The sequence below is a fragment of the Arvicanthis niloticus genome, chromosome 23, assembly GCF_011762505.2.
Source record: "Arvicanthis niloticus isolate mArvNil1 chromosome 23, mArvNil1.pat.X, whole genome shotgun sequence".
Taxonomy (NCBI): Eukaryota; Metazoa; Chordata; class Mammalia; order Rodentia; family Muridae; genus Arvicanthis; species Arvicanthis niloticus.
Genome location: NC_133430.1, coordinates 6,042,998 through 6,166,809, shown reverse-complemented (window position 1 = coordinate 6,166,809; position 123,812 = coordinate 6,042,998). Strand labels below are relative to the sequence as shown.

At 54.4% G+C, this 123,812-nt stretch overlaps 5 protein-coding genes and 1 pseudogene across 12 annotated transcripts; 3 read left to right on the top strand and 3 right to left on the bottom strand.

The window, feature by feature from the left end:
• Positions 1–1,648: 1,648 nt before the first annotated feature.
• Cep170b (centrosomal protein 170B) lies at positions 1,649–27,475 on the top strand. 5 transcript variants are annotated; one of them, XM_076920998.1, is made up of 19 exons: positions 1,649–1,834; positions 4,527–4,658; positions 10,980–11,069; positions 11,822–11,902; positions 12,334–12,390; positions 13,439–13,577; positions 15,412–15,516; positions 15,603–16,076; positions 16,389–17,092; positions 17,600–17,773; positions 18,045–18,135; positions 18,307–19,980; positions 21,167–21,404; positions 23,377–23,536; positions 23,848–23,991; positions 24,126–24,214; positions 24,522–24,615; positions 25,326–25,377; positions 25,472–27,475. In XM_076920998.1, the coding sequence occupies exons 2-19, from the start codon at positions 4,554–4,556 to the stop codon at positions 25,717–25,719; spliced, it is 4,719 nt and encodes a 1,572-aa protein (XP_076777113.1). In that variant the 5' UTR covers positions 1,649–1,834; positions 4,527–4,553; the 3' UTR covers positions 25,720–27,475. The 5 variants fall into 5 exon arrangements, with proteins under 5 accessions (XP_076777113.1, XP_076777115.1, XP_076777112.1 ...); XM_076921000.1 differs by lacking the exon at positions 1,649–1,834 and adding an exon at positions 2,189–2,341 and having other exon boundaries at positions 21,272–21,404; XM_076920997.1 differs by lacking the exon at positions 1,649–1,834 and adding an exon at positions 2,189–2,341.
• Positions 27,476–30,645: 3,170 nt separating this feature from the next.
• LOC143436608 (transmembrane protein 11, mitochondrial pseudogene) lies at positions 30,646–31,290 on the bottom strand (annotated as a pseudogene).
• An 8,183-nt stretch (positions 31,291–39,473) lies between these two features.
• Positions 39,474–47,594, top strand: Pld4 (phospholipase D family member 4). 2 transcript variants are annotated; one of them, XM_076920996.1, is made up of 11 exons: positions 39,474–39,567; positions 41,299–41,385; positions 41,788–41,954; positions 42,370–42,553; positions 42,861–42,981; positions 43,389–43,516; positions 44,764–44,964; positions 45,545–45,684; positions 45,799–45,964; positions 46,055–46,151; positions 47,022–47,594. In XM_076920996.1, the coding sequence occupies exons 1-11, from the start codon at positions 39,541–39,543 to the stop codon at positions 47,216–47,218; spliced, it is 1,515 nt and encodes a 504-aa protein (XP_076777111.1). In that variant the 5' UTR covers positions 39,474–39,540; the 3' UTR covers positions 47,219–47,594. The 2 variants fall into 2 exon arrangements, with proteins under 2 accessions (XP_076777111.1, XP_076777110.1); XM_076920995.1 differs by lacking the exon at positions 39,474–39,567 and adding an exon at positions 41,000–41,178 and having other exon boundaries at positions 47,022–47,361.
• Positions 47,595–50,673: 3,079 nt separating this feature from the next.
• On the bottom strand, positions 50,674–90,376 carry Ahnak2 (AHNAK nucleoprotein 2). Its single transcript, XM_076922076.1, has 10 exons — positions 90,307–90,376; positions 73,357–73,415; positions 73,156–73,254; positions 72,414–72,515; positions 71,561–71,711; positions 71,026–71,210; positions 62,670–70,904; positions 59,203–61,704; positions 58,212–58,718; positions 50,674–57,742 (listed from the first exon to the last, which is right to left on the bottom strand). Exons 1-10 carry the CDS (start codon positions 90,359–90,361, stop codon positions 51,440–51,442), a joined length of 18,198 nt encoding a protein of 6,065 aa, XP_076778191.1. The 5' UTR covers positions 90,362–90,376; the 3' UTR covers positions 50,674–51,439.
• A 6,143-nt stretch (positions 90,377–96,519) lies between these two features.
• Positions 96,520–103,834, top strand: Clba1 (clathrin binding box of aftiphilin containing 1). Of its 2 annotated transcripts, XM_076920992.1 has the most exons (6): positions 96,520–97,432; positions 98,486–98,622; positions 99,802–99,931; positions 102,040–102,156; positions 102,424–102,512; positions 103,104–103,834. In XM_076920992.1, exons 1-5 carry the CDS (start codon positions 96,998–97,000, stop codon positions 102,466–102,468), a joined length of 864 nt encoding a protein of 287 aa, XP_076777107.1. In that variant the 5' UTR covers positions 96,520–96,997; the 3' UTR covers positions 102,469–102,512; positions 103,104–103,834. The 2 variants fall into 2 exon arrangements, with proteins under 2 accessions (XP_076777107.1, XP_076777106.1); XM_076920991.1 differs by lacking the exon at positions 102,424–102,512 and having other exon boundaries at positions 96,537–97,432.
• Positions 103,835–105,539: 1,705 nt separating this feature from the next.
• On the bottom strand, positions 105,540–114,415 carry Cdca4 (cell division cycle associated 4). Of its 2 annotated transcripts, none has more exons than XM_076920993.1 (2): positions 114,123–114,415; positions 105,540–107,601 (listed from the first exon to the last, which is right to left on the bottom strand). In XM_076920993.1, exon 2 carries the CDS (start codon positions 107,593–107,595, stop codon positions 106,882–106,884), a length of 714 nt encoding a protein of 237 aa, XP_076777108.1. In that variant the 5' UTR covers positions 107,596–107,601; positions 114,123–114,415; the 3' UTR covers positions 105,540–106,881. The 2 variants fall into 2 exon arrangements, with proteins under 2 accessions (XP_076777108.1, XP_076777109.1); XM_076920994.1 differs by lacking the exon at positions 114,123–114,415 and adding an exon at positions 113,639–113,771 and having other exon boundaries at positions 106,740–107,601.
• Between the last annotated feature and the right edge of the window lie 9,397 nt (positions 114,416–123,812).

The window sequence follows — 123,812 nt, the reverse complement described above, 5'->3', positions numbered from 1 at the left end:
TGTGTGGAAACAGCAGGTACCGCATTCATTGGATTCCTCACTTGGTCAATATGTTCTTAGTTTGAACTAACGGAAGCCTCTTCTCTCAGTGGCTTTAAGTGTCACCCTTACTTGATGAAAACTGAGGCTACTACTAGGTCTGCTTTCAGACTGCAAATGCTCCAGTCACTCAAGCGTGCTTGGCCCCTCCCCATCCAGGAAACAGCCCATTCCAGTCCTGCCCTCATGTCTAAGGATACTAACCCACCACAGGAGGTGTAGCTGGCAGGGGGCCTCAGTCAGAACTCAGGACACCATTCCTTCCCCCCTGTCCTTCACCTTAGAAGAAGTCACAACCCAGGTAAAAGTCTCAAACAGAAAAAAAAAATGTATATGTGTGTGTGTGTGTGTGTGTGTGTGTGTGTGTGTGTGTGTGTGTGTGTATGACATTTATAAACATCCATTACTGGCTGGAGAGATGGCTCAGGTTAAGAAGTCCTAAGTTCGATTCCCAGCAACCACATGGTGGCTCACAACCATCTGTAATGAGATCTGATGCCCTCTTCTGGTGTGTCTGCAGACAGCGACAATGAACTCACAAACATAAAGACAGAACAAAAACAAAACAAAAAACAAAACCATCCATTACTAAGGAGTGAGCAATGGGCAGGGTAGCTAAGACAGAAGCTATCGGGGAAAGCATTGTCCACAGAGCCAAGAGAATGGGAGAGAACCCCGGTCAAGAGTTGGGACTCAGAAACAGGTCAGTCTCTGTCTACTGGGGAAGAAGCCTGGGAAATCCCTATACAGCTCCCGGAAGTTGAGGCTGGGGCTAAGAGCCCTGGCAAGGACAAGTAGAATACAGGAAGGCAGGAAACTACCCAGCCCTCCGCTTTCCAGAACCTGACAAGTCTGCCCTCCCCGTCTCTCCTCTGCCTCCATCTTTTTCAGTTCCTGGCCTCTCCCTGGAGTCCTGGCCTCCCCCTCAAAGTACTCCCGTTCGCCCACGTAGACATCTAGAGCTCTCTCCAAGGCCTTCATCTCATCAGGTCTCCGCTGGCACAAACCTCCTGCGCCCACTGTCCTTGGGATGGCATCCAAAATCGGTCAATTCGGGCTGGTACTGTAAGCTTGCAGGGCCCCACAACCTAGCAGATTCTTACGAAGCTTTTCCTAACTGCCTCTTCTTGGCGGGCTTGTCTCTACTCTCGGATTATGTAGAACCCCTTCCACCTCCTTCTTTAGGGCAGGGATGGGCAACTGTGGCCGCAGGCTTTGGAGCCTGGGCGGGGTGGATTGGGTCCCCGTAACTCCTCTACCAAGCAGGATAAAGCGCACATTCCTAGGCTTGGAGTCCTGATCTGCATCACACTTCCGCCAAGGCCCTCACTATTACCCCTCAACAGGAATGCACTCTGAACAGTCCCTCCACTACTTCTGGAAAGCCGCCCCGCCCCACGCTAATCCTTTTTCCCCCCCTTGGCACTAGAGGGACACCTGATACCTCCATTGTTGCACCTGGCATCAGCTAGCGGCCAGTGAGAACTTACCTCACTCAGGAACTGGGAGCGCCTTCAGAGTTCCCCGCCCCTCCCCGTCCAGCCCACTGTGACATCCAGGTAGGTTGGTGTCTTTGCCCACCGAGTCCGTGGCCTGTCCTACAACGTTGAGGGAGCAGGAGGAAGAGACCCAGCTGGACGCACAGGCCTCTGGGATCCATTCTACTTCCTTCGCCCTGCACCCCTCCACTGGGCTGAAAGGCCAAAGGTTGGGGCTGGGAGAGCGGCTGGAGCCCGGGCTTCTGGATGTGGTTAAGTGTTAACTATTCGGCTCTGGGACCGGACGCTGGGCAGCGGTACGTCTTGTCTCGCGACCCTGGGATAGCCGGCGCCAGAGACAAGGGGGTCTGGGTGCACCGGGTGGGGAGACGCGCGGCTCCGGGCGGTGCCGGGGACAAAGGTGACCGCCGGTTCCTGGCTGCCCGATCAGGTGCGCCGGGTCGGGTGGATGGGACGGGAGGGGCGGCGCGCAACCGCTGGGGCGGCGCTGCGGAGTCCAGCTCACCTGCTGCGAGCTGCCCGCCCTAACCTGGTTTCCGGGGGCGGGGCGACACGGGGCGGGCGACACGGGGGCGGGGCGCGCCGGGGCGGAGCGTGCCGCCGCAGACGTCAGGAGACCCGCCGCGCGAGGGCCGCGGTCCGGCGCTCTGCCCGTGGGCTCGGCCGGTGCTGCCGCCAGCGTGCGGGCCGCGCCGGGCATGTCCTAGGCGGCGGCCCCGCCCGCGCTCGGCCGGGCGGGCGGAGGGCCGGGCTGGGCCGGGCAGCGTCCTGGCGGGCGAGCCGCGGGCCTGGCGGGAGCACAGGTAGGACGCAGGAGGGGCCGCGCCAGCCCCTGCGCTCTCGGCGGCAGGGCCTCCAGCAGGGGCACCTGCGTGCCTCCGGGCCACAGCCGGAGCGGGCGGGCCTGGACAAAGGCGGCGGCGAGGAGGGGAGCTGGGCGAGGGCGTCCGGCACACCTGGCCCGGCCAATGCCCGCCGATGCTGCCCATGTCTGCGCGCGCCCGGGAGGGCCGCCTGGCACGGCGACAAGGCCTGGCCCCGCGCATGTCTACGCGGCCCTGCCGAGCTGGTAGACCTGGGCGCCCGGTCCCGCCGGGCAGGGCCAGCGCTGATTCAGGAGCCAAACGCCGCTCCCTCCCCCATCTGGGCCTGGCGCGCCTGCCACGCCTCCCGGCCTCCTCCCGGTGCCCGGTCTCCCATCTTCTGCGGTCCCCCCTCGTCTTCCTTCTCTTCCTCTCCTTCCCTTTAGACCACGGCCTCCCAGCTTCTCTGCCTCCTCTGGGCTTGTCTGGCTGGGGAGGGGACCTCGTTCTGTCTGCTCATTTCAGCCACTGGGCTGCTCCCTGCCTCCTACCGCCTCTCAGCATCCGCATCGCCACCTCCTCCTTCACCTTCGGGTGGGGGCTCTGTGCCTGGGCGCGGCTGAGGGGGACTAGTTTGGGGGTGTTATTATTCTCCCTCCTAGCAACGATGGCCGGGCTAGCCCAGGCCCAAACCTCCTCCAGCAAGCCGTGGCTCCGAAGCCTTTCCAAGTTGGACCGGTGGTGGCAGTGGTCACCCCATGATCAGGTTCTGGGTTTGGCTCCCTCTCCTCTGAGGGTGTCCCCGTGCCTGCTGTCCACAGTGAGATGACGCCAGGTGTATTCAGAGTGGGGACATCCAGGCTGGGTGGGGCTGGGAGGCTCAGTGACGACCTGGGTCTGGGTCTGGAGTTACCTCCACACCCCTGACACCTTTGCCAGTGGGATTGTGTCTTTCTGGGAGTTGGGGCTATGGATAACCAATGGGGTCTGTGTTCTGGAAGCTGCAAGGCATGAAATCTTGCCCCTTTAGTCCTTGTCTCTCATGCTGGGCCCTAAGGAAAGGGGACCCAGAGCAGGGTAGGGGGTATGTTCCAGACCTGGAGCTGTTTTCTACTGAGCCGGGTTTCTTTTCTCCATCTTCCCCTGTTCTCGATGGAGTGCCATGGGCCTTCACAGATGGCAGAGCCCCGTGTCTTGCCGACTGCTTACCCGAAGGAACTGAGACCTGGGTGAACAGCCAGTGTTTAATGTCTCTAGGAAGGCTCCTGGGCATTGCAGGACAGGGCTTGGGCCCTAAGACACTAGTGTGATCTCTTCCACTGTGTGTGTTGTGTGTGTTCACGCTTACAGAGGATGACTTGAATGGCTGTTCCTGCGCCAGTGATGGCTTCCACCTGACCAGCAACTGTGGGGACCCAGAGTCTTTCTGTATTCTCTGCCATTCATCCAACTTCAGTTCTTGCATGCTGTGGCTCTGCCTTCACCTCTGCCCCACCTGCCCCACATTGCTACCTTTCTCACCTGTGACGAATCTTCCACTGACTCTTTCTTATTGCTTCTGTTGCTCAGTCTCGACTTTCACTGTGTGTGTGTGGGGGGGTGTTTTAAAGTACGAGGGTTCAAATCCAGGTGGCACTCACTTGGCAAGTGCCACACCTCAGGCACTCTAGTTGTTCCTCACAGTATAACTAGATTGTGAATCACTAGGACTCAGGAGCTCTACACTGCCCTCTTGGACAGTTTGCCAGCACAGAGCCACTGCCCAGGCCCAGGCTTGGGTTCATGCTCTGCTCTTGAAGCTGGTTGCTGTGTTTGAACAAGGCTTGCATTTTTACGATGTTCTGGATCCTATAGTGATAAGCCAGTCCTTGCCCAAGGATTTGCAGAGTGGCCTGCTGTGGGAAGCAGACCCTCTGGTAAAGGTGTATGTCCTGGAGCCCTCCGTAGGCCATGTTGGGTACTACCTGGGAACCGTTCCTCACAGTTCACATGGACATGTGGGTCTGTACTTGGGTAGCAGGGCCAGAGTCACTTAGAGAGAATGGGCTGTAGGGCTTGGAGCACAAAGGAGATTCTGAGACTATGGCCATGGGTCTTTAAAGGAGCAGGTCTGTCCTGGCGTTGTACATATCTAGGGGACAGAAGTCCAGGCTGGGGAGCTCCAGTGTTGACCCTCTCCCCACAGGGCCAGGCAGGCCTCCTCAGTGCCAAGATGAGCGTCACATCTTGGTTCCTGGTGAGCAGCAGTGGCACCCGCCACCGGCTCCCGCGTGAACTCATCTTCGTGGGACGTGATGAATGTGAACTCATGTTACAGGTGAGTGGGGCTTCTTACATCTGGGCAGGTGGTTCAGGGACCTCAAAGCCAGGACGAGATCCCTCTTCACCTGGGCCCCAGATGCACAGGTGGGCAGGAGTAGGGTGCACATGGGCCCGGGTTGTTGCTCCTTCATGTCAGACCTGTTTCTGACAAGAAAGTGCCAGGGCTCCAGGAAGGGTGATGGAGCTGAGGAGCGTCTTGGACAGCACTGACAGGTGGTTCATTTGTGTCTTTACTGCTTCACTATAGAGTTTACCTGAGGGCTGTCCTGGAGGTCTTGCTCCCAAATGTGTCCAGATGGTGGACAGTGCCGGTGACTTTTTCATGTGCCCTGATAGGATGGGTCCCCTTCCTGAGCTAGAAAGGGTGATATGCTGTTCTACCTGGGCTTCGGAGCTTGAGTTGGGTTTCTTGGAGCTTATGTCTCTCTGGCTTGCAAACAAAGGGTGGGGCTGGGGTGCTGATCTACAGGGTCCATCCTGGCCTGGGGGTACAAATGAGTTGGGCTCTCTGCAGTATTGAACTGCTTCCACTTCAGTACAGAGCATAGAATCCTAACCACATGCCTCTGGGCTCCATGTCTCATCAGGGGACTCTGAGAAGGACATGAGTGTCCTCTGGTCCAGCTAAGGGGTCTGCTCAGGCACAGAGCAGCAGCCCAGTGCCCTCAAGTGGGTCTTCTTTGTACTTATTTAATCTCCCATGTACAGCATGGCCACATTGCACACTCCCAGGGTGTGTGAGGTTCCCGGGAGTGGGTGGAGCCAGAGTTGAGTACACACAGCTGGACAGCAAACCTCAGGTAGCAAGCCTCGATGGGCCCATCTATGGGGTTGTGTGAGGCTAGCACAACCCAGCACCTGTGCTGCTTTCTGAGCGTTTTTGCCCCTCAGGTTACAAGCTGGACCTGGTTCCTCATGGGATGACATTGAGAGGCGGGGACTTGAAGGTCCTTGTGTATGGGATTAAAGGGTGTCTTATGTTTCTACTGTTGTAATAAAAGCCATGACTGCAGGCAGCCTGGGGAGCACAGGGGTTATGTCACCTCACTAATCTGTCACCAGAGGAAGAAATCCGGAGGCAGGAGCTGGACTGCAGCGGAGGCCATAGACGAGCACTGCTTCCTGGCTGGCTCAGCCCACTTTCTTTACCACCCAGGATCACCTGTTTGAGGTGGGATCACCCACAGTGGGCAGTTAGCAATCGAGAAAATGTGCCAGGCTTGTAGGCAGGGAATCTGATGGATTCATTTTCTCAATCGAGACCCCTCTTCCTGTTTGACTCTAGCTTGTGAGTTTTAATAAAAACTCACCAGGACAGGGTCTTTATAAAAGATGTCTGGGGCAACTTGCCCACTCCTTATGCCAAGTGGGGACCCAGCCAGAAGGTGCTGCCTTTGAAATTGCCTGTCTTTGGCACCTTAATCATCGATACCCATCCCTTAGCACCAGGAACAGTGTAGGTTTTATCATGACTACATTCCACATCTAAGGCATTTTGTCATAGCACAAGTTAGACTGAGTCTGGGTTTTCTGGATTTTCTCCAGATGGTGTCTGGAGAACTTCACCTAAGCAAAACAAAACAAAAACCCAGCTCCTCTTCCTGCTGGGAGACTCCTAGGTTCCCTGCATAGCCCTCTGTCCCTTCATGACTTTGCAGGGGGAGCCAAGTCAACTCTGCCCTGTAAAGGGCTGTGTGGGTCATGCAGTTTCTGCTGCGCCTAGTCTGAAAGAGTGCAGAGACTAGAATACACAGGAAGCTTACTTATTCATAGGCATTGGTTTTATGAAGCAGGAACTAGCTTTCAATGCTTCTTAGTTACTTGAAAACATAAAAGTCTACGGAACAGGTGCGAGTTACAGGCTGTGGTTGTTTCCTCATGGTGTGGTCCCCATACGGGCATGGCCTTGGCAATGGCTTTGCTATCTTCCCAGGGCCAGCAGGACAGGCAACACTTTGGGAGGACCTGGAGTGAGCCTGGAGAGCTGGGGACCCAGAGCAGGCTCTCCTTCCCCGCTACTGGACCTGGCCTGGCAGCTCCACCAGGTCTCCTACTCAGGGGTCTTAGATATGGGGCCAGGTTCTTAGTTCCTGGGCCTGTCAGTGGTGGGGCCACAGCGGTTTTTTCATGCCGGGTAGCCCCTGGTCTGGATGCCATTTCACTTCTGTCCTCTGTCCCTAAGGGATGTAATTTTGGAAGAGGTGTCTCTCTTTTGCATACTACGGTACCTGAGGCTTGGGAGGTCATGCGGGTATAGAAGGGACACAGAGCTGAACCCCTTTCTAGTATCCCTGCAGTAGGCCTTGCCCCTGCCCTGCCCAGCTGGCCCTCGTTCAGGCCACCCCTTCCTCGCACCCTCTCGGCTGCTTGTGGCCAGAGGATTTACATATCATTTGTACCTGCCCTGACCCCAGAGTCTGGGATGTTCCATTGCTGCCCTAGGACCTTTCAGAGTAGCCTAGGCTTGTCATAATCTTCTGTCTTCTCTGCTTGCCGCTCTGCCAGGATCCAGCATTGCCCCGGTTCCCTTCCTGGCATTGGGAACCTCCAGAGTTCTCCAGCCCCACCCTACACCATCCCTTGCTCTTCAGGGTCTGATTGATTCTATATCTATCTTCGTACCCTGATTTCTATCTCCTTGTCACGGTCATCGCCACCCCCAGCCAGCTCCCATTCACCTCAGCTCCCAGCTCCTTCTCTGTGGTGGCATGCACCCTTGGCCAGTCTCAGTAATACTTGCTTTAATTCCTATGTAGGAGAAATATGAGGGGATGCCACCGAGGGCAGGATTGGAGGGCCTAGGAGTGGCCAGACACATCAGCAGTGACAGGCAGGGACGAGGGGAGGTGTCAACAGGTTTGTGTGGAAAGGACCTCTGTTTCAGGAGTTGGATGGCTTGATTATGGGAGGACAGAGGGGTAACTGCTGGCATTGGGGAGCCTCGGCAGTGTTACAGAGAGACTGTGGCTTGAATCAAGTCAGGAAAGGGGCCAGAGACATTTTGTTTGTGTTCTGGGGCACAGCCATCGACAATAGCCACATGCCATCAATGGGCTGTGCTGTTCAGGGATTGCGGTTTGTCCAGTACTCCCAGAACAGACCTGGCACAGAGCCAGCACCCATGAATGACATATTATGTAAATGTGAGCCCATGCACACACATGCGTGCTACGTGAGGTGTCTGCAGGTATTTTTTAAAAATATGTTACATATGATATATGTGCATGCGTGTGCTTTTAGCTTATGGAGAGCTAGCTTTTGCCTCCGCCTTGTCTGTTCTTTGGCTGTGTGTGACACCCTAACCCAGAAAGCACATCCCAGAGCCGAGGAGCCTCAGAGAGGCCCTGTTCACATAGTACGTGCAGCTGGCTGCAGTTGGTGCCTAGATTTCGGCTATGGTTATTGGGGTGATGAGCTGGCAGGAAGGCATGCACAGAGCTCTGGGTGTGGTCACTGCCAGGGTCAGCGCAGCCAGGACAGGGTGCCCGGCGTGAATTTTAGAAGCCCATCATTTTAACATTTTGAGTAAGCACAGGTTATTAACTTCTCCTTTGGTGTGTGTCTGGTGTTCTTCTGGCCACGTCACATGACTGTGTTTGTCTACTCTCTATCTCCTGGTGTTCCTTTCCAGTCCCGGGATGAGTCTAGCCCTGAGTGCTGGGCCCAGAGCTTTGTCTCCTGACTGGGGTGGCTTCTACCTCCTGAGCATGTGGGTGGGGCTAGTAAACTTTACTGCTGGTCTATCGGTGTTGGTGACAGGAGATTTCTGGCTGGGGGTGGCAAGGAGGCAGCTTGATTCCTTCCTCTCCTGTAGTTTGAGAGGGACTTGTCAGGAGGCAGTCTGAAGAATGGGTGGGCTTACAAACCTACCACAAGCCGGGTGCTGGTGGGAACCTTGCATCAAGTCAGAGGTTTTGGAAATATGTCAGGGTAGGAGGAATACTGTGGGGAGAGGAAGGGTGGGTCCAGGGAGAGGATGGATGGTACTGGGTTCCTTCTAGGGAAGGGTGTGGTTAGACTAGAGGCTATCCTGCCTGGCTGAGAGAATGAGGTGTGGAGGGTCTGCCAGGGCCCTGAGTATGCAAACCTAGGGGCTCAGGAAGTTACTCAGGACTGGGCAACGTTGGGATGAAGACTCCCAGGCTGAGGAGGGGATAAAGCGCGCTTTGAATGAGACTAAAACCTGCTGAATGCAGAGACTAGCAGAGTATATCCCTAGGAATGGCTAGGGGCATGCTGGGTAGGCATTCCTGGAAGGATCCTGGAGGGTAGGAATGGCTGAAGTGCCTCAGGTATATAGGTGGCCATCAGGTGCAGGGTGTGTGAAGCTTCAGGCAAGTTTTCCCACCTGGAAGAGTCAGCCTGAAGTGCTTCAGGGGTCTCATCTACCTCAGGCCAGCAGAGCCCAGGGCTCTCCTGACCCTCTGGCGTCTGGCCCGGAGTCTGAGCTTCCCTGAAGCAGATGGTTTGGTTCTCCTGCCCCAAGAGCCCTTGTGTCCGGTAGGGTCTGAGATGTCCCGGCTTATGCACAGGGATAGGTATAGGCTAGGATTTGATGAACAAGTGAAATGATATCTGGCCTGACCCTTTCCTGTACCCTCAAGGCCAGAGAAAGGAGGTATCTGTAGGTAATTTGGACCAGCCCAAAATGGACCTTGGGGATGGAGCTGGCCATCTCAAGGTTGAAGACCCACCATGTCAGAGACCTGTGGCTTTGGTAACAGGTGAACTAGACCAGGAACAGGCCTGGGGACCTCAACAAGGAGACATTGAGCAGGCTGGATCTTAACGTATATTCTCCCTGGCAGAAATGTGGGCTACACAGGAGGAGACAGCTGAAGGATGCCCCCCCCACTGCCCCCCCATTATATAATCCTTATATCACACTCACTTCCAGAAAAACTGAGGGCCCTGACAGGATGAGGTGTGACCCCCTCTCACCCCACCAGAACCTACCTTCACTACAGCCCATCGTCATGGACAAGTTAGCCACCTTGGGGCTGCTGGGTATTTATTCCCCTGGTGGCAGTGGGTGTGGGCATAGAGGCTGGGCCAAGGCTCACCTGGAACCCACCGCGCTGCATGCGATCTTTAGGGTCTTTTCTCATACCCCTCTAGATAGGCTAGAAGTAGAGTCTCCTCTGCCGAGCTGGATGGCTAGCAGTAAAGGTGGGACGGGCCAGAGCTCATGATTACTCTCTCCCCTGTCTCTGCTGTGTGCCTGGACCGGGAAGGGTGCTCCCCTGAACGGATCAGTTGTTACTGGGGAATGGGCAGGATGTTGGTACCAGGATGGAAGAGGGGCTGGGCTGTAGTGGGGAGCAGCTTGAGAGTGAGCAGCTGCAGGTCTTACACCAAAGGCTGTCAGCAGTGTGCTCCGGAGGGGAGCCTCGTTTGGAAGGCACTGCCTGGCTGATAGGCTTCATCTCAGCTCAGTGGTTTCCCTGAGTTGGTTGATTCTGTCGTCCTGTCTTAGGCCGAGCTTGGGGCAGGGAGAGGGGCAGGCAGACACCACTGTTCTTGCAGTGCCGGTCCTGTGTGCTGTGGGGATGGAGATAGGCAGTGGGCCATGGGCCGTGGTGCAGGTGCTGACACAGCCTTGCAGACCGATAACATGGACCCACACCAACGGTGCCTAAGCAAGTAGCATGACCCTGCTCCCACCTATGTCCTGGGCGTAGAATCTGGGGGCTCAGCTGTGTGAGGAGCTCAGTCACTGTCCTTGGGAGGGGTCCTGGGCAGGTTGGCGGCCAGGAAAGGTGAGAACAGCTTGGAGTGGAGTAGCACATATGTGTTGAAATGAGTTTCTGTGCTCAAGCAGGAGCAGGTGCGTGCCAAGCCCTGCCAGGGTGGGGCAATGGGAGCTGGCCGGGGAGCTTGGTGATAAGTACGTACTATCAGCTGTATGTGGCCATCATACAGGTTGTGTGCTCCTGTGGGCTGAGCCAAGGTGTAGCCTTTCCCTCTGGCTCAAGTGGAAGTGGCTGGCCTCCTCTGCCTGCCCTTGGGAGGGGACGGCCTGTCTCAGATGACTGGGTTGGCGTGCCCTTCCACTCTGACCCAGGAGCCTGCGCCTGCACTGGAAATGGTCCTGGGAGGGTGCTTGTGGGAGGAGGTGCCAAGGCAGCAACATAGGCTAGAGTGGCCCTGGTAGCTTGCACAGCCTTGTGGCTTGCTGGAATAGCTGAGTGGCTTTGACTGCACACTGTCATAGGACAGGGGACTCAGGAGCTTTGAGTCCCTAGGGTGTTGGTATTATGGTAGGCATTGGCAGCCTGGGACTGGGCACCTGAGGGCCACTGTCTGTTCCCTCCAGTCCCGTAGTGTGGACAAGCAGCATGCCGTCATCAACTACGACCAGGACCGCGATGAACACTGGGTGAAAGACCTAGGCAGCCTCAATGGGGTGAGTGTACTGGGCTCTTGCTTGGTCCCACCCCAGCCACGATCATGCCTTTTCTCCTGGGACCTGTCTAGAGCCCCCACTGGCTGAAGATGAGGCCTTCTTCAGCTACAGAGGCCAGATCTCTACTGGGCTAGGGAGGCCCAATGCTAGGAGATGAGTCCCCCCTAAAAAGCATTGAGCTGTGCCTGCCTCACCTAGGAAAGGGACTAAGGAAGGAGGGAGGCCCTGGCTATATGGTGAGGAGCCGGATATGGCATAGGACAGGGATGCGCTCTCTGTGGCTTCGTGCATCTGTCCTACCTAGACACGTTCCATTCTACATTTGTCAGATGTGGTCCATCACAGGACCCTGTTTCAATAAGAAAACAGACTCTGACCTGTTCCTGCCTGTGCGGTTCTGAAAGGGTATCTCACAGCTACCCAATGTGTGTCTTACCTACATAATGTGAGCCTGGGAACAAGACTTGGCATCACCCTCAACTCCCCTCCTCCCTGATCCACCCTTCATATAATACAGCCCTTCCTGCAGGGCCCTTGTGACAAGTAGGCTTTTCCCTTGCCCCCTACTGGACTGTGGAGGACTCTGCTGGGCATCTGACCCCAGTCACTGACTGACCCCAGTCCCAGTCAGGTTTCCATCTGGGCCCTGCAGGGTCTGCTGCCTCAGAGGTCTGTTCCTAGGACAGTGAGCTGGGAACATAGGAAGGCAGGGGGCTCTGCTTAGCCTCCTCCTCCTCCCCTTTCTTCCTTAGACGTTTGTGAATGATGTGCGCATCCCAGACCAGAAGTACATCACCCTGAAGCTCAACGATGTTATCCGCTTTGGCTATGATATCCTTCTCGAAGGGGGCTCCCCTGCTTTACTCCATCAAGACCAAGGCCACAGTTCTGCTGTCTTAAAGCAGATTAGGGGATTTCTAAATCACAGCGGAGGCCCCCAGGCTTAGAGGTCACCTAAAGTTGGGTTCCTTCTGATGGAGGGGCATGTCTGCTCCTAGCCTCAGCCTGCCTCTCTGCATGCTCAGCCTGAGGTCACAGAAGGACTGAAGAACTTGGGACCCAGAGTCCTGGTTTGACCTGAGTTCTGAAGCCTGCATATTCTGTGCTCTTGAGTGTATTGGCGTATGACTGGTCCTCCCCGAGAAGGTCTTCCCGCCTCCCGGAGTCTTTGAGTCTACCCACTCACCACTGGTGACTCCAGCGCTGCAGCCACAGGTCCTTCCTGCTCCTCCTGTTGTGCGTTCTCCTTAACTCATGGCCACATTCCAACATGTACGTGCTGGAGCGTGTGCAGCACCGACTTCCTGAGGAGGCACTCAAGGTCAGTGGCATGGAGGCCCATGGGCTAAGAAGGTCCCCTTGGGACCCCTGGCTCTGAGGGCTGATCCCTTAGCCTGCCAGTCTCTGCTTCTGCTTTGGTCTACCCCTGGACACATTCCCCAGGCCCCTGAGCCAGTCTTTGCTGGCTGCGGGTACCATGAATCAGGGCTGCTTGGCCTGTCCTGCTGGATGGCCCAGTCCAGCAGGTGAGAAGTAGTCATTACCCCTAGGCTTACACGGCGACAAATGGTAGGGACAGATGGGGAGGCGTGGGCTGGGTGGTTGGCCCTACTGGAACAGTTGGAGCTTTTGAGGTCTACAAGTATAGCTAAAGATCTTTCAAGTCAGGTAGTAGGTAGGACAGAGTCTGTGGCTCAGAAGATAGCCCAAATGCTGGGAAGCATTGGATACGACGGGTGAGCCACCTAACAGGAGGACAGGATCCCTTGGGAGTAGAGTACAGCAGTGGGCCAAGCAGGGTGGAAAGCCAGACCACATGCTTGGGCCCTGAACCACCCAGGGGAGGTTACAAGGAAGGATTTAATTAGACCACAAGGGCGGGGCAGGCAGTGTGTCCTCTGAGTTGGTATCTTTGAGACTCCTGAGGTCACATTGGTTGGAGCCTCATCAAGGGAGTTAGGATCCTGAGGTAGGCCAGTGTTTTCTTCTCTCTACTTGTATGGGTTGTGGAGCTTTGCGCTCTCGTGCGAACTGTGTGAGTGCTCTAGCCTTACCTAGTTTTTCAAATGAATCTGTAAAGTAAGAGGTAGCTGTAGCTAGGCCCCTGAGTGGCTTACCCTCCCTCGGGCCTGTTTCAGGTGGGGCCTGGAGGATGCTGGTCTCTAGGCTCTGTTCTTGTGATCCTTGCCTGCTTCCTCCCCTCCACTCTGCCTAGCTGTGTGAAGTAGAGCATCCTCCCCGGGGCCGCGGCCCTCAGCTGCCTCACCAGATGGACTAGTCTCAGATTTGTTTGTGGAGGGGAGGCAGGGCTGGCTGAAAAGTTTGTTGAGGCTGGCACAGCACCCCTGACCTCACATGCTTGCCCGCAGCACGAGAAGTACACCAGCCAGCTACAGGTGAGCGTCAAGGTCTCTGCACCCAAGAGGGGTGATGCGCTTCCAGACCACACACCCTACTGCGAGTCCTCACAGCCCAGGCCAGAGAAAGGAGACAGAAGACATGGAGCAGGTAGGCCATGGGCTTGGGGACCAAGATGGGTAGGGGAAGGGCAGAAATACAGAGCCACTCAAGGCCTTCCTATCTCTATTTCTGTCTCCCCTGCCTCTCTGTCTACCATCTTCCCTTACTGTATCATATGGGGTTCCTCATCCCAGCTTGCACTCCTGGTTCACAGCACAGCTCAGTAGCCAGGGCGCAGGCCTGCTTAACCCTGGGCTTATCTTGTGTATCTGCACATACCTCTCCAGGCATGCCCCCTTTTCTTGGACCCCAGGGCCGCCAACAGTTGATGGGTCATTAGATGCTAGCCCTTGTGGTCTGCAGCAGGTCAGGGGCAGGCAGGTCTCAATTGCCTGAAGTCAGGTATCTGTGCCTGATTCTGCAGATCATATGGCCCCTGGGGTTGGGGTAGGTAGGTGAGTGCAAGGGAAAGGCCTGACTTATTTTAGGGGGCTACTGTAGAGGTGGGTTGTGGTATCTGGGTCTGGGTGGGCATGGGGATAACATAGCACAGCAACAGGAGGCGTGAGTCCTGCCTGGGTATGCAGTGGTGGACAGAACAAGTCCTAGGTGGAGGAAGGTGCTTCCAGGAAACCAAGTTAGATGTTCTTCCTACATCAGGAAGGTCACCTTGCTGCCCCAGCCTTGGCTAACATCTACTGTGCCCTATGGGTCAGCCCATGGATGCACACCGTGAACTGCTGGTATACATCTGGTGTGGCTGAGGTGCAGGTATACCCTGAACAATGACCTGTGCTTACCTTTGTGAAAACTGCTGGGGACTGGGCAGGTGTCCAGACAGTCATCTGACCGGTTCCGAGCACCTGTCAGTCAGTGTCCAGGCCAGCTGGTAACAGGGGCCTAGAACTGTCCCTGAGGTTATAGCAAGTGCAGCCAGCTGGGCAAGTAAGTTTCTCAGTCCTATAGAGGACAGCACATTGGATGACCTCAGATAGGCTTGGAGCGTACTGCCCCACAGCAGACACATGGTGCTTCAAGGACCGCTGCGTATAGCACTGGGTAAAGAATGAGGTCAGGGGGCCAACAGGAGAAGGGTATGGATGGGAGAAGGGTATGAAGATTAGTGCATATGGTATACCACAGGGGAGTTAAACCCATCTTTGTATAAGGAACATATGGTAATTTGTAAAGAGTGGAGTCCCTGGGGACACGGAGACATACCCAAAACACCAAGGGATAGCCTCCATTCTACAGGGACACTTGTTGACTGATAGGTAGTCTAGCCTTCAGACCTTTTTGCTGCCTGCTGGTGTGAGCACCTGGGCCAGTAACCAAGATTCTGATGGTCATTGGGCCCAGCAGAAATGAAAGGGCTTTGCAGGACAGGGCTGTTTGTACCTTATCGCCGACGCCCTGCCCTGGGGCCCTGGACTCTGCTGTTACTCAAATCAGAGCTGGAAACCTAGATTCGTGGAGATGGAATGTCAACTTCTAGACATAGATCCTAACATTAAAACAAATGCCCCTAACTGTCACATTGGCCACCCAGACAGGGTCACCCATTGCGGCAGAGCCATTTATAGAACCTTAGAAGAGGCCAAACCTTGTTGCCGTGTATACTGAAGGCAGAGAATGCTGTCCCAGGACTGTGTCCCCTGAAATGAGCCTTCCCATGTCACCATGGAGAGAGGCCTGGGCAGGGCGAGTGATTGTCTTCACCCACAGATGTGTAAACAGGCCCAGAGTGTTCAACAACTGGCAAGACACTTGAATAGCTGCAGGTCCCAGCTGGGAGGTAAGGCCAGGGCCTGCTCCACAGACTGGCCCTGTTCCGATCTTCACATTGGAGGCCATAGCAACCTAAGTTCTGAACTCCCCACAGAGGCGGTAGCTTACCGCACTCCGCTGTATGGGCAGCCCTCCTGGTGGGGTGAGGATGACAGTGGGACACCATCTGAAGACCGGCACCAGGAGGAGCCCTACTCAGGTGAGTCTTAGTGCTCCAGCTAGCACTGGGTTACAGGGTAGCAGGGTGGCTTTTAAAAGACTTGGCCTGAGGACCCCTTCCCACAGAGCGTCCCAAGGACCTGGCACAGCAAGACGGTGAGCTGGAGAGCCGCCGTGCTCCCGCTGAGCCACCAGACTACTCGTTCAGACGGGAGCCCAGCTACTTTGAGATTCCTACGAAGGAAGCACCACAGCCACCACGGCTGCCCGAGGTGCCGACCCAGGAAGTGCCCACAAAAGACCAGGAGGCAGGTATTGGTGGGACGGCCCCTGTGGTGCAGAGCCATGCCTCCTTCACCATTGAGTTTGATGACTGCAGCCCAGGCAAGGTGAAGATCAAAGACCATATCACCAAGTTCTCCCTGCGCCAGCGGCGGCCTCCCAGCAAGGAGACCACGCCTGTGGAGATGGTCTCGGCAGAAACCAAGGTGGCCGACTGGCTGGTGCAGAATGACCCAAGTCTGCTGCACCGGGATGGCCCAGGGGATGACCGCCACAGCACCAAAAGCGACCTTCCTGTCCACACTCGTACTCTGAAGGGTGAGTGCCAGCTGGCACCAGGGCAAGTTCTTAAGCTAGCAGGTGGTCTGTCTGTCCCCATACTCACCACATCAGTGAGAGCCAGGGGTTGTGGCTGGTTTTCACTTCCCAGTGATCGGTCAGGAATCTCCTGCCTGGTCTGGGTGGCGGGGAGCGGGGTGGGGGTGGGGCATCATCTTTGTGTCACTGAGTCCCAGTGCCAAAGGACTTCCTTCCACATGGATGTCAGTTTGGATCCATTCCCAGTGGGCATGGGGTAGTGAGGCTCCCCAAGACTCCTCACTGTATGCTAACAAATAAGGGTTTTCTCAGGCCACAAACATGAGGATGGCACACAGAGCGACTCAGAGGACCCCTTGGCCAAGACTGTTGGAGCCCCAGCTGAGGGCAGTGGGGAGCAGGTGCGGCTGCAGAGGCAGATCAAAAGGGACCCTCAGGAGCTGCTGCACAACCAGCAAGCCTTTGTCATTGAGTTCTTTGATGAGGACACACCCCGTAAGAAGCGCTCACAGTCCTTTACACACACCCCACCTGCAGACCCCAAGGCTGACAAGCGTCGGGGTACGGGGACTGTTGACAGAGAACGTCCCGGTGTCGCGGTCCGTGCCACAGGCAGCAGCTCAGGGCCACAGAGGGCCAGCTCGCTCAAGCGAGAGAAGACTGAGGAGCGGCTGGGCAACACTTCTCCTGTCCCCCGGGCCTCCACCCGCCCCTTCGGCAGTGTGGGGCGCCGCTCCCGCCTGGCCCAGGACTTCATGGCCCAGTGTATGCGGGACAGTTCCCCAGCCACGAGGCCTGGCCCTGAGAAGACGCCCCCGGTGCTACCCACCCCTTTGACACCCCGAGGGGCCAGCCCTGTGACCCCCTCGACCACCCCACCGCCTCCCACTGACCCCCAGCTAACCAAGGCACGTAGACAGGAGGAGGATGACAGTCTTAGTGACGCAGGCACCTACACCATTGAGACGGAGGCTCAAGACCAGGAAGTGGAGGAGGCCCGGAAGATGATCGACCAGGTGTGGCGGGCGGTCAGATGTCACCCTCTAGTGGGCCATGGGTGGCAGATGGTCAGATGGCGCCCTCCAGTGGGCCATGGGTGGCAGATGGTCAGATGGCGCCCTCCAGTGGGCCGTGGGTGGCAGATGGTCAGATGTCGCCCTCCAGTGGGCCATGGGTGGCAGGCGATCAGATGGCGCCCTCCAGTGGGCCATGGGTGGCAGGCGATCAGATGGCGCCTTCCAGTGGGCCGTGGGTGGCGTGTGGCCAGATGGTACCTCCAGTGGGCCGTGGGTGGTGGATGGTACCCTCCAGTGGGTCATGTTGGGAACCAGATGTTAGCCTGTTGCTGTCAAGTTATGTGTCTGGTCCAGCTGGATAAAAGGACTTGGAGAAGGGAGGTCCCCCGGGCACTGTCTCTTATTTTGTCAGAATGGAGCCTATTTCCTATGCACCATAGCTGAATAGGCTGTGTGGGGGTGGAGATCCGGGCACCTTTGACCCTTGGCACTCTCTCCTTTTGGCAGGTTTTTGGGGTGTTTGAATCTCCTGAACTCTCTAGGGTATCCTCAGCTACCTTCCGCCCTGTCATTAGAGGTGACAAAGATGAGCCCAGTGATGGAGGCGTGGCCCAGCGGATGGCTTTGCTGCAAGAGTTTGCTTCCCGAACACCAGGCATGGCTCCCCAGATGGAGCAGCAGGTATGAGGCCGGTCAGCCACCCCGGGAAGAGTAAAGCACCATTGTTGCAGATCTGGGACTGAGTCTTGATATGCTGATGGAACTGACCAGTTGGTGGTGACATTGGGGTCACACGTGCCTAGGGAAGGCCACAGGGCCCTCCTGACTGCTTTTGAGGAGGGTATTGTTCGTGGCAGCTCCAGCATGGATGAGTCTCTTCCAGCCCCTGGCTTCTGTTCTGAGCTTGTGCCTCCCAGGCTGTGGATACACTTTCTTGCCCTTCTCTCTGCAGAATCTCTTGGTCCCAGGTTCCCCTGGGGGTCAGAAGTGGGTTTCCCGATGGGCTAGCTTGGCTGACAGCTACTCAGATGCTGGCTTGGCAGGTATGTAACCCCACAGTTGCTGTAAGGCTTGGGGGCCATACCAAGGTGGCCTCAGTCCTCACCATAGATGTAGTTTGTCTCAGCCTGGGCCTGGGAGAGGGTTGGGGCTCTGTGCATGTGGGGCCTGCAGGTCTGTAGCCATTCTAACTGCATTGGCCTTGTGATTTGCAGAGGATGGTCCTGGGCGCAGACCCGGGGAGCCTGAGGGGCCCCTGCCTGTGACTCGAACTCGGCGTCTGCTCCCCCAGTTACCCAGCGATAGGGCTGACAGCCCTGCAGGCCTTGAAGCTGCCAGGCGGAATGGCCCAGGGCCACCAGAGCTGGGCAGTGAGCCAGCAAACTGCCTTATAGGCCAGGAGGACCTGGACCCTGATAGTCTCAGTGATGCCAGCGGGTCAGATGGCGGCCGAGGCCCAGAACCAGGCACAGAGCGGCAGGAGGATCTAGCATGGGTCAGGGGTCGGCGCTCACCAAGGGCCCCTGGGGAGCCAGCCCCTACCTCTTTCTTCATTGGCGATCAGAATGGGGAGGCCACCTTCCCCAAGAAATCCTTTGTGGCTCCTGGGGAAGTGGATGGCCCGGGACGGGTAGTCCAGACCAGCCCTTCAGCAAGGGACGGCCTTTACGTCAGTCCCAACGGGAGGATGGTGATCCAGTTGTGCAGTGGTCGGTCCCCAGAGCCTGACCCAGCCCCACCCAAGGAGGCTCTGACCTTTGCCCGGCAAGAGAGTTTCACTAAGGAGCCAACCAGTGGGCCCCCGGCACCTGGCAAGCTCCCCCACATTTCTAGCCACCCGCTCCTACAAGACTTGGCTGCAGCCCGCGCCTCACGCATGGACTTCCACACTCAGGACACCCACCTGATCTTGAAGGAGACTGAGACAGCCCTGGCAGCCCTGGAGGCCCGGCTCCGCTCCAAGTCTGCAGATGAGTGTGAGGGGGGCAGCACTCCTCGGCCTCCAGAGGACTCTCTGTCTGGGGACTCGGATGTGGACACAGCCAGTACCATTAGCTTGCTCAGTGGCAAAAATGGGCCCAGCCCAACAACCCCACAGACTCCAGGGCCACAGAAGGAGAGCCTGCTGTCTCCACCAGCAGTACCAGACCCCGGGGGTGCTAGCCTGGGCAGTGCTCGAGAGCGGCTGTCTGAGAGACAGCATCGCCCACCGCCTGCAGACTTGGGCCATGGAGATCCATCAAGGCGCCTGGCTGTGCGGCGAGGCCATGGGTCTCGAGGGTCCCTGGACTGGCCTGAAGAAGAGCGAGGCTCTGGCCTTGCCCACCTGCCCAATTCTAACCATGAGACTCCTGAGGCTACTGTGGCAGGTCGACAGGGGCCTCGCCGGAAACCAGTGGCTCCCCCACCATCCCCAGCTGCTCGGGAGGAGCAGAGCCGCAGTTCCACTACCGCTCAGAAGGTGCAGCAGGCACTGACTCGCTCCAACAGCCTGTCCACCCCAAGGCCCACCAGAGCCTCCCGACTCAGGCGGGCCCGTTTGGGTGATGCCTCAGACACTGAGGCTATGGATGGTGAACGAGGGACCACAGCCAACCCTGAACCAGCAAATCGTACGGCTCCTGAGCAGGCCAAGAAACTGACACGCTTGGACATCCTGGCCATGCCCCGGAAGCGGGCAGGCTCCTTCACAGGGCCCAGTGATTCTGAGACTGCCCCTGCCCGTACCGGCTTCTCTGGTCGCAGTGCTGAGCTCTACAGCACCAGCCGTAAGCCCACGATAGCCGAGGCCCGTGCTGCTGCCAAGAAGGCTGCTGCTACTGCTGCCAACGCCGGCCCCCGCCAGCCCTTCAGCCGGGCTCGCCCGGGCAGTGCCAGATACTCTTCCAGTGAGTGTGAGGTGATGGGTAGTGGGCTGGTGGGTAGGCAGGATGGCCAGCAGGAGCTGAGCCTCGGGTAGATGTATTATAGACCGTCATATACATGTGCACTGACCAGGTGTGCCCATGGACCCTCCCAGGGTGCCTCCTGTCACCTGGACCTTAAGGTTGGCTCTGTCATTCTTGGTGTCCCCAGGCTAGCACTTCTGATGACTCTGTAGGGCCCAAGTTGCCCAGCTGAGGACCTGAGGAGGACTCTCCCAAAGTTCTCTGGTCCCTGTCCCCTGTGCTGAAGCCCCAGTGAAGGGTGTCTATTGAACGGTATCCCTTCTGATACCCTTGAATGGCCACAGAGTCCCTGGCCTGAGAGGGCTGTGTCTGTCCACATGAACAGTGACCTCTGCCCCATCCCGCGTAATGTGTGTACAATAAGAAGGGACACACTATTTCAGCTGTCAGAGCTGGCCTCGTTTCTGGAGTGGCTGGTGACCTGTCCATCTAGCCCCCGTCCCGCCCCACCAAGGGAGCTGTGCTGTGCCCGAGGATTGAGTGGATTGGTTTGAGCCAAGGTGCTGCAGCCACAGCCCTACCCCTTGTCCTTGCTGTCCCCGGCTGACCCCACTCACCCCCTCTGCCTCCCAGCATCCTCACATAGACCTTAACCTGCAAGCACTGCTTAGCGTGCAGGCCCCATCCAGCTCCCAAAGTGCGTTTGCTATCAATGCTGCTTGGGGCTCAAACAGCTCTGAGCCCAGGCAGCCATACCTACGAATGTAGGTCTGATGAAGGCTATGGGAACCTGGCTCAGGCTGCCGGTGGTCTGACCTCACTCACCTGTGTGAGCCAGCTTTGTGGCGCATAGTTGGTCCCAGTGTATGGCTTCCCTCATTATCAGCCCAGCATCCTTTCCCGGCACTCAGGGAGATGCTGTCATCTCATTGTGCACAGCTGGTTACCACTCTGACCCCTTCCTGCTCCCTGGATGGCTGCACTGACCCTAGGAGTGCCCAGTCCCTGGCCCTGCATGTCCTTTGGGCTGGGGGTGCTTCTGCTAGGGGCTTCTGGGGACACTGTGATGCACTGTGATGACACTTGTGTGCCCTGCAGCACAAGGCCCTCATCCTGAGGGACCCTGAGGCACTGAGTGTTCTCTGTTCTGTTCTCGCTGCTTCTGAATCCAAACCACTCACTCAAGACACGCGGCGCCGGCAGCAGGGTTCGGATTACACGTCCACCTCTGAGGAGGAGTATGGATCCCACCACAGCTCCCCTAAACACACACGCTCCCATGCTTCAACAGCCACACAGACCCCGAGGGGCAGCGGCTCTGCCCGGGCTCGCTCCCAGGGCCCCCGAGACACAGACGATGATGAGGAGGAGCCTGACCCCTACGGCTTCATCGTGCAGACAGCAGAGATTGCAGAGATTGCTAGGTGAGTGACCAGTCAGGGCCAGGCCAGAGGCCCCTCTCCATGGCTGAAAGTAGCCTGAGCGCGGGGGCTGGGCTCGGCTGGGCTCCTGGCCCTGGATAGGTTTAGAGATTATTTGGTGGGTGGTGGCTATGTGAGTGGGTGGATGGATGAAGCCAGTGTGGCAAGCCTTTAATCCCAGCACTTGGGAGGGAGAGGCAGGCAGATCTCTGAGTTCTAGGGCAGCCTGGTCTACAGAGTGAGTTCTAGGGGCAGCCAGGACTACACAGAGGAAACCTGTCTCAAAATCAACAACAGCAGCAACAAAGGTGTGTGAATGAATGGGTGTGTGGAAGAGGGATTAGTCACTAGGTGACACTCAGTTGATAAGTAGACATTTGGATGGATGGAAAGGTAGGTGGATGGGTGGATGTCTGTCTAGAGGGGTGGGGGGACTTTGGGTTCAAGGAGCTGGTGTGACCATAGTTTATTCTAAATAAACTTCCTCACATAGCCATTCTCTGGGATGTGTTCTGGGAAAGGATGTGTGGAGATGGATCTAGCCGAGCGATGGCCAGCATCCTGGTGACCAAGGCACTAAAGGGCTTGTAGAGGACCCTAGGAACTATGTGGACATGAGGAGTTTTGTTGAGGATGCTGGTCTTGAGAGATCTTGTGACCCTGAGGTGACCAGAAACAGATGGCCCTCAAGAGAGTGGCCCATGTGGGGAGGGGGGTACAGTTACTATAATCTCACAGACAGAAATTGAGGCCATAGTAGAATGAGGTCATGCAGAGGACAGGGTAAGAGAGATGGGTTGAAAAGGAGGGGCCTCCTAAGAGCTGGATGTGGGCTACAAGAGGATGTACGGCCCTTGGTGGAGACCCAAAAGGATAAGGGTCCCCCCAGGTGTCAGCTTAGTATAAGAAGGAACAAGAAAAGGCGTGGCCCGTGTGAGTTTCTCAAGCTCTGCTGTGTCTGCCTGGGCCCAGGAGACTGGTGCAGTGTGCTTCTGTAGAAAGGGGCCCCAGGAGAGGCAGCTTAGGTGGAAGTGGGAACACCTGGAGGTTTGGTGTCACCTAGAGTCAGGGGGACCTGCTTCTGTGCTCTCTTGATGTCAGAACCATGAGACCAACCAGTGAGAGGTCTGGGTCGTCCAGTTGGGGAACCATGAGGAAGCTTTTGGAAAGGGGCAGGTATGACAGAGGCCCAGGATGCAGGTCCTAGGTGGACCCAAGAGGACAGTCATAGGGTACCCCAAGTCTGGAGCTGAGGGTTCCAGTGTGTAGACCATGGTGGTGATGAGCCTGAAGAACCATTAAGGCAAGAGATAGGATGTAAGCCCTTCAGGGACCTCCTTAAAGAGGGGGCTGGCCATGTGCCCAAGAGCCTAGTTAGACCTAGGCCCTCAAAGCAGCAAGCTCAGGGAATTGCTGCTGCCTCCTTTGTCCTCTGTCTCCTGGCTGCCCAGGTATCTCACTGGGACAAGCCCAGTCCCCTGTCAGATGTGTGTTCCCCTATGGTATGATCAGAACTCAGCTCTCAGCCATATTGGAAGAGCCACAAGGTCCCTCTGCTGAACTCTGACCTTTGGCATCAGGAGTCCCCCATGTTAGTTATGAGTCTCCATTTACTCCTCCCCTGCCTCCATTTCCCTGCTCACCAAGGTGGTATCCATGCATTCTGTGTGGCTGAGTTACATCCATTCTGGAAGGTCCTGACAGCCATAGTGTCTAGCTGGTGTGCAGGAAGAGGAGGAAGTCTGGGGTCCTACTCTTCTGTCAGACCCTTCCCCGTATACTCCAGGCACCGCTCTGGCAGGCCATGCACCTCAGGCCCAGGCCTTTACCCAGCATGGCCTCAGGCAGTGGAGCTGGATCCCCGACTGCTGTGTCAGTGCACAGGATGCTTGTGGGTCCTCACCACCCTCGTCTGTGTGCTGGGGCTCTCCCAAGAGGACCTCTTGTAGAACTTGTTTTTTCCTGTTGGCCACAGGCTAAGCCAGACACTAGTGAAGGATGTGGCCATCCTGGCCAGGGAGATCCATGATGTGGCTGGAGATGGGGACTCACTGGGCTCCCCGGGACCCACTCGTAGCCCATCTCTCGGGAATGTGCCCAACACCCCTGCCTCAACCATCTCAGCCCGGGAAGAGGTAAGTCCAGGCCTCTCAAGTGCACGTGCTTATCACCAGGGTTGAGGTCCCACCTTGTGCTTCTTGGTTTGAGGGCTGTAATCAGAATCCTCACAGAGACCTGGAGAGCCTGTGCTGTGGAAACTTGGCTGCAAGCGCCGCCGTCTCCTTCCAAGGGAGTGGGCGTTGGGAGGGATCTTGAACAGATGGGCCCAGGCCTGTCTTATCCTGTTTTATCACTTGTCTGTTTGAAGCAGTGGAGGGACTCGCTCCACTCCCTAGTGGTTCCTCTGCATCAGACGAGCCAGTGGGTCTTGCTCTGTTCTCTGCAGCTGGTGCAGCGCATTCCAGAGGCCAGCCTCAACTTCCAGAAAGTGCCACCTGGCTTCATGAGCTCTCACAACTTTGACCAGAACATGAATGACAGCCTCGAGGATGCTCTGGCCAACAAGACAAGGCCTCGGAACCGTGAGGAGGCACGGCGCCCCTCCAACATTGCATACTGCGGGTTGGGGCATGTCTTAGACGGTGTCTGGATCGTGAGAAGGAAGCCAGCTAGCTGGGTGGGGACAGGAGGGCCCCTGCCATACTAATACCCAGGTCCTTTCAGGTGATCTTTGATAATCTGATGCTAAACCCGGTGTCCCAGCTGTCACATGCCATCCGTGAGAACACGGAGCATCTTGCTGAGAAGATGAAGTAAGTGGGTAGTCCCTGGGCATCGCCAACAGGGTCACGTGTGCTGCGTCTAGTGTTAGCATCAGTGTGCAGCCTGGTAGCCAGGCTGTGCATGCCCACACTTCTCCCTCTCTCAGTCCTCATCTCCATCCCAGCCCCCCATCTGAGTTGTTCCCACCTGAACATCAGATAGCTGGTCATGCTCCTGCTTCAGTTTTCCTCTTGACTCTAGCAAAAGATGCATCAGTTTTATTATGGCCAGAGAAATATCGGGGAAGCAGCTTTTCTGTGTTCTCTGTCACTGTCCTTGTCCCTGTTTTCCTCCCAGGATCCTCTTCCAGAATACAGGCCGGGCATGGGAGGACTTAGAGGCCAGAATCAACTCTGAAAATGAAGTGCCCATCCTAAAGACATCCAACAAGGTGAGAGACAGAGACCCCACCTCAGGACTGGCTCCTCCCATCCTCAGGCCTGGGCCCCATCCTCAGGCCTGGCCCCTTATCCTCAGGCCTGGCCTCATATCCTCAGGCCTGGTCTCACATCCTCAGGCCTGGGTCCCATCCTCAGGCCTGGCCCCCCGTTCTCAGGCCTGGGCCCCATCCTCGGGCCTGGCCCCCCATCCTCGGGCCTAGGCCCCCTATCCTCAGGCCTGGCCCCCCATCCTCAGGCCTGGTCTCATATCCTCAGGCCTGGTCTCACATCCTCAGGCCTGGGTCCCATCCTCAGGCCTGGCCCCCCATTCTCAGGCCTGGGCCCCATTCTCGGGCCTGGCCCCCCATCCTCAGGCCTAGGCCCCACATCCTCGGGCCTGGCCCCCCATCCTCAGGCCTGGCCCCCATCCTCAGACCTGGCCCCCCATTCTCGGGCCTGGGCCCCATCCTCGGGCCTGGTCTCACATCCTCAGGCCTGGCCCCCATCCTCGGGCCTGGCCCCCATCCTCAGGCCTGGCCCCCATTCTCAGGCCTGGCCCTGGGTTGACCTGGCCCCCATCCTCAGGCCTGGGCTGACCTGGCTCCTAGCCAGTGGGCTTTGCTGAGCTGGTCTGAGCCACATCCCCAATCCAAGTCCACCAGGAGGATCTGGGGGCCCTGCGTGTTCCTACTCTAGCCTTCCTCCTCTCTGTCCTTCCCAGGAAATCAGCTCCATCCTGAAGGAACTTCGACGTGTACAGAAGCAGTTAGAAGGTAGGTGTGGCCCAGACCTAGGGCAGGCAGGGGTAACCTCAAAGGCTTATAACTAGATTCTCAATGGGTCTGACTCCTTGGCCTCTTCCTCCAGTCATCAATGCCATTGTGGACCCCAGCATGAACCTCGACCTACTGATGGGAAACAGGGCTCCTTCAGGGTCTAGTCAGCCAGGACTTGGGAAAGCCCGGCCAGCAGCTCAGAGCTCAACTTCACCTGCCTCGGTGGACACCTTGCTGCCAGCCCTGCCTCTCAGGAGCTTCCCACAACGGGCAAACTGCGGGCCTCCCGGCCTCCCGGAGCCTGCCTTCCTTCCTGATGCTGAGAGGTTTCTGATCTAAGCTATGAGGCAGGCAAGGCCAGCCTTCTTATGCACGTGTGTCCTGTGCATCCATCCCATGGCCCACCTGCTTGGCTGCAGGCGGTTCTCTGTGAAAATCCCATATGTGCCATAACCCCACGGATGGGTGCCTCCCATTCCCAGCCCCCTCTTCAGCCAGCACCCAAACCACTTCATCCAGCTCATGGCTAGCCCACCTCCACAGGCCTCCTAGCCTAGCCCCTGGGGTGTCCACTGCCAAGGGCCAGCTGGTGAGGCACCATATTCACCTCCTGTCAATCACCATTGTTTTTGTCAGTAGCTTTAAAGGAAAGAGTACTTTGCTCCCTTGCAGGAACTCCCAGGCCCGGCTTAGGTCCAGCTCCAGCCTGGGAGGCCCTGTCTCATCCCTGTGTGCTGGCTCGAGGCCAGACAGAGAAAGGAGCTTGACCCTGGGGCCAGTCAGTGCCAAACACAGAAGCTAGATGAGCTTGGCATGTCCCCAGACTGTCCAGGAAGGAGGCCACTTGCCTTGTGGCTCCCTCTGAGTGCATGGCCGGAGCTGCTGCAGACTCTATCAACCTGGGTGGGTGAGTGATTTGAGGAGGTATTGGGGAAGAAATCCCGTGCCTCTAAGCCCTTGGTGCCAACACAACTGCCAAACCCACTGAGTTTGGGTGCCGTCCCCATCAAGCTCTCTGAGTGGATTCATCCCAACTAGGGACCCTGGGCTTCCTTACAGTGGGACTGGGTGTAGCTGGGTGGGCCAGCAACCCTGTTGGTTGTGGTGAGTGCTTTACCATAGTGGCAGAAAAAGAGATTTGGAAGCTCCTGGTTTTGTGATCTAAACCATGTACCTGCCCCTGCTGTCCCAGGTGGTGTGGGCAGGGAGTGACCTGCAGCAGGCTCCTGTGGCCTGATACATTGTGGAGGCCTGGCAGGGACAGGCCCGCTACTGGTTATGCTTTCTCAGGATTTGTTCGGCTGGGGCCTGTTGGGTGAGCAGAGTGTGGCTGCCCTGCTGCTGCCCCTTGCTGATGCTTCTGGAGGCGCTAAGCCAAAGAGCCCGTCGGCTGGAATGGGGTGGGGAAAGCCCCTCATTGACCAGGCTAGCATAGCTGTGCTCTCCCGTCGGCTGGAATGGGATGGGGAGAGTCCCTTGTTGACCAGGCTGGCATGGGCATGCTCTGGGACCTGCCTGATGTTTGTGTGAGTGTTGCTCCTGTGCAGGACCTGGGAGAGGTAGCTGGGGTGGGGGACCCAGAGCCCTCAGGGTAGCATGGGTCTCCCTGTTTACACTTAGCTATTAGAGTCATGCATGGGTCCTGTGTGCCTCTGCCCAGCCCACCTGATGTTTACGTGTGTGTGTGTGTGTGTGTGTGTGTGTGTGTGTGTGTGTGTGTGTGTGTAGAGCCTGCTGTCTGTCTGGAGGAGGTGCCAGCTCAGCCTGTTGGCTGCCCCCCCGCATGTCCCACATATTACCCACGGCCTGCCCCCCCCCGACAAGTAAGCAGCTGTCCTGCAGAGTCTATGCCTCCCACCCCTGGTCATCACTGTGTAATTTTTTTTTTTAATGCACAAATTGGTGTTCCTTTCCACATTTAGTTCTTCTGTCACTTTAACCTTCAACCCAGCATTGGTATTGTACCTGCCTGGCTTCTGGAGGGATCTCTGTACATTGTTCTCAGGCGGTCTTGTGGATGTCTTTCAGAAAATGGTTATTTTATATGATTTGTCATGGAATTTGTTCTAATAAATCATTCCTCCACGTGGCAGCACACCAGTGTCTGCCGCCTTGGCCCTCTTCTTTGTGGATGCTGCTGGGTGAACGTCTCCTCGACACAAGGAGTCTCTGTGGGCTCAAGACACTAAAGGCAGCAGGTGTAGTGGCATGTGCCTTTGATCCAAGAACTTGGGAGGCAGGAATATCTGTGTCTGAGGCCAGCCAGGGCTACATAGTGAGCTGGTGTTTAAAAAAAAAAAACAAACAAACAAAATCAAAACAAACAAACAAACCATTGAATTCAGATGTTGCCACCAGGTGGCACCCAAAGCGAGGAGCAGCAGGCAGATGCTTGTCTTTGCTTACATTATGTGCATTAGTGGTCTGTCTGCAGTTTCATATGCACTCCGTGCTCGCCTAGTGCCAGTGGAGAGTAGAGGCCAGTGGGTCATCTGGAACTGGATTTACAGATGTTATCCGCTGTGTGAGTTCTGCAAACCAAACCTGGTCCTCTGCAAGAGCAGCCAGTGCTCCAAACCATTGAGCCGCCTCTCCAGCCCCAGTTCCTCGCTTCATTACAGCTCAGAAAACAGAGAGCAGACCAGAGGTGGGCCTGAGCTATCACCTCCAGAGGCCCCTGCTGTTCCGCTTCTGCCACCAGGCCCTACCTCCTGAGCTTCCACAGTCTTACCTTCTGGGGTCCAAGGAGCTAAGTGCTGAGCCTGTGAGGGAACATTCCAGATTCTAAACCATAACAAGCAGCCATGGGGTGATGGGATAAATCATTCTCTCACCTTCAACTGCAAAAAAAAAAAAATGTAAAAACCAACAGCTTTCAGATAGGAGACAACAGGCAAAGCAGGACTGTGATCCCCTTGAGGAGACACACGAGCTGACAGCTGCCCTCTACTGCATGAGAGGGCAGTTACTCCAAACATGGCACTGCTGCTGAGCAGAGACAGGTCACCACAGTAGGAAGGACTAAGCAGCTTTCCTTTGCAGATCCAAACAGTTAAGAACGTGGGAGAGAGCAAGCCCTGAGCTGCACTTGTGGGAGAAACGGCAGGCTGCTAAGGGAACAAACACTAAGCAGGGTGGAGGCTGCGTGTCCCTTGAGACTGCTCCAGGCCTGGAACTGTTGGTGTCATCACCGTGTAGAGAAGAGAGAGCTCATGACACACAGGACATGGCCCTTGGTGTACTTGGTGGCCATGGTACCTCTGAGTAGTGTGTGGAAGCATCACCTGCCAAGGTGAAAGATGGTTTCCTAGCCAGGGACTGGGAAACCACGGAGAGGCAGTACAGAAGGCTATTTAACACACACACACTACACACAAACCTGGGGAATAGAAAAGCAGCTTTTCTACCTGATTCTTGGGGCACGGTAGCTGCTGTCTTTCCCCGAGTGCAGCATGATTCAGGAGAAGAGTTAGAAGAGAGTGTGTGTTACAGGCTAGACCGAACCTTGACCTGGGGGAGGCTGTGCTTCTGCCTGTGGCTGGGACATACAGAACCCTTAGGGAGGACACAGAGTAGCTGAATTCAGCCCACAGAAAGAGGTGGCAGGCCACAGGGGAGGGGTTGGGCATTTGCTGAGACACTGCTCCTAGCTGGTACCTCTGATGCCAACTACAAACATGTGGAAGGCAGAAACGCCTCTTCTCTGTAAACTGAACAGGAAGGGGTGGGGCCGGGCACAGCACCAGCTCTGACTGACACGGACATAAGAAGTCTGAGCATAGGTAAACTCCTGATCAGGTAAAAAAAAAAATGTTTGAAATAATGTTTAAATGCTAAAAAGGGGGAAAGACTGGGTATGAAACACCGTAGATAGCTGTAAATAGTTTGAGACTAGTAAAATAAAATCCTTAAAGAGAATTAAATACACTAAAAAGAATAAGGCACCAGGGATGAAAACAAATTTAGAGAAAATTAAATACAGAAAAAGATACTAAGTTTAGAAGGCAATAATAGAGAAATGAAGCACATAGAAGATGAAGTCTCTGAAGGAAAAAGGAAAATAGGTAAAAATGTTTTAAAAGCCGCATAGAGGCTAAAGAAAATAAATGAACACAGACAGCCATAGAAAGTTTAGGTGTTTTTTTTTTTTAAAGGAGTCTCCTAGAAAGGAGGGAGAGCAAAAGTTTTCAATGGAATGAGAGAGAAAGAACTAAAGGAAGGAGAGAGAGTAAAAGAGGAAATATTTTCCATGTAAAAAAGTGGGAAATACTTTAGAAGGGGGTGTTTAGACCTCATATGGCTTTGCTCTGTCAACATAAAAATAATTATATGTTCAGTAATGATTACAGTTTTATATATCCCCTTTAAGTGAGATCAGAATAGAACAGACCTAGAGAAGACTGAAAAGATTAAACGCTAGAACAGAGACAATAGAACAAAAATTAGAGGATTCTTTAAATCAGAATAAGGAGTCCTCAGATGACCCAGAACCTACAGTGGCAGTGGGAATGGCTTGTCCAGATGAGAAAAATCCACCAAGGCTTGAAAAATTAGCATGGCCACCCATAGAGATGCAATATACTGAGTTAAGACTCCAGAGTCTGTTTAGGGATGTCGCCTTAGAGTAGTGACACAGCTCTTAGAGCAGTGATACAGCTCATGTGTTTCATTTTGTAGATTTTGAACAATTAAAATACATATATGTGCTAATCTATCATACAATTGTTAAGTGTTCGGAATTCCAGGGGGCTTCTGCCTTGAGTTCTGAAAGGAATGGATTTCACATTCATTAGAGATGGTGGCTACCTTGAAGATGCCTTTGCGGGGGAGAGGGGTAGTGGGTGGTGGTGGATGGTGCTTCAATATATGTATCCATTAGAATACAGCAATATTCTAGACACTGTGGCATAAAATATGTCACTGGCACAGCTCACAATCTTACAGGATAAGCAGCTGAAGGGAGATCTAATCATGCTTTGTTTTATTTGAAATTCTCATAATTTTAATGGTGGGTAGCCTCTGGTGGGCTTCCGAATGGTTTAGTTAAACGTATACTTAAGACACACCACAGCAAGTTCATACCACAGAAAACAGCCTCGGCTCCCATCCATGTGGCATTGCCCAGCCAGACTTCCAGTGGGGCCTACTCCTGGGCTATGGAAATAGATAGCTTAGTGTAACGAGCTGAATAAACCCCTAGCACACTCATGATTTGTTATTTTTTTGCTTAAAAAAAAAAAAAAAAAAAAACCCAAGTATTAAAGCAAGCATTTGCCCATGTGCTGGTGCTTCACAGAGAAAACCCAGTGTTGCTCTAGGGATCTGAATCCTGTGGGCCCTGTGCTTCTGCTTCTCATCCCACTCTGCTGTAGTCACCCAGCGTACACCAGGGCAGCCAGGACTAGTGTGCTGTGCAGTCTTTTCCTGTGCAGGTCGTCTTCCAGAACCAGCACCACTGGTGTGAAGGAGGTGAGCGTGTACAGAGGCAGGTGGGACAGTTTATAGGCATCATACTCCAGCTGGTACTTGTGGCAAGGGTCACACTGCCAGGAGATCCTCTAGAGGGCACAGCAGTCCAGGCTCAGCACGCCAGTGGGCAGGGAGATGTAGTCGAAGTGATCCAGGGGCAGTGCCAATGGGGAAAGAGGCTGGCAGTACCCGCTAACACTGCCAGCTTGGACAGGCAATTGCCTACGATGATCCAGCGTGCCATCTTGTCTCCAATTCGGATGGGCTCTATCACAATGTACTTGTACTGGGCTTCCAGCGCCTGCTCCAGCTCATACACTAGTCCTGGGCATTCTCCTGCTGTAGATTTCATGCACCATGTAGCAGTCTAGCTGACAAGCTAACCCTCTCTTGGGAGCCGAGGCCGCTCAGACTCAGAAGCTGCCTTCTCCATGGTGCCATCTTGGAGACCCTAACTATACTATAAAAGAGATGGTTAATGAACAGAAAGGGGTAACAAAGACCCCCAGAGATAGATCACACAGCACTTTATCAGCTTTAGTTATTTTAAATGCTAATGAACAAAAAACAACAGCTGTGGAGTGACATTTGATTATTGAAAAAAAAAAAACTGCTGAACTAAACCAGACTGTGTATATTAGGGATGTCTGAACCTCAGAAGGGAGCAAAGGAAATGTGTTGCATTGGGGAAGAGGTTTTGTCTTTGTTTCAAAAGGAGAAGAAAAGCTATGGATTCTGTCCAAATTAATAAACATCAGATTTGACTGGAGAGCCTCCCCCTCCCCCCCAATGAAGATTCTGCTGACTTAAGAGAGGAAGAAAGAAACCAAGAAGACCAACAAAGCAAGCAGAGTATGTGCTGATCCCGCTACATGGGAACGACACGGAGACTGGCTGGAGCATGAACATGTCTCCAGCCAGGACTTCAACTAAGCATGGCCAATAAATCGTGTTGGCCGCAGAGTCCTCTGGACTTATCATACCATCCTTTCAAATGGCATGGATGAAAATTTGTATTATAGTTTGGTTATACAATCCAAACTAGCCTGAGCTGTGCACACTGCACATTCCATACATGTGTTAATGCAGAAATGTATATTACCTATGGAAGTGTATCTGTTTACAGACACCAATGAAGTTTAAATGGCCCTGACAAGATTCATCTTGAAGATGCTGCAGAGGATGCTGAGATGCTGAGATATTTATTCCACCATCCTGCCTGACCCTACCTCAGACTGCCTCAGTGCTGTTTACTCAAAAATCTGGGACATTTTCAAAATGGCTAGCTAGATTGTCCATCGTCACAGACTACTCCAGCCGGGACTTCATTTAAGCCCCTTCCTTTCACAACGCATAGAGACTGAACTGCAAATGGGCAGCCAGCTTTCTTAACAGTGGTCAATATCCCACATTTCATTGGCCCCCAAAAGAAAACAGTGCTCCACACAGCAGGAAGCCATTTTAGGAGAACGCCACACTGTTCCCAAAGAGCAGGGTGGATGGTTTTTTTGGTCATCTGGTGGGTGAATTGTTAATCGTCTTGGTCATGGAGGAAACGAGGGAGGTTTAGATTCAGGAATTTCTCTTTCTTGTTCTTTTCTCTAGCCTTCCTTTTCTCCTGTCTAATGCTAAAGCAATGGTGGATCAGATGGGATGAAAGGGGGGCAGGGCGGATGTAGGAATGATAAGGGTAGATTGTTGAATCTACTTCTAAATTGAAAGCATTAGCAAGCCAAATATTTTATATTTGGTATGGACCTATATTAACACAGATTTAAAATTATATCTTGTTACTACATACTGTATATATGTTTCAACTCTTGCTTAAGATATTGTACCTACTACAACTCATTTAAAAACGCAAGTCCTTTTGAAGGCTGCTATAAGCTGGGCAGTGGTGGCACACGCCTTTAATCCCAGCACTTGGGAGGCAGAGGCAGGCGGATTTCTGAGTTTGAGGCCAGCCTGGTCTACAGAGTGAGTTCCAGGACAGCCAGGGCTACACAGAGAAACCCTGTCTCGGAAAAACAAAAACAACAAAACAAAACAATAACAACAACAAAAATCTGCTATTGCAAATCGTTTGTGATAAGTAAGAAATGCAAGTTAACAGTCAATTGAACTTATTGGTCGTGTTAGATACTAGTTTAACTAATTATAGAAATAAGCTCTATTTAGCTTCCTATAGATGTTTTCAAAGTTAAGCAGATAGTAGAGACAAGCAATTCAGATATCCCATAGGTAGATGGTCTTCAAAAACCTCAGAGATCTACAGAATACAGCATTTTAAAATGTTTTATTTTAAAAAAGCTTTTCATGACTGTGAGACGTGTCAGCTCCTGGCAGTACCCCCATTCTACTTCAAAGATGATGATGGGCATTGAGAAACCCCTATAGGGAGTTTGCTTTAAATGTGGCAAGCTGCCCCTGGGCAAAAGCCTGCCCTTGCCTCAATGGCAGACAGCATGCTGTTCAAACTGTGAACACACAGGGCACAGAAGAAGCCGGCTACCAAGCTTTGCCAGGTAGGCAAGTCCTTCAGTATTCCTGCTTCACAGAAAAAGTTGTCAGATATTCTGGGCCAGACGGCTGAAGACGATCTGCATCGGCACAGAAGAACCTCGGGGCACTGGCCAGGCGGCCAGCGGGCTCTCTCATGTCTACAGTTTTGCAAGCTGCTTGCTCTGCACTTCCTGTTTGCTCAGGTAATATTTATCCTTCTCGGGTCTCTGATGGGGTCGAAGACTAGATAGTTATAGTCTCACGATTAAGCTTAAATTGCTGAGGATTTAAGAAAACGATTTAAGGTCTAAGAAGATGTTTTAAGGTTGGTAATGCAAGTCATGGTAGAACGTGATTTAGGTACAGAACTTTGGACTCATCGAGATTGGTTAGATAATAAAGCACTTTATCCAACATTGCCAAATGCATGTAGTTTTCATAATTGCCTTATATATAGTTTATTGATGTTAGAGAAAGAGACTTTTATTGGACTAAGTGAAGAGATGTAGTTATAATCTCTTGTGTACTGTGTGGAAGCATTACCTGTCAATAGAAGCCTGTAGCCTATAGGAAAGGGTGGAATAGAGGGTGGGATATCCAGCGGGCGCAGGGGGTGGAGAGGGAACTCTGGGAAAGAGTCGGGCGCAGGAAAATGCCCCACCCAGACTCAGAGGAAACTGGACATGTGAAACGGAGGATAAGTAACCAGCCATGTGGCAGACATAGAATAGTATAAACAGGTTAGTATCAGAAGCTAGTTGGGGAAGAAGCCTAACTTGGCCTAGGCATTTATTCATAAATAAAATATAGCCTCTGAGTCATTATTCAGGAGCCATGGTGCCCAGGAATTCTGGGAATTTTTCAGAGGGTATAAAAGTGCTAGAGCCCCAATAAGCATTGTTGGTGACTGGTGGTCACTGGGGGAGCGGGGGTTACAGTTTGTTAGTAGTCATTCTCAAAGAAGAAACAAGAAGAAAGAAATTAGATTCACCTCTCTCTCTCTCTCTCTCTCTCTCTCTCTCTCTCTCTCTTCTATTCTATTCTATTCTATTCTATTCTATTCTATTCTATTCTATTCTATTCTATTCTATTCTATTCTATTCTTCTTTCTCTCCTATCTAATGATAGAGGGTGAAACCAGGGAATAAACGGTAGGAAAAAGACCCCACAGAGTTCCATGCAGACCAGCTACAATGGGTACTTGAGTTGAAGAGATGGCTCAGCAGCTCAGAACATTCACTGCTGTTCCAGAGAAGTGGAGCTCGGTTCCCGGTACCTACGTAGAGGCTCACAGTTGTCTGTTAACTCCAGTTCCAAGGGAATCTGATGGCTTCTTCTGGCCTCTAAGATCACTGACATGTGGTGTACACACAGGCAAAACACTTGTACAAAAGATTATAGGAGACTCTTGGGGATAGAGTAAATACATTCTGTACTGTGAGGTGGCCATGAGCCTTTAGGGGCAAGGAACGGGTCTAGTGATTTACATATGAAGTGTCCCTGTGATGGTTCGTATATGCTTGGCCCAGGGAGTGGCACTACTAGAAGGTGTGACCCTGTTAGAGTAGGTGTGTCACTGTGGGTGTGGGCTATAAGACCCTCATCCTAGCTGGTTGGAAGTAAGTCTTCCGTTAACAGCCTTCAGATGAAGATGTAGAACTCTCAGCTCCTCCTGCACCATGCCTGCCTGGATGACTCCATGCTCCCACCTTGATGATAATGGACTGAATCTCTAGACCTGTAAGCCAGCCCCAATTAAATGTTGTCCTTATAAGAGTTGCTTTGGTCATGGTGTCTGTTCACAGTAGTAAAACCCTAAGACAGACCCCCAAAGGCTCCTAAGTTGAAGGCTTAGCCTAGTGGGGGATGAATCACAGGAATGTTAACTTCATCAGTGACCGAATCCACTGGTAAGTGTATACTGAGCAGGCTACTAGAAGGTATAACTTGTTTGGAGGAGGAGGAGGTCACTGGTTGCATTTGACGGATGTGTGTTACCAGCCCCCTCCTGGCTGCATGAGGTGAGCGGTATTCCTGTTGTTCCACCTCTGCCATGGTGTCTGTCTCACCACAGACTCAGAGATACAGCCAGTGACTGTGGATTGGAACCTTGGAAACCAGGAACTAAACCAACAACAGAATTTCTCCTCTCCTAAACTACTTTCTCAAATATTTGGTCACAGTGACAAAAGATGTCTAACATGGGGTTTGGGGAAATAGCTTGTTTCCTAAAATGCTTGCCGCACAAGCATGGGGACCTGAAATCAACACAGAGCCTGCATAAAAAGCCAGTTCAGTGGCGTGTACTTGTAATCCCAGGGCTGGGTGACATAGACAGGATCCTTGGGCCTCACTAGTTAGCTAGCCTAGAGTAATGAAAGAGGCCCAGGCCTTCCAGAGACCCTGTTTCAAAAAGACACAGTAGACCTGCGTGTCTGAGGCATCACACCAGAATCTGCATGGGTGCCTGTATGTACAGAGTGTCTAACATAAGAGTAGACATCACCTCAGAAAGAGAGAGAAGGTGGTGATGGTGGAGGTCAGGCTCAGACGGTCAGTGCTGTTCTGTGTCCTAAGTGCATGCTTTATCACTATTACCACATAGACACCAGAGTGAACTATTTTGTGTGATACAACCATGTGTTTCTGACATCAGAGTTTAAGACTTTGATCTGTTCTAATGTTGATAAAGGAAAAAGTCATAATAAAATATTTTTTTACAACCCCCAACACCAAAACAAACATCCCAAACCTTTTTTATAAAAAAATGAAAACTGTTCATTTTAAAACAAAAATACTATATAATGCCCAAACCACTGGACATATAAGATAAAGAAAGTGTTAAAAAATTTCATTGATTTCAACAACAAAAAAGAAACAAAGGCATTAAGGAGGCTGGGGGTGTGACTCGGAGTCTGAGGGTGTGGCTGAGGAGAGTGGGTGTGGCTAAGGAGGCTAGGGGTGTGGCTAAGGAGGCTAGGGGTGTGACTAAGGAGGCTGGGGTGTGGCTAAGGAGGCTAAGGATGTGGCCCGGAGTCTGGGGTGTGTGGCTAGGAGTCTGGGGGTGTGGCTGAGGAGAGTGGGGTGTGGCTAAGGAGGCTAGGGGTGTGGCTAAGGAGGCTGGGGTGTGGCTAAGGAGGCTGGGGTGTGGCTAAGGAGGCTAGGGGTGTGGCTAAGGAGGCTGGGGTGTGGCTAAGGAGGCTAGGGATGTGGCTAAGCAGGCTAGGGGTGTGGCTAAGGAGGCTGGGGTGTGGCTAAGGAGGCTAGGGTTGTGGCTTGGAGTCTGGGAGTGTGGCTAAGGAGGCTAGGGGTGTGGCTAAAAAGGCTGGCTCTGTAGACTTCTTGCCTAGCGTTTGCAGAACAGCTGTGATGGTGCATATTATTGTCGCACTCTGGAGGTGGAGGCAGGAGGATCAGAAGTTCAAGGTGATTTTCAGCTACATAGGCAGTTTTGCAGTCAACCTGGGCTATGTGAGACGCTGCCATCAACAAAACAACAAAGACCCCCACCTTCTGTTTCTTATTTTAAGCAACAAGGAAAAGCGTAGGAAATAAAGCTCAACACAGGTGTTAGAGGCCAGTGAACAAAGACATGTCCGTTGAGAAGAGAATGCACGAAACAATGGTCCTGAGATAACCAGGGAGCAGGAAGCTTCCTCTCACCCAGTGATTTCACAGCCTCCATCAGGGGCCAACACATGGCTCACATGTCTGTGTGACACTGGTGTAAATCAACCTATAGCATTGTCCATCCTGTGAAAGTGCGTGTGTGCACATGAGTGCATGCATGTGCACATGCATGCGTGTGCTTGTAATCCAGAGGAGTCTTTATTATCTAAAAGTAACCACTTTGTTCCACAAACCCCAAGAACCGTTCAGCATCCTGACTGTTGTTTAGATCCTGAAGTCTGCTGAGTGCCTCAGGGTGTAGGGAGGAGTGAGGCCAAGTGGATCTCACTTTGGTTCTCACGGACATGTTTGTCTCCTTCAGGCTCCCGTGATCAAAGCCAGTCTGGTTATCTGAGGCATAGTAATATGGACACCCCTAGCTACAGTCCTACAATGGAGACTCAAATGACAAATCCATCCCAAGGTGATGCTGTACACCATGTCCAGTCCCGGCCTCTGCTGCAGCAGGGGAGTGGAGTTGTGGCAGATGGTCTTGGGTTTCCTTGAAGCTGCAGGGCTTGCCCTCCTACACCTGAAAAGTATTTGTTGAGAGCATCAGGGATGTTCAAGTTCCCTGCCCTGCTCTCAGGCAGGAGGAAGACCCTGTTCCACTGACCAGTAAAAGAGGATGCTGTCCCCTCCTGCCACCTATTCAAAGTCCCCAAAGACCCTTCCCTCAAGGTATGTATGTACCTGGAGCACAGTGATATTCAGGCATACAGTGACTTGACTTGAAAAAGCTACCTTCTGTGTTCTAGAAAGGACAGCCAACCCTATGATAAGGCCCAAGACATTAGTAGGCCCTGAGACCTTAGCATAACTGACTCCATGATGGAAGTTCCACTCAGGCTGTAAAACTCAGTATGTAGACAGTACCACCAAAATTAAAACAAAGACCTACTCTATCAAAATGCATAGTTCTGGGAAAATCTACAAATGTACTAACCTTGATTTTTGGCTTCTGTAGTTCTATTTCTAGCTAACTCTTCTTGTTAACTAAAGTATATCAACCTAGGACATGATTTTTGTGCTTGAAAGCTCACCCCGAGAAAGGCTTGGGGCTACACTGAGATTCTGAACACGCAGTGTAGTTGCTGGCTGGCTAATAAAGACTTTCTATTGGCTCAGACCCATTTGTGAGTTGTCTTCTCTGGTGGATAACCCACAGAAACCCCAGAGCCAAGTTAGGGCATTATCCCACAGGAAGTGAAGGATGGACTCTTCTGCTCACTTTCTGGCCTACCATTCTGGACACGGGTCACTGAAGTCAGGCCCTGCCCCTCAGGAATGCTTCCTACCCTGTGAGGTTGGTTGGCATCCTTCCCCTGAGGACACTCTGAAGTCCGATCCCTAAACTGAGGCCTACTGCCTACCAAGGAGGAGAGAGGTCAACCTGGACCTCAAAGTTGGGACTGTTCCCAAGACCCTGATCTAAAGGCAGCAAGGTTTGGTCTTCAGAAGGTCCTTTTTGGAATATGAGGGGAGACACCCTGCAAGGAGCCACTAGCCAGCCTACTATTGTGGACAGGTCAGGGGACAGCCTCACCTGAATTCCTCAGCAGGGTGAGTCATGGCTACCTTATACCAGCTTCCCTTGCAGCTAGGTATGACCCTGTGACCAAGCATAGATGGAGTTGTAGGTCATAGGTAGATGGAAGTTCCTTTTTCAATCTCCAGAACTCTTCTGGGGATGCCTCATTCTGTGCTAGGGATGTGGAGGCGATGGCTGAGTTTTGGAAGCCCTTTTAGGGCTGTGAGGTTTGTATTCCAGGGCTTGAAGGCAGGGACTTCCCATGACTGTGTCACTGATAACTTCTCCAGAAACTGGTTGTAGGTTATGGGTGGTGGGTCAGTCAGTTCTTCTCCACTATGACGCAGACCTGAAATAAACCATTTAAAGAATGAAGGACTTATTTTGGCTCCCAGCTTCAGAGGTTTCAACCCATGGTCAGCCGTTGCCGTTGCCGGGGACCTTGAGTGACAGCAGGCATAGTGGCAGCAGTAAGGCAGAGGGAAGCAGCTTGCCCTGTGACAGACAGGAAGCAGAGAGAGATGAAAAAACCCAGGCATAAGGTGTGGCCAGCAAAGTCCTGCCCCAGAAACCTACATCCTCCAAGTAGGCTCCATCTTCCACAGCCCCCACCTCCTCCCATCATGACAGTCATTGTCCAATTTGTCAATTAGCTCATGGTGCAATTTCAATAACCCCACCAGCCTTGTATACACGAGCCCCTGGAGGACAGTTAAGCCACCGTTTGAGCCTCCCCTGCTTGAGTCTCTGCTGCTTGCAGTCAAACTTAGCTCCCACATTTGGTTTCTGAGTGAGGGACCCTCTCTAGGAGCGGGCAGGGTAGATTTTTCTCCAGAGGTGAAAGTTCTCAGCTCCACCCTCTAGAGGCCCACTCAGTCCTGAGGTGGGGGTGGGGTGCTTAGAACAAAGAGGAAGTGAATGGAAGGGGAAGCAGCCAGAAGAGGCAGTGCCTGCCTAGGCAAAGCCTGCAGACAGTGGCTGGAGCCAAGATGGATAAGAAGAAAGGGCACCCAGAGGTAAGTGTTAGCCAGGCTAGAGCCAGACAGAGGGCCTCAGGAGGGCTGTCTGTTTATCCCCCTCAGCCCCATCCTCCCAGCACCCTAGATCCTGCAAACCACCCAGATTAGCTGGCAGATGACCACTCCTTACTTGCCCTGTGGATGCAGGATCATTGGATATCAAAGTCTCCAGCCACTGGGCAGCCATGTCCCGTCCCATACCTGAGGCCCACAACTTCGCCCATGGGGCAGGAACCCCAGATCCTTGAGTCTTAGGAGGCTCAAAAGCCCATCCCTCAGCTCACCCCACTCCTGAGATGCCAGTACCAGGGAGTGTGTCTCTCTAGACAGACAGTTCCCACCCCAAGGATTCGAAAGACCCACAGGGACCAAGGATGGGACAGGTCTGCAGCTGCTTAGAGCCGCCCTCCAATGGTTCTCCTCCCCTGACCTCAGAGTAGTTCCCAGTGGTCACAAGGAGGTCAGAAGTCTGTGGCCCTTGGAAATCCTAGATTACAGCTACTGCATTCTTGCCTTTCTGTCAATTCAACTATTTTAGGGGATGGAAACACTTCTCTCAGAGCAGCTGGGAGAAGTAGGCCAGCAGCTCTTTGAGGGACAGCCCAGACTGGTAACCCTGACCCAGAACCTCATGTCTGTGCACCACTGGACATGATAAAGATTGGTCAGAGCCAGGAGCTAGGCTCCCGAAGCTGCCCTGGTCACCTGAGCAGCCTGCTGTGGCTCAGGGTGGGAGATATATCCAGGAGCATGAGTGCTCTGGGTGGAAGTGACCTCCTCACTCCTTTCTTCAAGGGACTCTGGTAAGAGGTTGCTGGGCCTCTGCGGGTGACTCTGTCTCCACAGCCCCCACCCCCCTTTTCATAGTCTCACTGTGGTTTCTAGGCCCTACTTCCCTGTAACACTGGCCGCTAAGGGCAGACACAGCTCCAGGCCCGGCTCCTGTAATCCACTCCCTGTGCTGAGGCTAGCCACATGTCTGCAGGCAGCTGTCGAAGACAACTCCTAGAGGACAGTGGGATTGGTCCCACTGCTCTTGGAGTGATAGCCTGACCCACAGAGCTGAAGAAGCCCCCAGGATTCCACAACCAGCCACCTAGAATCATACGGTGCCTCAGGCTCCAAACAGCATCCATGCTGGGATGGAGGGAGGGGTCAGCTTCTTTCGAGTGTCTGTGCCAGGGGCTGGGTGACCCATTTGGGGTGCACAGGGCCTTAGCCTGGCTCTTTGTAGAGTGACCCCTCTGAGGGAACACGGTGAGTTCTCCATCCCAACCAGCTGCATCCTCCCTTGCGGTCCCCAGCCTTGGCACCAGTGCAGGGTTCCAGATGTAGCTCTCCTTAGCCCTTTGGCCGCGTCCCACTTTGCAGCCAACTGCCTACCCTGGGGCCAAACTCGGGGGGTGGGGGGGGACAGCTGGGGAAGGGGAGCAGCTGCTCATAGCTAATAAGGAAGGATGGATGAGGCGGCCCAAGCAGAAACTGCACTTTCAGGCCTGGTTTCACTTGTGGTTGGAACAAGGAACCGAGACTCACATACTCAAGACACTCGCATCAGGGGATACCGAGGGAGCCAGAGGGTACAAGCAGCACACAGCCCTAGGAAAGGTGTGGGCTTAGCCTGCATGGGTTCAACGGGAGGCCATGTCTGAAACTGGAGAGTGACTCTGCCTAAGGAGGTGACGCCATGGAGCTGGGGTAGCTGGTGACACAGACTGTTCTGTACAGATGCTGATACCTCTCCAGACATCAGTGGAGGTCCCTGACTGGCCTCGCTCCACATCACCCCATGATCCACACAACGGATTTAGCATGGTAAAACGGAAGATCCTAAGGAAGGGCTGGCTGGGGACTCAGCTCTCTGAAAACAAGTTGGAGCCCAATTTCTAATCAGAACCACATTCAAACTTTCTTAATTTCCCAAAGATTAGGTCCTGGGAAGTTAATTTTGATTAGAGAGTATAAAACTAGCCCTGCAGTGTGGAGTGTGTGTGTGTGTGTGTGTGTGTGTGTGTGTGTGTGTCAGAGAAAGGCTACCTAGATTGTTGCATGGAGAGAACTATTTACCACCTACACCACCCAGGCCTTGCTCAGTGTATCCCTCATCCCTTCCAGCTTACCCCTAATCCATCCCTAAGAGCCTGGATAGTATCTGTTATAGTATAGGGAGGGCTGTTTTGGCTGCTAGGAAGGCTGTTGGAATGTCTCCTCCTGCAGGCACTGGGGATGCTGGCTCTACTGGGACTCAGCTCTGTGACTCTCATCTTGTTCCTGTGGCAAGGGCCTACTTCTTTCACCAGTCATCAGACGCTCCCTGAGGAAGTGCCCTCCTGGTCCTGGGAGACCCTGAAAGGAGCCACTGGACAGCAGAGTAACTCCTGTCAGTGAGTGAACACCAGGGATTCTCATGGGGTTGTGGAGTATGTGTCTGGGCGGGGTGCTGCCTCACTGGGTCACTGAACTAGGTGGGTGTCATAGCTCACAGTAAAGCTATGATTGTCCCAGGGATAGAGCCTGGATTCCTCCCAAGAGAACTCCTTGTGGCCCCTCTAGGCTGAGCGTGCCCCATTCCCCAGGTCCCTCATGGTATAGTCTCCTGAATATCACCATACTTCAGCTTTGGTGGGGCTCAGGCTAAATCTTCCTACTTCACTGTTCTCTTTCTGTCCCTTTGGCCTGGGTTCAGGCCCTGGAGCCACCCTTGGGTCCCTCCCTCTGACTGGGTGGCAGGAATAGAGCAAATGGCTGGCCGGTGGCTCCTACAGATACAGCTTGGTCCGCTTCGGGTTCTGTCCCTAGGCTCATCCTTGTGGAAAGTGTCCCCGAGGACTTGCCATTTGCAGCTGGCAGCCCCACTGCCCAGCCCCTGGCCCAGGCTTGGATGCAGCTTCTTGACACTGCTCAGGAGAGTGTCCACATCGCCTCATACTACTGGTCCCTCACTGGACTGGACATTGGAGTCAATGACTCGTCTTCTCGGCAGGTTGGTCCTTGTTTTTGCTTTCTGACTATGGAGCACTGGTCTCTTTCCGGATGCCAAGGACTCAGCAAGTCGGGTCGCTATCTGTTCAGAGCTCAGCCAGGCCCAGGGCTCAGCTCCAGGCTGGGGCTGGGTTGGAGCAAACCCAGGCTCCTTGGGTGGCTCTTGGGACAGGGACAAAGGGACTGGGGGTAGTGTCTGCATGGTGTCATTTGTTTGACTTCTAGTCATGAGCAAAGACTTGGCCTACTCTGGGCTGTGGGCAAAGGGCCAGCCTGCAGCAGTTTCTCATGGTAGCCTGGCTTTGCAGGGAGAGGCCCTTCTACAGAAGTTTCAAGAGCTCCTTCTCAGGAACATCTCCGTGGTGGTGGCCACCCACAGCCCAACATTAGCCAAGACATCCACTGACCTCCAGGTCTTGGCTGCCCACGGTGGGTGTCTGCATGCTGGGCTCTGCTGTGCTGCGGTCTGGCACCAGGGGATAAAGCGAAAGACTAGCAGGATTGCTGGGCTGGATGGAAAAGTTTCTCCAGGACCCTGGAGGACTTGAGCTCAGGGCTGAGTAGGAAGACATTAGAGAACGCCTTGGGTTGGGAGGGGGAGGCAATAGGCACAAGCATCATCAAGGTTATGGTCTGGTCTGTCTAGAGGGGCCTCGGGGAAGCCTGTACCTTGGTTTCCTCACCTGCAACAGCCTTGATCAGTGGGGTCATTCTGAGGGTAAAATAAAAATGCAAACAGATCTATTAGATGGTCCTGAAGCCAGCACTATAGAGCCCACCCTCCATCTGTCTGCCCATCCATCCATCTATCTATCCATCTGTTTGTCTACCCACAGGTGCCCAGATACGACACGTTCCCATGAAAAAGCTTACTGGGGGTGTCCTACACTCCAAATTCTGGGTTGTGGATGGGCAGCACGTCTACATGGGTAGTGCCAACATGGACTGGCGGTCCCTGGCTCAGGTGGGTCCCAAGGTCCAGGGATGGGATGAGGCCCAGGTGCAGCTTCTCCCCCTCGCCATCTCCAAGCGCCACTGTTTCTGAAGAGAGCACTGGTATTGTGAGAAGTTAGCAAGCCGAACCTCGGGTCACATGCCAGTTTTGTCATCCCAGCATAGCAGGGATCAATCAGAGTTGGTCCCACCAGTCCTACAGTTCTACATGGCCCTGCACTCAGGCCCTGGGACAGCATATGAGAACTTGAGTAGATGCACAGGCCATGGCTCACAGAAACACCACAGCTCACAGGGTTGGAGAGAGCTCAATCGGTGACGTGTTTGCCTTGCAAGCACAAGAACCTGAGTTTTATCCTTAGAATCCACGTAGAAAGCTGGGTGTGGTAGTACACACGTGTAGTCCCAGTGTTGGGGGAAATACAGAGAGGAGGACCCCTGGGGCTTCCTGCCCAGACAGCCTATCCTAATCAGCAAGTCCCAGGTCCCAGTGAGAGCTCAAAAAACCAAGATGGAGCTGAAGAGATGGCTCACCAGTTAAGAGTAGTGTCTGATCTTCCAGAAGACTGAGCTTGGAGTCCCTGCAGCTGCATGGCAACACACAACAAACTATAACTCTAGTTCCAGGGGATCCAGTGCCCTCTTCTAGACACCAGGCATACAAGGACAAACATGTAGGCAAAACATAGTCACACACATAAACTAAAACAATAGTAATAATAAAAACCAAGATGGATACCTCCTGAGGCGTGACACCTGCAGGAGTCTTCTGGCGTCTACACGTGCACATGTACCTGTGCACACGTGAACACACTTGCTGGAATATGCACACGTATGCACACAGAGGAACGATAGATTTCACAGCCTGAGACTTTTTTGAAGTGAGTTGTGGGTCAAGAGAATAATATATGATTAGCATAGCACACCCCTAGCTGTTCTCTCTCTCTCTCTCTCTCTCTCTCTCTCTCTCTCTCTCTCTGTCTGTCTCACAAACACACACACACACACACACACACACACACACACACAAGCACCTGTTAGTGCAAACAGTACATATAAATAGAGCATCAGGAGTTACCACTCGGCAGAATTTAACAATGGTTTTATTTCCTTTGTGTCTTCACGCATTTTCTACCCTGGAGCTAATGGCGCCTAGTGGCTGCCTTCTGAACAGGCCTGCCTTCTGTCCCTGGTGGTTTCCACATAGCCCCAGGAGATCTTTGCTCTCTCTGTGTCTACTGACCCTGATCCCTACAGGTGAAAGAGCTTGGTGCCCTCATCTACAACTGCAGCCACCTGGCTCAAGACCTTGAGAAGACATTCCAGACCTACTGGGTGCTGGGGACCCCCCAAGCTGTCCTCCCTAAAACCTGGCCTCGGAACCTCTCATCCCACATCAACCGCTTCCATCCCTTGCGGGGTCTCTTTGATGGGGTTCCCACCACAGCCTACTTCTCGGTAAGATGGCTAGCCCATAGGAGCTCTGGGCCTGCAGCAGGAGGCAGGCTCCACGCTAGAGCAGACCCTGGGCCGGCACCAGCAGTGAGAGAGAGAGAGATATGCTGGAAGGTAGCAGACCTGAGGCCCAGACTGTTGAGGGGGCTTAGGGTCGAGAGGCTGTGGCTGAGCTCAGGGAAGGGCAGGGAGACCCAGATCATTGATTATTCTTTACTCTGAGGTAAGACAGGCAATCTCAGCAGCTCCGTTTCCACCAAGGGAAATCCCTTGGTTGGCCCAGAGACTGGTCTGCGGCGGAGACTGCAGCAGATGGAGCAAAGCCCACTAGATATGCAGAGTTCATTTGGAGAGAGTGGATCCACTTCCCAAGCCAGACAGCCTGTAAACAGGCCATTCTCCTGGAGTCCAGGATGCCTGGCTGCTTCACTGCCTCCTTCCCAGGCCTCAGGACCTCTGGCCATTGGAGAATGGTCTTGGTCACAATATGGGGTTTTTTAGGTAGGGAGCAATGGAGTCATGAGCTTAGGAAAAGCCTAATTCAAGGGTGGTAGTGTTCTGAGAGAGGCTTCTCCCACTGCAGGCCTCCCCACCTTCCCTCTGCCCCCATGGCCGAACCCGGGATCTGGACGCAGTGCTGGGAGTGATGGAGGGTGCTCGCCAGTTCATCTACGTCTCGGTGATGGAGTACTTCCCTACCACACGCTTCACTCACCCTGCCAGGTGGGTCTGGGTGAGGTCCACCCTCCTGATTGGCAAGTCCTGGACACAGTGTCCCTGCAGCTGAGAGCCCTACTCATCTTGGTTTCAGGCAGAACACTGATCCTGTCTTCCTAGGTACTGGCCCGTGCTGGACAACGCGCTACGGGCGGCGGCCTTCAATAAGGGTGTGCATGTGCGCTTACTGGTCAGCTGCTGGTTCAACACAGACCCCACCATGTTTGCTTATCTGAGGTCCCTGCAGGCCTTCAGTAACCCCTCGGCTGGCATCTCCGTGGATGTGGTAAGAAACCGACCTTATGGGATGGAGGGGAGAGGGAAGGAAGTTCCTTCTCCCACCCTGCCCACCCTAACTCATTCCTAATCCCTGAAGAAAGTCTTCATTGTACCTGTGGGAAATCACTCCAACATCCCGTTCAGCCGTGTGAACCACAGCAAGTTCATGGTCACAGACAAGACGGCCTACATAGGTGAGTGCCTGGAGCAAGATGCACAGAAGGACAGAGAGCTGGACAAGAGTGTAGCAGGAGGTATTAGAAAAGAGGCGTCCGACGGGCTCCCAGCTCAGTCGCCGTGTTCCCGTGTTCCCACACTAGAATCTGGCATGGGCTGGCCGCCTCAGTGGCGCAGGCCCGGGGGTGGAGGGGTGGGGCGGCCATGAGACGTCAGCGTGGCTGCTGCCTCCACTCCACTCGCCAGCTCCGAGGCCTCCGTGGCTCTAGGCATGGCCCCTGGGCCAACGCCGCCAACCCCACGGTGCTCAGCTTAACCCCAGACAGTAACCGCCATCCTCATGGTAGATATCACAATAATACCCAGCACCCGGTAAAAATGCTTAAAGTTAACCAATGGAACCAAACTCTTAATGCTTAAAGTTAACCAATGGATTTATATATCAGCAAATACTCAAATCGCAAGATGCCCACAAAATTTAGAAGGTTATCCCAATATTCCTAACCTGCCACGCAGGTCCACATCTGCAGCCATCTGCCACCCTCTGCCACCCTTAGCTCCGCCTCCCTTTTTCCTGTCCAATCATAGGCCTCCCACTGCAAATAGATTGGACAGGGAAGTTTTTGCTCCAGAAGAGATAGGCTCAAATGTTTTGGCAGCCAGACACTTAGCCCAGCTTGCCAGGTAGAATCCTGAGCACTGGAGCCCAAAATGCTGGTAAGGAACCAATTGCACCTTCGTGTGGGGCTTCTGTGCCTGGGCTGTGATGGGAGCACAGTGGTCAGTGTTCTGGGCTGTCCTTCAACCTGTAGCATGGGCCACAGCGTGGGCGGGACTGCAGGGGACACAGACCCAGAGATCAATGTCTTCCCCTCCCCCTCCTCCAGGCACCTCTAACTGGTCAGAAGACTACTTCAGCGGCACTGCTGGTGTGGGCCTGATTGTCAGCCAGAAGACCCCTAGTGCCCAGCCAGGCGGGACCACCGTGCAGGAGCAGCTGAGGAAAGTCTTTGAACGCGACTGGAGTTCCCACTATGCTATGGGCCTGGACAGACAAGTCCCGAGCCAGGACTGCGTCTGGTAGGGCTGAGGGTTGATCCCTTTGACTCTGCCTTACAGCTCTAGGTGGACACTGATACCCACCAGGCTTCCATCTACCCAAGCTCAGAAGCTGAGAAAGCAAAAGACCATCATCCCTTGGGGCCTGAGACTGTCATCTGGCAAACAGCTTCCGTCAGAACTCCAAATGAAGCTTCCGGCTTTGACATGAAGATGACGTTAAAGCAGAGGAAGGCACACAGCGACATGGAAAGAACGCAATCCCCCATAAGTGACCCAGAACCCGGTTTGTTCCTCCCTGGCCTACCTATGATGAATGGCTAGGGCCGCTTCCAGATGTGACGTTGGTGCTGCCCAGCCACAACCCCTAATAAAACCCTGCCACCGGCTTGCAGACTCGATCCAGGTCAAAAGTGGGCATTTCTGTGTTCTCTCTCCCTCCCTCCCTCTTGTCTGTGGTGGGTGTACATATTTATATGACATGCAGATGCACGTGCTATGCACACACAGTGGCCAACGGTTGGCACCGGGTATCTTCCTTCACCTTAGATTTTCACACAGGGTCTCCCTCTGGACCCAGGGCTTGCTGGATTGGGTAGACTAGCTGTCCGTCAGGCAACAGGGGTCCTGTTTCTGCCTCCCCAGGATAAAATGACAAGGCACTTGGCTTTTTCCCTGGGAGCAAGAGACCTGAGCTCAGGTCTCCACTTTTCCATAACAGAACCTTTACCTAACAAGCCGTATTTTCGGTCCCTATGGGTCACTTTCTCACTATGTGTGGACCCTGATTTTTCTGCCAGTCTCCAAGGAAGTGCATGACTGATCCTGCAGGTCTCTCCTGCCCAGGCAAGAATTCCAGCATCAGGAAGGTTCAGCCCCTATGGTCTCCCACTTCCTTTAGGGAACCCCCAGGATACCCCTCCTTAAAGCAGCACAGTGACTCACAAGCAAGGTGTCCCACTGAGGGTGTTCAGGACATGCGGGAACCTCTTTAGCCCCAGGGACTTCATGGATACCATCTCTCCAGCTAAGCCCCATGTTCATAAATGGAAGTTTTCTTTCAGAACTGGGGCTGGGTAGGACTGGGAAGGAACAGCAACCGAGGAGCCCGGCCAGCCTCGTCAGGAGCTGGAATGGTGGCTCACTGTTGCGTGGGGACGGGGTTGTAGGAGAAGGATGGGGTGGGGCTAATTGGGATGAGGCCAGGGCTGCATGGCTATTATGGGAGTGGGATCAGGACCCTGCCCAGAAACAGTGGATGGTGTCCTGAAGACCAGTATTGGAGCTTTTGACATCAACCCAGAAGGACTGGATGCAGCCTGGTAAGAGTTCTCATCCCGTGTGCTGAGGCAAGGCACCGGGCCATGTTTGGGATGGAGTTCTGACCTTTGTGCATCTTGGGGTTCTCCTGGGCCATCTAATGCCACTGCCCTCGGGACCACACCATCGAGTCCCGACCTTTGATGCTGGGCTGATTCTGAGTTGGAAGCCAGGCTCCGCACCCAATCTCTTTTTTCTGACCAAGACTCGGGCCTACCTGCCCCACTGCTGTCCCAAGGGTCATAGAGGGCTGGAGCTCAGGGATGGTTTGGGGTGTGGAGAAAACTGGGTACTAGATAAATGTCCAGGGTCCTTCTCTCCTATAGTCCTACAGTCCCCACCCTTTCTCTGCCCTCTCCTTCCTTCTGTGCTGAGGGAGAGCTAACATGATCACACCAGGCAGGGGCCAAACTTGCCGCTTCATCTGTGCCCTGAACTCACCCACCTAAAGGACACCTCAGGTATCAGCATCCTCCATCTGTGCAGAAGGTGCCCTAAACCCAGCCTGCCTTCCTGCTGATTGTGTGAGGATCTGGAAGTGTGGTTACATGTGGCTCACACGGCCCTTCAGGACCCAAAAGGCACCAGGGTTGACAAGGCCAAGCTCTGCCACGGCTGTGACTGCTCCCTGTGGCATCCCACCGTGCCCACCGTGCTCCAGGCCCTCCTGCTGGTTTGAGAGTTGCAGGCAGCATCTTACTCAGGAGCAGACTGTGTCCCCTACCCTAGCTCTGCCCTCCAAGAGGGCATATGTGGGTCCTGTATGACTCTCAGACACACTCCAGGGGAGATACCAGTTCAGGCTGCCAGATTGGCTCAGCCAGGATGGGTCTGTTTCACCCACTGGTGTCAGTGCCAGACTTCTTGGTGTATTCTAAAAGAGATCTATCTTGACAGGCTTCGGAGATGGTAGGGGTCTTGTACTATGACATGGCCCTCCTTGAGGTGGCAAACAAACTTTTAATAGGCTCTGTGGCACCCATTCCTGCTACTTGTACCTCCGTGTACTCCTGCCTCGATTGTGGGCAGGGCTCGTGTCTTGTGGTCTCTAAAAGAACACACGAGATAAAGGATGTCACAGCCTCACTTGAGTGACACGAGACTGTGCCATCGTCTGTCTGGGAGTCCATCCCTTGCTGGCTATGCAGGTAAATCCATGTGATAGAGTACCCAGTGGCTTCCAGGGAACAAAAAGATGAGATTTTTTTCTATGCTCACACAGCTCTCAGGTAACTGACATACCAATCAGGGCCACTTCAGTGGCTCTTATACTTCTATCTGGAGATGAGACACAGTCCCTGCTTACATCCGATGGCATCCCCTGTGGGGCCTTGAGCAGAGAACGCACTTAAGACAGGCAGGGACTCCTGACCCTCAGAGGCTGGGATAATAAGTGTGAGCTAGACAGGCCCTCTCTGTAGTGTTATTGGGCACACATCAAGTTTGGCTGGCACTTGTAAGTCAGGCCAGAGGGAGGCTGGGCATCGTGGGCCTCTCTTCCCTGGTCATTCTCCTGTACACACCAGCCACCACCTTTCTGGCCCTCTGTGGGCAGTTTTGGGAGTGGCGAGTATTCACTCGACCCCACAAGCCACCCTGTCTGTGAGACAAGGAATACTACTTGTTGCCAAGAGACTCTGTGGGTCGGGAGGGAGCTTAAGTCCAAGTTTCAGTATTTCCCTGGGAATGGTGAGTACCAGGAGGGCATCATCAGGCAGTTGGGAGGTTGCAGAATGCCTCTGGCCTTCCTCTAGTAACATGTGAATTCACTTCAGACTGCTGGAAGGTCCCTCAGGTAAAAAGCAACTTCTGATCATGGGCCAACCCTCCTGCTAAGCCTCCAGGGCAACTGCTCTCTGTTGGCCTTAGTCCACATGGGTGTTCCATCCTCGTACTGCTGTCCAGCTGACAGGAGGGGTGTGCTTGTGTCCCCTGCTCTATCATAAACTCAGGGCCCCAAATTACTTCCTCTGTATCCATGAGGTCTCTGGCTATGAGTGTGGTCGTCAAACCCCTGCCAAATGACAGCCACTCTGAGATGAAGCTTAGCTCTGGTTTCTGAGGCTACACAGTAGAGACAGAGACTGAAGTGCATGAGAGGAAAGCAAGCATAGGGACACCTGAGGACCCCAGAACAAAAGACCTCAGCAAACCGGACCATTGAATGCAGGGAGGGCTTCCTTTATTGAAGGTGACTGAACAGGGCTGTCTGTATGGGCTGCAATCTGTACACAAGGTGCTCAGGAGCCAGTGCATGGAAGTTGTACACAACTGGGAAAAGAGTTGCACACTGGCAGGCAGGCAGACAAACAGACACACACCAAGGTCTAATGGCAAACCCCTGTGTGAACCCTGCTGGACAACCCGCAGTTACCACTGAGTGCAGACAGCCATTGGTCAGACCTATCTGCTGCGCATACACACCCTCACACCCCGTGTGTCCACGCCCCAAAGCTTGCCATTAGTGAAAGAGTTGAGAAAGGATCGAGTATGTGAGAAAGGCAACGGGACACACCATGCCCTGCCGGCTGAGTTCACCAGGAAACAGCAGCAGCAAGGCAGAGGTTGCCCCAAAGGCTGCTCCCACCCACACAGACATGGGTACTTCAGAGATAATGTTGCTCTCATGGCGTTGGGCAGCTTCTTGGGCCTTACCCGACGAAGGCCAGCAGAGTTCCCAGAACTACACAATTTTGCAGCCTCCGTTGCTTCCAAAGCTTGGAAGAAAGTAGCGTATTTTGGTTCCATATAGGAGGGCGGTGTGTGTCACAGGTAAGTGCTATTCACTTCTGCTTTGGTTTCAGACCTGTGGATCTATATGAGATCATGCATTCTAGGGATGTAGGGCGCTTTCAGTGCCCAAGCCCTAAGTTTCAGGTTCTAGTTGTTTGTCTCACCCACTGACTCTGACCTCTGACCTCTGACCTCATTTGGCCACAGGCCTGGGTATAGATTTGTCACCAGTGTCTCTAGCCTGTTCCAACAGTACTAGTTCTGTTCCTGCAGAGGATGCCACCATTGCTCCAGAACCAGGCCTGGCACTTATCACCTCTGACTTGGCCTCTTCCTCCTCCTCTGGGGAGAAGCTCTCTCGAGCATCAAAAAAGGTGACTGTTTCCTCCTGGAGCTTGTGTTCTGCCTGGCCTTCCCCATCTTCAGTGCTCCTGGGCTTCTTGGTAGGTGAAGAGGAGAATCCTAACTTGGGAAACCGGAACCAGCCTGCCTTCTCCTGTTTTCTGGGTAGTTCAGGGTCCAGGCGAGCGGTAGGCTGCACATGGACAGGAGACCTTTGGGTAGTGTCTTTGGAATCAGCAGCTGTCTCTTCCACAGAGGAGAACCCAATACTTGGAAGCCAGGACCACAACAGGCTGGCCTTTTTACCTTCTGGTTTCTGTTTTGTATCCATGTCAGGGGCCTTAACCTCCTGGCTGTCCTCAGGAAACTCAAGAATCTCTGCTGGCTCTTCATCAGAGGTGCTGTCTGCAAGCTGGGGCCCGGGAGCCATGCCAACACTGGAAGAGATGATCTCAAATGCTTCACTAGTGTCAGGTGGGACCTCGGCAGGGATGGAGTGTCCTCCTGCAGCAGCTGGCATGGGAGCTCCACCCACGTCCTCCTGCTTCTGGGAGTCAGGAGCCACTGTATACACACAGGTCTGCACAGGGGGCTCCGGAATTTTCACTTTCAGCAAAGAAAATCCATAAGAAGGAATCTGGATTGTAGAAGCAGGGATCTCCGATTCCCGCACAATCTGAGTACAAAAAGCTCCGGGTGCTGAGGGGTCTGTACTTGCCCTTTCGACTCTGCTGGAAATAGCCACTTCTTGACTCTCACCTCGAGACCCCTGAATGTGCACTCTGACCTTAGAAATTGGAGATGCTTCCAAAGATTGCTCAAGGCTTGCTGGTGGCATTCTGGTGTCCTCGACGTCTGTCTTTAGAATGCTGGCTTCCCAGAGCCCAGGGGTACCCTTGGGTATGGGACTACCAATGCTGGCCTCTATCCCTCTCACCACAGGGAAGAACACATCAGTCTCAGAGCTGGGAGAAGGGAAGGAGAACTTGGGTACCTTCAGTCTGGGGAATGTGACAGTCAATACAGAATCCTCCCAGAGCTGACTCCTGCTCACCACAGAGACCTGTGATGGCACATCAGTGATGGAGGCCTTCAGCCTCAGAGGCCCTTGTGGCTGGGAAGGCAAGCTTCCTGTTCTAGCCTCCATCTCAGCAAGAATATTTTCTCCTGGTCCAGGGTGCTGCTGTTTGCCTGTTCCTTCTGGAGGAAGCTGGGGTTCTGAGACTCTCACACCAGGGACCTCAGGGGAGACAAAGCCTTTAGATGGATGGGTCCCAAACTCAGGGGTGGGCAGATGTGCCTGAGAAGGCTCAACAGTGGAGCTAAACATCCCAGAGCTTGCTCCATGGAGATCACGTTTTACAACATCTGCGTACGTTGGACTTTCTAGGGGCCTCATACTGGTCCCTTCCTCTGGGGGCCCCAGGGAGATATGTGCCTCTACCTTAGACTCAGGCACATGGGACAGCTGCACACAAGCTGCAGCTTTTTCTTCTGCCTCCGAAGGTATGCTGACGACCAGAGTCTGTGACTTTTGAGGAGTTCCCTGTTCTCCAGCCCGGTCTCGCTCCTTGGATGAGGAGCGTTTGAAACCTGGAACTCGAAACTTGGGCATTTTGAACCGGCGCTCATTCGGGTCTGTTGACGTCTCTTTTGCTGTGGAATCCATCTCAGGGGTTTCCATGGTGGGGGCATTATCTCTCTGTCTACTGGACGGCTGCAGAAGGCCTTCAGTTCTGGGTGTTGTCAGCTCCACAAGGGGCTGACTTTCAGAGACATTCATGAGACTTTTGCTGTCATCTCTGACATTCAGGTCATCTTTGGGAAGAGGAAGTTCAGTTGTAGATCTAGCCAACTCTGCTGTGGGGGAGGAGGAGCTGACATGGAGTTCTGTGGTAACATCTATTGAATGAGTGTCCCCAACATGGGCATCACTGACAGCTGTTTCTATGACTACCAAATCGCCTCCAGATGTGGTACCAGTGAGTGAAGGCCTCAGGTCTCCCTGTGGCACAGCAGCTGACCCCTTAGAAACCTTTATCTTGGGTAGTGCCAGGCGTGGCATGGAAAAGCTGAGCTTCCGGCTTTTTCCCTTCTCCACTTCCTTGTCCAGAGGGGCATGCTGGGGGGATTCCACTATGGAAACACTACTTTGAATTTCAGAATCCATTTCCATTGAAGACAAACCTAGACTAGGCATGGGGGCCTCATGTGACTGAGAATCACCTATACGCCCTGCTGCCTTCTTTGGAGACCAATGAAATGAAGGTAACTTGATGCTGGGTAATTTGAAGGAAGTGTCTTTAGACTCTTCATTAGGTGCTTCAGGTGGTGGACTAATTAAAGACCGACTGGCGGAAACATCCAAACTGCTGGAAACAGGAACATCAGAAGACAAGACCTGAGGGCCGACTGAAGCTGAGAGTGACTGAGAGGATTCACAGGAATGGACAACAGTCGCAGACACAGAGGGATCATATTCAGACTCTGGCAGTGAAACAGATACAGCAAATTTTGGCTTGTGGAATTTGGGGAAAAAAATTTGAGGAGTAACATGAGGGAGTGGAGGATCAAAAGATCCACCTGGAGGTTCAACCTTACTCAAGGAAGAAAGAACATGAGAAAACAAAGATTCAGACGTCTCAGAGGAATGTAAAAGACCAGCATTAGGAAAACCACCAAGTGACTTGGTATCTCTGCCTGTTGTAGGACTAACTTCTTCATCAGCGAACGGAAGAACAGCTTCATGATGGGAAATACTGAAAGAACCTGAAGGGCACTTGATGTCAACATTGGGGGCCTTGAGGTCCACCTTGGGCATCTTGAGGCTGGGCATCTGCACCTTGGGCAGGTGGCCCTTCAGGCCGGCTCCAGCAGCAGCCGGTGCGGCCAGCTCTCCCTCGGGCAGCTTCACGCCCTCCTGGCCGGCCTGGAGCTCCAGGTCGGCGGACGGCAGCTGGATGGTCACGTCAGGGGTCTTGAGGTCGCCCTGCACCGAGGGCAGGGCCACGTCCGCCTCCACCTTGGGCGCCCCCACCTCCAGAGAGGCCTCCACGCTGGGCTTGCCAGGCGCGGACACGCCGAAGGAGGGCATCTTGAACTTGGGCATCTTGAACTTGCTGTCTTTGGCGGCCACGTCCCTCTCGGCCAGGGCCACGTCCCCCTCCAGCTTGGCACCGGGCGCCTGGATGTCCACCTCCACGCCGGGCAGGGACACCTCCACGCCGGGGGCGCTCACCTCGCCCTTGGGGCCCTTCACGTCCACTTTGGGGGCCTTGAGGTCCACCTGGGGCCCCTTGAGGTCCACCTTGGGCATCTTGAGGCTGGGCATCTGCACCTTGGGCAGGTGGCCCTTCAGGCCGGCTCCAGCAGCAGCCGGTGCGGCCAGCTCTCCCTCGGGCAGCTTCACGCCCTCCGGGCCGGCCTGGAGCTCCAGGTCGGCGGACGGCAGCTGGATGGTCACGTCAGGGGTCTTGAGGTCGCCCTGCACCGAGGGCAGGGCCACGTCCGCCTCCACCTTGGGCGCCCCCACCTCCAGAGAGGCCTCCACGCTGGGCTTGCCAGGCGCGGACACGCCGAAGGAGGGCATCTTGAACTTGGGCATCTTGAACTTGCTGTCTTTGGCGGCCACGTCCCTCTCGGCCAGGGCCACGTCCCCCTCCAGCTTGGCACCGGGCGCCTGGATGTCCACCTCCACGCCGGGCAGGGACACCTCCACGCCGGGGGCGCTCACCTCGCCCTTGGGGCCCTTCACGTCCACTTTGGGGGCCTTGAGGTCCACCTGGGGCCCCTTGAGGTCCACCTTGGGCATCTTGAGGCTGGGCATCTGCACCTTGGGCAGGTGGCCCTTCAGGCCGGCTCCAGCAGCAGCCGGTGCGGCCAGCTCTCCCTCGGGCAGCTTCACGCCCTCCTGGCCGGCCTGGAGCTCCAGGTCGGCGGACGGCAGCTGGATGGTCACGTCAGGGGTCTTGAGGTCGCCCTGCACCGAGGGCAGGGCCACGTCCGCCTCCACCTTGGGCGCCCCCACCTCCAGAGAGGCCTCCACGCTGGGCTTGCCAGGCGCGGACACGCCGAAGGAGGGCATCTTGAACTTGGGCATCTTGAACTTGCTGTCTTTGGCGGCCACGTCCCTCTCGGCCAGGGCCACGTCCCCCTCCAGCTTGGCACCGGGCGCCTGGATGTCCACCTCCACGCCGGGCAGGGACACCTCCACGCCGGGGGCGCTCACCTCGCCCTTGGGGCCCTTCACGTCCACTTTGGGGGCCTTGAGGTCCACCTGGGGCCCCTTGAGGTCCACCTTGGGCATCTTGAGGCTGGGCATCTGCACCTTGGGCAGGTGGCCCTTCAGGCCGGCTCCAGCAGCAGCCGGTGCGGCCAGCTCTCCCTCGGGCAGCTTCACGCCCTCCTGGCCGGCCTGGAGCTCCAGGTCGGCGGACGGCAGCTGGATGGTCACGTCAGGGGTCTTGAGGTCGCCCTGCACCGAGGGCAGGGCCACGTCCGCCTCCACCTTGGGCGCCCCCACCTCCAGAGAGGCCTCCACGCTGGGCTTGCCAGGCGCGGACACGCCGAAGGAGGGCATCTTGAACTTGGGCATCTTGAACTTGCTGTCTTTGGCGGCCACGTCCCTCTCGGCCAGGGCCACGTCCCCCTCCAGCTTGGCACCGGGCGCCTGGATGTCCACCTCCACGCCGGGCAGGGACACCTCCACGCCGGGGGCGCTCACCTCGCCCTTGGGGCCCTTCACGTCCACTTTGGGGGCCTTGAGGTCCACCTGGGGCCCCTTGAGGTCCACCTTGGGCATCTTGAGGCTGGGCATCTGCACCTTGGGCAGGTGGCCCTTCAGGCCGGCTCCAGCAGCAGCCGGTGCGGCCAGCTCTCCCTCGGGCAGCTTCACGCCCTCCTGGCCGGCCTGGAGCTCCAGGTCGGCGGACGGCAGCTGGATGGTCACGTCAGGGGTCTTGAGGTCGCCCTGCACCGGGGTCAGGGCCACGTCGGCCTCCACCTTGGGCGCCCCCACCTCCAGAGAGGCCTCCACGCTGGGCTTGCCAGGCGCGGACACGCCGAAGGAGGGCATCTTGAACTTGGGCATCTTGAACTTGCTGTCTTTGGCGGCCACGTCCCTCTCGGCCAGGGCCACGTCCCCCTCCAGCTTGGCACTGGGCGCCTGGATGTCCACCTCCACGCCGGGCAGGGACACCTCCACGCCGGGGGCGCTCACCTCGCCCTTGGGGCCCTTCACGTCCACTTTGGGGGCCTTGAGGTCCACCTGGGGCCCCTTGAGGTCCACCTTGGGCATCTTGAGGCTGGGCATCTGCACCTTGGGCAGGTGGCCCTTCAGGCCGGCTCCAGCAGCAGCCGGTGCGGCCAGCTCTCCCTCGGGCAGCTTCACGCCCTCCTGGCCGGCCTGGAGCTCCAGGTCGGCGGACGGCAGCTGGATGGTCACGTCAGGGGTCTTGAGGTCGCCCTGCACTGAGGGCAGGGCCACGTCCGCCTCCACCTTGGGCGCCCCCACCTCCAGAGAGGCCTCCACGCTGGGCTTGCCAGGCGCGGACACGCCGAAGGAGGGCATCTTGAACTTGGGCATCTTGAACTTGCTGTCTTTGGCGGCCACGTCCCTCTCGGCCAGGGCCACGTCCCCCTCCAGCTTGGCACCGGGCGCCTGGATGTCCACCTCCACGCCGGGCAGGGACACCTCCACGCCGGGGGCGCTCACCTCGCCCTTGGGGCCCTTCACGTCCACTTTGGGGGCCTTGAGGTCCACCTGGGGCCCCTTGAGGTCCACCTTGGGCATCTTGAGGCTGGGCATCTGCACCTTGGGCAGGTGGCCCTTCAGGCCGGCTCCAGCAGCAGCCGGTGCGGCCAGCTCTCCCTCGGGCAGCTTCACGCCCTCCTGGCCGGCCTGGAGCTCCAGGTCGGCGGACGGCAGCTGGATGGTCACGTCAGGGGTCTTGAGGTCGCCCTGCACCGAGGGCAGGGCCACGTCCGCCTCCACCTTGGGCGCCCCCACCTCCAGAGAGGCCTCCACGCTGGGCTTGCCAGGCGCGGACACGCCGAAGGAGGGCATCTTGAACTTGGGCATCTTGAACTTGCTGTCTTTGGCGGCCACGTCCCTCTCGGCCAGGGCCACGTCCCCCTCCAGCTTGGCACCGGGCGCCTGGATGTCCACCTCCACGCCGGGCAGGGACACCTCCACGCCGGGGGCGCTCACCCTCGCCCTTGGGGCCCTTCACGTCCACTTTGGGGGCCTTGAGGTCCACCTGGGGCCCCTTGAGGTCCACCTTGGGCATCTTGAGGCTGGGCATCTGCACCTTGGGCAGGTGGCCCTTCAGGCCGGCTCCAGCAGCAGCCGGTGCGGCCAGCTCTCCCTCGGGCAGCTTCACGCCCTCCTGGCCGGCCTGGAGCTCCAGGTCGGCGGACGGCAGCTGGATGGTCACGTCAGGGGTCTTGAGGTCGCCCTGCACCGAGGGCAGGGCCACGTCCGCCTCCACCTTGGGCGCCCCCACCTCCAGAGAGGCCTCCACGCTGGGCTTGCCAGGCGCGGACACGCCGAAGGAGGGCATCTTGAACTTGGGCATCTTGAACTTGCTGTCTTTGGCGGCCACGTCCCTCTCGGCCAGGGCCACGTCCCCCTCCAGCTTGGCACCGGGCGCCTGGATGTCCACCTCCACGCCGGGCAGGGACACCTCCACGCCGGGGGCGCTCACCTCGCCCTTGGGGCCCTTCACGTCCACTTTGGGGGCCTTGAGGTCCACCTGGGGCCCCTTGAGGTCCACCTTGGGCATCTTGAGGCTGGGCATCTGCACCTTGGGCAGGTGGCCCTTCAGGCCGGCTCCAGCAGCAGCCGGTGCGGCCAGCTCTCCCTCGGGCAGCTTCACGCCCTCCTGGCCGGCCTGGAGCTCCAGGTCGGCGGACGGCAGCTGGATGGTCACGTCAGGGGTCTTGAGGTCGCCCTGCACCGAGGGCAGGGCCACGTCCGCCTCCACCTTGGGCGCCCCCACCTCCAGAGAGGCCTCCACGCTGGGCTTGCCAGGCGCGGACACGCCGAAGGAGGGCATCTTGAACTTGGGCATCTTGAACTTGCTGTCTTTGGCGGCCACGTCCCTCTCGGCCAGGGCCACGTCCCCCTCCAGCTTGGCACCGGGCGCCTGGATGTCCACCTCCACGCCGGGCAGGGACACCTCCACGCCGGGGGCGCTCACCTCGCCCTTGGGGCCCTTCACGTCCACTTTGGGGGCCTTGAGGTCCACCTGGGGCCCCTTGAGGTCCACCTTGGGCATCTTGAGGCTGGGCATCTGCACCTTGGGCAGGTGGCCCTTCAGGCCGGCTCCAGCAGCAGCCGGTGCGGCCAGCTCTCCCTCGGGCAGCTTCACGCCCTCCTGGCCGGCCTGGAGCTCCAGGTCGGCGGACGGCAGCTGGATGGTCACGTCAGGGGTCTTGAGGTCGCCCTGCACCGAGGGTCAGGGCCACGTCCGCCTCCACCTTGGGCGCCCCCACCTCCAGAGAGGCCTCCACGCTGGGCTTGCCAGGCGCGGACACGCCGAAGGAGGGCATCTTGAACTTGGGCATCTTGAACTTGCTGTCTTTGGCGGCCACGTCCCTCTCGGCCAGGGCCACGTCCCCCTCCAGCTTGGCACTGGGCGCCTGGATGTCCACCTCCACGCCGGGCAGGGACACCTCCACGCCGGGGGCGCTCACCTCGCCCTTGGGGCCCTTCACGTCCACTTTGGGGGCCTTGAGGTCCACCTGGGGCCCCTTGAGGTCCACCTTGGGCATCTTGAGGCTGGGCATCTGCACCTTGGGCAGGTGGCCCTTCAGGCCGGCTCCAGCAGCAGCCGGTGCGGCCAGCTCTCCCTCGGGCAGCTTCACGCCCTCCTGGCCGGCCTGGAGCTCCAGGTCGGCGGACGGCAGCTGGATGGTCACGTCAGGGGTCTTGAGGTCGCCCTGCACCGAGGGCAGGGCCACGTCCGCCTCCACCTTGGGCGCCCCCACCTCCAGAGAGGCCTCCACGCTGGGCTTGCCAGGCGCGGACACGCCGAAGGAGGGCATCTTGAACTTGGGCATCTTGAACTTGCTGTCTTTGGCGGCCACGTCCCTCTCGGCCAGGGCCACGTCCCCCTCCAGCTTGGCACCGGGCGCCTGGATGTCCACCTCCACGCCGGGCAGGGACACCTCCACGCCGGGGGCGCTCACCTCGCCCTTGGGGCCCTTCACGTCCACTTTGGGGGCCTTGAGGTCCACCTGGGGCCCCTTGAGGTCCACCTTGGGCATCTTGAGGCTGGGCATCTGCACCTTGGGCAGGTGGCCCTTCAGGCCGGCTCCAGCAGCAGCCGGTGCGGCCAGCTCTCCCTCGGGCAGCTTCACGCCCTCCTGGCCGGCCTGGAGCTCCAGGTCGGCGGACGGCAGCTGGATGGTCACGTCAGGGGTCTTGAGGTCGCCCTGCACCGAGGGCAGGGCCACGTCCGCCTCCACCTTGGGCGCCCCCACCTCCAGAGAGGCCTCCACGCTGGGCTTGCCAGGCGCGGACACGCCGAAGGAGGGCATCTTGAACTTGGGCATCTTGAACTTGCTGTCTTTGGCGGCCACGTCCCTCTCGGCCAGGGCCACGTCCCCCTCCAGCTTGGCACCGGGCGCCTGGATGTCCACCTCCACGCCGGGCAGGGACACCTCCACGCCGGGGGCGCTCACCTCGCCCTTGGGGCCCTTCACGTCCACTTTGGGGGCCTTGAGGTCCACCTGGGGCCCCTTGAGGTCCACCTTGGGCATCTTGAGGCTGGGCATCTGCACCTTGGGCAGGTGGCCCTTCAGGCCGGCTCCAGCAGCAGCCGGTGCGGCCAGCTCTCCCTCGGGCAGCTTCACGCCCTCCTGGCCGGCCTGGAGCTCCAGGTCGGCGGACGGCAGCTGGATGGTCACGTCAGGGGTCTTGAGGTCGCCCTGCACCGAGGGCAGGGCCACGTCCGCCTCCACCTTGGGCGCCCCCACCTCCAGAGAGGCCTCCACGCTGGGCTTGCCAGGCGCGGACACGCCGAAGGAGGGCATCTTGAACTTGGGCATCTTGAACTTGCTGTCTTTGGCGGCCACGTCCCTCTCGGCCAGGGCCACGTCCCCCTCCAGCTTGGCACCGGGCGCCTGGATGTCCACCTCCACGCCGGGCAGGGACACCTCCACGCCGGGGGCGCTCACCTCGCCCTTGGGGCCCTTCACGTCCACTTTGGGGGCCTTGAGGTCCACCTGGGGCCCCTTGAGGTCCACCTTGGGCATCTTGAGGCTGGGCATCTGCACCTTGGGCAGGTGGCCCTTCAGGCCGGCTCCAGCAGCAGCCGGTGCGGCCAGCTCTCCCTCGGGCAGCTTCACGCCCTCCTGGCCGGCCTGGAGCTCCAGGTCGGCGGACGGCAGCTGGATGGTCACGTCAGGGGTCTTGAGGTCGCCCTGCACCGAGGGCAGGGCCACGTCCGCCTCCACCTTGGGCGCCCCCACCTCCAGAGAGGCCTCCACGCTGGGCTTGCCAGGCGCGGACACGCCGAAGGAGGGCATCTTGAACTTGGGCATCTTGAACTTGCTGTCTTTGGCGGCCACGTCCCTCTCGGCCAGGGCCACGTCCCCCTCCAGCTTGGCACCGGGCGCCTGGATGTCCACCTCCACGCCGGGCAGGGACACCTCCACGCCGGGGGCGCTCACCTCGCCCTTGGGGCCCTTCACGTCCACTTTGGGGGCCTTGAGGTCCACCTGGGGCCCCTTGAGGTCCACCTTGGGCATCTTGAGGCTGGGCATCTGCACCTTGGGCAGGTGGCCCTTCAGGCCGGCTCCAGCAGCAGCCGGTGCGGCCAGCTCTCCCTCGGGCAGCTTCACGCCCTCCTGGCCGGCCTGGAGCTCCAGGTCGGCGGACGGCAGCTGGATGGTCACGTCAGGGGTCTTGAGGTCGCCCTGCACCGAGGGCAGGGCCACGTCCGCCTCCACCTTGGGCGCCCCCACCTCCAGAGAGGCCTCCACGCTGGGCTTGCCAGGCGCGGACACGCCGAAGGAGGGCATCTTGAACTTGGGCATCTTGAACTTGCTGTCTTTGGCGGCCACGTCCCTCTCGGCCAGGGCCACGTCCCCCTCCAGCTTGGCACCGGGCGCCTGGATGTCCACCTCCACGCCGGGCAGGGACACCTCCACGCCGGGGGCGCTCACCTCGCCCTTGGGGCCCTTCACGTCCACTTTGGGGGCCTTGAGGTCCACCTGGGGCCCCTTGAGGTCCACCTTGGGCATCTTGAGGCTGGGCATCTGCACCTTGGGCAGGTGGCCCTTCAGGCCGGCTCCAGCAGCAGCCGGTGCGGCCAGCTCTCCCTCGGGCAGCTTCACGCCCTCCTGGCCGGCCTGGAGCTCCAGGTCGGCGGACGGCAGCTGGATGGTCACGTCAGGGGTCTTGAGGTCGCCCTGCACCGAGGGCAGGGCCACGTCCGGCCTCCACCTTGGGCGCCCCCACCTCCAGAGAGGCCTCCACGCTGGGCTTGCCAGGCGCGGACACGCCGAAGGAGGGCATCTTGAACTTGGGCATCTTGAACTTGCTGTCTTTGGCGGCCACGTCCCTCTCGGCCAGGGCCACGTCCCCCTCCAGCTTGGCACCGGGCGCCTGGATGTCCACCTCCACGCCGGGCAGGGACACCTCCACGCCGGGGGCGCTCACCTCGCCCTTGGGGCCCTTCACGTCCACTTTGGGGGCCTTGAGGTCCACCTGGGGCCCCTTGAGGTCCACCTTGGGCATCTTGAGGCTGGGCATCTGCACCTTGGGCAGGTGGCCCTTCAGGCCGGCTCCAGCAGCAGCCGGTGCGGCCAGCTCTCCCTCGGGCAGCTTCACGCCCTCCTGGCCGGCCTGGAGCTCCAGGTCGGCGGACGGCAGCTGGATGGTCACGTCAGGGGTCTTGAGGTCGCCCTGCACCGAGGGCAGGGCCACGTCCGGCCTCCACCTTGGGCGCCCCCACCTCCAGAGAGGCCTCCACGCTGGGCTTGCCAGGCGCGGACACGCCGAAGGAGGGCATCTTGAACTTGGGCATCTTGAACTTGCTGTCTTTGGCGGCCACGTCCCTCTCGGCCAGGGCCACGTCCCCCTCCAGCTTGGCACCGGGCGCCTGGATGTCCACCTCCACGCCGGGCAGGGACACCTCCACGCCGGGGGCGCTCACCTCGCCCTTGGGGCCCTTCACGTCCACTTTGGGGGCCTTGAGGTCCACCTGGGGCCCCTTGAGGTCCACCTTGGGCATCTTGAGGCTGGGCATCTGCACCTTGGGCAGGTGGCCCTTCAGGCCGGCTCCAGCAGCAGCCGGTGCGGCCAGCTCTCCCTCGGGCAGCTTCACGCCCTCCTGGCCGGCCTGGAGCTCCAGGTCGGCGGACGGCAGCTGGATGGTCACGTCAGGGGTCTTGAGGTCGCCCTGCACCGAGGGCAGGGCCACGTCCGCCTCCACCTTGGGCGCCCCCACCTCCAGAGAGGCCTCCACGCTGGGCTTGCCAGGCGCGGACACGCCGAAGGAGGGCATCTTGAACTTGGGCATCTTGAACTTGCTGTCTTTGGCGGCCACGTCCCTCTCGGCCAGGGCCACGTCCCCCTCCAGCTTGGCACCGGGCGCCTGGATGTCCACCTCCACGCCGGGCAGGGACACCTCCACGCCGGGGGCGCTCACCTCGCCCTTGGGGCCCTTCACGTCCACTTTGGGGGCCTTGAGGTCCACCTGGGGCCCCTTGAGGTCCACCTTGGGCATCTTGAGGCTGGGCATCTGCACCTTGGGCAGGTGGCCCTTCAGGCCGGCTCCAGCAGCAGCCGGTGCGGCCAGCTCTCCCTCGGGCAGCTTCACGCCCTCCTGGCCGGCCTGGAGCTCCAGGTCGGCGGACGGCAGCTGGATGGTCACGTCAGGGGTCTTGAGGTCGCCCTGCACCGAGGGCAGGGCCACGTCCGCCTCCACCTTGGGCGCCCCCACCTCCAGAGAGGCCTCCACGCTGGGCTTGCCAGGCGCGGACACGCCGAAGGAGGGCATCTTGAACTTGGGCATCTTGAACTTGCTGTCTTTGGCGGCCACGTCCCTCTCGGCCAGGGCCACGTCCCCCTCCAGCTTGGCACCGGGCGCCTGGATGTCCACCTCCACGCCGGGCAGGGACACCTCCACGCCGGGGGCGCTCACCTCGCCCTTGGGGCCCTTCACGTCCACTTTGGGGGCCTTGAGGTCCACCTGGGGCCCCTTGAGGTCCACCTTGGGCATCTTGAGGCTGGGCATCTGCACCTTGGGCAGGTGGCCCTTCAGGCCGGCTCCAGCAGCAGCCGGTGCGGCCAGCTCTCCCTCGGGCAGCTTCACGCCCTCCTGGCCGGCCTGGAGCTCCAGGTCGGCGGACGGCAGCTGGATGGTCACGTCAGGGGTCTTGAGGTCGCCCTGCACCGAGGGCAGGGCCACGTCCGCCTCCACCTTGGGCGCCCCCACCTCCAGAGAGGCCTCCACGCTGGGCTTGCCAGGCGCGGACACGCCGAAGGAGGGCATCTTGAACTTGGGCATCTTGAACTTGCTGTCTTTGGCGGCCACGTCCCTCTCGGCCAGGGCCACGTCCCCCTCCAGCTTGGCACCGGGCGCCTGGATGTCCACCTCCACGCCGGGCAGGGACACCTCCACGCCGGGGGCGCTCACCTCGCCCTTGGGGCCCTTCACGTCCACTTTGGGGGCCTTGAGGTCCACCTGGGGCCCCTTGAGGTCCACCTTGGGCATCTTGAGGCTGGGCATCTGCACCTTGGGCAGGTGGCCCTTCAGGCCGGCTCCAGCAGCAGCCGGTGCGGCCAGCTCTCCCTCGGGCAGCTTCACGCCCTCCTGGCCGGCCTGGAGCTCCAGGTCGGCGGACGGCAGCTGGATGGTCACGTCAGGGGTCTTGAGGTCGCCCTGCACCGAGGGCAGGGCCACGTCCGCCTCCACCTTGGGCGCCCCCACCTCCAGAGAGGCCTCCACGCTGGGCTTGCCAGGCGCGGACACGCCGAAGGAGGGCATCTTGAACTTGGGCATCTTGAACTTGCTGTCTTTGGCGGCCACGTCCCTCTCGGCCAGGGCCACGTCCCCCTCCAGCTTGGCACCGGGCGCCTGGATGTCCACCTCCACGCCGGGCAGGGACACCTCCACGCCGGGGGCGCTCACCTCGCCCTTGGGGCCCTTCACGTCCACTTTGGGGGCCTTGAGGTCCACCTGGGGCCCCTTGAGGTCCACCTTGGGCATCTTGAGGCTGGGCATCTGCACCTTGGGCAGGTGGCCCTTCAGGCCGGCTCCAGCAGCAGCCGGTGCGGCCAGCTCTCCCTCGGGCAGCTTCACGCCCTCCTGGCCGGCCTGGAGCTCCAGGTCGGCGGACGGCAGCTGGATGGTCACGTCAGGGGTCTTGAGGTCGCCCTGCACCGAGGGCAGGGCCACGTCCGCCTCCACCTTGGGCGCCCCCACCTCCAGAGAGGCCTCCACGCTGGGCTTGCCAGGCGCGGACACGCCGAAGGAGGGCATCTTGAACTTGGGCATCTTGAACTTGCTGTCTTTGGCGGCCACGTCCCTCTCGGCCAGGGCCACGTCCCCCTCCAGCTTGGCACCGGGCGCCTGGATGTCCACCTCCACGCCGGGCAGGGACACCTCCACGCCGGGGGCGCTCACCTCGCCCTTGGGGCCCTTCACGTCCACTTTGGGGGCCTTGAGGTCCACCTGGGGCCCCTTGAGGTCCACCTTGGGCATCTTGAGGCTGGGCATCTGCACCTTGGGCAGGTGGCCCTTCAGGCCGGCTCCAGCAGCAGCCGGTGCGGCCAGCTCTCCCTCGGGCAGCTTCACGCCCTCCTGGCCGGCCTGGAGCTCCAGGTCGGCGGACGGCAGCTGGATGGTCACGTCAGGGGTCTTGAGGTCGCCCTGCACCGAGGGCAGGGCCACGTCCGCCTCCACCTTGGGCGCCCCCACCTCCAGAGAGGCCTCCACGCTGGGCTTGCCAGGCGCGGACACGCCGAAGGAGGGCATCTTGAACTTGGGCATCTTGAACTTGCTGTCTTTGGCGGCCACGTCCCTCTCGGCCAGGGCCACGTCCCCCTCCAGCTTGGCACCGGGCGCCTGGATGTCCACCTCCACGCCGGGCAGGGACACCTCCACGCCGGGGGCGCTCACCTCGCCCTTGGGGCCCTTCACGTCCACTTTGGGGGCCTTGAGGTCCACCTGGGGCCCCTTGAGGTCCACCTTGGGCATCTTGAGGCTGGGCATCTGCACCTTGGGCAGGTGGCCCTTCAGGCCGGCTCCAGCAGCAGCCGGTGCGGCCAGCTCTCCCTCGGGCAGCTTCACGCCCTCCTGGCCGGCCTGGAGCTCCAGGTCGGCGGACGGCAGCTGGATGGTCACGTCAGGGGTCTTGAGGTCGCCCTGCACCGAGGGCAGGGCCACGTCCGCCTCCACCTTGGGCGCCCCCACCTCCAGAGAGGCCTCCACGCTGGGCTTGCCAGGCGCGGACACGCCGAAGGAGGGCATCTTGAACTTGGGCATCTTGAACTTGCTGTCTTTGGCGGCCACGTCCCTCTCGGCCAGGGCCACGTCCCCCTCCAGCTTGGCACCGGGCGCCTGGATGTCCACCTCCACGCCGGGCAGGGACACCTCCACGCCGGGGGCGCTCACCTCGCCCTTGGGGCCCTTCACGTCCACTTTGGGGGCCTTGAGGTCCACCTGGGGCCCCTTGAGGTCCACCTTGGGCATCTTGAGGCTGGGCATCTGCACCTTGGGCAGGTGGCCCTTCAGGCCGGCTCCAGCAGCAGCCGGTGCGGCCAGCTCTCCCTCGGGCAGCTTCACGCCCTCCTGGCCGGCCTGGAGCTCCAGGTCGGCGGACGGCAGCTGGATGGTCACGTCAGGGGTCTTGAGGTCGCCCTGCACCGAGGGCAGGGCCACGTCCGCCTCCACCTTGGGCGCCCCCACCTCCAGAGAGGCCTCCACGCTGGGCTTGCCAGGCGCGGACACGCCGAAGGAGGGCATCTTGAACTTGGGCATCTTGAACTTGCTGTCTTTGGCGGCCACGTCCCTCTCGGCCAGGGCCACGTCCCCCTCCAGCTTGGCACCGGGCGCCTGGATGTCCACCTCCACGCCGGGCAGGGACACCTCCACGCCGGGGGCGCTCACCTCGCCCTTGGGGCCCTTCACGTCCACTTTGGGGGCCTTGAGGTCCACCTGGGGCCCCTTGAGGTCCACCTTGGGCATCTTGAGGCTGGGCATCTGCACCTTGGGCAGGTGGCCCTTCAGGCCGGCTCCAGCAGCAGCCGGTGCGGCCAGCTCTCCCTCGGGCAGCTTCACGCCCTCCTGGCCGGCCTGGAGCTCCAGGTCGGCGGACGGCAGCTGGATGGTCACGTCAGGGGTCTTGAGGTCGCCCTGCACCGAGGGCAGGGCCACGTCCGCCTCCACCTTGGGCGCCCCCACCTCCAGAGAGGCCTCCACGCTGGGCTTGCCAGGCGCGGACACGCCGAAGGAGGGCATCTTGAACTTGGGCATCTTGAACTTGCTGTCTTTGGCGGCCACGTCCCTCTCGGCCAGGGCCACGTCCCCCTCCAGCTTGGCACCGGGCGCCTGGATGTCCACCTCCACGCCGGGCAGGGACACCTCCACGCCGGGGGCGCTCACCTCGCCCTTGGGGCCCTTCACGTCCACTTTGGGGGCCTTGAGGTCCACCTGGGGCCCCTTGAGGTCCACCTTGGGCATCTTGAGGCTGGGCATCTGCACCTTGGGCAGGTGGCCCTTCAGGCCGGCTCCAGCAGCAGCCGGTGCGGCCAGCTCTCCCTCGGGCAGCTTCACGCCCTCCTGGCCGGCCTGGAGCTCCAGGTCGGCGGACGGCAGCTGGATGGTCACGTCAGGGGTCTTGAGGTCGCCCTGCACCGAGGGCAGGGCCACGTCCGCCTCCACCTTGGGCGCCCCCACCTCCAGAGAGGCCTCCACGCTGGGCTTGCCAGGCGCGGACACGCCGAAGGAGGGCATCTTGAACTTGGGCATCTTGAACTTGCTGTCTTTGGCGGCCACGTCCCTCTCGGCCAGGGCCACGTCCCCCTCCAGCTTGGCACCGGGCGCCTGGATGTCCACCTCCACGCCGGGCAGGGACACCTCCACGCCGGGGGCGCTCACCTCGCCCTTGGGGCCCTTCACGTCCACTTTGGGGGCCTTGAGGTCCACCTGGGGCCCCTTGAGGTCCACCTTGGGCATCTTGAGGCTGGGCATCTGCACCTTGGGCAGGTGGCCCTTCAGGCCGGCTCCAGCAGCAGCCGGTGCGGCCAGCTCTCCCTCGGGCAGCTTCACGCCCTCCTGGCCGGCCTGGAGCTCCAGGTCGGCGGACGGCAGCTGGATGGTCACGTCAGGGGTCTTGAGGTCGCCCTGCACCGAGGGCAGGGCCACGTCCGCCTCCACCTTGGGCGCCCCCACCTCCAGAGAGGCCTCCACGCTGGGCTTGCCAGGCGCGGACACGCCGAAGGAGGGCATCTTGAACTTGGGCATCTTGAACTTGCTGTCTTTGGCGGCCACGTCCCTCTCGGCCAGGGCCACGTCCCCCTCCAGCTTGGCACCGGGCGCCTGGATGTCCACCTCCACGCCGGGCAGGGACACCTCCACGCCGGGGGCGCTCACCTCGCCCTTGGGGCCCTTCACGTCCACTTTGGGGGCCTTGAGGTCCACCTGGGGCCCCTTGAGGTCCACCTTGGGCATCTTGAGGCTGGGCATCTGCACCTTGGGCAGGTGGCCCTTCAGGCCGGCTCCAGCAGCAGCCGGTGCGGCCAGCTCTCCCTCGGGCAGCTTCACGCCCTCCTGGCCGGCCTGGAGCTCCAGGTCGGCGGACGGCAGCTGGATGGTCACGTCAGGGGTCTTGAGGTCGCCCTGCACCGAGGGCAGGGCCACGTCCGCCTCCACCTTGGGCGCCCCCACCTCCAGAGAGGCCTCCACGCTGGGCTTGCCAGGCGCGGACACGCCGAAGGAGGGCATCTTGAACTTGGGCATCTTGAACTTGCTGTCTTTGGCGGCCACGTCCCTCTCGGCCAGGGCCACGTCCCCCTCCAGCTTGGCACCGGGCGCCTGGATGTCCACCTCCACGCCGGGCAGGGACACCTCCACGCCGGGGGCGCTCACCTCGCCCTTGGGGCCCTTCACGTCCACTTTGGGGGCCTTGAGGTCCACCTGGGGCCCCTTGAGGTCCACCTTGGGCATCTTGAGGCTGGGCATCTGCACCTTGGGCAGGTGGCCCTTCAGGCCGGCTCCAGCAGCAGCCGGTGCGGCCAGCTCTCCCTCGGGCAGCTTCACGCCCTCCTGGCCGGCCTGGAGCTCCAGGTCGGCGGACGGCAGCTGGATGGTCACGTCAGGGGTCTTGAGGTCGCCCTGCACCGAGGGCAGGGCCACGTCCGCCTCCACCTTGGGCGCCCCCACCTCCAGAGAGGCCTCCACGCTGGGCTTGCCAGGCGCGGACACGCCGAAGGAGGGCATCTTGAACTTGGGCATCTTGAACTTGCTGTCTTTGGCGGCCACGTCCCTCTCGGCCAGGGCCACGTCCCCCTCCAGCTTGGCACCGGGCGCCTGGATGTCCACCTCCACGCCGGGCAGGGACACCTCCACGCCGGGGGCGCTCACCTCGCCCTTGGGGCCCTTCACGTCCACTTTGGGGGCCTTGAGGTCCACCTGGGGCCCCTTGAGGTCCACCTTGGGCATCTTGAGGCTGGGCATCTGCACCTTGGGCAGGTGGCCCTTCAGGCCGGCTCCAGCAGCAGCCGGTGCGGCCAGCTCTCCCTCGGGCAGCTTCACGCCCTCCTGGCCGGCCTGGAGCTCCAGGTCGGCGGACGGCAGCTGGATGGTCACGTCAGGGGTCTTGAGGTCGCCCTGCACCGAGGGCAGGGCCACGTCCGCCTCCACCTTGGGCGCCCCCACCTCCAGAGAGGCCTCCACGCTGGGCTTGCCAGGCGCGGACACGCCGAAGGAGGGCATCTTGAACTTGGGCATCTTGAACTTGCTGTCTTTGGCGGCCACGTCCCTCTCGGCCAGGGCCACGTCCCCCTCCAGCTTGGCACCGGGCGCCTGGATGTCCACCTCCACGCCGGGCAGGGACACCTCCACGCCGGGGGCGCTCACCTCGCCCTTGGGGCCCTTCACGTCCACTTTGGGGGCCTTGAGGTCCACCTGGGGCCCCTTGAGGTCCACCTTGGGCATCTTGAGGCTGGGCATCTGCACCTTGGGCAGGTGGCCCTTCAGGCCGGCTCCAGCAGCAGCCGGTGCGGCCAGCTCTCCCTCGGGCAGCTTCACGCCCTCCTGGCCGGCCTGGAGCTCCAGGTCGGCGGACGGCAGCTGGATGGTCACGTCAGGGGTCTTGAGGTCGCCCTGCACCGAGGGCAGGGCCACGTCCGCCTCCACCTTGGGCGCCCCCACCTCCAGAGAGGCCTCCACGCTGGGCTTGCCAGGCGCGGACACGCCGAAGGAGGGCATCTTGAACTTGGGCATCTTGAACTTGCTGTCTTTGGCGGCCACGTCCCTCTCGGCCAGGGCCACGTCCCCCTCCAGCTTGCCACCCGGCGCCTGTATATCTACCTGCATGTTTTGTTCAGATGTTTCTTTTAGAGATAATCTTGCAATGCCTATTTCCAGACTCTGCAGCTCCTCCCAGCTGTCTTCCCTCCTGATTCCTGGTGCTTGATCAACTTCAGGTTGGATATCTTTTCTTTCCTTTTCTTGTTTCTTTACCTGTTTCTTTTTCCTTTGTTGTTTCTCTGTTTTTAGTTCCAGTTTTCCAGACTCTTCTTTTTCCAAATTATAATAATTCTCTCTTTTGGTCATTTTCCTTGTTTGAGCCGAGAAAAATGCAATTGTATTTTTTGTTTCCTTCTTTTCTTTTCCAATAACCACTTCTGTATTCTTTGTGTCTTCCTCCTGTTCTGGGTTTTCTTTTTCAACTCCAGCACGATCTTGACTGTCCTGGGGATCTTTGCCTTTTTCCTCTGTTGTTGCTGGTGTCTGATCTGAGGTTATGCCAAACCTCAAGTTCAGGAATCTCCTTCTTTGTCTCCCTCCTCCTCCTCTGTGCTGCCCCTGTCTATCAGCTGTCATCTGGAGCTCTGTGTCTGTGCTTGTGGGGGACAAATCTCGTGGGTCCCTGTGCTCTGAGGCTTCTGAGGAACTGTGTGAGCGTCGGGGCCCTGCCCTCTGCTTGCTCCTTAAGGCTTGAAATTTTGGCCAGGAGAATCTGTCCTGGGGTCGCCTATGGCGGCTGTCTATGGACTTAGCAATAAGCCTTTCTCGGTCTCCATCTTCTTCTAGAGATTTTGTAGGGGTCTCCATGCATCCATCAGCAATTTCCTTGTCCTGAAACAGAAGGGAAGGTGTGGTTTGTTTGGGAACAGTAGCCCATAGCAGAGACACTTCACAGGAAAGAGATCTCTAGTGTAACTGGAGCCCCCTTGGATCTCTCTGGGCTGGACCTTACCTGCTTTTCCTGGCCTCTCAGGCCTTGCTGGGAGTGCTGTGCAGCCCCTTCCTCTCCCTTGCTGGCTGAGAGTTTCCGTTTGATTCTGAACTGAACTTTGTATGGTTCTGAGTACTGAAGAATTTTAAGAGCATCTTCATATTTCATATGGTCAAAGAATATGGTTGCACTAAGCAGTTGATCTCCTGAAGGAAACAGAAGCAACCAGGCTCAGTGCCACAGGCCCCACAGGCCCCACAGGCCCCACAGGCCCCACAGGCCCCACAGGCCCCACAGGCCCCACAGGCCCCACAGGCCCCACAGGGAAAGTACCCTGGAGCTGTATATTGGCATTTGTCCAGCTCCCCAATTTCACCTCAAACAGCTGGCAGAAAATCAGGGCACAGTGAGCTCTTTCAGCCTGAAGTGGCTGAGCAAAGACCATAGGCCATCCTGAGCCTCAGGTGAAGCAACCCTGCCCACCCCCAGGTTTCTCTGTTTCCCCCTCCCATCCTCATGCTGATGACGGACCCCAGAGACAGGAGAGCTGCAGTACCTTCTCTCAGGTTGAACAGCTTGGCAGCCGAGGAGTCCTTCAATACTTGCTTGACAAAGATCCCCTGATCCCCTCCACCTGTGACACTGTAGCCACTGGCTCCTGACTCCACATCAGTCTTCAGTGTCACCTCTTTTGAATCCTGCCCAGACTGAAGCAGAATATCAGGAGCATGGTGACGGCTTGCCTACCTTGTGTAGGCGTTATTGTTGGGGCTAGTATCTCCCAAGGATGGGTCTCTGTGCTGACTGGGTAGAGGTTGGGACACCAGCCACATGGGTCAGGCTACTATTTCTGGGATTTGGAGAAAGCCCAGCTACAGGCAGCCTCAGGTGGAATCATCTCACTTTATCACCGCAGGGGACAGACAGCCTATCTAGGTAGCCAAGTCCCCAGGGGAAGCCTCCCTTCTGTTCATCCCTCATTGGTTTGCTACAATATGCGAAGCATCCAGCCCATGGAAAACACTCGCTCTGCATCCCCAGAGAGACGTAAACACTGGGCAATACACAGGAACCTTGGCAGTCCACCTGATCCTTCTAATGATGGCAGCTGCTGTGTCAATCAGACCAAGGCTATTCAGAAAAGCATAGAGGCCAAGTGCCCCATGGTGGGTACCCACCAAACCCCTTACATCTCCTTTGACTAATACCCTTCCTCACCACAGCCCAGGTACCATTTTTCTACAGCGTTGTCCACTGCACATTGGGGCACAGCTGTAAACATATTCGTCAGATTAGAGGCTAGCTTCTGCATCTGCCCCACTCCAGGGCACAAGGGTATACCCCTCCCTCCATCTCCTGGAGCTGAAGTCCCTAAAGGATGGCTTCCCATGATGCCCCAGTGCCAAGGCACCTACCGCACTCATGCTGGTGAAGGCTGTGGAGTCCCCTGAATCCCGTTTCCACCAGGATCTCCGTCTGCCAGAGGAACTGTGCCTGCCTTGGCTGTTTTCCTGCAGTCAGGAAGGTTGGAGTTACTTACTCTGCTAAAGAGCCCGGAGTGCCAGGGAGGCTCCAGGCAGAAGAACCCAGGATGCTGGAGCACAGGAACTCTGGGGGTGCAGAGTACACAGGGAAGCCAAGTACCCAGGGACCTCACTGGGAAGGGCAACTCTCAAACTCCCATTTCCTTACTGGGGAACAGGCACACCCCCAACTCTGCAGCAGCTGGAGGTGTTTCAGGGTGGGGAAGACTTTCAAACTGTAAAATGAGTCCTTTAGAATAGACAGGTCTCCTTTGACTACTGCCAAGACTCGCTCACAAGGAAGCATACAGTCTCCTCTCCAAGATCGTACATGTGTGTGCATGTGCCATTAAGGTGTATGTCCTTGCCACACATGGCTTCTCAGGGTCTCTCTCTCTCTCTCTCTCTCTCTCTCTCTCACACACACACACACACACACACACACGAGCTGGAGGTGTCCCCACCTTAACAGTGGCTCAGCCAACCAAAGGAGGAGGAGAGAGAAGAGCAGACACATGCAGCAGGCATGGTAGGTGGGCTGCACAGACACCAGTGAACAGGGAGAACGGCATCTGTGGGCCACAGCCGAGCCTTCCTTCTGCCAGCAGCTCTGCCCGGTGGCGCTTACCTGGCCTCCAAAGCCAGAACCTTCAGCTGTGTATTCATAAACAGGTGAGGATCCCTGTGGCCTTGGCCGAATGATCTCGCCTGCAGGCCCTTCTGTGACCTGGCAGAAGAGAATGAAGTTACCTCTGACTAGCAGCTCTCCAGCCTGGGGGGAGATGGAGAGGGGCTGAAGAGGATGCGTTTCCCCAAGGGCATCACTCACAGAGTGGTCGTCTTCAGTCTCAGCCTCTGGCTCCTGCTGCTGCAGCTGCCGGCCAGACACTGCAGAGAGAAGGGCTGTTAGTGGGCACGAGGGCAGTGGGCTATCAGGTGGACACAGGTGTGCAAGGGTGAACATAGGCCTGAGGGAAGATCCAGAGAGACGCTGGGAGGGAGAGGTGGGAGCAGCTGTAGGACCACAGAAGGGTGGTGTCTGGGGGGCTCAAATTCTAGAGATTTGCAGATTTAGTCCAATGAAAAACCATGAGCAATAACTACCCTGAGCTTAAAATTGACACCCAGATTTGCTCCAATGTGTTCCACATGTCCAGCATCTACCCAGAAATCGTAGGCAGTGGAAAGAAACAGGCGGGGTGGCAGAGGCTCACGCTGCAGAGCAAGGCAAGCGGTGGAAAGGGTCCCTAAGAGTCCATGGACGGTGCACTTAACACAGATTCAAAGGCAGCTAGCCACTCACAGATTGTTTAAATCACTGAAGGAAACCATGCCTAGAGTTAAAAGACCAATGGAAGGTTCTCATAAGGAAAGAGAGTGTATGGGGTAAGAGGGTTGTGACATTGTTAGACTGCTTGCCTGCCGTGCACAAAGCCCCGGGTTCTGTCTCTGGGACTGTGAAGCCCAGCTCCGTGGTGCACACTGGTAATCCCAGCACTTGGGAGGTAAAGGCAGGAGGCTCGGGAGTTCAAGGTTATTTTCAGGCCAGCCTGGGTTATATGTTGCCACGTGTCACATAAGAATAAATAAATCCAACCCTGAGTTTTTAAAGCCAAACTTGTGAAGATCCTGGAGAGGAGTGTGGCTGAGAGGGACTCCACAGTAGAATGGAGGCGCCTGAGGTAAAGGCTTCAAACTGGGTCTCAGGTGCAGTTTGAAGAACACAAGAGGAAACGCTGAAGAAAGAGGAGTGGAGCAGAGCCTCTGTAACCCACTGGGCAGCCTTCACATCGAAGAAAAGGCAGCTGGAGAAGCAATGGAAGGAACCTGGTAGGCCTTGTGAGACAGATGTCTTAGCAGGTAAAGGTGCTTGACAACCTGAGCTCAAAACCTGGGATCCGTGTGATGGATAGAGAGAACTACCCCCACATGAGCCGAATGGCATGGACACCTGCATGTACATACACACATACTCACACAGTCACACACACACACACACACTCACTCACATACACATTCACAAACACATATGCTCACACACACTCATGTACACACACATAGACACACTCATGCACACACGCACTCTCTCACACACACACTCACATGCTCACACTAGACACTCACACTCGTGCACACACTCACACACACTCTCTCACACACATGCTATTTTAATATAAAAGAAAAATATTTTAAATCCAGGTTTGCAGACACATGCTTCATGCTTGAGATCCCAGCTACTCCAGAGACAGAGGCAGAAAGATAGCAAATTCAAGTCTAGGCAACGCAGAAAGACCATGACTCAAAGTAAAAAAATAAAATAAACAGAAGGCAGGGTGTGGTGGTGCACACTTTTAAGCCCAGCAAACTAGAGGTAGATGCAGACAGATTTCTGTGAGTTTGAGGCCAGCCTGGTCTACAAAGTGAGTTCCAGGACAGCCAGGACTACACAGAAACCCTGTCTCAAACAAACAAACAAACAAACAAGTAAATATTAAATAGAGAAGTATGGGAATCAGAAGAAAATACAACAATATTTGCAAAGACTGAAATTAAAGAAGGTTTCAGTCAAGAACTTCCTACCCAGCAAGCAATCCTTCAAATACTGGAAGAAATAAAGGTGACCTCCTAGAAAGATGACCATTAAACCCAGAGAGACATACACAGAGAGAGAGAGAGAGAGAGAGAGAGAGAGAGAGAGAGAGAGAGAGAGAGAGAGAGAAACACTTGCCTTCCAAGAGTGAGTACCTGAATCCGATCCCCAGTCCTCAGAACCCCCTGGTGTGTGAGGAGAGATGAAGCCCTGAGTGGGTGTGTGTTAATGCTCAGACCCACGGGAACTGGTGAATGTTCTGCTGGTCCACGTGCTAATGTTGACAGAGTGGACAGAAATCTTGGCTCCAGCTCCCTCCTCCCAGATGACTGCGACCTGAGACTCTTTCCACCACACTAGTTAAGCACTCAGTCTTGTGCTGTACATGATAAACGGGCCGGGGTTCCAGGATGTGTGTAAATGGTGCTTCTCCATCAGAGTGAGCATGGCCACCCAGCCCCCGCTTTTCAGTATGTGCTTCTGTGTGTCTGTCCTTTCTTCATTCCCTTGTTGCCCTGGTCAGGTTTCCTGGACCAACCCATGCCAGACAGGCCGCCCTAGACTCATTTTTTTTTAAAGGTAGGTGAGGTGGCTTCTTGCATTTGTAATTCTAACATTGAGGAGGCAGAGGTAGAGATGTCCTGGGGCTCACTGGTCAGTATCCTCTGCTGGGAGAACTTCCAGGCCAGCGAGAGACGGAGAGATGCTGCCTCAAAACAATAATGTGAACAGTACCCAGGGAACAGCATCTGAGGTTGACTCTGATCTATACACACACACACGCACACACACAGACACACATGCACACACATACACACTCACACACATACACACATACACTCACACACTCATACACATATACACACTCACACATACAAACTCACACACATAATCTCACACACTCACACACATACACACTCACACACATACACATACTCACACTCACATACACACATAGACACACTCACACACATACACATACTCACACACATATACACACTCACACACACACATACACACACACACACACACACACAGGATGACTTCAAACTATGCATACTTTAGAAAGGATAGTTTGTAAATGGTCAATTAATACAAGAAGAAATGGTCAGCACAGCATCCTAGTGCCTTTCACAATCTGGGAAATGCACATAAAAACCACAGAACTCGCTCCTGCTCCTGCTCCTGCTCCTGCTCCTGCTCCTGCTCCTGCTCCTGCTCCTGCTCCTGCTCCTGCTCCTGCTCCTGCTCCTGCTCCTGCTCCTGCTCCTGCTCCTGCTCCTGCTCCTGCTCCTGCTCCTGCTCCTGCTCCTGCTCCTGCTCCTGCTCCTGCTCCTGCTCCTGCTCCTGCTCCTGCTCCTGCTCCTGCTCCTGCTCCTGCTCCTGCTCCTGCTCCTGCTCCTGCTCCTGCTCCTGCTCCTGCTCCTGCTCCTGCTCCTGCTCCTGCTCCTGCTCCTGCTCCTGCTCCTGCTCCTGCTCCTGCTCCTGCTCCTGCTCCTGCTCCTGCTCCTGCTCCTGCTCCTGCTCCTGCTCCTGCTCCTGCTCCTGCTCCTGCTCCTGCTCCTGCTCCTGCTCCTGCTCCTGCTCCTGCTCCTGCTCCTGCTCCTGCTCCTGCTCCTGCTCCTGCTCCTGCTCCTGCTCCTGCTCCTGCTCCTGCTCCTGCTCCTGCTCCTGCTCCTGCTCCTGCTCCTGCTCCTGCTCCTGCTCCTGCTCCTGCTCCTGCTCCTGCTCCTGCTCCTGCTCCTGCTCCTGCTCCTGCTCCTGCTCCTGCTCCCTCCAAGACCCTTCCCCCTATCTCCAAGTGCTCATGGCCAGCCTCCTCTACTTCTCTACTCCTGTCCTCTCTCTCTCTCTTTCTCTTTTATTCTCTCTCTCTGCTTTTCTCTGACACTACTACCCTCTTAACTCCTCTCCCCATGCCCACTATGAATAAACTCTATTCTATACTTAAAAAACAAAAAACAACAACAACAACAAAAAAAAAAAAAACAAAAAAACAGAACAATTAGCTATCTCGGCATCCACGGGAGTGGAAGGCTCTTCTCAATGAGGGGTGCAGGGGCCACTGGACATGGAAAAATACTAATGTTTATCTCTGATTCAGCCACAGAAGACATTAATTTCATGTTAATTGCAGTTCCAGAGTTAAAGGTTTAATAAATCTTAAAAAAAAAAAAAAAAAAAAAAAAAAAAAAAAAAGTCTTAAACAAGACTCAGAAGTATCAGCGCAAGGAGATGGCTCCTTGGGTAAAAGTGTTTGTCACCAAACCTGATGACGCAAGTTCAATCTCCGGGACCCACACAGTGGAGGGAGAGAACTGACTCCCACGAGTTGACTCTCTGATCTCTCCACACACTGTGGCACACTGTTTCTACACACACACACACACACACACACACACACACACACAATCAATAAATGTGATTTTACCCTCCTTTTAATTGTCCCAAACGAAGTAAGTGAGAAATCAACCTACCTTAAAATGTAGAGCTTCCATCATGCAAAGACACCAACCCGTGAGGTTGTGAACATCCATGCCACAGCATGGGGAAAGATATTTATAAGACATTCATCAAATATAGGCCTCCCGCCCAGAAAAGACAAATGATTCTTGCAAACCAAAACAAAGGTGAAAGCCCATAGAAAACTGGGCAAAGGTCTGGGAACATCTGCCTAGTGCGGGAGAAGGCGAGGCGAGAAGCAGGCACTCGCTGGGAGAGGGAGGTTAAGGAGCAAGGAGGGCGGGCAGGTGGGATGTAGGACTGTATGACGGTGGGACCAATGCTTAGCACAGTGCGTGCCCAGCACGTGAGGTTCTGTCATGCTGTTCTCAGCAGAGGGGCTGAAATGACTGTGCTGAGGGAGAGGAAGCTGTAGGCAGCTGGAATTCCTGTCCCATCCTAGGCTGAGGTGAACGATTTGGAAAACAGTCTGCTGCTACTTCCCAGGCTATTGTGGCCTACCCAGTGACCCTGCAGCTCCAGGGCTAACAGACACCAGCATGTCATTGTAGTTCCAGCATGCTCTGCTGTCCCAGCAACGTGTGTTCGTCACTGGTTACTGTCCTACCACTTTCTGTCTGTCTGTCTGTCTTCATTTCTTTCTTTTAAGATTTATTTACATATTTTATGTATACAAGTATAGCTGTCTTCAGACACACCAGACAAGGACATCAGGTCCCTTTACGAATGGTTGTGAGCCACCATGTGGTTGCTGGGAATTGAACTCAGGACCTCTGGGAAGAGCAGTCAGTGCTCCTAACCACTGAGCCATCTCTCCAGCCCCTTGCTTTTGTTTTGAGACAGGGTTTCACTATGTGCCCTGGCTGTCCTAGAGCTCACAGAGATCTGCTTGCCTCTGCCTCCCAAGGACTGGGAATAAAGATGTGCGCTACCATGTCCAGAACCCTACAAATTTTCTAAATGATATAAGTCAAGAACCTTCTCTGTGCCAGAAGACCAAAAGGCAGTGAGTGAGCGGCCTCGTCTCTCTCACTGCCTGCCTTTGTAAATAAAGTTTTATTGGGACTTAGAAAAAACAAACAAAGCTCCCCCCCCCCCATCCCCCGCAACACACATAGAAATCCAGCTTAAAGTTCCTAAATATTCAGAGAAAGAACAGTCCTGATAGGCCCTGTACCCTGGCTGGGCCTGGGCTCCAGGAACTGCCTCCACATGGGAATCAGTGCTCCAGATAGATAAACAACCCCACCCTGTCCTGAGAGGTGGAGTCCCTGTCACACAGACTGTCTCTGTCAGTAATTCAGACCTGTGCACTGGCTTAATGACTCTCCCACGGGGACAAGGAGTGCCGGGTCTAGCCGGGTTATGGCTGTAGCTACTGTGCTCTGGCCATAATGTACTGTCTGACTATGAGCAGACCTGCCTCCTCTCTGAGCCTGGGATTCCCACTGTGTGCACAAAGGCCACCCTGTGGATCCTGACACACCAGGCCCCAGTGCCACCCCTGAAGCATGCTGACACACCAGGCCCAAGATGCACCCCTGGAGCACCCCTGGAGCATGCATATCAGAACTTGCCACTCTTGCTTCTCCTCGTACCTTCCTTGCTGCTGTTCTTCTGCAAGGTGGTTCTTAAGAGGGCTAGGGATGTGGTGGCGCACGCCTTTAATCCCAGCACTTGGGAGGCAGAGGCAGGCGGATTTCTGAGTTCAAGGCCAGCCTGGTCTACAGAGTGAGTTCCAGGACAGCCAGGGCTACACAGAGAAACCCTGTCTCAAAAAAAAAAAAAAAAAAAAAAAAAAAAAAAAAAAAAAAAAGAAAAAAAAAAAAAAAAAGAGGGCTAGGGATGGAGCTTTGGGGGTTGGTCCTCCCAAGAGAGGTGGGGAGGACCAAAGACGGGCTACCAGCTCCCATCCTCGCTTTACCTCTGCTCTTTGGGCTAAACCACAGACTCCAGGACATCAGCAAAGCCAGAGTCTCAATTTCCCCATTCATAAAACCGACCGTAGACAAGATAATACCCAAGAATGAAATATCCCCGGAACCTTGTGTCAGTCAACCGTCAGGCTCTATCCCCATCCCCCACCCCACCCTAAGTCTCTGTCCACGCATCCCACCAATGCTGGGGCTCCCAGGATTGCTCAGAGAATCCACATTTTACCCTAGACACATATTGACTTCAGGGATGGAGAGAGAAGGGGACAGGGCAGGGGATGTGTTAAGAGCTGTAGGAGGGACCCTGGGTTAGCGCCCCTTCCTGGAAGCCAGGCCAGGGTAGGTAAACCTAAGTCTTCCTGTTTCCCTGCCTGAGGCTGGAGCTTTGGCCAGGGCCCAAGCTCAGTACTGGATCAGATTGGGGTTCGAATGGGAGCCCGGAATGGAAGAAACACACACACACACACACACACACACACACACAGCCAGGTTGTGACCTAGCCCTGAGAAACCGTACTCCAAATCTGTTTCGGGGAAGTCTCCTCGTGAGTGTCAAAAGCCCATGAGGAAAAGCGTTGACAGCTAGAAAGTCGGGCCACTGTGTGCTGGGAGTCCAAGAGGGGAGAGAGGGAAGGAAGCAAGAAACAAATCAGCCCTGGCCTCCCACTGTCTGGGGTTCAGGCCCCTTCTCAGGCTTAGCAAGCTTCTGGATGCACAATCTCACCCACACAGCCCCCCTTTCCTCATAAGGATGAGAAGAACTGCCAGAGAGGAGGCATGGACTTTGCCACCAGGGGGCTAGCAGGAGCCCAGCCGCCCCTACGCCACGCCTGCCCACGAATGCACAAAGAGGCCAGTGGAAACCCTACTGGTTGCAGAATGAAGGCTGCCTACCCCAGCCATCTGTGGGAAGGACGTAAGTCTGAGTGCCCAGCCTCACCCACCTAGAACACGACGCCCAGGCCTGGGGGACAGGGAAGCACCTTAACTGCCTGCCCACATATGTCTCTCAAAGGCAGCTCTGTAAACAGCCCAGCTGTGAACACTGCCACCTTGATAATGACACAGGTTGTTGACAGTCACCAAAGCCCCGTTTTATAGAGGAGGAAATGGGACACACCTGAGCCAAGCCTAGCAGGTCTGGCCACTGTCACCTGATATTCCCCCCAAATTCCCTGGCCCCTCCTCAACATCTCAAACCCTTTGCTCAGTCCCAAACATTGCCATTAGCTTCCCACTCCTACGGGCAAAAACCTGCACTCAGGGTGTGGTGGGGCTGGGCAGGGGCACGGCGGAGGTGCTGTGGTGGAAGCCCCTGGTTTGGAGAAGCTGGAGTTCCAGGAACTGTTTTATGGTAAAGCTGAAGATGTCAGCCTCAGGGGAGAGTGAGGGAGGTAGGCAGGGGCTACATAGAGGGGCATGCTGCCCCCACAATCTGTGACTACCTCTCTGTTGGCGACCATCAGCAGGGCCATGGAGGGAGGGTGGGTCATTCACTTAAACATGGAGGGAGGGTGGGTCATTCACTTAAACAAAGCTAGAGTTTGCATTCAGTCTGCTTTGACTTCCAGGTGGTGGGCACATTTGCATGTTACCAGGGTAGCTGAGAGGTCCACAGCTGTCCAGTAGCCCGAGACATGCATTCACATGTGTCTAGTCAGGGGTGTCCCTCTGAACTTCCAGCAGTGGCAGCTGGGGCCCAGGGCAGGCTCACAGTAGAAAGGCCTCTGCTTTCAGATTGGGATCTCTGTGCCTTTCATGGGCTCACATGCACCCCACCTTCCGTGTTCTCAGGCCTCACCCCATCCTGGAACTTCACAAGGCAAGCGCTAAGCTAGGATGACTGTCACAAGACCTTCAGACCTTGTGGAGCAACACCCGAGGCAGTGGCGGGCCTGCCCACTCCATCCCCCAACGCTTCTGGAGATAAGTCTGAGACTAGGAAGAGAGCCAGCTCAGAAGGGCGAAGGGCCGAGCCACCCAGTCCAGGGCCAGAGCTCTTCCCCACATAGGCCAGCTATGCCCAGGAGAATGTTCACATTTTTTCTCTCCCAAAACAAGCTTCTTGGAATCATCTATGCAAGACTTCTCTGCCTGCCTCAGTTAACTGCTTCTCCCTGTGCCCAGGCCTTCTCCCATGCTGGACATTTCATAGGCTGCCCTGCTCCCTCCCCCTGCCCCCAGGCAAACACACCGGCAATGAGGCAGTCCTGTTGTTACCTCTGCATCTCCCCAGCACCTGGAGGGAGCTTGGTACACAACAAACAAACGTTAGGACAAGAAATGACTTAAGGAAGGAAAAGAAAATGAGAAAATGAACTGCTCAAAACTCCCAGCAAGGTGGAGTGCGACGGCGTGTGGCCATGAATCCCGGCACACGAGAGGCAGGGACAAGATGACAGGAAGCTCAAGGCCAGTCAGAGCTGCACAGTGGGTCCAGAGCCAGTGTGGGCTACTGAGGAATGCCATGCCTCAGAAAATCAAAGTAAAATGGCATGAGCCACCCTGCACAGACACTTAGAAAGGTGCAGAGGGACAGCAGCAGGTGGACCCAGGCCAGCTCCTGCATCTGGAGAAACTGAAACACAAAAAAATATACTAGCCTATCAATCCCAAAAGACTCAGAAGCCAGCAGAAATGGCCACCACGCCCTCAACCATCCAAGAATAGACCAGCTACCCCGATCCTATTGAGTAAAAGGACAAAACCCTGCACATCAGGGACAGTGTGACCCAATGCGGGCAGTCTGCAACTCCAGTCCCACCTTAGGAACTCCCAGTAAAACTCAGCTCTTGTCTGAGGCAACATCCATGGCCACCCAGGCTTCTATACACCAAACCAGATCAGTGGAGCAAATCTGGGGACCCCTCCCTAGGCCACGAGGCCCAACCTTGCAATTCCGGGTCCCGCTATTAAAATAGCTATTTGGTCCCTTTGGCACCAATGTCCCTCACAACTCAGGCTCTCTCCAAGCAAAAGCTACTACGTATACCAGACAGGGGCAGGGCTCGGGCACTGGGAGTTCTGTGGCAGCCCACGGCCTGCAGTGCAAACCGGGAGGTACTGCTCCAGGCCTTCTTAGTTCGTGCCATCTGGGGTCCAAACAGCTCCTTGCTAGCACTTGCCCAACCCAGCCTGCCTGGCCCTGGCACACATTAGTTGGAGCCACAAAGACCTGACACCCCTATCCTTCAACATCAACAGGGAGCAGAACAGGAGGAAGATGCCCAGCCCAGCTCTGCCCCTCCAGCCTCCCTTGCTGGCTGCCCCTCCAGCCCCCTCTGACCTGCTGAATGGCGAGAGGGGCAGGTGCTGCGGGGCTGAGCCCAAGGGGACAGGGTGTAGAAAGGGTTCAGCCACTTCTCCGAAGAGGACACGTTCCCAAACTTGTCTAGAAGAGATCCTGGGCTGGTTGCCTCCCACCAGTTCCTCCCCTCCGCAGCCCCTCCCCTCACTGTCCCTCCTCCCAAGTCTTCAGCCAGGCTAAGAGCCCTGCCAACCCCCCCTCCAGCACACACACACACACACACACACACACACACACACACACACCCTACCAGAGGGAGTGGGCGGTTCCCCTCACAGGCTCCATTCCATCTCTGGGAGCCAAGGACCCCACCCCAGCTCCCCAACCCCCACGAGCCCAGGCAGCTGACCTGAAGAGGAAACGCCTGCTGTCTGACTCACAACCACTACCCCAGCCAGTTACTGTGTAAGCAGCCGCCTGTTGTGTGGATACACAGATATGAAGCAGGTTCTCCCATTTGCAAGCCTCAGGTCTCAGTTTCCCCTGTGGTGGCTGGGGGTTCTAGAAAGGGAAAGGTGGTTCACACCTGGGAGATAGAGACAGGCAGATCTCAGTGAGTTTGAGAGTGCCCTGGTCTACATCGCAAGTAGAACAGGCAGGGCTACACAGTGAGATCCTGTCAAAAAAAAAAAGAAAAGAAAAAGAAAAAAAAAAAAAGAAAAAAGAAAAAAACGGGCTGGAGAGATGGCTCAGAGGTTAAGAGCACTGACTACTCTTCCAAAGGTTCTGAGTTCAATTCCCAGCATCCACATGGTGGCTCACAACCATCTGTAATGGGATCCAGTGCCCTCTTCTGATGTGTCTAAAGACAGTGGCAGTGTACTCACATACATAAAATAAATTTAAATACATATATATATATATATATATATATATATATATATATATATATATGAGAGACACTCTTCCCCCAACCCCCAATTAAACCAATACAACACCTTCCTAGACCTCTGGGAAATTGCATCTCCTCAACCTGTAGCTGGGTAAGGGGTACTGCATAAAATAGGTGTATCTGGACCTCAAAACTGACATTTGTACCTTATGTCTACCCTTATTATTTAGAGATTAGTGATGGCTGAGAAACCTGCATCCTTGGGCTTCAGCTCCCAAGTCTCCCATTGCTCGGATCCGTTCCCTCTCACCTCATACTGGCTCTACTCTCAGTCCCTGCTTGCTCTAGGTGGCCAGCAGGCCGAGGCAGGAGCCACGGGGTGTACTCGATGTTGCTCTGCTGGGATCCCAGGGCAGGCTGCAGCCAGTCTCACACAGCTAAGCTAAGGGGTCTAGGACAGGGAGTGGTCAAGAGGGTCAGTCCTGCGAAACACACCAGACCCCAGATCAGCATAACAGCCCAGAAATGAGAACCACTGGAAGTGGTAAGCGAGGCCCTCAACTGAGGTCAAGAAGTCAAGAGCAGCCTGAGATAGCCCAGGGATGGGAGAAGGCAGGGGTCACTGGTGGGCACATGGGCAAAGAGACTTCAGGGATAGCCTCAGTCTGGACAGGCTTCCTTCCCCCAACCTTGGCCTGAAAACCTAACGGTCGTGGATGTAGAAAACAACTCTATTTATGTGGCCAAGGGAGCTGGCTAGGTCCTCTCCCCGCCTCCTACTCCAGGGCCCCACTCCCAGGCAGCTCTCACCTGGGAACTCTGTTTACTGCCTGACACCAAGCCAAACTGTCAGCTCTAGGTGGAGCAAGGCTGGCTGAATCAGCAGAGAGCTGCAAGTTGGGGCGCAGAGCTGGCATGAGGCGGGAGATGCTGTCCCGGAGAAGCTCTCCCGCTGCCACTGGGTTCTCCTGAGCCTGGCCGTCCACCTAGTCAGTACCCTCTGCCCGGGAGGCCCACAGTGTCTTCTCACTCCCTTCTTCTTCTGTCCCTTGCCCCACCCACCTGAGAATCTGTGATCACCACCACAGCAATAGCCTTACTCTAGGTCCCACCTCACTGTAGCCAGAGGGAGGGTCCCTGCGAGGGGACCTGCTACTGGGTGGCAGAGTCATCTCTACCTGAGCAGGTCATGATCCCCTAGCACGGATTCTGCTGAAAAAAAAAAAAAGTACTGCCATTCCCATCCCACCCAAAGCTCCTAGCTAAGGGGCACCACACCGCTGCACAGATGGCTCGGAGATGACAGGGTTTGGGGCAGGTGATGGTAGGAAGAGTCGGAATTGTGACTTTAGGGGACCCTTGTCCATATCCAACCCAGAGGGGTTCATGCGACTCTCAGCAGGCTTTGCCTACCTCAGATCCTAAGGATGCCCACACACCCTGATCAATCCTTGACTCCACGTCACAGACCTCAATGGTCAGGTTGAGTCTGTGGAGAGCAGTGGACATCTGCTGAGTCACAGACCCAGGTGTCCGGATGTCTCAAGTCACGCCTACTGCACAGGCAAGCCTGCTAGAAGCTGCCAGGACCCCAGCCCAGCTCTTTGACAACGTGGGAACTTGGCAGTGACGAGACCGGGTGGGGCTGGGGGCAGCTGCTAGTGACTCAGCCGAGGGCATTCCCAGGGGATGCGTCACAGCACGGTCTGGGTGCTGCGGCTGCCGGCCCACCCTCTAGCAAGACCTGCCAATAAAGGAGCCACCCAGTAGTGGGCTGCCGGCCAGGCATCTGTGATAGGCTACCCTTCTTCCTCCCACAGAGGGTCCAGCTCTCAGGAAACAAGGGCTGCTGGGGGATCCAAGAAGGCATGGGAGGGACAAGGCAACTGGAGCGCAGTGCCTGCTGGCTGCCTTCTGCTCTGACCTCTGCTTTGCAGCAAGCAGGGGCCCAGACTCCACTGGGAGGGGCTGAGTCACCTGCACTTGCAAATCCTGGTGCTGGGCAGCCCCTAAGGAGCAAGTGACAACCTGAGGAGGCTCAGGTCCAGCTGTTTGAGCCCTTGCTGCCTGCACTGTACTGAGGCAGGAAACTGACCCGAGGTCCCTTTCCAGACTGCCTCACAACACCCGGCCACTCTGCCCGCCATTGGGATAAAAGGACTAAGTCCACAGCCAGGATCCTCGCAGAGGGGCCTCAGCTCTGTCCTCTATCCTCACGTGTACATGTTGGGGCCAGGTGTGTACTGCAGCGTGCTGGCCAGGGACGAGCTCGCAGCCAGAGGCAGGAGTGGCTGGGGGTGTTTCTGCCATGTGTGGGGTGTGGGGAGTGGGGAACACAGCCTCCTGCCCCAGGCCTCCTGGGCCCAGATCCAATTTTCCGTCTGAGAAAGTGCTTCTGACTATTAAATATTTATCCTAGCAAGGCAGGCCTTGGCTCTCTTGGCCTGTGACTTCCAAAAAAAGAAAAATAAAGGGAAACCCAGAGGCAGAGGCAGAGGACAGGAAGACAGGGCCCCTAGAGAAATGCCCTTCATAGGATAGCAGCTTCCCTGAGAGTGGGGTCCAAAATCGGGAGTTCAATGTTTCCACCTAGGACTCTGGTCCAAACTAAGCCTCTCTGAGCTCTCAGATACACCTTTCCCACTGTTCAACTCCAGTTCCCTGGCCCCTGGCCCCTACCCAGATTCAGCCTGGTGAGCAGAGGTACTGTTGCCTGTGCTCTCTCTCCTCATGGACTCTGAGCCCTCGGTGACTCCTCCATGTATCCTCTGTCTGTCTGCTCTCCCCCCGAAGTTTTGGGACCTCTCAGGTATAGTGGTACCAGCTCTCAGATACGGATAGATAAACAGACAGGCAGAGATGAGTGGGCATCTCTCACACCATCCCTGAGTGCAGGATCTGCCTCCTCCTGGGCAGGGATCAAGGCTGTCGAGATCGTGGCGTTTTGCTCCTGGGTGGCAGTGATGCCCAGGTAGATATGAGTCTCACTGTCTCTGCCACGGCTCGAGCCCCTCCTCCCCAGCCAAGCCAACCCAAGCTGCACCTGAAACACAAACATCTTCAGTAAAAGGTGTGGAGGAGGTCACAGAAGGAAGGGCACAGAGCACAGGAGTAAAATGCTCCCAGCAGGGTCAACAACTAGTTTAGCCCAGGACAGAAGATGGTTTCTAGGCAGAAAGGAGAGTAAAGGCTTTCCCACTACAGGCCCAGCCCAGATGGAGGTGGGCACGGCTGCCAGGGCCCAGGAGGTTGGGAAGCTAGAGGATCTGCCCCTCAATCTTCCTGTCTACTCTCAAGCCCAAACAGTCTCTTTCTTGGCTGATAAAAGCAGACGCAGCCTGTGGCTTGGGGGGAGCAGGATGAAGCCCAGTCCTGTCATGGAAGCCATCCAAATAACGAGCCTTACTGGGCAGTCGAGATGTACACCTTTAATCCCAGCTCTACGATCCCAGCAGAGTCAGGGGAATCTGAGTTCAAGGCCAGCCTGGTCTACAGAACAAGTTCCAGAACAGCCAAGGCTATGCAGGGAAACCCTGTCTTGAAAATAGACAGAGAGAGAGAGGGAGGGAGAGGGAGAGCGAGCGAGCGAGCGAGAGAGATAGAGGGTGAGAGAGCGAGAAAGCAAGAAAGATAGTGAGAGAGCGAGAGAGAGAGAGAAAGTGCACGCGCAAGAGAGGAAGACTGGGGAGAGAGAGAGACTGAGCGAGACAGAGTCCCCTACGTCTTTACTCTGTCTCCATTCTAGGAGAAAGTGATTATCTCGGGTGCCCTCCACTGCTTCCTCTTCAGTGCCTGTCCCACCATGGATCTATCCAGGCTGAGCTGGGGCCACCAGAGCCCAGCCCCTTTTGTGTCCTGCCTGGTAGTGCAGGACAGAGTTAGTACCTTTCAGAACCACCTATCATCTCTCAAGGAATATGCCTGTGTCTTGGCTGGGCGCCCAGAGAGTCCCACTATGCTCAGCATCCCTGCTCCCTGCTTCAGTGCCCCAGCTTCAGAAAAGGAACAGAGATTCCCACCAGTGTGGGCAACCCTGCCCAGGAAATGACAGAGCAGAACTAGCATGTGTCCTCTCTGAGGTACAGTACTCTCTCCCTCTCTTCCTCTCCCTCTCCTCCTCCTCCTCCTCCTCCTCCTCCTCCTCCTCCTCCTCCTCCTCCTCCTCCTCCTCCTCTTCTTCTTCTTCTTCTTCTTCTTCTTCTTCTTCTTCTTCTTCTTCTTCTCTCTCTCTCTCTCTCTCTCTCTCTCTCTCTCTCTCTCTCCTTTCTTTTTCTCTCTTCCTCCCCCCTCTCTCTGTCTCTCAACATGGATGCCCAGGCACTCCTGAGCACAAATGTCAGATCTGGACCTACACCCCAACCCCAAGGCTGAACCCCTAAACAGTTGCCCTGACCCTATACTCTTTGGGGAAAGGACCTAGTCACACCCTGGCCCCCAAGCCCAAAGAAAGAACATCCAGATGCCCCCTCATGATGTCACAGCACCTAGGGACTCCCCAGATCCAGCAGTAATTTCTTGAAGTGTGTTGGCAGTTAGTGCCTAGGCTGTGCCAGGTTCATGCAGGTGCAGCACAGGGGTCACAGCTTTGAAACCATGATTCCCTGTCACTCTGTCTGGGGTTCAGCTCTGCCTCTGGGAAGAAACCCACATGCCCTGAGAGGTATGGCACCCAGCATCTCTGGGGGCAAACATGTCAATCAGAATCAGTGTGAGGTCCATCTCACTGTGGGTAAAGGTACTTGGGCACTCCTGGGTTGGGTGTATACAGCACTACAGCACCCACCCCACCCTCATCCAATCTTGTGTAGGTGCGTTCCCAGGATGGCCACCAGGGGGCAACCTCTGCGCAAAAAGACTGAGACAGGGCTCTCCCTGGGCTGTAGGAGGTGGAGAGCTGCCAGGGGTGGGCACCAGAGACTGACAGAGGAGGGCAACTCTGACCTGTTGTGAGTGGGCTACATCTGGAAAAGGCCTGATCCCAATCCTCCTCCTCAGTCCTTGGGAAGAGTGAATATTCCTGGGCCCCCTGTACAGGATTGAGGATAGCTTAGGCAGAACTCTCCAATCCCTTATCCTAAAAGCATCCTACCAGAGCTGCACTAGAGGCCACTGTTACTCTCTAAGGGCAGGTGGACACAAGGAGAAACTGTTCCAGACCCATCAGGGAGCCACCAGTTAAAAAAACGGGAAGAAACATCCTTGACTGGGCTAGGTCCAGCCTCAGGGGGCAGGATGCGGGCTGTGGGTAAAACGGTCCCTAACCTGAACCTGAGATTAAGGAAGCCACTCAGGAAAACTGGAGACAGAGCAGCCTTGGGTTTTCTCCCTCTGGGAAGACCAATCTGTGGGTCAGGACCAGTATGGGCATTGAGAGAGAGGGGAGGGCATCATTTCTATCACTGTTGGGGGGGGGTGGTCAGGGCCCTTGGGCTCCCATCTGTGTGTGGGAGAGTCCCATCAGGAGGACCCCTGGAATAGCAAAAGGTTCTGGAAGAGTCCCAGACCTCAGTCCACACAGGACAAATGGGCCTCAGGGAGGATTATGGTGACCCCACTCTGGGTACAGAGGATGGCAGGCAGGGCCACCCTCCGCATAGCACTCTGCACCTTGAACAGCCTCATAGTCAAAACTGTTATCAACTGTCTTCTCCAAAGAGAAGAGTCCAGCCTGTACTACTGCAGAGGGATCCAGCCTCTACCAGTGCAGAGGGGTCCAGTCTGGACCAGTGCAGCTCCTCTGTCCCAATCCCCTGGCCAGGTGCCCTGGGTGTGGCCAGGCTGCTGCATTAATGACCCAGAGTCTGAAGGGCAGTTTCTTGCTACTCCACCCCACCCTCGAAGTCACCAGAGGTAGGCCCAGGCTAGGACAAGAACCATCGGGTAAAAAGCACCAGGTACCCACTCTGCCACAGATGCTCAGCGAGAGAGGCACTGACCATCCTAGGGTGAGGGTGAGGGTCAATTTCCCTTGACTAGTGAACAGGACCCTACTCAGATCCCTTAGAAAGCCCAGACCTCAAAACCACCCCTGCCCCAGCCACACCTAGTTTGTCACCCACATACATAGTAGCCACACGATGGATCCAGCACAGCGCATAGCCTGTTAGCCCCGACCTAAGTCCTGGTCTAGTCAAGGATGGTCCCCTAAAAAGCAGGTCAGAAGCTAGAGCTAGCAGCAGGTCTCCTAGCCCAGGACTGACTCCTGCTCGCCTTGGGCCTGTTCCATCCAGTATGAAGCACACCTGCCTCCGAAGCTGCCTTACTAGGCAAGGGAGCGTCCCAAAGGGTTACTGGAGGATCGCGATGAAAAGGGAAGAGACAGTGACAACGAGAGAGTTCGGCGTGCAGGGAGCCACACAGAGTAATGGAAACCCGAGGAACAAAGTGCGCTAAAGAGATGGGGGGGGGGGGGGTAAAAGCATGAGGTAGGCACAAGTGCAAGCGAGATGCAGAGACCCACAGATCCAGCAAAGGTCCGAAAGCACGCGAGACCCGCCCGCCCGCCCGCCCGCCCGCCCGCCCGCCCGCCAGCCCCTATCCGTCTCTCCTGCCCTTCCTGACGCGCGCAGCCTGTCCCGCACTGCGCGCCCCCGTCACGCCCGCAGAGCCCACCCGCCCGAGGGAAGCGGGCTGCAGGCGGGGATGAGGCGCACCACTGCCGGGGGCTCCGGGCCAGGTGGGCAGCACCACGTGGAAGCAGTCGCACATCTTGGCGGCTTGTGGTGCGGGCCAGCGGTGGCCCTGCGCATCCAGTCGGGATCCCGGAGCTGATGCGCCAGGAGAAGGGCGGTGCCCACGGCCTCGCTGCCCGGTGCTGCCGCGGGCAGCCGGGCTGTGACTGCAGCTAACTCTTGGGGTACCTCCAGACCTTGGCTCCGGCCCCGCCCCGGCCCGCCCAGCCGGTGCTGACCACTCCGAAAGGGCGACGCGAGCGGTGCCGCCGGTCTCATTCAGCCCATTGGTGGCTGCAGCCGCGACCCCGCCCCATGACGGCCCCGCCCTGTCGGACCCAGGCCCTGGTGGTCCGCCCCACCCCTAGCCCTCCTCCCCGCCCTCCTCCAGATTACATTTCTAGAGCAGCGATCCAGGGGCCACCGGATCCCTGGACCCGAAATCCAGGGCTACTTTATATCCCGCTTGGGGAAGTAGTAACAGGGGAGCCCGGGAGTCCAGGGAAATGATTGCTCGCAACCTGAATTCCTGAGGAAAAGATGGGGTTCAGGGGCAAAAGAGAAAAGAGGGGCAGCAGATGCTAGAAGTCGCTAGTTTGGAGAGGGTAGCCCTGGGCAGATCCTCTGGAGGCCATCGAGGAGGGCAGGACCAGAGCTGGAGCCATCCTGCAGCCCCAAGTCAAGATTTATCCTTTTAATGGTTTTGTAGGAAGCCTGGCGGCTGGGGACGTGGCCATAGCCCCTGGGCTGCAAGACAGCAAAGGTACAAATGAGACCCTCTTCAGGGCTGTTCTAGAAGTCTGCCTAGGGAGGGTCCCTGAAAGGTTCCTGGAAGCTTAGGGTAAGCTGTGAGCAGGATCTGTCACTGGAGACGTGACATGGGTTCTCAGGATGAGGAAGACAGCAGGGGCTGGAAAAAGCCTGCTTGGACTAGGACTAAGGGGCAGGGGGTGGGGGCGTGGCTCTGTCAAGGGTCCAGGTCGAAGCCTGGGGGAGGTGTTCTGTAAATCAAGAGCAGCTGAATTAGGGCAGTGGGGTTGGGTGAGACTTCAATGGTCCTGGAACATCTGGTTGCTAACTAAGAGGACTGGGTAAGACCTTGACAGGGGAGGGCAGGGTCTCACTGGCCTCTACCTGGGTGCCATCCATGCCAGGGAACATATCTGGGGGAGGAAAAGGTCCAAGAGCTGTTTCCACAGAAGCTGAGTCCAGCCTGGTGCAGAACTGAGCGGGAAACATGTTCCTGACACTGTGCTGGCCATGCCGGGTGGACAGAGGGGTATGCACACCACTTTTTCCTAGGGAGGGAAGATAGAGCGGGGGGGGGGGGGGGAACGGGGCAGGGGCAGGAGAGGCTAGCCTGTGGAAGAAGGGCCGCACAGACACAAGATCAAAATCACACAGTCACACCAGCACACACAGCTCGGGCCAGGTTGGCTTTGTCCTGGTATACACACACACACACACACACCTGCATATGCAGATAATAAGTGTAAAAGACCACAGATGCACGTGCACATGCACACGGTGTGCACAGTCTTAGGTACAAGCGGGAACTGCCCACAGAAGTCAGGGCCCAGGTGAGCCAGTGAGCCTCAGCATGACTCAGTCGCTCACGGCAGTTCCCGCTAGCCGGGCTGCAGTGCTGGGCACACTGCCAGTCACATGCAGGTCAGACAGACACGAGTCACTGCCGGGAAGGAGCCCTGGCAGCCTTCTCCTGCTACCGAATGGGCCAAGCCCTCCCTTGGTGGGACACACGTCTCCTCCCCCTGGAGAAATGCGCTGGATGAAGAACACTGCCTTGTCCCTGGGTGTTTGGGTCTCTGTGTTCCAGGGTACATCCCTGTGTCTGCTGGGTAGGCTGGAAGATCCAGTGTGACTGAATCTGGCTTCAGAGTCTGAGAGGAGCAAAGGCTTTGGGAAAAGGTGCAGTTTTGTATCACCAAAGACCTTTGGGTGCAAACCCAGCTGTGTCTCTTACCTCTGGGCAATGGAGTTCAAGTAAAGTGGTCTTGGGGTCCCAGACTCTGTGACATATTTGGATTGTCTAGCATGATCTGCCTGGCAATATGGTGGCTCCCGTTAGCTTTGTGGGGAAGTGGGTGTGATTCAAGCTATGCAGGGGCAAACAGGACAGGCCTGATGCTGTCATGTCAGGAGCATGGTACTAGGTAAGGGGTACCTGGGTGTGCCTGCAGCTTCCCACTTGACACTGTCAGTACAGGGGGGGCAGCATTAGCAGAGTTGTGCTTGGTAATGAGGCCCCCTTGAGACACCAGAGGCCCTCTTGAGCTTCCTCCACTGGGCCTGTATACCCTTGACCCAGTGAGAAGGTACCAGAAGTGTCTGCATCGGCCCAGACAGGGCTTGAGAAAAGGGCAAGGCAGCTAACTACCAAACGCACCTGCAGCCCCGAGAGTCGTTTCAGAGTTGGCTTAGGCCCCAGACCCAGGATGCAGGGTAGGGACCCAAGGGCTCTCCCTTCTCTTACCTACTCCCAGGCTCAGGGCTGGTCGGTAGATCCATCTCTGCTGGGGTCTAGCACTGGAGCTTGACTGTCAAGGCAAGGGGGCACCTAACATGGGGATTCCAGCTTAGACTAGAGGCCAGACTACAGACAGTGTGAGGACGGACACTTTGGAGTATCTGCCTGAAGAGCTTTCCACCTCATGGAAGAGCCATAGAAGAAAAACAAGACTGTACACACACCATGGGCCACCTCGGATTTGTCCCAGTATACACAGACAGGCACACACAGAGTGCATGCTCTCAGGTTTGTGTTCACAGGTGTGTACAACACAATATGGGAGGCCACGTGCTCACTCCTGAGTCGTGTTCCCGGGGCCTCACAGGCTGTGCTTCACTCGCTGTGACTTCAGACGATCTTGTCCCAGAGGCCAGGCTGCATCTACCTGGGCGGACCAGCTACAAGTCAGCCTTAGCTCTCCAGGGCCCAGTTAGACTCGTCCTATTCAGAAGCCTAAACGTAGTCCTGGGGGGTCACAGGGGACAGGAACAGGGGAGGAAAGTGTGTGTGGTGGGAACCCCCCCCCCATGTTCCATCTGCTGTCCCCTCCCCCACTCTAAAGCCTGGCCATCTTCTGCTGCAGAGCAATGTGCTGCCAGGAGTTCCCGGTACCCCAGTCCATCCCCCACGTTCTCCTCTGGAGACAGGTGCCCTGCTGGGGAAGGCTCCTGTAGCAAAGGCTAGCTCAGGAATTGATACCCCCTGCCCAGCATGTGGGGAAACGACCCAATTCACAGCCATAGCCGGCACACAAAGACTTCTCACCCCCTTCTAAACATCAACTCGGGTGCTGTGCAGCCCATGTTCTCCTGCCACGACCACCCAAGCTAGGTCCCAAGGGCTGGAGGTACCGAAGGGGTCAGGCCTGATACGGTCATGGCTACCTCACTCTCTGACCCTCCCACTGCCTCTCCCGGAAAGCTGGCCGCGATGCCCAGAGCATCAATGATTGATGCATCCTGCAGCAGCTGCAGCGACACGGCAAAAATAGTTTTGCTATCATCATGGCCCTGCCCAGCCCTAGCCTACAGGCATGCAGAAGGTGGTGGCATCTGTGACCACTCTTCCCATAAGCCCACCCTGCCTACTTCCGTCCTCTCCTTAGCTGCAGGTTCCAAGCCTGCAGGTCCATGGGCTGAGGGCTGTCATAAGTCGGTGGGAGGCCTTTGCCCAGAGTCCCTGACCACAAGGGCCCTGCTTCTAATTGCTTCGGCTCAGCATGGCCCCCAGCTCCTCCCCATTCCTGTGTCCCTGTAGCTCAGAACACAGCATGGATTAGGGAAGGAGGAGTTAGTGGGACATATTGGAGTATCCTGCTGCCCCTAAAGCAGTTGACTAAGCCTACCAGCCTGGGACTTGGGGCAGCTCTGGACTGGCCCTACTGTCCAGAAGCCACAGTCACAGAGGCAGGGATGTGACCCCTCCCACCTCACTGGAAGATCCCAGTGATTTCTGGGACAGCGTGTTCAACCAGCCCTTACTGTCAGGTGACCTGGGAGGCACCAAGTTGACTCTAGACTTTGGGCAAAGCAGCACCACCCTGGGGCAGAAGAACTAGGGAGAGAGGGAGGTACGAGTGAGGGATTGGGCGGCAGTCAGGGCTCTTTCCCCTGGCACACTGGCTCTGCCCCTTCATGGCCACTCAGGACTCGGCCCACCTGCTCCCAGCTTGCATTAGGGCCCTTCGACCCTCTAGCCCGCATGCTCTGATGGATCTAAGTAGAACCACTGCCTCCTTTGCCCACCTACCTGGGTTGTCTGATCTCCTTCACTCAGCACTAGGCACCCATGTTAGAGCTGCCTCTGCCCATTCCTCAGGGCGGTGCCTCTTCAGTGGGGTCCCCAGGGGTCACCCAGGTCTATCGGTTTGTCATGTTTGCTACAAAAAAATATATCACTAATGGACCAAGCTAAAATGACATGCACTCACTCTGCTTATCTGGGGTGCTGGCATGGTTGCTGCTCTGGGCCTTGGGATGCTGCTCCCCTGTTCTCCAACACAGGTTTTCACACACCTCTCTCCACCTGTCTCTCTTTTCCTCCCTCCGTCTAGACAGGGCCTCACCATTTAGCCCAGGCTAGTCTCAGACTCGCTGTGTAGCTTAGGCTGGCTTCTAACTCTTGATCCTCCTGCCTCAGCTTTCTCAGTGCTGGTGTGCCAGGCCTGTGCCACCACACCCAGCTTTCTTGCCTCTTTAGTTACATACAGAACACCCATCCATTTTTTTTAAGGTTCCATATTCATGGCTTCTGGAGATTATAATGTAGACATCTTTGGGGACCATCATTCAGCTCACCAGTCACACAGATCACCCCAACAGGAACCTGTGACTCAAGAACCAGATCCTTTTGTGCTCTGAAGTCTTCCTTCAGAGCTGAAACCCAGACAAACATGGGGAGATACTAAGGGTGGGAAGACCCGCTGCAACCCCACTCCTTTCCCACTGCGTCCCACTGTGAGGCCAGGCCTCAGTCTTCCTGTCCTTCCAGCTCCCAAGAAAATCAGCAAGGGGAGTAGGTGAGAGAAACTGGAGCATCGAGAATGGACAGAGAGCAGGACCTGCTGGGTCATAGTGGGGCAAACAGAAGCCAGTGTCTGCAAACACAGACGGCGTCTGCGCCATCCGACTGGGCCGCTGTGAAACCAGGGAATAGCTGCGCCAAGCCATAGTCCTGAGCTCTCTGCCTGCAGGGCTCAGAGAACAGTGCCAGGCTCGCCTGCCCAGGGGAATGGGGGAGGCTGCGGTCCAAGACGCAGCGAATGATCTCATCTTGTCACTTTTAAATCAAATTTTCCAGTAGTTCTTCTGAGGAGGCAGGAAATGAGGGACTGAGTAATTCATACGAAGGGCAGAGCAGGGCCTAGGGAAGTCCGGGGGGGAGGTGTGAGTACAGATGAAGGGGCTGAAGTTGGGTTCAGATGCAGGCCTGACCCACCTCTTTCTCAGGGGAGGTTGTTAAACGGCTGTTAGTCTGGAGTGACTCGGGTAGAGATATGACGGCTGAAGGCTGACTTTATGAAGCTCAGAATGGGGACAGATGGGAAAGGACCAAGGATTGCTATGGCTAGGGGCTGGGAGAGGGGCCAGGTTAGTTCGTCAGTGCCCTACAGGAGCCTGTGAGACTCTGCCTGTCCATGACCAAGACTGACCCTGCTCTGCCTTGGGATCGGCTGGTGACCAGGCCCCAGATTGTGAGCACATGAAGCAGGACGGTGACTCTCCTACTTTGCAGGTCGTAGACGCTCATTCTTCCACAAGGGAATGTGGAACTGGACTAAATCAGCTAGACAGACTTTTTCCCATAGCTTCCAGTCTTGAGAAAGTATCCAATAGGAACGCAAGGAACCAGGGCCGGAAGGTGTGGGATGAGGGGCCAGCACCGTGGCTGTGGACTTACTCCCGGGCCAGGTATGCGACTACAAGGGACACATCGGACACACAGGCACTGGGCGCCATAATAAAAAGAGAACAGCTCCCACCGACATTTGTAGGGCGGGGAAGACAGAAAGGTCGGTCACGATAGCAGGCTGCGTCCCACTGCAGTGCAGCCAGCATCCCCACCTCTGCAAGTGGCGGTCAGGAGAGGACGGGTATGGGCGGGGCGCTGTTGGCCACGCCACACGGTGGCGTGCTGACGTCACTTGAAGCACGCCGGAAGCCTGCGGGCGCGCATCGTTGCCGGGCAACGCGCGGCGCTGGCTGCCGGCTAAGCTGGTCGTAGGTATCTCCGCGCCAGGCGCCGGGAGGCGCATCGCGGCGGCGAAGGTGGGTACGCGCCTTGCGGGCCTCTGGGAGCCCAGGACCCCCTCTGTCTGTGCCTCGGACTTGGCCCCGGAGCCTGCGAGACTCCCGTCTGGGACGCGATCCCCGAGCTCCCTGCCCTCAGCCTCCGGCCTCGCAGCCTGGGTTCTGCAGCTCATCCACCAGGACAGACAGACGTCTGCCCACAGGCCCTCCTTCGCCTCACTTGTTTGGCCCTAGGACACGCCCCCGTGCCGGACTAGTCACCCGCGCGTGCCAGGAGGGGTCGACTCCACAGAGGCACGTGAACACTCCCAGGAAGCCCTGGGCAGCTCCAGCTCAGCAGCTGCATGTTTTCAGAGCAGCTTTCCTTCGGGTCGGCTGGCCTGGCCACACGAAGATGCAAGGCGGGCAGGAGGTGGGGAGAGAGTCAGTGAGTGACCTCGCAGAGGAACCTAGAGAGGGGTCCCTCCACCAGACAGCTGGAGGACAGAGTGGCGATGGTTTGGAACGGAGGAGGATCGGCTACGACGGTCCCGTGATTCTGCCGGACGCGAACGCGAACGCTAACAGCTCCAGGCTGGATGAGGGTCCTCCCACCTGCTCTCTCAACCGTCTACACCCAGGGGAGCTCAGCGGCGGGTGGGGAGAGTTCGAAGGCTTCCGGGAGTCTTCAGCTAAGTCTGAGCAGTTTTCTCAATCTTTTGAACTCCTTCGGAGAGCCGCGGAATGTCAACCCCTGAGAACCCCTTCAGTCCCCAAAGAGGGCGGTTCTTGCCAGGTGCAGCAGGGTGGACCCTGGGTGACAGGAACTGCTGCTGGCCTATCTTCAGAGGTATTTCTGTGGTTGAGTGGGAAGTATTTTGTATAGCCATTAGACTTTGCCCAGGCCTCTGTGCACTGGGGGTACGGGGGTCTGGCTAGCCTTGGAGTCGTCTCTTCTCACCTAGTTTGTCTTTTGCTGTGTGGTTGGCTGTCCTCTTCTTAAGAGGAGAACAAGGAAGCAGGGTACCACCCGCCTTTAATCCCAGCACTCAGGAGGCAGAAGCAGGCGGATCTCCAAGTTCGAGACCAGGTGATCTACAGAGTGAGTTCCAGGACAGCCAGGGCTACATAGAGGAACCCTGTCTCGAAAAACAAACAAAAAAAGGAATAGAGGGCTTGGTCAGGGGACTCACACAGCGTCCCACGCAGCCCTCAGAGCTGACCACACATTTGCCTCCGTAACTGCCTCTGAGCCATTCTCCTCCCACCCCAAACACAGTGGCTCACCCCAAACACAGATGAGGATAAGTAGAAAGAAAGGGGGTGGAGGGGGCGGGGACTGGATAGCCTGCTATTGAGACCTGCAGTGAGAGCCACTGCTCCTGTAACCTTAACATTTGTTCTGAAGCGAGCACTTTCTCCACCTCGGTTGAAGTGTTAGGAAACACCTGTGCATGATGGGAAGTTTACAGAAAACACTGGATGAATGTAGGAAAGTGCACCCCGGCTGAACTGCAGCACTCGGGCACAGGTGACGCTCACCTGAAACCTAAACACCTGCCAGTCCCCCTCTCTGCCACCACCTGATTGAGACTGTCCACCCCACCTGATCCACAGCTGTCCCCGGTGAAAGGTGTTCCCCTTATCATTCATACAGACTTCCCTTGACACGGGAAACAGGGACAGTGTCCGGCACGTGTCCCCGACACAGTTTAGATGTGCCTGTGGTTTTCACTGTGTTTTTACATAGCCTAGAGATTCTGAGGCACGACATCATTGGTCATCAGTGATGGCAACACCAACCAGGGACAAAAAACCATTTATGTTAGAGTGGAGTATTTGAAATAAGGTTACCTAGATGTATGTACATTGCACCTGACGCTGGGATGTTCTTCCTTTCCAGTCCGCTCTCAGCTATGAGAAGGTTTTTAGGCTTGCGTTTCAAGAAGTCCCGGTGGAACAGGCAACTGAAGATGCTTGTTCTTTGGACCATTTCTTAGAAACAAGCAATGAGGAAACCGCATCTGTGCCTAGACTGTGGTAATGAACTTAGATCAGAACTCGTGTTAGCACTGCGACTTCGTTTCCTGTGTGCTGATGTGGCCTCACAAAGCTTTCTGGTTGTTCTTAGAGGGTACAGTGTACCTGTAGCCACCTGTGGGCCACAGCATCCCAGAGGGCCTGGCAGCACAGATGGATACTCCAGTAGTGCCCCTGGTGTGACCTCTCAGGCTGCTGCTAGCAACTTGGCTCGGTGGTCCCTGACACCCTCTGACCCTCAGCCACAATCCTAGGAAGTGCCTCAGGGACAGCTGCTGACCTTCAGGGTTATCTTGTTTGTGCCTCTGGAGAAAAGTCACACATAGTTGTGTTTGGCTGTCCATGGTAGGGACATTCTCTCAACTGACAGTAACAATGTTAAGGGCCTGACAAGAGAGAGATTGTCTTGAGGCACTGAGTGAAGAGAAGGTAGGGTGAGAAGGCTCTGTCACCCACGGCCCAGGGAAAGCTGGCACGTGTACTTCTCTGCATACCTGGGCGTTTTCAGAACCTTGTCAGACTCTGGGCTCTAGTCATATCTGTTTTGACCACCACACAGGGCCAACCCAGAACCTGCCTGGAAGACCCTCCACGGGGGCCCTAAGCTTTTGACCGACAGTGCTTAGCTGTCTGGCGCTCCTGTAAAGCATAGCCTATGGGGAGAGCCTGCCCTTGGGCAGCCCCAACAGGCTAGTGGTGTCTCTGTACCACTGACAAGTTTTTCAGAGGCCCAAGGTGGCCCAGGTGTCAGGCTTGGCAAGGCAAGACACACTGGGACAGGAGGATGGGTGTTACTTTAGGGTGGAAGGCTCTTGTATGTTCAGAAACACTTGAGTGTTTGGAAGAAGGAGAGAACCAGCATTTGGCACACTGCGGTGCACAGTACCCACATTCACAATTCACGTTCCTCTGTGTGTTTCTTCATTGATTCTCCTGAGCATGCATCCTAGTTTGTGAGCATCCAATCTGTGACCAGTACAGCTGTCACTTCTTTGAGTAACACCAGTGAATCTGGCTTCAGGGCTTCTCTGAGAAGTTGCACAGGCACACGTGGACAGATCTGAGGGAGGACATGTTGATAGTGAATGCAGGGTTAACAAGAGAGGAGAGCTGGGCCTGAGCCTTAGGGATGGTTTGGAGACTTTGAAGCGTCTTGTTATGACTGCATCTTTCTCCCAGTTCTGAATCTAGGAAACTCTGGAGAGCCCTTCAGAACAGTGACACTGTGTCTGCTTCGAGGTGTCTCTGGAGTGAATCTCACTGTCGGGAAAACCTCCTTCTTGTCCTTGGTGTAGATGCTGCTCAGAAGGTGAGGAAGCTTGGGTCGGGTGGCAGCCAGGCTCTGCTTGCTGTGGTGACACGCCCAAGCAAAATAACTGGAGGAGAAGAAAGATTTATATTGGCTCACGTTTTAGCAGCTTCAGCCTGTGGTGGGCCGGTTCCATGTTTCTGGGCCTGCCGTGAGATGAAAGGTGTCACAGAAACTGTTGGAGTGGACAGAAAGCAGAGAACCAGTAACAGGAAGCTGTTACTATAGCAGTCCAAGGCAGGCTATAGCCCTCAAGGACACACCTCCCATGCTGCACTTCCTTCGACCAGCATTACCCCTAAAACTCTCTTCACTTCTCAGTAATGCTGTTGTATTATGAACACATTGGTGGATTAATACCATGCATGAATACCATGCATGAATCCTCAGATCCGATCACTTCTGAAAAGCTATCAGCTGACCACCATCCCCCAGCGTGGGAGCTTGTGGGAATCTTCTATTTAAGAAATGGCCACAGGGAAGTAGACACTGCACTGTGCCAGCCAAACTAGCATGGCCCACTTGGGACAGAGTGGGTGGTGTCGAACAGACACTCTCTGTTGTAGGGATATCTGCCTGCTCTCAGCACTGGAAAAACCATCTTTCACAAGGTCTTGGTATCACTCACTTCTCAGAATGAGACTGGAGTGTGGCGTGAGGGCAGAGGGGTGTCCTGCCTCTCTTGGGTAGCATGCTATCTGTAGACGTGTGCAAGACTCCATAGGCGTGTACACCAACAGGCATGAGGAGACAGTGTGCATGTGGACTGGGGTTAATGGAAGGAGGGGCTGCTGTGTCAGCAGCAGAATGCCAGGAAGTGCGACCCTGTGGGTGAGATGCTAAAGGAAGCAGAACCAGGTGGGGAAGGATGGGCAGGAGGTGGGTGCCTGCTGACAGGTGGTGTGTTGTAGGGCCAGGGTGGGGGATGAGGGCAAGTTCTATATGAATATGTGGCATGTGTGGGATTGGCCACGTTTGAGACATATAAAGCAATATGGTGGGTTGGCTTGGTGTTTTCCTTGAGAGGCCCCTTAGGTGAGGGTCGAAGCCACCAGGTGGCCCCCTAGACACATGGTGGCCCCAGGAAGTAACCCTGATGCCTGAGGTAGGAGCCAGCCAAGTCCAGGACAGAGCAGCAGGAGAGAAAGGCTCAGGAAGTGACCGGAGGACAGCCGTAGACAGTGAAGTGTGAGCGTGCACAGGTTAAGCTCCTGAGTTTCCAGAGCAAAGCCACCTGTCAGAAGAGGCCAGGTGGCAAAAGTCTTTTCATTCTTAAATAGTATGCAAAGCTTTAAACAGGGAAACTTAAAGAGGCCAAGAAGGGAGGCCGCCCGGCCCTGATGAGGGCAACAATGTGGACTGGTTACCTTATCAGCCCAAGGCCACTAGGCTAGTCAGGAAGTGAGTGAGGAACTGGGAAGAGGGAAGACCTCTCCCCAAGCCCCTGTCCATCCACACCTCACCTAGGAGGTCAGCCGGGCCTTATGATGCAGAAAAAAACTCAACCTGAGGCCGGGAAACAGGGCTCCTGAGTAGCAGGCTGCAGGCAATCGGTCCTCCCCGGAGGTGAGGCTGCCATGACGACATTCTGTTGAGCGGTGTCTAGTCCTTTCTCTGCTGCTATAACAAAAACCTGAGAGCAGATCGTTTATAACATTTACACATTCATGTGGGTCATAGTTCTGGAGGCTGAACCTCCAAAAACATGGTGCAGTACCTGCCTCAGCAGCGTGAGGTGAGACCCAGCAGGCATGCCAGCTCTCGCCACCATGCTCACTGAGGCACAGTAATGCCACCATGAAGGCAGCATTCCGAAAGCCTCCTCTGAGCCCAGTCACTGCCCAAAGCTTTCCTCTAAATGCAGATAGCATATGGACTTAGGAATTCTGTTTACATCACCTCGGTTTCTAGAAACACAATCAAGCCACAGCTTGAAAGCTGAGGCGGATCCCAGTTCATGAGCCAGGTGATGGGCAGCAGGCAGCAGGCAGCAGGCAAGGCTGGGAGGGAGGCACAGGCTGACCCCTAAGGGACCCAAGACATCCAGAATTAAGGCCAAGCTCTTTTAAAATGAAAGTGGTGATGCTGTAATGGGTTTCTCTCCGTAGAGCCTTTCTGGAGGCCAGGGCCATGTGGTGGAAGGGTCTGACTTCAGAAAGCCGGAGGAGCTGCTGGCCGTCAGTGGCTTTCACCTACACCACTGCAAAGCCCTGATTCAGACCAAGGTGAGCAGTCAGAAGCCCCGTTCCCCAGTGTTAGGGACCAGAACTGTTAACTAAGAGCGCCCGAGGACAGAGGGATGGGAGTCAAGAGGCCAGCATGCCTGTCACTGAGTTGGGTAGAGGCTGGCAGGGCACCTACAAGATCTGAGGAGTGGCTCTCAGGCTGAGGGGGTCCTTCTGCAGCCAGCCCATCAGATGATCATAGCAGGGCCCAGCAGGGATAGAGGTGTGGATAGGAAAGGGGCCTCGTTCCTACCCCTCTCTTACCAGGGAGGGAGAGCAGGCCTGTCTGGACCTGGACCTTCTGCTCACTAACCAGGCATTTCAGGAAGGGCTCTGTGTGTGCCCAGGAGAAAATGGTAAGGCAGTGGCTGGAGGAGGTGCACAGGGATCTGCTTTGTAGTGTGGAGGGGAGGGGAAGGAGAGAGGGAAGGAGAGGGGATAGGGTACAATCCCGAGGGTCTGTGTGGAAAACCACGCATCAGGACAATGTGGTGCCACCCCGCTGAGGTGGGCTGCAGCCTTGGCTGATACCCTGGGGGCAGATGATGGGTTCTGTGGCTCAAGAAAAGTCGTCATTATAAACTAACAGGGCATGATGCCAGAGGGCCCAGAAGACGGTCCATCCGCTCTTTAGAAGGCAGAAACCTCTGAAGGAAGGCCGTAGTTATCTTTGAGCGGCAAGACATTTAGAATGTTCATCCTTCAGCATGGTACTTGGGGCAGTGCCCAGTAGCAGCTCTGAGGGTGGAAACTTGTAAAATCCACCGGGGGCAGCTGGAAGACTCTGGAGGCCTCTGTCCTCAGCCCTTTCTACCTGGATGTATCTCTGGTTGAACTGCAGAGGGAGACCAAGAAGGAGAATACAGAGGGGCTCCGGGGTGTGCAGTGTGCCTCTCCAGGTTTCTCTAGTGTCAGACACTCATACCTGATGACCACTTTCCTCTCAGCTCTCAGGGACGTCCGGCAGCAGACAGGGCCGCCTGATTACCTACAGCCTGTTTCTGAAGACACCACTCCAAGGGAACGGGCGCTACATCACCATTCCACAAAAAAAGATCTTTTCTCCACGAAACCTGAAAATGGCATTCTTTAATAACGATGTCTGCTAAAAGCAGTACTTTGTACCTTTATGAGACATTTTACATTTTCTTACTGGTTTGCTTTGGTACTAGAACTTGAGAATTCCGTGGCACTGTTTCCCAGTTCCATGTTAGTTTCCTAGGACCTCTGTCAAACTACTGTATAACTCGTGCGCTCAGATCTGATAGAGTGGACAGAAGGAATGTCCTTGGGCAGAGCCAGTCTCCATGGAGTTTCTGGGGACACTGTAGGCTGGAACCAGGTGCCTATTGACCCCTACCTGGCTCACAGTTGGATCCATAAGTTCAGAAGTCAGAAGATAGCTACTGATCACTTGCAGGAACACACTCTGGCCCTCCCCCGTGCAGTTTCCTGGGGTGTTCTGCCTATCTCTGTGTTGGATCCTGCCCTCACCCAGCAGCCTCGGGAACAAGCTTTACTGAGTAGAAGGGTGGGTGGGAGAGCACGCTGGGTGTTCCGGGAAGCAAGCTGGATGAGCTTCCTTGGTCACCTGCTGAGACAAGGGTTTTACTCCAGGGACATACACAAGCAGGCAGTGCTGTGTTTTGTAAACTTTTATTAAAAAGAAAGGACTATATACGCCTGTGGTTTTGTTGACTCATTAGCCCTTGGGGAGGCTACTATGGGACTGACTTGCTCAGGAGATACCAGCTTCATTATTCCCTGAACTGACCCAGTTGTCCCAAACCAGACAGCAGCCCAGACAGGAAGGACACAGGCAGTGTTGGACCTGCTCCTGTCAGTAGGGGAGGATGAAGTGCCCTTGCACTCAGCCACCACTAGGTGGCATATAGTTTCAGGCTTAGAACAAGGATAACCAGTTTTTTATTTTGGGGAAGCAGGTGTTTGACTGGGTTTGGGTTTGAGGGTGCCAGGTGTTTAGGAAAGCTGCCTTAATTCTTTGTTTTCTGAAGCAGCACTGACCGACCATGGCAAGAAGTGGCTGCAGATACAGAGGTACTCTGTCTGCAAAGGAAGCAGTGTGCACATTAGGCTACACAGAAGAAACAAGGAAAAAATGCTTCTCACAAAGCATGCAAACGGCCAACAGGCCTATGAAAACCGTGCTTGCCGTCAGTAACCATAGAGAAAGGCAGTCAAGCAGTCAAGTCTCCAGACTCCTATCGGGATAAAGATGAGCCGGCAAGAACATGAAGAGATGTAAATTACAACTACTATTATGGGAAACAGTATAAAGAGTCACAAAATTAAAAACAACTCCCATGTGACCCAGAACTCCTACTGCTAGGGGGTCATATAAAGGAAAAGGGATCTGTCTACAGAACTAGTACTGTGCTTATTGCAGCTTGGCTTACAATGTCCAAGATGGCGTCATCTGGGTTGTCCTTCAATGGGTGAGTAGAGTAAACCAGGTGCAGAGACAAGCACGTGACTCTTCCAGCGGAGTCTTAAAACGTGAAACTCCAGTAGGGCCGAGTGGAAATGGGGGTGTCAGCCAAGGGTACGGCCTCAGGTCAACAATCAGGAAGTCCAGCAAGACACTTAGAGTGAATACCAGGAGTAGCTTCACACTGAATCACAAAGCTGGGCATGGTGGTACACGCCTTTAATCCCAGCACTGGAAGGCAGAGGGAGGTGGATCTGAGTTTGAGGACAGCCTCGTCTACAGAGCAAGTTCCAGGAAAATTGGGGCTATGCAGAAAAAGTCTTTAAAAACTGCGTATGTTCTCAGAAATGACAGAATTTTAAGTGTTCTCATTTCTCAAGTAAGTACTGTTGAGTTAATGCCTTTGGTCACCACCAGCTTCATATAGCTATCCTAGATATCTGAAAGTATCATATTTCTGTCTACTTTATTAGGATAAGCATCCTGCAGGTGGGATCCTAAAAGCTGCAGGAGAGGTGAAGCTGCCCAGGGGCATCCTAGAGAAACATGTGAAAGAGAGCCAGGGGTGCAGCTGCCTGGGATAGCCAAGCTTGAAGTGAGTGCAGCACCCCTAAAGAACACAGCACTGGAAAGCAACATGGGTTGCTCTCCTCAGAGCCTTCACAGCAGAGTTGCCCAGTGAGGACACTTGTCCCTACCACCTTCCTCACCAGGAACTGCAATTTGACATACAGACAGGAACCAGGGAAGGCAAGCAGGGACTGAAAGATAAGGGGAGAATTTTGCCTTGGGAGCCATGAGGTGAGGAACATAACCCACTGCCTGTTAACCACAAAAAGTTCGTCTACATTACAAAGCTTAGAAAACGCTGCAACCCCATAGGATAGAGCAAGCTCACTTGAAGGATTAAGATGGAAAAAAAGCCCCCAAAACATTCCATTTGCTGGATACTTTTAATAAGTGAGGTTTACATTGTTGATATTGAAGAATAGTCATACACACATACAAAATAAAAACTTCTTCTCTTGTGGGGAAGTCCAAAAAAAGCACAAGAGAAACAAAAAGTATACATGAGGGTGGGGTCTGACATGAGATCAGGTATCAGGACCTTGAGATCCAAGCAGACCTTGAGATCCAAGCAGACAGCATAGGGCCACCCTGGGATAGAGGAGCCCTAAATTAGATGGAGTCAGATTGATTGTAACCTTAAAAATGTCCAAGCACCATTTTAAAAGCAAGCAAGCACAGGTGTTTCCTACTGAGCACATGGTGGGACTGCACACCCTTTCCAAGCACACATGCCTGGTACCCAGCAGTCTCCATGGATACACTTGACCTGGAGCACGTGGTGCTGGGTGTTGTTGTGATGTCACGTCCTTATGTCACACAGTGCTGGGCTGGGAACCAGACAGTAATGGCCAAGGACATAAGGCACTGCCTCATAGCAGTCTCTGAAGAACTAACTGGTGGTGTGATTTCAGACACAAGACCTTAGCCTTCAGTGGCATTTACATATAAATAGGCATAAATAAAACCATCCTGCAACCATCTTGCAGCACAGACCCAGTGAGGGAGCAGTGGAGCTGTGCATGGTTCTCATTTCAAACACTACTAGAATGCAGACCTAACAGCCCCTCATGGAAACACCTGGCCGGCTACATTTACAGTTGCCTTGGAAGTATAGAGACCCATTAACAAAAAAAAGAGAAAATTTTCTATTTAAACTTTAAAAATTACACACACCAATTGTATTTCGTTATAAATGTTTCTAATGCAGCAGCAGAGGATGTTTGTAGAAAAAATATACTTTTAAGAAAATAGCTGAAAAAATCTAAAGTATAAAAAGTTTAAAAAATATATCTTAAGACAAAATATTGCCCAAAACATATAAAACTTAATTTTAGAAAGTTCACCTATCTAATTTAAAATAGACTAGACATAGCTGTGGCACACCATCCTCCACAGGGATTCCAGCGTCACACAACAGGGTAATGAGCCCAGGGCCCAGAAGCCGTCACAGAGCTCAGTTCCTTGAGATGGCATCTGTTCTGTCCTCCCCAGGGAACTAGCCCTGAGGCAGCTCCAGGCCTGCAGTCCTTGCACAGGAAAATCTATCTGTCCAGGATATTTTCATAGTCAGACAGAGAGGTGGAGACCCTGGCTGAAGAGTCAGAGCCCCTCTTAGGACAAGTGCTTATCTGTCTCTGGGTCACAGCACATCCCTGTGAGCTCCATGGGGAGTGGTGGCCTTGTCCTTGGCCCACTGGGGCGTCCTCTCAGGTCTCCACCAGAATCTCTACCACATGGTCCAGCTCAGCCAGGTCAGACTTGCAAGTGGAGCTGGGAGGAGGGGCGGCTGCAGCGAAGCTCTCAAGGCCATTGCAGAGACTGGACTTGGTCCCACTCATCATTCCTGTTAGCACTGTGTCCAGGTCATAGTAGGAGCTGTCCACATCTGAGAAGAGTTCCTCCACTGAACTGGAGTTTTTGTTCTCCAGGGTCTCAAATATCTGGTCCAGTGACTTCTGCAAGCTGCCCCGGTTTTCTTGAGGGTTGTCCATCTCCCAGAGGCTGCTCTGAGGGTTCCTTTGCCCCTGTGCTGAGACAACTATGGGAAGCTCAGAAGCTGAGTTTTGCAAGGGACCATCTTCCAGTTCAGAAGTGGGGTGCTCCCCCTCAGCTCCTCTCACGGTACGACACAGGATCTCTGTGGACACTAGACGGTCAATTGGTGCCCGTTCTACGTTCTGGGGTGCCATTCCATGCCACACACCATCCTGGCTCATCTCCTCCTGGATCTGCCGGACTGTGTTGGCGATGAGGACTGAGCGACAGAGGTTGGGCTCCACTAGCATGTGACAGAGCTGAAGCTTGACAAGGGACATGTCCAGGAGTGACTGTCGCTGCAGGCTATAGGAAGGGACAGTGCCAAAACCCTCTACTCCTTCTTCCTGGTCACCATATTTCCTCTTCAGCCCTCTAGCAAACATCCTGTCCTGTGGGAACCAAGAAAGACACCATTTAGTTAGCATACCTCAGCTTCCTGGCTGACAGGACCCAGGACAGGTTCTGACAGCTAGAAGAGGTGACAACAGAAAGTACCAGAGACACTATCTGAGAAGTTGCCTCAGGCAAACAAAGCTCAGGTGTAGCATAACTTTCATCAACAGACAAATGAGCACAAATGAGAAATATGGTTGCTGCTTTGAGACAGCATGTTGCTACGTATGTAACACGGGCAGACAATGAGCCTGTGAGCTTCCTGCCTCAGCCTCTGAGATTAAAATACATTTAGATGTAGATCCACTACACCCAGCTGCAGAAATGTATTTTAAAGAGAACAAAAATTCAGGTACTGACTGGGACAGAAACTCTGATCTTTATGCTTGTGTGACAAGATCTTTCAGTTGCTGAGCCATCTCTCTAGCCCTAAACATTTTTATTTCAAATAATACATTTGAAATTAATGCCAAGTTGTTCAAAGTCACAGATTTTGATATAATTATGTGACCTTTAGTGTATATGTTCCAGTGAAAGGAAAGCTAAGATTCATGTAAAAACTTGTACAAAAATGTACTCTTACAGTTACCCAAAACTAGAAACACCTAGTTGAAACACCCAGGACTCCAACTGGAAAAAAGAAAAAAGAGAAAAGCCAGTCTCCAGAGGCCACACCCCAGGCAATTCCAATCTGTTTATATTCATGCAACGGCAAGACGAGGCACCAGCTGGCCATAGGGGGGTGGGGGCAGATCTCAGGTGAAAGAACATGCCTAGACAGGTGTGGCTCCATAGTCCCCTAGTTCCCACATAGCCCACACCAATCTAAGTGGAGGAAATGTAGCCTAGAGTGGCTTTAAACCTGTAACTAATTTTTTAAAAATGAAAAAACAAATCGAATTTTCATTAGACTTAGTGGCACACACTTCTAATTCCTCCACTCTGGAGATGAACTCAGAAGGATTTCAGGACAACAGCCTATTAAACACAGATCCTGTTAAACACACTTGCTACCACCACCAAAAAGAAAATTTCTGTAACGCAGTCAAATTAGGAATTTTTCTGTTGCTATGATAGAATGTCCTAACAAAAAGCAACTTAGTTTGTGTTTGCAGTTAAAGGGATACACTTTCAGTCTATTATTACAGGGAAGGCCGGGCAGTGGAAGGGTGAGGCCAACCTGGTAATCAGGAAGCAGGGTGATCACATGTTATCTGCACACAGGAAGCAGAGAGAGAGTAGGACCAAGGTATAAATAAAACTTCAAAGTGTGCCCCCCAGTTTTACTTTCAGCAAGGCCTCACATCTTAAAGTTTCTATAGCCCCCCAGGCAGCACCATCAGCTGGGGACCAAGTGTTTAAATACAAAATAAGTTTATTTTTAAAGATTTTATATATGTAGGTATTTGCCTGTGTGTTTGTCTGCACCATATGCACACAGTACCCATGGAAGCCAAAACAGGCTGTCAGATACCATGGAAATGAAGTTACATGTGGTTTTGGGTCATCATGTGAGTGCTGGAAAAAGACTAGGCTCCCTGGAATAACAGTGTTCTTAACCACCAAACCATCTTTAGCTCCAGATCCAATAAAAGTTTAAAGAGAATCTGCCTACCATAGTGGCACCTGGAAACAAAGGCTGGCCTGATCTATGATCTACACAGTGAGTTCCAGGAAAGCCAGGATTACTGGTGAGACTCTGGTTCAAAAAACAGAACCTTGAATATTCTTAGCAGAAGCAATTCAGGTGCTTTGTGTGTGTGTGTGTGTGTGTGTGTGTGTGTGTGTGTGTGCGCGTGTGTGCGTGTGCGCGCGCTCGCGACTACGTGTGTGCATTGGGGGCAGGCAGATAAGGGCAAGAGAGCTAAGGGTGGGAGGCTTGCTTGAGCCAAAGCAGAGATGGAAAGACAGGGCCTCTGCAGAGGTGACCCTACCTAACTCTGTCTTCTACATCTTGCCATTATCTCTGGTTCCACTCAATAGAAGGCCACTCACCTATCCCATAAAGGATCCAGAGCCCTCTGCTCCAGTCACCTGACTTCCTGATTTTGCTCAACTTAAGACTTAAGACTCTACGTGCTAAAGTCAGGTCCTTCTGATCCTCTGGCTCTGGCTCTTTCTGGCCGGCTTCCAGGATATCTGGGCCTTGGAGCAGGGAGTGTTTACAGATGTCTGCTTTAGGGCTAGGCACTCGATAGTCCCTCATTCCTGGTATTTCTGCATTATCACCTACCTTATAATGAGGGAAAGGAGCTGACCACCAAAGTATAAATGGTACCTCAAGAGGGGCCAGAAAACTGGCAGTAACAATAGTTCATGAGGTCAGGGCTCATGGCTCAACAGGTTAAATGCTTGCCACTCAAACGAGCATCAGCGTTCATAGCTTTAGTGCCTACGTAAATGCCACACAGGTATGGTGGCCCAACTCCAACCTCAGAGCTTAGGCATAGATAGTGGATTCCTGGAGCAAGCTAGCTGTGGACTCCACTGAGACTGCCTCAAAGTAGTGTAGAACAAATGAGGAAGGTGCCAGACATCAGCCTCTGACCCATAATCTGCAATGAATAGCTCCCCAGACTGACCTACAAGAACAGCCGGAAACAGCAGGCTCTCCAAGACCCTAATCAGTAACTGCCCAACAAATAGCCTCTAACCAGGATAGAAAAAGTTAACAGTATCTCTGGTGCCATCTCAGAACTAACCAAAGAGGCAAATATCTACCACAGCCAATCACAGGACGTAAGGAATAAATTTGGGTCTAATTTAGTATGATGTTTATTTAGAGCTCACTGGAGAATCACAGACAAGCAGGAGGCACTGGGTCCCTGGTTCTCCTCTATCGTAGACAGCCCTATTTCTCTAGGCCCTCTTAGTTCATCCTAAAGCTGGAAAGTTGAAGCCTGCTAGACTGAGTCAAGAGGAAGAGGGAGTCTGGAGCCGGAGATCCATTAGATGAGGCTCGGTACTCAGAACCAATAGCATGGGGAATCCAGTGAGGAGGCCACACTGGACAGGTATGAAGGTTTTCTTTCTGGAGAACCAGTCTATTGGGAAAAGAGGATAGAACTGTAGGGTGAGGTGTCTAACTCTTTAAATCCCAACACTAGAGGCAGGTAGATTTCTATCAGTTCAAGAGTAGCCTGGTCTACATACAAGTTCCAGGCCTGCCAAGGATACATAGTGAGATTCTTGTCTCAGAAAACCAAAAAGGCAGAATTTTTCACCAAGGACTTTAAAAACACCTTTTGTGCCAAATTGGGAAGCTATTTTTGCTGGCTGACATCTGTTTCTGCTGAATCATAAAATTAACTGTTTTACCTCTCCAAGCTTGGTAAACTAGTTTGTTACTCATAGGAGACGGTCTGTCGGTCTGTTTCTTCCAGAAGATGCTCATCACCTAGTTAGTCCACCCCAGCCACCCCACCACAAAGCTCTCCTCAAGGCTACTAGATAACAGTGAGAACAACTGGCCACAGAAGCCCTGCTCCATATACAGCCCCGCCTGTTCTCACTTGTTTGGCTGGTTATTTCCACAGCTCACTAGACAATCTGGAAGAGAATCAAAAGTCACAAAACAAAAATGTCCCACAAAGCCAGGTAAACGCCTTTAGTCCCAGCACTTAGGAGCCAGAGGCAGGCAGATGTCTGTGAGTCCAAGGGCAGTCTGGTCTACAAAGTGACTTGCAGGGCTATTACAGAGAGAAGTCTAAACCCTGGGGGAAAGGGAGCAGCTCCACAAATCAAATTCTAAGCACTCAGAGAAATCCTCTGATTTCTGATTCCTTCTCCTGCCCCTTTCTTCTTCCTCAGCACTAGTTTCCACTTGTGCTGAGTCCATAGCACGTTCTGCTGATCACGCCATCTAACAAGTGGACCTTCACTTCTGATAGTGCCTACACTCCTGCAAGCAGGCCGGGCAGTCTGCAGTCTGCAGTCTGCAGCCAGCACCATGTAGTTCCAGCCACAGACATGTTTTCTATTCCTGGTACTTTATTTCTGTCCTCTTAATTTCTGGATTAGTAATAGGACTCAGGGCAGAAACATTTTGAAGGCCCTTAATAAATACATCAAAAAACTGTTTTCGAAGAAGCATAAGCCCTCACCATGTATACTTGCTATCAAACTTCTTCTCCTGATTTACTAACTTTGCAAAATTAAGGTCTCCTCTGCCCCTTTTCCTTAGGGTGTATACAACGTTTGCACAGCAGAGCTTTAACCAACAAACAGACCCTCCCTGTCTTGCTAAGAGCAGACACTGTCTTTCGTCTTGTTCACCATCCTCACATTTAAAGATTTTAAACAAGGTGGTTGGAGAGATGACTTACAAATGATAAAGATTGGGTACACAGAACCCATATGAGAGCTTACAACTCCCTATACCCCCATTCCTTGGATCCAAGGTCCTCCTGTGGCCTCAGAAGGTACACACGTATACACACCAATAAAAATGTAGGATGGTGACAGAGTAGCTAGTAGCAAGAGAGCAAGAGGGGACTTGAGGGTGAAGGCCTACATCACCCACACAGGTTCCGACTAGCCCTAAATGGTGCCTACACAGCGGCTCCCTATCCTATATGGGCCTGGGCACAGCTTCCTTGTGGGCACCTGTGTGCCTGACCTGATGTTGCTTAATCCTTCTAATGAAAGATGACAGGAAATTCTCCCTGCTAAGTTCTGTATAAATTATGTTCCACATCTCACACCTTATCTCCAGATGGCCAAAAGGTCTTTCCAAGTCTAAGTAATGTCTAACATCTCTTCAACCCAAAGCTAAGCCAACCCACAACCCTGCCCTCTGACTTTCTCCACCCCAAGCACTGGCTGAATGACTAGAGCCAGGCATTCTTGGATACTCAGATACAGTGTTGAGGCCAGTGGACAGTAAGGTAGAAGGGAGAGTGACAACTACCCTACAACAACCTGAGGTAAAGAGACAGCCTAGGACTCCACAACTGTCAAATAATGGAGCCATCCTACCTCAGTGACTCACTGACCATGTGGAAATGCAGCTTCCTAGGCTCTGACATCCATTAATCTTGGTTTTACCTGAGCAGACCTATGAGCACCTGGGCTTGGACTGTAACCACAATCAAGCATTCATCTGGATGCTGGATTTTAAGGAGAACCAGAAGTTAGTGTTTCCTAGCCAGGCATGGTGGCATCCTTGGGAAGCAGAGAGGGGAGTAAGGTTGCTTCTGGTTGCAATGTCAGTCTGAGCCCAGCCTGGCCTGTAGGAAACCCTGTCTCAAAAACAAAAGAAAAGTCACAACTGCGTAAAATACTTCCTCAAAAGGCAACAGGGAAGAGGAAACAAGTTGGAAAAATGCTGGGCCAGTGAACTTAATGGCTATTTGATGGAGTTTATTATCCCACTAATGTCCGCTCCAGACTTTCTATCAGTAGCTACTAAAAAATCCTTATCAGAGTTACCCTTGGAAGGTTGTGGGGCTTTCTTATGCCTGAAGGTAGGTTCCAGTGATAACCTGAGGGAACCTTCCTAACCTCCTTCCTTTTAAGACTAGCACCTCTAAAATGGGAAGATTTCTGAATGCATGTTTAAGTTCATCTATAAAACCACAAGGCTGCATGCAGGAGGTTGATGAGACATCAAACCTAATTTTTTCGGGCAGACAATATTTCCCGGAATCATTTAAATCAATGGCTAGCTCAGGTCTGCCATCTGGTACATCAGATAGGATACAAAAGCGACCAGGAGAAAATATATGGGTGCTGTATGTCTGTCTCAAGTTCTGGAAGGAGCACCTTCCCTGGTGACCCTATCTATGAGAGGAAAAACGTTAGAAAAAGTTTCTGGGGCTTTTTTCTAGTTCCATTTGGCCTCAGGACAGGCTAGCGAAGACAGAGCCTGGCTTCCACCAATGCCGTTCCAGGCAGTATCTACTGGGCCACAAATGATCATTTTAGAAGGAAGTGGGGTCTGCTGCAGTAGGGGCAGGGCAAGCAACACAAGACACTTCTCGAGGGAACTAAAATCCAAGAAACAAAGGAAAAGAACGCAAGGCCAACACTCACCAGGCAGGCGGCCGCACGGAGCCCACCCAGCCCCCTCGGAATCGGTCCCTGGCCAGCAGACAGACGCTCGGGCTCGGCGCTGCCAGAAGCCAGGGAAAGTCCAGTCTCCCAAAACTGCGGGCCACACGCAGATCTTAGGGGAAACGCACAGCAGCGGCGGCCAGCCCGAACGGCGAGGTGGAGGACCGACGCGGGCTGAACCAAAGAAGGGGGCACGGCGGAGAAAGGAGAGAGGAAAGGCCACGGAGGAAGAAGAGAGCGGAAGCGGGGGCGCGTGGGGCGGAGGGCGGGACGGCCAGCTCAGACCCGCCGCTCCGGCTCTCGGTATGTGTCACTCAACACGCCGCGGCGGCGTGAGCGCCGAAGGGCGGCCGGCGCAGGAGGCCCGAGGACCCTGCCGCCCCCCGACCGCCCCCGAGGAGCTCTGCGCGGACGCCGCCCACCCACGCAGAGGCTCGAAGGAGCAAACCATCCACACACTTACCGGCGCCGCAAGGCAGACCCGCCACTCCGTCCGGCGCCGGGATCCGTCAGCGCCCACAAAGGGTCGCCATGGCGCCGCCGCACGAGCGCCGATTGGTGGAGTGCGGGGCGGAGCTTCATTCAACCCACGCAAGGCGGAGCCTCGCCGCTGGAGTCTCCCGCCGCTTCGGCTTCAGCCGTTAGGCTCGCGCGCTGGGCCGCCCCGCCCCGCCGCTCCCATGTCTCCCCGCGCCTCGCTCCGCCCCGGTCCCTTGTCTGTGGACGGCTCGACCCCCAGTTCCCAGGGTTCCGCGCGCTCGGCTCCCAGGGTTCCGCGCGCCTGGCCACCGCCCCAGTTCCCAGTTCTCCGTGCGCTTGGCCCCGCCCCCAGGGTGCTTGCTCACGCCCCCTGGCACCAGCACCCAGATCTCTTTAGTTATCCCGACCCTTCTGGCTCCCAGGTCTTAGCAACCTTAGCTTCTTCGATGGCAATTAGTGCCAGCCCTGGGCACGGCCGTTGTCTCCACCTTTATTGAAGCATAGAAGACTTGAGTGAGGCTCGGTGGTGGGATCTCTGAACAGGTCCTGGTTCGAGTTCCAACTCAGAAAAATAAAAATAAAAGATCCTGGTAGTGCACAAGATCGTATCGAGAACACCAAGTCCGGACGCCATTGGTTGGGGGCGGGGGAGGTGAGTGGATGCAGAATGTCCAGTGGGGAAGCCACATTAACACTTGGAGCAAGCTCGTCTCGTTTGCCGGGAAAGACTGGAAACTCCTTTCCACCTGGGCTTCTAATGAACGAGCGCTCGAGAGAAAAAACCGGTGCCATACGAGAAATTAAACGGCTATACACACCGTGTCTTTGTGGTTCCTCTCCTAAGCTCACTAACCCAAGCCCATTCCTGGGCATACTTTCCCTTTATTTGATTCAAGGAATGCCCTCTGAACTTAGACCTGGATACTAGCATTGAGCATGGTTTTCTTTTTTTTCTTTTTAATTACTATTATTTTTGGATTTACTTGTTTTATGTGTGTGAGTGTTTCGCCTGCATGTATGAATGTACATCATGTGCGAACCTACGACTGATTGTGGCCTTCAGTGTGGGTACTGAGAACCGTACCAGGTCCTCTGTCAGAACAGCAAGTATTCTTAATCCCTGAGTGTCTCGAGCAAGAAAGTAGATAACGTGTAGTTAGCATAACAAGTTCTATTTTATTATGCTAAGGTCATCACAGGGTTCACACTCTAAATTCCTGACTGTGGTCCTAAGCCTGTCTCCCCAGCGCTGCTCACTTGTGTCAGGTATCTTAGCTGAAGGTCAAGCCCAGTCTCTAGCGAAGTCTTTGATCCTGGAAGGTCAGGATCCTGGGGGAGACTCTCCAGCTTCTCTCCAGATGTGCAGAACATTGCTTAGTCTCTGCTTACATGCTGTCCAGTGGGCGTCATGGGGTATTAGGACTATGTCTGATTATCTTGAGTGATGTCACCTGGGTTCTGGTGCAGCCTTGGGTGTAGTGGGGTTCCTGACTAAGCTGTTTTTACATGTCTAAAATGCATTTCTCACTGTGCTCTTTACACTGAGGCATCTCTGGCCCTGCACACTCATTCTTCTCAAAAATGTGGGTTTTTACCATGCTATTGTGTCCTATCCTGCCATTTACCAACTATTTCAGATTAACTATCTTTGCTTCTTTCTGCTATAGCCCCACCTAGGTGGCAGCATCTTTTATCTGTGGTCAGGAATGTGTTTTCCTGCTTGGGCGAGGCTTGGGGAATTAATCCAGCAAGTGTCCTTCACCTGGAATGTGAAGGCCTGAAATCTTATTTTCAGTTCTGCGTTCTGTAAGGCGAAAAATCTAAACACATATTTCATAAAATGGCCTTTATAATTTTTCACTCTACACTTCGACCTCCTTGCCCAACTTAAAAGGCAGTTTTCTCATCTCTTGAGGCCACAAGGTTTTCAGCTTGTTTATCCTGTCTTTTTTTTCCTCCTCTAAGTTAATAAAATTGTTCATGACCTCTCTTTCTGAATCAGTTTTAAATTATTTTTATTATTAGTAGCCTAAGAACCCAAAGGAAACTGGTATTAGTCAGGGTTCTCTAGAACCACAGAACTTATGGATGTCTCTATATTTAAGGGAATTGATTGTAATGACTTATCATTTGCTGTCTAACTACCCAGCAGTGGGCAGCTGTGAATGGGAAGCCCACGAGGCTAGTTGTTTCAATGGTTCTGTGTACCTAGAATCCTGAAGAAGTAGATTCTAACAGATGTACTGGCAAGTAAGTTGAAACGGGTGATATGTAGATACGCCAAGGCACGGTCGGCTAACTACCTGTGCCGCCTGCCATCTTCCAACACTAGAAGTGGCCAGACCGTGGTGGCTGGTTTCCACCGATCAGCTCCGTAGAGACCATGACCCCCAAAGCATGGATCTTGGGCCAACCCTATTACCCTCATGGTTCTCTGTTAAGGCCCAGACAATACCACCATGCTCGTGGTTCCCAGTAGAATGAGGACTCTTAATGCTTAATGATTATCCAATAGATTTATTTATTTGGAAATGGCTCAATTACAAGATTCTGACACATTAGAATTGTTACCCAATATCTAACCTTTTGATAGACATTGCTAACGGAACTGCTAGAGATCCATGATTCTTCCTCCATGTTGCTTCCTCTCCTCTTCCTTTTCCTCCCAACTCCTCACTCCACCTACCTCTTCTACTGCCCAATCACGGAGCTCCACTGCAAACACAATGTAGCAGGAAATATCTGCTACAGTAAGTGCAAGCAGGTAAAGAACAGTGAGCCTTCCTTCTGTCGTCCTCCAACAAAAGGTGTAGCCCAGATTAAAGCCCATATACCGTCATGCCTTGGATTTGGGAACTTGCTATGTCCTGGACTGCCTTGAACTCAGAGATATGCTTGCCTTGGTCTCCTGGGCCTAAGCTTTTCATGACCACTATGCTTCAAGATCTGGATCAAAAGAGTGTGTCATGCCATGTGATGACTCAGGTCAGAAGCCTGTGTCTTCCGGCCTAAAGAGCGGGATCACAGGGTACCCTCCATTTCTGGACTGTAGTTCATTCCAGATGTAGTCAAGTTGACAACCAGGAATAGCCACCACAGAAAACTTAGTTGACTTGACCCCTGAATGACACTAGGGAAAGAGAGGAGTCTCTGCATTTGGTAGGGACACACACAGAGGGGAGGGGGAGAGGGAGAGGGAGAGGAGAGGAGGCGAGAGGGAGAGGGAGAGGGGAGAGGGAGAGGAGAGGGAGAGGGAGAGGGAGAGGGAGAGGGAGAGGGAGAGGGAGAGAGAGAGAGGAGAGAGAGAGAGAGAGGAGACTGGAAAGGCCATGCTGATTCAAGAGCTCTTCCACTGCCAGCCCTCAAAAGAATTTCTAGTTTTCTGTGAGAGATTTGGCTTTCCTCTGACCAGGATGCAGACTACAGAGGAAGGGCAGGATCTCAGGGTGCTTGCACATGTCCACACCAAAGCCTCGGGAACTCTGCCCAGGATCTTAATGTACACTGCAGTAAGGTTTCAAGAGTCTATGAAGCAGCACTTGGGAGGGAGTGCACACCCAAAGGTGTGTGTGTATATGTCCTCTTCAAAAGAGTCCTTCACAAACCGTCTTAGCAGCTGTACTAATTCTGGTGATGTGGTGGTTTGAATAGGGTTGGCCCTGTAAAACCCAATGAAAAGGACCTCACCAATCCGTGGAGAGAACTGCAGACGCACCCCAAATCACTCACGAGAAACACAACTTGATGCAAATTGCAAGAGGTTTACTGGCTAGCCAGGGCTGTCTTTCCTTCAACGCCGCGCAGGGGCAGCGGAATTCAGCAGCAGAAAAAAGAAGTTTACAGCTTTTAAGGGGGCATCTACAAACCAGGTGGGGTGGAGTTAGGAAGAGGAAGGCTGAGAGTGGAGTTAGGGAAGGGGGAAGGAGGGAGAACAGGTCACTAGGTCATGGATACATTTGATCTCAAATTCCAAGATGCATGGTGTGTCACTTTATAATTGGCTATTCGAAGTAGTTTCACACTATATATCATGAGCTCCAGTTCAAGGGGGTAGGCTTATCTCAAACTTTTAGCATCCTGGCACCAACTGTCTCAGGGCTGTTAGTCAAGCCCGGCCAAGCTAATCTCGGGCCCATAGCATCCTGACACCATGAATCTTAAGATTTGTTTAGTTAGGGCCATCTGTTCAAATGGTCAGCTAATTTCCTGGGACTGAGGCAACACAGTGTTTGACTTACAGGTTTTTATGTCTTTGCTTTTAAGAGTAGGGTTCAGGGGATCAACTTATGATTTTTCTATCTTTCATTCCCCAATTTTTTTTCCTTATGTAAGTTTCTAATCTTAGAATCTTAATTCGTAGTATCACTAGATTCATCTGCAAGCCCCGGTGACGTATAGACTGATATTGTTGTCTGAGTATCAATATTTGTACTGTGTTCACCCTTTCTCTGACAAAGCTACAGATTGATCTAGGAAGCAGGGTCCTAGAGGGAGTAAATAGGAGGAGAACAAGGAGGGGCCCCATCTGGGAGGATACCAGTGGGGATGGCAATGTCAGCTTTTAAATCCTTAGCAATCATCATTTTCTTAGCCCAAACCACTTTCTGGAGCAAGAGGGCAATATAAAACATTTGTTAGGCTCAAGTTGCTAATTTTTTCTCAGGCAGGGTAGCTGATAAGGTCCTTTTAACTCAGGCTGACATTAGTTTCTCAGGAAGAAGGAAGTCTTGGCTCCCAGCTCTCTTTTTAAACAATTTTAAGGAGACTGGTCTGAGAAAGCAGACATTGTAAATCTCATTGATACATGAGCGGGCATTAACCAGAGGGGGAAGATTGACCTGATCCTCCCATTATCATTAGAAATAGTGTCTTTTGGGGGAGGAGAGGGTTAAATGTCTCATGGGCTTATAGGATATTGAGGGTCCTAGTCAGCAGCTTTGAGACACCAAGAAATTAACACCAACCTCTATGCAATCAGGTTTGCTTCACGGGGGACTCAGATGTGGACATTTGGTTCCTCCCTGCAGTACTTCGTCACACACCCCTTGCAGGTACCCACGCTGTGTTCATGTCATGTGAACCAGCGTGCATAGATCTGAGTTCTATGCAGTTTTTAAAGGAGATAGGTCAATGCAATCTCAGCCAAGTCTCTATCAGCCAGATCAAGTCTATAATAATATATACTGTAGAGGTTTAGATGCCAAGGAGTCAATTTGTTGTTTTACAAAGCCAGTGAGTCTGTTACAGGCCAGGGCTGAAAGTCAAAAGGAGAAGGAGACGACTACAGAGCCCAGGATGGAAGGGAGAAGGTTGGTAAGCCAAGAGAGGCGGAGAAACAGTTTTTTTAAGCCACCCTCCCACTCATTTCACTATTTCTTTTGTCATTTTGATCTCTCTCTGATCTTAGCTATATTATCTCTAACTACCCCAGTATGGTCAGTATAAAAACAGCAATCCTCCTTGAGGACAGAACAATAGCCTTGCTGAAGGGAGGCCAGATCAGCCCCTCTGTGTGTGGGGGTGGTGGGGTGGGGTGGGGGGACCACTTCAGACAGCAAAACAGGCATTTTTTCAGATAGTGATGTCAATCTCTAGCTGCTCGCTCGTCCTTGTCAATGGCCCCTTGAAGTTCTGAGTGTAGAAGTCCTGGAAGCTGGCATCAGAATTAGAACTTCCAACAGCAGACATCACGGGTGGCCTTTTTTATCTGGAAAGGAAAAAGAAGGGAATTTCAGGGAGATCTCTCTTCCCTGGATGTTCAATTGTTATTTATCTTATCTATAGTTAGGTCTGGCTTTGTGGAAGTATCTATTTGTTTCACCAATTTTCTGGCAGCCATCTATAGTTGTGCTTCTTTGGTATCAAACAGACATATCAATCCTCAGTCCCATATGAGAAACTGGGTCCGAGTCATTCCATTTAAAGGTAAGAAGGTTCCTTCCACATAACTGTTACATAGTTTTTATGGTTCTCGGGTGCCAAAGGCATCAGCAGCAGATTTGCCATGGTGCAACCAGATTTGGAAAATTGAGAACACACAAGGCATGATAAAGAATATCCCTAGGGAACCCTTCTGGGTGTATAACTACTCCTCTTTGGTTCAAAAAGTTGATGTTTCAGTGTTCCTTGTAAGACCAGGGCAAAAGCACTAGTAGCCAGCTCTCCCACTCTCAGATAGTTATGAAGGTATTATTTAAAGTTCCATAGTATCTGTTTCACAATACCTTGTATTTGAGATTATAAGGAATCCAGTAATATGGGTAATATTAGATTGTCAACAAAACATCTCAAATGTCTGACTATAATAGCCAGTTTCCATCTATCTTAATCTGATATGGAACACCAAGCATAGGAAAGATAATGTAGGCAATAACTACTTACATTTTTAGTTGTTTTTCCTGTTAAAGCAGTTGTTAACTAGAAAGCCTGAAAAGGTGTCAAGTCACATGTACATGTAATTTCTAAAATCAGAAATGAGTAACATCCACTTGTCATAATTGATTAGGCATAGGTTCTCAAGTATAACACCATTATGAAAAAAAAAAATTGAGATCACTGAGAACAAGTTTTTGTAATTTGACTTATATACTCTCTAGAAATATCAAGTTACTGTCTCAAGCCATTATAATAAACATGTGTGTAACAATAACCAAGCAACAGCACCTTTGGAGCAGATCTCTGCAGATCCATGAAGATATAATATCTTGTGGTGATGCTGTATAGACAAATAGATGGCTTCTTAGTTTGATGATGATCCTACAAGAATTTCTAAAATTATATCAATGATGATTAAGCTCTTCTGTAACTGGACTGTTATTAGCAATGGATGTCCAGCCAGACAATCACTCCCAATGGACGTGCATGTAAACATTCTCTGTTGCAAACTCCACCTCATCCCATGATTTGACCCAAGGTGTGAGCCTGTGATGAACCCTGTCACGTGTGATATGTATTCTGAAAGATATACAAGCACTGAGGACAAAGAGATGACAGGCAGATACAATGGAGAGATAGGATAGAATCTTTCACCTATCTCCACTTACGTATATGTTTTCCTTTTCTCCACTTAGGATCTTTCCACTTCTCTCCCTAAACAGCTTTCCTAGGAAACTTTTCACACTTAGTAATAAAACTCTACAACAACTTCTTCTAAATGTCTTTTCTTTCTGCAACCTGAGACTAGCAGGCACAGTTAGAACCCAGCAGTTCCTGATGAGATAGAACAAAGGCTGTTTATTTAATCCTTGGCTGTTTTCAGGATGTGTAAATTGAAGAAATGCACTTTCTGGCTTCAGAGGATCAGAGAAAGCAGGCCAGCCACAGTGGATATAGTAACTTAGACAAGTAAACTTTTTTATTTAGCAACTTAAAATATCTCCTAAAACAAGGTCCTAACCCCTGCAAGGCTCTTCCCCCTCCACTGTCTCAAGAGAACTAACAAGAAGAAGGAAGAATGTCTATAATCTGCCTAGTATATAAATCTGTTGTGACATTTTCCTGGGATCCAGGCAATCCAGCATGAGCTTTCAAAGTCTTATAAAATTAAGGAAAAGTACATGTTTCTTAAATTAAACTGTATTTGTAAAATTGAGAATTAGCAATATCTAAATACGGAACAATTTCAAGCAATTATAAACCATGAGCTATATTACTGGCTACGAGTATAGGAATTGAAAGCTTCATTCCTCAGCATTTCAAACAGTGGCTACAGCACGTAACTTAATTATTTGTGCTGAAGCAGGGGAAACTGAAGAGGATCCAATTACATATACTGTCTTCCCATTAGATGAGCCGTTTGTAAATAGAGTATATACACTATAGGCTGCATGTGTAAATTTATAAGAAATATAAAAGCATGTATAGAAAAATTGTAACAACTTGTCTTTTGGATAATGATTACAAATTTGTCTAGAAAGTTGGTCATATGATAGGCCAAATATCAGTATTCTTAATAACCAATTTAATTGCTCTTTGGAATAAGGAACAGTTCATTAAGTTCTTCTCAAAATACTTTTGTAACCCTGACCTACAAGTCTGTATTAACACAGCAACAGCTTTAAAACAGGGTGTTAAAACTTTCTTTGGAGATAAAGAAAATATGAATCTATATTAATGGTCCCTTTTCCCAAAGAACTGTTGTGAAACAGCCAAACAATTGACCAGTCTGTATAATGTATCTATTGATAACTAACAGCTTCCTCTACTTTCTGCAAAGCTATTTCTCCTTCATCAGTTAATTGTCAAGGGGAATTAAGATTTGCATCTCCTTGAGAACATCAAACAGAGGCTTAAGTCCTCCTCTGGTGAGACTAAGGTGAGCTGTTATCTAATTAGCATCTCCTAGAAGCTTCTGAAATCATTTAAAGTAAGTAAACTATCTTTGTGTCCAAATATTGAAAAGATATTGTCTTTGAAGGTTTTCTGGAGCAACAAGCACTCCCCAAAATTTAAAGCTCGTTTTTATGAGAACAAAGGCTTGCATTGAAAACTCCTTTCAGAGGGCTATTAACCATTTCTTGAGGCAAAAATTTTCTAAAATATCTCTTTTTCAATCTTGGTGAGGCTAAATTTGCCTCTGTCACTGTATCAAATAAAGTTGGCAGCAGGCCTGTACTGTGCCACAGCTGTTTTTATTTCTTATTACTTTGCAATCATCTCCACCTGTTCGATCCTCTTCTCAACCATAAACATGGGTGAGTCAAAAAATTCAATGGAATACTGGCAGTTTATATTTTAAGTTTCTTTTGCAATATTAGAGTATAACCATAACTTTGGGAAACAAAACCAATTTTTAACAATGTAAACAATCTATTTTTTTTTTTTTAATTAACAGCAAGTACATTACTTTTATCTTACATAGTTCGGCTGCCAGTTTTTATATCTGAATGTATGATAGTGCAGCTTTAATATCTCACTAAAGAGACATTGTTTTTAAATCTTACTTTATATATCTGATCTCTGAATGACTCTAACCTGAGTTACCAATTTTAATCTAGCTTTTTGTTACCAAAAGTTGTAATTTTTAATATATTATCTAATAAACTAACTTATAGGTTAATAAAATTAAACAAGACACCATAGAACATTTAGTACTTAAAACCAGTCAGAACCAAAAGTGAAGTAGATGTACATTTTATATATTTCATCCAAACAAATCTTTCTTACTTTTTCTAGCTGTAATTTCAAAAGAAGCACCTTGTCATTTGTTGAGCCTAATAAGCTAATAAACACGGCACAAAAAATTTTCCTAGGAAAACAGCCATCAATTTTTACATAGAAGTAAAAAACTGTTGGCCCTCCAAGAGCAGCTTATGCAATAATCATACCTGCCAGGGTTCTTTCTGGTGTGCCTTATTCCCAGCCCCAGAGCAAGGTAAGTTATTTTCAGCTTCTATTGTGTAAATTAGATTATCCTTTAGAGAGTTTTAAGTTAAATCAAGCCAGAAGTTTTAACCTTTTTGTTTAAAACATGAAACATAGACATTTATTCATTCCGACGAAAACAAAGACAGACACGTGGACAGATTTTGGCGCGCCAATGACACACAGTAGATAGAGAAAGCATAACTAAGAATTTCTTTTTCAGTAGGAGCCAGAGAGAAACCTCCTAATTTGCTCCTGCTCCCAGAAGGGCTCTGAAATAGCCTTCTTTTGTTAACACGCCTGAGAGCAC

Coding starts and splice junctions, on each gene's coding strand:
- Cdca4 (XM_076920993.1), bottom strand. CDS start 107,595: ATGTTTGCTAGAGGGCTGAAGAGGAAATATGGTGACCAGGAAGAAGGA.
- Pld4 (XM_076920995.1), top strand. CDS start 41,032: ATGAGGCGGCCCAAGCAGAAACTGCACTTTCAGGCCTGGTTTCACTTG. Junction 41,179..41,298: donor AGCACACAGCCCTAGGAAAG/GTGTGGGCTTAG, acceptor TGTTCTGTACAG/ATGCTGATACCTCTCCAGAC. Junction 43,517..44,763: donor ACTGGCGGTCCCTGGCTCAG/GTGGGTCCCAAG, acceptor TGATCCCTACAG/GTGAAAGAGCTTGGTGCCCT.
- Clba1 (XM_076920991.1), top strand. CDS start 96,998: ATGCAAGGCGGGCAGGAGGTGGGGAGAGAGTCAGTGAGTGACCTCGCA. Junction 97,433..98,485: donor CTGCTGGCCTATCTTCAGAG/GTATTTCTGTGG, acceptor CTTCCTTTCCAG/TCCGCTCTCAGCTATGAGAA. Junction 98,623..99,801: donor GCATCTGTGCCTAGACTGTG/GTAATGAACTTA, acceptor TCTTTCTCCCAG/TTCTGAATCTAGGAAACTCT.
- Cep170b (XM_076920998.1), top strand. CDS start 4,554: ATGAGCGTCACATCTTGGTTCCTGGTGAGCAGCAGTGGCACCCGCCAC. Junction 18,136..18,306: donor CTCAGATGCTGGCTTGGCAG/GTATGTAACCCC, acceptor TGTGATTTGCAG/AGGATGGTCCTGGGCGCAGA. Junction 23,992..24,125: donor GGCCTCGGAACCGTGAGGAG/GCACGGCGCCCC, acceptor AGGTCCTTTCAG/GTGATCTTTGATAATCTGAT.
- Ahnak2 (XM_076922076.1), bottom strand. CDS start 90,361: ATGTGCGACTGCTTCCACGTGGTGCTGCCCACCTGGCCCGGAGCCCCC. Junction 73,416..90,306: donor GCCCGGAGCCCCCGGCAGTG/GTGCGCCTCATC, acceptor TTCTCTCTGCAG/TGTCTGGCCGGCAGCTGCAG. Junction 72,516..73,155: donor GTTCTGGCTTTGGAGGCCAG/GTAAGCGCCACC, acceptor TCCTGACTGCAG/GAAAACAGCCAAGGCAGGCA.